This window comes from Ictidomys tridecemlineatus, chromosome 15, assembly GCF_052094955.1.
Source record: "Ictidomys tridecemlineatus isolate mIctTri1 chromosome 15, mIctTri1.hap1, whole genome shotgun sequence".
Taxonomy (NCBI): Eukaryota; Metazoa; Chordata; class Mammalia; order Rodentia; family Sciuridae; genus Ictidomys; species Ictidomys tridecemlineatus.
The window spans coordinates 50,578,175-50,722,353 of NC_135491.1; the positions used below are offsets into that span (position 1 = coordinate 50,578,175).

Below are 144,179 nucleotides of genomic sequence, written 5' to 3' on the forward strand. Positions count from 1 at the left end.
CTAAACAAGCACTTTTCCATAGAAATATAATTAGAGCTACATGTAGTTAAATTTTTCTAGTAGCCATATTCAAAAAATAGTAGTGTGGCTTAGAGGCCCCTGAATTCAATCCCTGGTGCCCCCCCCCCCCAAAAAAAAAGAGGTATAAGTGCCACTTACTTGACCTGGTCCTTCTCTCTAGCTCAGAGGAAAAGAACTACAGCCCTCCTCCAAAGTTAAGGACACTGCTTGTCATTTCTCTCCCCCAGAATCATTAATATGCATCTCTCCATTCTGTCACACATATTCCAGTGTGTGGGGTGAGGTCATCTTGCAGCATTCTTTCACCTCAGGGATTTATATTACGGTCATAAAGTAAAAAACGAGCGCCCTCATCATATCTCTTAACACACACACAGTCCAATCCATTGCCACATCCTGTTGATCTTTCTTCCTATCTAGAACACATCTGCTGCTTTGTACTTCCAAGACAATCTCTTATCCAAGCCACTGTACTCTTAGGTTGATTTCTAATCTCTGAATTTTCACCTTTTTCTTGTCTAACTCCCATTTATTTCTATAGAAGCCAGACTGGTCTCTTCAAACCACACTGTGATGGCATCCCCCTGCTTAAATATTTCAGTGGATTCCCAGCACTTTTTTGTGGGTGGGGGTGGGATGGTAATTGGGGATTAAACTCAGGGACACTCAACCACTGAGCCACATCTCCAGCCTTTTTTTGTATCTTATTTAGAGACAGGGTCTCATTGAGTTGCTTAGTGCCTTGCTGTGGCTGAGGCACTCCTCCTGCCTCAGCCTCCCAAGTCGCTGAGGTTACAGGCGTGCACCACTATGCCCAGCTAGTCTGGGTCTTGATTTTAAGTGTAGCACTGTTTAGAATTCTAGGCACCCTTAGGACAAACACTGACACCACCCATGAGGTTGTTTGAAACTCAACCATAAGGCCTTTTACTTTGCCTAAGAGACCTAGAGGACATAGGAAAATGAAGTCTTTCAACCTTAGGTTTTACTGCTCTAGGTCAATCCCCATCTATGTGGAGGCGGCTAAATAGCCAGGGAGCAAACCCAGGCCTCTAGCATGTGAGGCAAGTGCTCTACTGAGCTGCTGGAATTACAGTGCACCACTGCGCCCTCCCAGCTCCCAGCACTTTTAGTAAACAGAAAACCCTACATAGTAGGGCTCAGAGCCCTGAATGCCCAGCCTCTTCCTGTCTCACCGGGTGTCCTATTTCTTTGGGTTTCTGTACTCAGATTATCTTTGCTTTATTTCTGTGCTCCTTTCTACCATAGGGGCTTTGTACTGTTTCCATATCATGGTAACACCCTCCTCCTTCGTTGACTTTCCTTTACATCTCAACTCTAATGTCCTCAGAGAAACAAACCTTTCCTACCTCAGTTTCAGTTTCTCAGTACCCCATGGATTTCTTCAAAGCGTTTACCAGAGCTGGCATTTTATACAAATTTTGGTGGATGATTTTTTTTATTTTATTTATTTATTTTTGAGAGAGAGAATTTCAATATTTATTTTTCAGTTTTTGGCGGACACAACATCTTTGTATGTGGTGCTGAGGATCAAACCCTGGCCGCACGCATGCCAGGTGAGCCCGCCACCGCCTCCACATCCCCAGCCTGGTGGATGATTTTTTAAAATCTCTTTTCCTTACAAGTCTAGAACTTAAAGTTTGGGACCAGGTGTTTCTGCTTACTCTAGTATAGAAGTCAGCAAATTGTCAGCCTTCAATTGTTTGATGAAGTAATGAGGACTCTTTCTATTCCCTTCTAGCTTTCATCCTGTTTGTCAGTTTCCTGCTAAACCCCACATACAAGTTTACTGCTACCTATTCCTCTATTCCCAGAGACTTAAGGCCAGACAGCTGGTTTCTGTTTCCAGCCTGCCGAATAAATCTTTAGGTCACTAATAATTTCATCAGTCCTGATAGCTTTTTCCAATGGTCCACATTGACAGTGTTGCCGCAGCTCAGTCCCTTATCTGGTCTTGATCCTCTACATACTCCCAATGGAGGGTTGGCTTTCTCCATCTTAATTAACATTGCCTTTCTGAGTATTGTACCATATTGGAAGTGTTTCTTTTTTAAAAATGATCTGGTTATCCATAGCTTAACTAGGAGTGCGGATGCTCCACACTCCCAGTAGTTCCCAGTTAGATATGCTGTTAGTTCTAAGTTAGATCATTTTACCAACTATACCAGTAGAAACCTGCTCTATGAAAGTAGACTGGCAACTCCCAAACTAGGATGCTTGCAGAGATTTTTGCTGAGGTGCAAATAACGAGTTCTTTCTGATACATGACTCTTCTGAATACAGTTCTTTCCAGCTGCTTCCATGTCAGGGAGAAGGGGCTCCATTCTAACAACAGGCTCTCAGCCACACCCTGTCATGTCACATTCTCAGCCCTGCTGAATTAAGCTAAAAATGAGAAAATTTCAGGCTCCCTATTGAACAGGATTATCTCCACCTGCATGTCTAAAAGGTATGACAAACTTAATAGGTCCCAACCAAACTCTCATCTTTCCCTCTCAAACATGCATTTCCTCAGTTTTTCCCATCTCACTAAAAGGTGACTCTACTTTTCTAGTTGTTCAGAACTGAAACCCTGAAATACATTTTCTTTTCTCATCCCACATCTCATCAGCCAATTCTGTTGCCCTCAGAAACCAGAAAAGTGCAACAATTTCCATCGCTAACACCCAAAACTAAGCTATGATCTCTCCCCAGCCCAGTACAACAGCTTGCTTTCACTCTTGCTCTTCACACACTAGCTAGAATCATCCTTAAAAGTAATTCTTTGCTCAGCTCTCCAATGGCTTTCCATCTTGCTCATTATGAAATAATTCTGTGACTATCACAGGCTTATACAATCTGGCCCCTCACTGTCCTTTACTAATCCCTTTGCTGTTCCTCAAAAATATGGTTCTCTAGTCTGGATTGCCCTTTTCCCACTCATCTCTCTTTCCAGATCTTTACTTAATTGTCCCATAGCATAGCTATTTCTGATAGCCATATTCAAAATAGCACTCCCCCATCCACATCCAGAATAGCACCTCTGTCCCCTCACCTGCTCCAGTTTTCTTCTTTGTGTGTACCCCCACCAGAAAGAATATCTATTTACTTGTTTCTTGTCTATTTTTCCTACTGCTGCCCCAACCCAAAAAGAATACAAATTTCATGAAAGTAGTGGTTTGACTTTTGTTCACTGCTGTGCCCCCAAATCCCTTAAAACAAAACAATGCCCACACAGAACAGACATTAGTACAAATTTGTTCCAAAAATAAGATGGGACAAACCTAAGCATTCATTGAACCAGTAGTTTGAGTAAAGAGTTACCAGTTCAAAGATAGAGACAAATGGTTTATTTGGTAACAAGGAGTAAAAAGAAACTCTTAATTCATCTTCTTTCTTCTGGTGGCTGAACTGAACTGTGGTAGTCAAATAGATGGCAACATAAAAGAATTCCCTCGAAGACCTGATCTTTTGCAGAAATGCAAGGATTCCTGATTACATGCCCTGGAACTGTTTTCTACACAGAAGTGCCAACTGTTGTGCCTTCCAGTTTATCAGTGGTTGTTACAGTCTCCTTCTTGTCTTCGGGCTTCATGGCAGGAAACAGGAGTACCTCCTATAGGAGATAAAGATGCATTTTAAAGCTAGGAAGCATTCTATTCCTTTTGCCTCTGTTAATGTTACCACCCAAATCCACTAAAAAAATCAATGTGTTCTTTTATTTCAACTCAATCCCTCTCAGTAACAGATGGAAGAGAACTAGTGCACAGCACTACTTAGGGTGCCATAGAATTAGTAAACATGGGCGCTATTAAAATTTGGACAAAAATCGGTTTCCACACTTAACAGGGCTGACTTAAATTAAATGAACTAACACCTTTAGAGAGCTCAGCACTCTCCTGGAAACGCATGAAACGCAAATAATCAGTATTCCTCCTGTCTCATATGGAGAAACTAAATCCTCTAAAGTCAGATTGCTCTCAGCCACCTCCTGTGGAGTGGTGTGGAACTCCTCCAACAGCTCCTCCCAATACCCCCCAAACTTTTCTTTATTCTCCTGGGCCACATGCTCTGCTTCCAACACAATAGAATTTTGGGCAGTGTGTGCTATGGAGGGCTGCTGTGTACCTTGATGTTATTGGAATCTGTGAGAAACATTGTGATGCGGTCAATGCCCATGCCCCAGCCAGCTGTAGGGGGCAGCCCATATTCCAGGGCAGTACAGAAATTTTCATCTATGAACATGGCCTCATCGTCACCAGCAGCCTTGGCCTAGAAGAATAAAAAGAACCAAAAGATGACACTCTTCCAGGACATATCAATGTCCAAATGAACACAATGAAACATCTGAAGGAGTACCTCCTAGCACTCAAGACTTACTGGAAACTGGGATTTCCCAGTTAACTCCAGGATTGATCTGTTTTTGTTTTGTTTGTTTGTTTCTCTTTTTTCCAAAAACCCGGAGATCTGAACTGATGAATTCTATCTCAGAATGCATACAAATTCTCTAAAATGACTCCACTGCTTGGGACTCTGGAACTCTCAGTGAGACTAATTCTCAAAAGACTATATGATGATTTAAGAGTCCTCTCATTTCCTGAGACCACCCATTGGTGGCAGTGATAGTTCAGGCAGCCTGCTGGGTTTTTGTCTTCTTTATATCTTTATCTGCCTCATTTCGAAGCCACTTTAATAAATATACAATCCAAGAAAAATAATGTTCTTGTTAGGCAAATGTATTTTTAAAAAGACAAATATCATGTTCCCCAACAGAAAATCTGTGTTTTTCAGTCAAAAACCAAAGTTTCCACCTTGAAATGTGAGTTCCTCCAACAAAGGTTGTGCTTATCCTTCTTTCTTTTTAGTCACCAAGAAAGCTACACATTGACACAGACCAGGGTGAATGAAGGCTGCTATCTTCTGGTGACCGAGTTAGGTGGTGAAATGTGCCTTTGTCTGCACTCTCTTTTCTTACCTTGGCCTGTTCTTCAAACAGCTGCCGCTGCCTCATGGGATCATTCAGCTCAGTGTAGGCATTGCATATTTCCTTCTTCATGACGAATAGCTCAAAGCGTTCAGTCAAACCCTCTTTGGTGCGGTGCCTGGGCACAGAAGACCATAGAGAAGGCTGCATATCTAGGCCCCTAACTTAACATCTGGTACAAGAGCTCCTGAATTAAAGTGGACTGAAAAGTATGACTGAAATTATGATGATGACCTAAAGCCTACATGTAGTCTCAGCACCAAATCATTTCATGTAATAGTGAAGAGGGTGAGAGAACCAGGAAAATATGATTAGCTTCATATAAGCAGTGTGGCGGACAGTTACATGGAACCACACCTCCTATATTCATGACCTTCTGCATCCTGCTCACTTGAATTGTGGGCAGGCCATGACTTGGTTTGGTCAATGAGGTATTAGCTGAAGCTTGCTGTTTTATTTCTGATATTACAGATTGAACCCAAGGGCACTTTACCACTGAGCTACATTCCCAGTCCTTTTTATTTTTTATTTTGAGAAAGGGTCTCACTAAGTTGCCATGGCCTTGTAAAGTTGCTGAGGCTGGCCTCAAACCTGTGATCCTCCTGCCTCAACCTTCCAAGTCACTGGGATACAGGTGATTACCACTATGGCCCACTTGATATGTGCCTCACTTGATATGTTTTTTTGCATGTTAAGGCTTGGCTATGCTGAAAGGAAGCTCAGGCCATGCTGCCAGAGGCCACATAAAAAGGCCCTGGAGGATGATGTCCCATCTGGTAGACCATGGGGAGGAGAACCAAAGTTCCCTGGCAGAAGAATTCCCCATCGAAAAAAGCCACCTGATTTATCCTAGCTAACATTACATGGAGAACACCAACTAGTCAAACCTAGGAAATCCTAAAAAAAAAAACCTGTTTTACACTACTAAGTTTTAGGGTGGCTATGCAGAAATAGAGAACTAAAATACCATGTTATATCTTACCATTTGGCCAAAGGGCTCATTATCTGCGGGTGATCACAGATGAAAGTAGGATTGATGCATGTCACTTCCAGGAACTCCCCAACAAGCTTAATCAGAAAGCAAAACAGATTTAGATGTCACTTCTGAATAGTATTTTGATAGTCTTAGCCCAAAAGGAGACCTCAGCTCCCATCCAGATGGATTTATCCTATAGCTTTTTCAAAGACGGGAAAGGACTAGCTGAGATAATACACATGAACTGCTTGGCACAAAGCTTAGTATAACAGTTTAAAGTTTTTTATTTTTGGTACTCGAGATTGAACCCAGGGACCTTTTTTATTTTGAGACAGGGTCTCACTAAGCTGCTGTGGCTGGCCTCAAACAGCCTCAGTCTCTAGAGGTGCTGGGATTTCAAGAGTGTGTCACCATGCCCAGTTCTTAATTTTTTTATTTTCTCTACAGTTTTCCTATGAAGCTGCAAAAATGAACTCTTCCCAGTGTGAACTGTTTCCTACAGACATGAGCACATGATAAGGCATGGCCTCTAACCTTATCAAGGAGCCTGGCAGTGGTCCGAGGTGGAGGGCATTCGACAGCTTTTGCCACACAGATATCATCAAGAATTTTGCGAGTTTCTGTGGTAACAAATATAAGAGTTAGGACAAGACACATTACATTAGCCCAGTAAAAACATATAAAGAGGGGGCTGGGAACGTGGCTCAGTAGTAGAGCATGTGTGAATCCTGGGTTCAATCCCCAGCATTGCAAAACAAACAACAATAAAGCCAAAAAAGAGAATGATATAGAAATTTTAGCTCTGACCCAATCAATTTGGGGCTGAACAGGAAGACAGGCTGTAAAATAGAGGACTATTATTTTACCTTCAGTTTCAAAGAGGTTTGTTTCTGGCAGCTTCACCCCCAGGGCTTTCTCAAGCTCTTCTACCATGCTGATTCTCCGGAAAGGTGGGGTGAAATCAATCTCATAGGCTTGGCCCTCTGGGCCATCTGGGTGGTAAGTGATCTTGTAACTGCCTGTAATGTTCTTCACCATTCCTGAAGAGAAACCCGCCATTTCAAAAGAATGAAGCCCAAGAAACTCTCCTCTTGAGGCAGCACACCTGCCCCCACAGATAAATTTGAAAGATAAAGTGAGCAGGACTCACCTGAAACCATCTTCTCTGTGATTTCCATGAGATCGTGATAGTCTGCATATGCCATGTAGAACTCACAGGTGGTGAACTCAGGATTGTGAGTCAAATCAATCCCTTCATTCCGGAATTGGCGTCCAATTTCATAAACCCGGTCAATGCCACCAACCACCAGCATCTGACAACACATTGGCCATACTCAGAGAAGGAAGTCATGTCTGAACAGTCCTGGAAAGTTTCTATATACTAACTGGTTATCACAGCTTACACATGCTTTATTTAGACCCTTGTAGTAAACAGATGTCATTCTTTTTGGCTACCTAGGACTTATGAACACTCTTTCTGTATCTCCCTGTCCTGTCTCCTTGGGCCTCTCCAAAGAAGCATCTTGGGTTAGGCAACAAGTAAGTGACCAAGCTCCAACCAATCCGACACAACTGTGAGACTTTTAACATGGTAGCTACTAAAAAAAGATGTAGGTATTGCACAAAATTCATTTTGGTGAAGGGGATCAGATATCCACCTTTTACAGATAGTAGCAGTGACCTATGCCTAGAAGAAAAGACACCATGTTCTACATGAAATGTGATTCAGCATCATTCTTAGTTATGTGGTCTCCGAGCCTGACTGCCTGATTGTCTTAGAGATTGTGAGCTTCCTCATACAGATGAATAAATTTTTATTTTCCTTAAACTAGTTAACAAGTTCTGTTGTCTACAACTAAGAAACCAAAATGATAGGCTATGATCTTTCTTTTACAAAAGACTAAAATCAGATCTAAACTATAAACTTTATAATTTTAGAGGAATCAAAGTAGGTATATCTGTATACTTACTGCAATCCTTCTAAACTCTACACTGCAAGGCTCTACTGACCTTGTAGAGAAATTCTAGAAGTATTACACCCATAAACCTGACAAATCAGAACATTCTCCTGCTATTAAATCTTTAATACTACTATTGTTTCTGATCATACCTAGCTAGCTGATTATTTTCCAGTCTCCAGCTTCTTTAAGGAAATAGGTTATTATTGACTACCTTATGGTACAGTTCTGGAGCAATTCTCATATATAAGTTCATGTCCAGCTCATTGTGGTAAGTGATGAAAGGCTTGGCTACAGCACCTCCTGGGATGATATTCATCATAGGAGTTTCAATCTTAAGAAGACAGAGAGAAATATTAAGTTCTCATATAATCAGGGACCATGCTTTCAATATCACATCTCAAAGTAAAAGTGAGTTCAACAGTAATAAACATGTGCTTGACAAAGAAAAATAGATTGCTTCATTTTCTAGATTAGTGTCTCATTTCCATTAATAACACACAGGATCAAATATTTTCATAAGCTAAAAATGGTAATCTAAATGACTACAGCATTTCTTGAATTCAGTTTGCAGTATTTATTATAAATCTAACTGCTTACATCCTTGGAGTTATTCTACTTTTAGGGATTCATCTATTTTTCTTTCTTTTTGTGGTGCTGGGGATTGAACCCAGGGCTGTGTGCATATAAGGCAAGCACTCTACCAACTGAGCTATATCCCAAGCCCCTAGGGATTCATCTTGCAGAAACATTTGCATGTGTGCATAAAGATGTTCACTGAAATATTTAATATAGATGAAAACCAGAAAAAACCTAAATTATTAATAGGAGAAGCAATAAATTATGCCTCATTTAAAAGAAATGTGTGTGTGGGGGGGCCCGCTGGGGGTGGTGGTGCATGCCTGTTATCCCAGCAGTTCAAGAGGCTAAGGGCCTAAGCAACTTAGTAAGACTCTGTCTTAAAATAAAAAAATAAAAAGGGTGAGGGATGTTGCTCAGTAGTTAAGCACCCTGGGTTCAATGTGGAACATTGGTTCATGTGAGGTACGTGTGAGGCACAAAGGCTCCAAAATATATGAAGTGGAAGGGTAGGTTCATTATAATACAGAATGTGACTCCATTTATAGTTAAAGCAAAAACTAAAACAAGCTCTCCAAAACATTTACACACACATACTCCATTTATACTGTATGCATATATGCATAGTAAATGGTAAGAAAGAATACATTTTAATGCTCCAGTTTGGGGAAGGAAGTTGGTTAAAAGAAGCAAAAGGTACTTTCACATTTGCTTCTATTTACTTTGTTTCCCACTACATACATCTGTCTTTTTCATACAATTAAAAAATATTTTTTAATGCTACAAAACCCACAAAGACTTGATAACATATTGAACATGACATGCATGTGGATGCCCTACACCTTGCTCATTATTTTGGGAGTCAGAATGCTAAATAATTAAGGTACAACAAAGACAATGGCCAAAAAAAAAAAAAAAAAAAAGGATGGTCTCATTAGGCGTGAAGGAAACTGATATAGGAAATGGCTTGGAAAGGAGAAGGGAAGGGATCGTAAGAGACAAACATGGCAAGGTGGCTCATCACGTCACCTAAGGAACCTTCACCCTCCATCCCTCCATTACCTCTAGAAATCCCAGCTCATCCAAGAAACTTCTTATGTATGTGATGATCTTAGAGCGGATGATAAATTTCTGCCTCACAAAGTCATTCAGGATCAAGTCCAAGTATCTCTGACGATACCTTGTTTCCTAAACCAAAAGCAGCAGTTAGAAATCACTGGTTTAATTCAGTGATATGAAAAAACAAAACGGAATGCATCTCTGTGCTACAGCTAGCAGATTATGAGAACTTACCTTGTCTTTGAGGCCAAAGTGAAGATGAGGTAGCATATGCAAGCAGGGAGAGAGCAGTGTGATCTCATAGGGAATGATACTCAACTCGCCCTTCTTGGTTTTCCCAGGATTCCCCTGAACTCCAATTATGTCTCCTCGGCGCAGTTTGTTATTGATATGAATAAATTCTTCCTCTGATTTGTAATTCCTGAATGAAAGTAAATGTAACTCATTGAACATTATTTCAAATGAATACTGGCCACAGGTTTACTATAGAACCCTAACTCAACTGTTTAGTACTTAATGAGCCCAAGAAGAATCTCAGATTCATGGCTAACCGCTAAAAACAATTATCTTCTTATTTTAGTTGTCATGCAACTGGAGAGCAGTCATTATTTTCCAGGTGCACAGATGATCTTTTTATCTTCTCCTCAGCCTTACCCAACCTTGCCCTTCCTTCTTATTCTAACTTCAAATACCAATGAGAAAATAAGACATCAGCAGTGTCCCAAACTGTGTTCCTCTAGGCCAGCACAGAAGGGATTGAAACAGGATACTTCTATGTACCTGGAATTGGCCATGACTTGCAACTTGACCCCCTCTCCTCGAAGGTCATAGAAGATTAGCTTTCCCCCAGAAGCTCTTTTAGCATGGATCCTACCTAGAAAAAGAAGAATAAAAATACTGACTAATGGACCAGAAACCATTTCGTGGTATCAGTGCAGAAAAAGTTCCCTCTGCAACATAAGGCAAAACAATCTGATTGTGACCTGAGGTCCAGAATTCCTTTCTCTCATGCCAATGATCTGCATTAAAACCAAAGATGTGTAGGGAGATAACTTGTTTTTGCAGTACTGGGGATTGAACCTAGGAGTAATCTATTACCACACTACATTCCCAGGCTCCACCCCCCCTTTTTCTGGTGTGAATGATTTAAGTGGGGGAAGCCAGGGGTGGGGAAGATGTACGCTTTACTATTGAGGTGTATCTCCAGTCCCCCACAGGGTCTCACTAAGTTGTTTAGTTGTTTCTGAGGCTGGTCTTGAACTTGTGATCCTTCTGCCTTAGCCCCTTGAGACACTGGGATTAAAGGAGGGCACCACTGTATACCTGTATTATCCTTAGCTTTTTTTTTGGTACCAGGATTGACCCCAGGGGTGCTTAACCATCAAGCCATATCCCTAGCTCCCCCCCGCCCTTTTTAAATATCTTTTCAGTTGTAGATGGACACAATACCTTTATTTATTTGTTTTTATGTGGTGCTGAGGATGGAACACATGAAGCACATGTTTGAGGCAAGAGCTCTACCACTGAGCAACAACCCCAGCCCTGTCCCAGCCCCTTTTTAAAAATATATTTTATTAGAGACAGGGTCTGGCTGAGGTGCTCAAAGTGTCACTAAATTGCTGAGACTGGGTTTGAACTTGTGATCTTCCTGCTTCGGGCTCCTGAGTCGCTGGGATTATAGGTGTGTGCCACCCTGCCCAGCTCATCCCCAGCCTTTTTACTTTTTAATTTTGGGATGGAGTCTAATTAAGTTGCTCACGCTGGTGTCAAACCTGCAATCCTTCAGCCTCAGCCTTCCAAGTACCTGGGATTAGAGGCATATGCCACCATACTTGGCAAGATATGGCTTTAAAGATGCTTATTGAGTTCCCAGAGGATGGCAGTGCAAGTGGCAGCACAGACTTTCAATCTTCCTGAATAGCATATAAAAATCTAAAGTGCAACCAGATAGGAAAAGACAAAAATCCATGGATAAATTGTGTGGGAAGACAATTTCAAGAACTCCCAAATAATAGTTATCAGGAAATAAACTAGTTAAAAACTAAATGCACTTATAGAAAAGAAAAAAAGAAGCGCCCAATACAAATCATGGATGAAGCAAAGCACAAGAGCTCTAAAACATCCTTATGGGAATAATGCAGTGGGGAAGAATGAGGCATCTGATGGATCTGAGAACTGAAGAACTGCCCCCGGAGCCAAAGGTGTTCACTAGAGAATGTATGAAGATTTTCCTCCAGGCTAACCAGAGGACAGTAGCTGAAACTGAGAGAGAATGTGTCCATTCTCATAAAGGTGGGGCTACACTACAAATGCTCCAAAGGAGACGGAGCAATGTAGCTCATGGAAACTCTCTACCAGCCAGGTTCTTTCCCAGGATGAGGCCAAATTGAACAGGACAAGGAAAACAGAGATAAAGAAAAAGTCAAATGAAAGTGAGGAAAAACAGCTAAGAAATCTCAGAAAGCCAACATCTATATTTCTGAACACTTCACAAAAATAAAATAGTGAAGCTGAAAAGTATCTATACATTAACCTTCTTATTAACATTCAGGAAAACTAAGCCTGTGTAACTTAGCAAGACCCTGTCTCGAAATAAAACAGAAAGGGCTGAGAGGTAGCTCAGTGGTACCTGCTTGCCTAATATGTACAAAGCCCTGGGTTCAATTTTTCAGTACAGCAGGGCAGGGGGACAAGAAGAATAAGAATATGAATAGATAGCATACCCACAGACAAAATTAAAGCACTCAAGACATGCCAAGAAAAACAAAAAAAAAATCCTAACCAATTCAAAATGAGTTAAAAGACATTAAAAACCATGTAAAAAATTTTTTTTCAGAAATGAAGCTGGGTGTGGTGATGCACACCTGTAATCCTAGAGGCTTTGGGAGGCTAAGGCAGGAGGACTGCAAATTCAAAGCCAGCCTCAGAAACTTAGCAATAGGCCCTAAGCTACTCAGTGAGACCCTCTCTCTAAACAAAATACAAAAAAAAGGATTGGGGATGTGGCTTAGTGGGTAAGTTTCTCTGGGTTCAGTCCCTAGTATCAAAAATAATAATAATACAAACTAAAATATAAGTGCCCCTGGGTTTAATCCCCAGCACTCCCCCCCCAAAAAAATCAGAAATGATGATTAAATTAGAAGGAAATAAGAGTGACTACAAATAACAAATAATACATTAAGAGAAACAAGATGAAATGGAGGATAAAATTTAAAATCATATATGAAGGAAAGATAAAATGGATTTGAAGAAAATGACAATTACTGCAAAGGATCAAAGATACAACATACAGAAAAAATGAGTACCAAAAAATGTCAAAACAAGATACAAAACACAAATAAATTTCCTAATGTGAAAGACTTTAAAAATACCATATAAAGACACGTACCTGAAAATACTAAACCAAAATGACCAATATCAAGACATATTTTAGTGAAATTATTAGGCTTTAAGGAAAAAGAACAAATTTGGGGGACATTTAGGTGTTGGCAGAGGTTCTCCCTGGGTGGAAGAACCATGGGTAATTTTTTCTCCTTCTTTGAATGTTCTACATTTTCTACAATGGATAATTTTATTATTATTTGGGGAAAGGGGAGCGGAGGCAACAGACATGATTTGATTTTTAAAATTAAGTACAAGATCCCACACAAGATACTATAACCCCCAAATAACAATGCTCTAGAAATAATGCATTCTCAGAATGAAGACTGAAATTCTTAGGAGCCTGGGCCCATGGTTCCCCACTGTTGAAGGAAGTATTTATAAAGAACTATGAAATAGCAGCAGCATCAGGCTGCGAGGAGTTCCCCACAGAGAATGCCCCTTCCTCTGTAACATCACCTGATGTGGAATGTGACCCATGCTTCCAGGATGCTCTGCTTCTCCCTATGAACAGATATAATAGTACTTTCCTAGTTCAATAGGCTAACACAGCCTACCTGAAAGCAAGACAAACTCAAACCTTCCTTTGTGTTACTGATGGGGCCTGCCTACTTTGGGAGCTCAATAAACTGCCAGGGAATCTTCCTACCTGCCACCTTTAAAGTGATGTCGGTCAGGTGATCCCCCGGCTGCAGGTGACTATATTCTTGGATGAAGTGAGTGAGTGAGATGTCTACATGGAATTTATGTGGGTAGGGGTCCTCCCCATTGACCTTCAGTTGGTGGACTGCTTGACTGCGGATCTTGTAGTATTGCTGTTAAAGAAACAAACAACAACAAAGCCTGTGAGAAGTTGAACCTAGCCAGACCAGTGGCCCATCTAGCAGGATTCTTCTGTCTCAGTGGGGCCCCAAAACATTAAGGTTCTCTCTAACCAAACCCTCTGCACTCTGGAAATCATAGGTCTGAATACGTGATACATATTCATATATTTAAAATATGGAGACTGGCCAGATCTATAACTGGAAATGAAGGACAGAATTTCAAAATAAAAAAGAAAAACTCGATTTCTACTTAAAATAATAAAAATGTAATTGATATGTGTGGCCACGGTTCCTTTTGTGGACTACATTCGCATGGTGAGTCACTTATCTTCTATTCTCCTAACCCAGGTTATACATTGGATTTTTTTTCTCTGAGGCAGGACCATGGGGTCTTCAGGATGAAAATGAGGAATATTCTACAGCAGGGATCAGTAAATGTTTTGATGTAACTTCTCAATTCTGCTATGGTAATGAGAAAGCAGCCTTAGACAACTGTAAACAAACAGGCATGGCTGTGTTTAATACAATTTTAGGTACATTATCAGAGAGGGAAGGATGAAGTGAGGGAGTGAGAGGTAGATCCTTCTGATGGACTACATTTTGCTAACTAAAATAAACCATAGTTTTTGGAGGTGCTATAAGGCCAACTAAGAAAGAGTAATTAGTCACTTGAGAGTACTAGACTTTCCCAGCTGCCCGTTAGGAGTTGACATAAGAAACTCAGGACCTGTGACTTTAGCCAGATGGTATGACAGGCTCTCTTTACCCACTGGCAATGACCCAAGGTCCAGTGCCTATTCTAGTTCTTATTTATCTTAGTCACTGGTCCCTCTTAACTGCCTGATCGCCAGGAATCTGCCATAATAAGCCTTATCAGAAATTTTCCTGTGTCGTCTATACCAGCAGCCTAGGGGACTCACATTTGGATCCAGGCTCTCCTCTTCAGAACCCACACCATTTTCATTGGCATGGTTGGTGGCAGCAGCAGTGGCCTGGCTTAGCTGTTTCTCACTGAGCTCCTTCTGCTTGGCCTCCTTCTCTGCTACTTTTTTCTCAGCTTTCAGGCGTCTCTTTAGTTCACTGTTGAGAAGATGAAAGCATTCAATGTGAAAGTTGTCTCATGAGTCTTCCATCTTCTGCCCCATATCACTTTCCAAAAATACAAACAGATTGGGGAAAATGTTCTTCCATACCAAATCCAGCCTTTTAAGTCACTAAATTCTATATGTGAAAGATATTAAGGAAAAAAATAAGCTTTATATAAAGATGCAACAGATCATTTTCAGTCTTTGCTTTCCAGTCCAAACTTGGCATTAGGTCCCAACTAAAACCAAGATGCATGGTACAAGAAATCCCTAAATATTAGTTTATATTTAAGAAAGAAATATTTCCTAGAAAATCAGCAGGATAGGCTTTTCTCGAGCTACCTAGGCTATGGAGTTCCTTGAAGCCAAGGATTGAATCTCAGTTGCCTGGTATCCTTTGTAGAAGAGGCAGTTCCTACAGATCCTACGGGCAGCGTTTCCAGCTCTGTCTACCATCCCCTCAATGAAGAGTGAATTAGGTCACAGATGGGGAAAGAGTGGGTTTTACAGACATCAAGGAGACACCCCACAAACTGATCTAAGAATGGCTGTTAACACTGGTCTCACTTTTTGCCCACTGGAGCCTGGCTTGGAGCAGGGTAGAACAGTGTACAAGGCAGCAGAGTACAGAGGATAATATATCATCTTTGTAGCCTGAGACTAATAAATTCTGACACACCTACCAATTAAGTAACCTTGGGGAAATGACTTAATTTCTCCCTTCTAGAAAATGGAAACAAGACAGTCTCTTCCCAGTTGTTGTGTGAGGATTGAGATGTTTGTAAGGGGATGATTCTGGCCCTGGCATTTAGTGAGCACTCAAATGTAAGCTAAGTCTAGTTATTCCTCGCTCTCTTAACCCTTTACTCTCTGCATCTACCAGAGAAAACACACAAATTTGGATACATTTCTGGTCAAATCTATTGTCATCCAAATTCCACATATGTGTCATGTGAGACTCAAAAATCAAAGCAATGGCTAGGTGTAGTAGCATACAGCAACTTGGGAGGGTGAAGTGGTAGGATCACAAGTTTGAGGTAAGCCTCAATAAACTTAGTGAGGGCTTAAGCAACTCAGCGAGACTCTGTTCAAAAATAAATAAATAAATAAAAAGGCTGGTGTTGTAGCTCAGTGGTATGGCATCCCTGGGTTCAATACCCAGCGGGGGGCAGTAGGTAACTCAGTATCCCTTATGATCTTACATGCTATCTGACCCAGAAATAAATAGACTTGGGTAAAGACAGATACCTCATTATTCAAAGAGAATTTATGAATCATCATTTCAAACCACTGATTAAAACTGAATATTCTGCCAACAGTGAACCATGGCAACATGTTTGCATTGTTTGGTTCGTTTTCAATGAGTTAAGAATAATTTAGGGCTGGGGATGTGGCTCAAGCGGTAGCGCGCTCGCCTGGCATGCGTGCGGCCCGGGTTCGATCCTCAGCACCACATACCAACAAAGATGTTTTGTCCGCCGAGAGCTAAAAAATAAATATTAAAAATTCTCTCTCTCTCCTCTCTCACTCTCTCTTTAAAAAAAAAAAAAAGAATAATTTAATTGGGAGTTCATAACCCACTTCAATCTAATGTATGAAATATGATATGTCAAGAGCTTTGTAATGTTGTGAACAACCAATAAAAAAAAAAAAAAAAGAATAATTTAGCCAGGTATGATGGAGCACACCTGTAATCCCAGTGGCTCAAGAGACCGAGGCAGGAGATTCACAAGTTCAAGGCCAGCCTCAGCAATTTAGTGAAACCCTAAGTATCTTAGCAAGATCTTGTCTCAAAATAAAAACTAAAAAGGACTAGGGTTTGGCTCAGTGGTTAAGCACCTCTGGGTTCAACCCCTGGTACAAAAAGAAAAGAGAATAATTTAAAAAACTGAAATTTGGGGGGCTGGGGTTGTGGTTCAGTGGTAGAGTGCTTCCCTAGCATGTGCGAAGCCCTGGGTTTGATCCTCAGCATCACATAAAGATAAATAAATAAAGGTATTGTGTCCAATTACAACTAAAAAGTAAATACTTAAAAAAATTGAAATTTTGACTTGATCATCTTTTTTTTTTAAATGTTTTTTAGTTGTGAATGGACCTTTATTTTTATTTATTTATATGTGGTACTGAGAATCGAACCCAGGGCCTCACACATGCTGGGCAAGTGCTCTACCACTGAGCTACAACCCCAGCCCAACTTGATCATCTTTTAAGCAAGAAAAACTGATCCTGATGGTTTCAAAGTAGGCAACTCTTTCTAGGCACAACCCATCTTGTAATAGTTGCCTATCCTGCTATAATTCAATCAGTGGGCAACAGAATCTATCTGGTTTTCTCTAGGATTAAAATAAATCTGTTTTCCATTCAACGCTTTTGTGTGTGTATGTGATATATATATTTGGGATCCAACCTGTAATCCCAGTGACTCAACAGACCCAGGCAGGAGAATCACAAGTTCAAGGCCAGCCTCAGCAATTTAGTGAGGCCCTAAGTATCATAGCAAGATCTTGTCTCAAAATAAAAACAAAACAAAAAAATAAATAAATAAATATATATATATATATATATATTTGGGATCCAACCCAGGGCCTTGTACATGCAAGGCCAGCACTCTACCAACTGAGCTATATCCCCAGCCCTCCATTCAACTTTTAACTCAATCCTAAAAATAACCCATGAAAGTCCTAAAGATAGCTCCAAAACTAGAACCAAATTAATCTCAAGAGCAAACAAAACCACAGGAAGACAGAAAAGAGAAAATAACTGGCACCAGAAATTCTTTATTCAAACAAGAATTTTGTTCTCAGTACTGATCTAGAATCATCTCAAGACTCTAAGAAGGGGGATTTGAATTTATAAAGAGAAAGCAGATAAAGGGTTATTGATTTTAGTTATAGAGCTCTTTCTTTCCTTAGCAACAATTCCAAAGACTTGGCCAAGGGCTTAACAGATAACAGAGGGAAAGGGTTTTTGCTCCCAGAGCAATAAAGAAGGTAATGGGCACCAACCTTCTTTTATTAGAAAGTGGCTTGTCCTTGTGAAGCGTTGTGAAAGGAGCAAGTTGACCCAGTCGAAGTTCCCTCTGACCCCACTCTGCCCAGGAGGTGTGACGCAGGGACCCCCTAACAAGCTTTACAGCAGCTTGCATCAACATGGCAGAACACCCTGGAACTAATGATTACCACCACCTAGCAGGAAACACAGAGATGTGGTGTCAGATGGGGACAGACATTATATACCCACCCAAACTGCACTCTTGATTTCGGGGAGGGGAGCAATGTTTGCACTCCTTTTAGGGTTCCATCTAAATTAAGACCCTCTTAACACTGTGCTGCAACTGTAACAGACAATGTTCTTTGTTCTGGCTATGGAAAAAAGGTGCATAAATGGAGCTAAATGTCAAATGCAGGTCAATCAACAGGTAATAAGGATCACAATATTCTATAATATGGAAGACAGAATGTGAGGCAGTGTTTTTGAAGCCCCTAAAGTGTGATTTCTCTCATGTCAATGAAAAGCATATAAAATATGAAGAAAATGCTACTATCAAATGCAAGCTCTACCTAAAAGCAAGGCACATAGATAGGTGTGGTAGTGTGTGGGTCTATAGTCCCAGCTATTTGGGAAGCTGAGGTACTAGGCTCATTTGAGCCCAGAACAACCTAGACAAAACGCAGCAGTGAAACCCCATTTAAAAAAAAAAAAAAAAAAAAAGGAAGGAAGGAAGCCACAGAAAACATCTGAGTCAAAGACAAGATGAATTCTAAGAATAAGCAGGAAAAGTGAATTTCAGGAAGGACATTAGATTTCATTGTTTACATATCAGTGAGACCCGAAGACAATGGGATTATAGGGATAACACTCTACTGTGTTAAAATAAATTTGAGAGGGGATCTCATTTGAGAATGAGTCATTGGGGCAGGTAGTCCAACTGTTTTCAAAACTTGGGGACAATACCTAGAGTGAAATGGTGCTCACTAAAAATTTCAGACCAAGAAAAATCAAGAAATAGAAGGGAATGTTAATCACAATTATTTTAGCCTATGGTCACCAGAGGGGCATACAACATACAATATCAACAACAAATTCTTTTAGACAATGTGAGACAGTACAACAGTCAGTACAGACTTGATATGAACTTCATTTTAGATCTCTGCCTCAGTGCTATAGATCAGTACCAAAACACACATAAGGAAGGAAAACTTTAGCATGCATTTAATCGCCTAGCACCTCAGTTCATTCACTGGGAAAAAAAAAAAAAAACTTTACAATGTTATTACTGAGATCAGACAGAACACTTTTATTGATCTAGTATGGTGCCAGCACATAAAAATTGCTCAAAAAAAGTGTGGGCACGGTGGTTCACACCTGTGATCCCAGCAGCTAGCCTGAGACATGAGGATCACAAGTTCAAAGCCAGCCTCTTCAAAAACGAGGTGCTAAGCAACTCAGTGAGACTCTGTCTCTAAATAAAATACAAAACAGGGCTGGGGATGTGGCTCAGTGGCCAAGTGCTCCTGAGTTCAATCCCTGGAACCTTCCCCCCAAAAGTGTAGCTGTATTTAAGAAAAGACAGTAGAAAAACTGACTAGTTCTCTCAGTTTACTTTAAAATAGCACTGTTGACTAAGCATCTTGCTTTTAAAGCATCTATGATTTACAGTCCTAAAATTTAAACACTAATGTAATGTATCAAAATGCATCCAATTTTCCCTATGGCCTAAGAGCATGTCCTAAACACTGACAGAAATCCATAAATCGCTACGATGAAGGACAACATACAGGGTGCTACCAATCATAAATTTAGACATTTGCCTTCTAGCTTTTCAAATATACACCAAAGCATAAAAATAGAGACAGAAGGAAAAAAATCAATTCTTACTCATTTTAGAATTGTCTTCAATAATTCCCAGGGTTCAGCAAGAGGATTAAGTGCTAAAAATGCACCAAAGCACGACAGTTTGCAGAATTTAACCTCCATACTCTGCCTCTGGAAGTGGTTCAGAGAACCACTCAAATCATTAACTGTGTTTTGTGGTTCAAATGGGAAACCCAGGTTGAGAGGGAATGTAGTTATTCAGAGGAAATAAGACACAGCCAGTTAAAGGGTGGCTAATCTTGATCTATGCTCACCTACACACTTCAAGGATTTGGGTGGTTAACAAAGAAACACCCAACAGACTCAGGGCGGCTTGGTGTATTAGCTGGATAAGTTGGTCTCCACTGCTGGACACTGATCACGCATTCATTTCTAATAGATACTCTGAAAAACCCAGATAGGTAGGTACACGACAGTTTTAGAACTGACCCCTTTTCATACACGAGGTGCAGTATAACCCTGGTGGGGGAAAAAATTCTAAGGTTTTTATAAAAAGCTAAGGTATTCAGCATTTCTCCAACCTCCTCATTAGGAAGTGGCTCCATAATAAAAAGAAAGCAGCTGACAGAGTGGGGAGACAAGGAAGTTTCACTTTTTCTTTCGGTCTCTTCTGGGTTCTCGAGCGGGTTTCTCCTTCGCATTCTCCTGCAGTAAAATGGGGGACCCCTCCAGTGCCCTGCGGAGGCCCCGGGGCATCCCGGGGGACGTAGTTTCCAGGGCGCAGAGGCTGGGACCCAACATGTGCGTACCCGCGAGGGCAGGAGTCCGGCAATAGAACACTTGACGGGGAGCCTGAAGGCACTTCGCAGCCTGGATTCTGCGACCTCAAAGCTTAACGACCCACAGCCACACTTACTTTTTGCTCAGTTTCGGCTCGCCATCCACTTTCACCTGAGCCCCTTCCACCGTGGCCATCTTCCCGTGAGGGCCCGACCCAAAAGTGACGAGGGGGGACACGACAATTTCCGGGTCAGGGGCCGGAGCTCCGCCTCTTCCTGGAAAAGGGGGCGTGGCCTCTCGGCACGCTGGGGGGGGGCCCGCGCAGGCGCAGAGCTGGGTTTCGCGGGGGCGGGCCCTCTGTTGTGAGGTGTGTGCTAAAGCGCTAGTTAGCGGGCAGCTCTTGTGGTGCAAGGCAAGGGACATGGCGGAGGCTATGGAATCGGGCAAGGACCCCAACGGGCCCACCCACTCCTCCACTCTGTTTGTGAGGGAGGACGGCAGCCCCTTGTCGTTCTACGTGCGGCCCAGCCCGGCCAAGCGCCGGCTGTCGACGCTGATCCTGCATGGCGGCGGCACCGTGTGCCGGGTGCAGGAGCCCGGGGCCGTGCTGCTGGCCCAGCCCGGGGAGGCGCTGGCCGAGGCCTCGGGAGACTTCATTTCCACGCAGTACATCTTGGACTGCGTGGAGCGCAACCAGAGGCTCGAGCTGGAAGCCTACCGGCTGGGCCCCGGCGCAGCGGCCGACCAGGCCCCGGAGTCCAAGGCCGGGGCTTCCGCTGAGGGCGCCGCGGAGCCCGAGCCGCAGCCGCTCACGGGGCGGATCGCCTTCACAGACGCGGACGACGTGGCTATCTTGACCTACGTGAAGGAAAACGCCCGCTCGCCCAGCTCGGTCACGGGCAACGCCCTGTGGAAGGCGATGGAGAAGAGCTCGCTCACGCAGCACTCGTGGCAGTCCCTCAAGGACCGCTACCTGAAGCACCTGCGCGGCCAGGAGCACAAGTACCTGTTGGGGGACGCCCCAGTGAGCCCCTCCTCCCAGAAGCTCAAGCGCAAGGCCGAGCAGGACCCGGAGGCCGCGGATAGCGGGGGTGAGGCCGCGCGGGGTGGGCTGTCAAGGTCCAGCCTGGCATCGCTCATGCCTCGCCTCCTTGCCATCCGGTAGAATTGCCCCGGGCTCTGGACGCTCTCCCTCGCTCCCTCGCTCTCTCGCTTTAATGTACCTTCCCAACGACTAGCTTTCCGTGTTTTGTTTTGAGACAGGGTCTCGTGGTGCTGCCCGGGTCGGTCTCAAGCTCCAACCTCCTGCCTCAGCCTCCAAAGGAGCTGGGGTTCGGGCAGCCTCCACTGCACCCGGCCGGCGGATGTCCAGTTTATTAACATGTTTTGTATTCAAAGTTTCAAAATGGAAAATTGCAAATTCACCCCTCCTACCCACTATTCCTTCCCAGAGAAAACAGGGTAACCGGCTTCTTGAAATTTTCAGAGATTTAAAAAGACTCGTTTAAAAAAAAAAATTCCTCCTACGTTCTGGCAGATTCAGTATAAATAATTTTAAAGGCTTGCCAGATCAGTTTACTTTCGTGCTTTGGCTTTATTGATTTACATAAGAAGGTTCTCCTTAGCGGGAGGGTCTCCTCCTGGTCTTGCTTATGTGATTTTTTTTTTTTAAACTCACTTGAATTGCAAATTGGAATTCAGGTGTGGTAAAACACATCCCAAAGCTATTAAGATGTTTTACTTTTCATATAACTGGTATTGGCAACTTCAGTGACAGACCCTTTTGTTTAAAGAGGCATGCTTTCCCCATCCCCCATTTCTTTGCTTATGTGGCTGTTCCATCTAACAGTTGAAGTCCGAGGAGGAAAAAAAAAAATCTATTTCTCCTGTTCAGCATGTTTGGTAGGAATTTTGTTTTTGGTAAAAGTGACATTTCAGATTCATTGACTCAACAGATGTTTGAGTGCCAGACACTGTTGTCCTGCTGGGATATAACAATAAATAAAAGTCCCTGTGGTCATGGAGCTTAACATGCTAGCTGGGCAGTGGTAAGTGCTATAGAGAAAAAATAAATCAGGGATGGGGAGGAGGTCATTTTCTATAGTGATAAGAGAAAGCCACTGATAAATGGATGGTTGAGCAGAAATCAAAGGAAGTTACAGGGCCACCCAGGAGACTATCTGGGAAAGAGTGTTTCAGGTAAAGGGAATAGCAAAAGGAAAAGGCACCAAGGTGGGAGTGCAGCTGGTGTGTTCTTAGAGCCACAAAGAGAACAGTATGACTGAAATGGAATGAGAAAGAATCCCAGTAGATGAAGTTAGGGCTTTTAAATAAGTAATTTTGGAACTGTTGGCAAGCTATTAGGAACATGGACAAAAATAAAGTTTATTTTTGTCCATGTTCCTAATAGCTTGCCAAAAGTAATCAAAAATAATGTTTTGATGATCATATATTTAAATGTAAAAATTAAAATCCTAAAATGACTAAGAAAAAATATGGATGAATGTACCTTTTAATATTAGCATGGTGGCCAGGCGCAGTGGCGCTTGCCTGTGATCCCAGAGGCTCAGAAGACTGAAACAGGAGGATCATGAGATCAAAGCCAGCCTCAGCAATGGCCAGGTGCTAAGAAACTGAGTGAGACCCTGTCTCTAAATCCAAAATAGGACAGGGAGTGTGGCTCAGTGATTGAAGGCCCCTGAGTTCAATCCCCAGTACCCACCCATCCCCAAATTAACATGGTGGTAGTCAAGAAACCAAAGAGACTAAGAAATATTTTACAAATTTTATTACTTAAAAATTAAAAACTACTGGCAGGCACAGTGATACACACCTATAATCTCAGTGGTTTGGGAGGCTGAGGCAGGAGGATGGTGGGTTCAAAGCCAGTTTCAGCAACTTAGTGGGGCCCTGCACAACTCAGTGAGACCTTGTCTCTAAATAAAATACAAAATAGGGCTGGGGATGTGGCTTACTGGCTAAATGTTCCTGAGCAATCCCTGGTACCTGCCCCCCCCCAAAAAAAATGGTTGGGGATGTGGCTCAGTAGTAAAGCACTCCTGGGTTAAATCCCCAGTACCCCCTTACCCCCCCAAAAAAGAAGAAAAAAATGGGAAATGGATATATAATTATATGCATTTAAAAATGTTATTATGATAAAAGATATGTAACAAATTTTCCATTTTAAGTGTTTAAGTTTTGGGTTTGGTGGCCTTAAATACATTCATATGTGCAACCATCCCTACCATCTTTTTCCAAAACTGAAATTCTGTACCTGGCTTATTACTCTTAGCATAATATCTTCAACATTGTAGTGCAGAATTTCATTCTGTTTTAAGACTGAATGATTTTATGTTGAATAATATTATGTACCACATTTGTTTCCATTGTTTGTCTATTGTGAATAATGCTGCTATGAACATGGGTATCTGAGGCCCTGCTTTCAATTCTTTCAGGCATATAACCAGAAATACGGTTGCTAGACATATGGTGATTTTTATGTTTAATTTTTTTTGAGGAACTGTTTTCTAGTTATATTTGTTTTAACACACGTTTAAATCATTACATGGTGTTTACAACACCAGCAAAATCAGGGTGCAGGACAGTTTTGTTGCAAAAAAACCCTCTTTTGCTATTCCCCCCCCCCTTTTTTTGATTCATTGTACACAAATAGATCTTTTTGCTATTTTCTTGGCATAAATTTTTGTTAAATGAGCAGGAGCAGAGTTAAATTCTCAAAGAACAAAATGTAAAAGGGAAACAATAGGATGTTTAAAGTTAGAAGGGCCTTCTTTTTACAGATGATATGTAGTGGATTGTGGTAAACCACCCAGGTCTGCTTCAGTGGCTAGAAGAGTTGCCTCTCCTAAAGTCTCTTCTAGGTATCCAGTGACTGACTTATGTGGAGTTATAAAGGTTCTGTTCTTTATCCCAACCACAGTCAACTCTGAAAGGCCTTGTTGGCTCTGGATTTGACTAAAGCCTCCTTGAAATGCTTTTCCAACTCAACTACTCTTTCTGCCCATTCCTGCTTTTCTTCTTTTCCTCAAGTATTTTCCCAAGAGCACTCCCTGGTAAACTATTTAATGTTAATCTCTGTCTCAGATTTGCTACTCAGAGAACCCCCCACCTGTTTTGTTCTTTTGGTTTTGTTCTGTGGTAGTACTGAGGATTGAACCCAGAGCCTTGCCTCCACATGCTAATCCAGGATTCTAGCACTGAGCTACTAAACTACATAACAAGCTCTACTAAAATTTTATTCACTAAGTTGCCCAGATTGGCCTCAGAGAACCCAACTTGAAGTGGTTTGTTGATTTGCATTTGTAAATACAAAACAAAAAATAAATGAACCTGGAAGAATATTTTTGTATGTCAGAGCCTAGGAATACATCATTGGAATAGTACAGTGTTTTGGAAACAAGCTTAGAGATTATTGGACATGCATGTCTTATGCTTTTTTAACCTTTCTGAATAAAAAAGCAGATATCTTCTAATAGAGGGAGTACAGACAGGCTCACTCCTGACCCAAAGCTCACATGGCACGCACTGTACTTTTGGTTTATGTAAAAAAGGCTAATGTTAATCTTTGTTGTTATTTTCTTTGATAGAACCACAGAATAAGAGAACTCCAGACTTACCAGAAGAAGAATATGTGAAGGAAGAAATCAAGGGGAATGAAGAAGCAGTCAAAAAGATGCTCGCAGAAGCCACCCGGGATTTTGGGGAAGTTGTGGTATGTTAAATAGATTTATTTGTCCCCCGCCCTTCTAATTTGAAGTTGATTACCTCTTCTACCATACTCTTAGGCCCAGGAAGGTAAAAGAGAAATTCAAGATAAAAGAAAAGGGAAAGTGGGACTGATTTAGGCTTTGCTTCATAAAACTTTATTTTTTATTAGAATATGGTAATGTGGAGAGAAAGAGAAATTAAGCATGATAGGGAGTTATTTTTAAACAATATAAAGCATCCCACTTTGGGGCTGGGGTTGTAGCTCAGTGGCAGAGTGCTTGCCTCCAACTTGTGAGGCCCTGGGTTCGATCCTCAGCACCACATAAAAATAAATAAATAGGGCCTGGGGATATGGCTCAAGCATAGCGCACTCGCCTGGCATGCATGCGGCCGAGGTTCGATTCTCAGCACCACATACAAACAAATATGTTGTGTCCGCCAATAACTAAAAAATAAATATCAAAAATATTCTCTCTCTCTCTCTCTTTTAAAAAAAAACAAAAAACCTTTAAATAAATAAACAAAAATAAAGATATTGTGCTTGTCTACCACTAAAAAAAAAAAAAAAGTTAAAAACAAAGAAAAAAGCCAACCTCAGCAAAAGTGAGGTGCTAAACAAGTCAGTGAGACCTTGTCTCTAAATAAAATACAAACTAGGTCTGGGGATGTGGCTCAGTGGTCGAGTGCCCCTGAGTTCGATCCTCAGTACCTCCCATCCAAAAAAAATCCCACTTTGATCTCAGCATAAGTTTTTAAAGTCGGAACTGTGGATTTGTCTTTTTGTTGTTGTTGTTTAAAAGCCTTTATTTCACTTATTTATTTTTTTTATGTGGTGCTGAGAATCGAACTTAGAGTCTCGCATTTGTGAGGCGAGCACTCTACTGTTGAGCCACAACCCTAGGCCCTAGATTTGTCTTTTAAAAATGTTTTTTTATGAGGCTGGGGCTGTAGCTCAGTGGTAAAGTGCATGCCTTGCATGTGTGAGGCACTGGGTTCAATCCTCAGGAATTTTTATGTGGTCATAAAAATAAATAAAGATATTGTGTGTTCACTTACAACTGGAAAAAAAAACATTTAAAAAAATATTTTTTATGTTTCTCAGGAGCATAAATGTAATTTCAAAGAAGGTTTCCTTGAGACAGTCTTGCTCAGTTGCACAAGCTAGCCTTGAATTTGTGATCCTCCTGCCTCAGTTTCCTAAATAGCTGGGATTAAAGATGTGTGCCATGGTAATTGGTTTAATCAGGCAAATTTAGTTTTTTTGTGTTCTTAGAATGGGGGATATTTTACTCTTCAGTCTACCTTCTAATATGTGTTGGAATCCCATATTTAATAATAGTTGTTGATAAAGGCAGGAACCATAACGTAATGATGATAAATAATATTTTAAGAAATCCAAATCATAGCTGGCTACAGTGGTATATGCTTGTAATCTCAGTGACTTGGGAGACTAAGGCAGGAGGATCTCAAGTTTGAAACCAGCCTTAGCAACTTAGCAAGATCCTAAACAACTCAGTGAGACCCTGTCTCAAAATTAAAAATAAAGGGGCTGGGAATATGGCTTAGTGGCTAAGTGTCCCTTGTTATCCTCAATAACAAAAAAAGAAAAAAGAAAGAAAATAATTTCTTTATCTTGTCCAAGGAAAAAGATGTCATGCATTAACTTATTAACATAAGGGAAACCAGTGATGATTCATTTTAAAAGAGAGCAATAATTTAAAGTTTCCATAGCTGATGAGTGGTAGAATAGGTGATGAATGGAGGAATTTAGGGAATATTGCTTTTTTTTTTTTTTTGAGACAAAGTCTCACTAAGTTACTTAGGGCATTGCTAAATTACAGAGACTGGCTTTGAACTTGTAATCCTCCTGTCTAAGCCTCCTGAGTTGCTGGGATTATAGGTGTATGTCACTGTGCGTTATCTCAGTTTAATTCCTAATCTGTTGAAATAGCATAGTCAGTTTTAAATACGCACATATGTGCACACACACATCCCCAGACTTTCACATACACACATATTATAAACATACACATACTTCTTACATTTATTCACAATGTAAATATAACATGGCATATTAGAGGAACTGAAGGGAATCCAGTATGGTTGTAGTGTAGGAGAAAGCGGGTGGTAGTTGGGAGAATTGAGGTATTATAAGAGTTTGAGATTTGGTAATTCAGAACTGGTCTTACTCATTCTCTGTAGGTGGATGAGAGTCCTGATTTTGAAATCCATATAACGATGTGTGATGATGATCCCCCTACACCAGAGGAAGACTCAGAAACACAGCCTGAGGAGGAGGAAGAAGAAGAAAAGGTCTCTACACCAGAGGTGGGAGCTGCCATTAAGGTCATTCGGCAGTTAATGGAAAAGTTTAACTTGGATCTCTCAACTGTAATACAGGCCTTTCTAAAAAATAGTGGTGAGCTGGAGGCTACTTCCTACTTTTTAGAGGCTGGTCAGAGAGCTGATGGATACCCCATTTGGTCTCGACAGGATGACTTGGATTTGCAAAAAGATGATGAAGATACCAGAAATGCATTGGTCAAAAAATTTGGTGCTCAGAATGTAGCTCGGAGGATTGAATTCCGAAAGAAATAACAGGCAATATAATGAGAAAAGAAAATAGGTGGTTCAGATAAGTCTATAAAAAAGTTGTGATCATTGAACTTCAGAGTTCTTACTATAAAATTGACTCTTCTGACCAATGCTGCTGCTGTTCTGTGAGGCCTGATTTTGTAGCCAAGCAGAGTTGTGTAGGAAGATAAAAACAAAAGAAATTGGATCTATTTAGAACTATCCCTGGCAAGTATCAAGGAAAATCTAAATCAGAGAGGTTGGTCTATGTAGTAGTAATCCTTTGCTGGAATGGAACCTCTGCTGTATTGGTGATGAGCCTATCGACAAAGTTAAAGCAGGAAAATTAGGCATACAGATATTTTCTTTCGTGCAGCCCAAGTGAAGAGCCTCTTATCCTTTGGCAGAAGTTTCTATGGATTATGATAGATTCCAAATCAAGAATCTAGAATATGGGGGGCTGGGGTTGTAGCTCAGTGGTAGAGCGCTTGCCTAGCGTGTCTGAGACACTAGGCTCAATACTCAGCACCACATAAAATTAATAAATAAAACAAATGTATTGTGTCCATCTACAACTAAAAAAAAAATTTTTGTGTGGTGTTTGGGATTGAACCCAGGGCCTTTTGCATGCAGTGCAAGCACTCTACCAACTGAGATATATCCCCAGCCCTAAAAAATAAATAAAAAAAAAATCTAGAATATGGGAAGATTTAATTTCACAACTTTGAACATGGACTTTCCCAAAGGGAAATCATTCCCTCCTCACAGTGAGCTCTGATTTCTGGCCTGCTTTGAAAAGCCCATATTTGCTTTGCTAACTTGATATTTGGGGACCATGCTCCAGGCTATTGTTTTGCCAAATCCTTCTCAGTTAAATCTCTAGTATGTGTTCCTTTACCTTCCACTCAGTTTTGTTTGAAACACAGACAAACCCTAGAATTTCAAGAACTACTTACTCAGAGCTGGGGTTGTTGCTTAGTCGTAGAATGCTTGCCTGGCATGTGTGAAGCACTGAGTTCAATTCTCAGCATCACATAAAAAAATAATAATAATAAAAGTTTTGTGTCCATCTACAACTAAAAAATATTTTAAAAAGAGAACTACTTACTCTGTTAATAGTAATGTTTTTTTGATTTATTGAGCATAGTTTTATGCTAAAGATTGTGTTAGACTGAAAAATTAGTAAATTGGTTCTACTTTGTTGAAAATAAATTCATTATTGAAAATAAATATAACTTTGTATTTGGATCTCATAAAAAATGTTGTCTTTGATTGTATACGTGAAACCTTTTAGTTATAAAAAAACATAAAAGAGGGGCTGGGGTTGTGGCTCGGTGGTAGAGTGCTCACCTAGCACATGTGAGGCCCTGGGTTTGATCCTCAGCACCACATAGAAATAAATAAAATAAAGGTATTGTGTCCATATACAACTAAAAAATAAATATTAAAAAAAAAACATAAAGGAACTAACATTTTGGTTATTGGTGATTTGAACCAGTAAATTCCATTTTAGAACTAATAGACCATTAGAAGTTGCTGTTGCTTCTTGTGGAACAAAGAAAAGATTGATCTGCATCACGACTATGAGAAATGGCAAAAAAAAAAAAAAAAAGTGAGAGCCAAAGGGGAGAGAAGCCAGTTAGGAATCCCCCAGAGGGACAATACCCAGTTCCAGCAGCTCCTTTAGAACCTCAAGAGTAAAGTGACCTGTATGTCGGATCTGCTGGGACTATGTCACCAAACTGCTGATGTGTGATGGCACATGCCTGTAATCCCAGCGGCTCCAGAGACTGAGGCAGGAAGATTACAAGTTCAAAGCCAGCTTCAGCAAAAGTGAGGTGCTAAGCAACTCAGTGAGACCCTGTCTCTTATAAATAAAATACAACAAAATAGGGCTGGGGATATAGCTCAGTGACCTAGTGCCCCTGAGTTCAATCCCTGATATCCACCCCCCGCAAAAAAAAAAAAAAAAAAAAGTATGAATTCCAAGTGTCCAGCCACAAAGCATGATTACTAGACCCTGAGGTGGGAAGTAGGCACTTTGTTGCAGAAGCATCCTAATGCAGAAAGTCATCAATATATAAGCTCGTTCAGTTTTTGATCTCACTGGTGCAGTTGAACTGGACCCAGGGTTAAAGAAAAGGTATTCCTGATGTTAAGCTACAGTAGCCTGGCACATTCCTGGCTGGAAGTACTCCTTGGAGTGTGTCTGTGCCTGGACCTGCACTTGCTCCATCCCCTGCCTACAGTGGCTCTAGCCTCTACACTCCAGACAGTGTTGAAGCTCTGATATCACTGAGCTGTCTCCTGCCAGCCTTTGATTTAAAACTGATCTAAAAAGTTGATTTTTTTCTTAAGAATATGTTCATTACATCTAGATTTTCAAATTATTACCATAAAATTCCTCCAAATATCTTCATTTCTAGAGCACATGTGACAATGAACTATTTTGGTTTTTCTTTTTTTTTGTTCTGTTTTTTTTGGTACTGGGAATTGAACTCAGGGGCACTCAACCACTGAGCCAAATTCCCAGCCCTATTTTGTATTTTATTTAGAGACAGGGTCTCATTGAGTTGCTTAGTGCTGCTCTTTTGCAGAGGCTGGCTTTGAACTCTTGATCCTCCTGCCTCATCCTCTCAAGCTACTGGGATTATAGGTATGCACCATCACGCCTGGCTATTGTCAGGTTATATATTTGTACTTGCTATGTGTTTCTGTGAAGCCCCAACCAAACCATGGGATATGTGGTTGGGACAAAAGCAGCAGATGGGCAGGCTTGGAGAGCCCTCATCCTCACTGGAGATACTGCCCAACCTCAGCCTCCACTTTTTGCCCCACTGGAGCTATAAGCCAACTAAGCTGTTAGCCAACTCAGGACTTTGTGTCTGTCCTGCTGTGATAGAGTCCTTGATGGGGAAATTGCTTTAGATTTTTACACCTGCTATTTTTTTCAGAAAATTCTTGCTACCTTTGAGTTGCTTTTTCAGGCCACTGGAAACTATATGGCTTTAACATATGTGGAGGCTGTTTCTTGATCTGAAGAAAACAAAACCTTGAAGATAGTTTTTCATTATTTATCTATTTATCTTTATTGATTAAAAAAATGACAGTGGAATGCATTACAATTCTTATTACACGTATATGCCACAATTTTTCATATATCTATTTGTATATAAAATCTCTTGACACCCAATTTGTGTCTTCATACATGTACTTTGGATAATGATGTCTATCACATTCCACCATCCTTGCTAACCCCCTGCCCCCTTCATTTCCCTCCCACCCCTCTTCCCTATCTAGAATTCATCTATTCCTCCCATGCTCTCCCTCCCTACTCCACTGAGTCAGCCTCCTTGTATCAGAGAAAACATTCGGCATTTGTTTTTTTGGGATTGGCTAACTTCACTTAGCATTATATTCTCCAACGACATCCATTTTCCTGCCAATGCCATGATTTTATTCTCTTTTATTGCTGAGTAAAATTCCATTGTGTATATATGCCGTGTTTTTTTATCCATTCATTCACTGAAGGGCATCTAGGTTGGTTCCACTGTTTAGCTATTGTGAATTTTGCTGCTGTAAACATTGATGTGCCTGTGACCCTGTAGTATGCTGTTTTTAAGTCCTTTGGGAATAGTCTGAGGAGAGGGATAGCTGGGTCAAATGGTGGTTCCATTCCCAGATTTCCAAGGAATCTCCATACTGCTTTCCATATTGGTTGCACCATTTGTAGTCCCATGAGCAATGTATGGGTGTGCCTTTTTCCCCACATTCTTGCCAACACTTATTATTGTTTGTATTCATAATAGCTGCCATTCTGACTGGAGTGACATGGTATCTTAGTTTTGATTTGCATTTCTCTAATTGGTAGAGATGATGAGCATTTTTTCATAATTTGTTGAATGATTGTATATCCTCTTCTGAGAAGTGTCTGTTGAGGTCCTTGGCCCATTTGTTGATTGGGTTATTTGTTTTTTTGGTGCTTAGCTTTTTGAGTTCTTTATATACCCTAGAGATGAGTGCTCTATATGATGTGTGAGGGGTGAAAATTGGCTCCCAGGATGTAGGCTCTCTCTTCACCTAACAGATTGTTCCTTTTGCCGAGAAGAAACTTTTTAGTTTGATTCCATTTCATTTATTGATTCTTGGTTTTAATTCTTGTGATATAGAAGTCTTACTAAGGAAGTTGGGGCCTAATCCCACATGATGAAGATTAGGGTGTACTGTTTCTTCTATTAGATGCAGAGTCTCTGGTTTAATTCCTAGGTCCTTGATCCATTTTGAGTTGAGTTTTGTGAATGGTGAGAGATAGGGGTTTAATTTCATTTTGTTGCATATGGATTTCCAGTTTTCCCAGCACCATTTGTTGAAGATGCTATCTTTTCTCCAGTGCATGTTTTTGGCACCTTTGTCTAATATAATTGTAATTTTTGTGGGTTAGTCTATGTCCTCTATTTTGTACCATTGGTCTACCAGTCTATTTTGGTGCCAATCCCATGCTGTTTTTATTACTGTTGCTCTATAGTGTAGTTTAAGGTCTAAAATAGCGATGCCACCTGCTTCACTCTTCCTGCTAAGGATTGCTTTAGCTATTCTGGGTCTCTTATTTTTCCAGATGAATTTCATGATTGCTTTTTCTATTTCTATGAGGAATGCCATTGGGATTTTGATCAGAATTGCATTAAATCTTATAGGGCTTTCTTTTCTATACTATCCTTTTAATTTCTTTTGTCTAATTGCTCTGGCCAGTTTCAAGAACTGTGTTGAATAGAAGTGAAAGAGGGCATCCCTGTCTTGTTCCAGTTTTTAGAGGGAATGCTTTTAATTTTTCTCCATTTAGAATGTTGGCCTGAGGCTTAGCATAGATAGCCTTTATGATGTTGAGATATGTTCCTGTTATATCTAGTTTTTCTAGTGTTTTGAACATAAAGGGATGCTGTATTTTTGTCAAATGCTTTTTCTGCATCTATTGAGATGATTATATGATTCTTGTCTTTAAGTCTATTGATGTGATGAATTACATTTATTGATTGTTGAACCAACCTTACATCCCTGGGATGAAACCTACTTGATCGTGGTGGTGATTTTTTTGATATGTTTTTGTATTCGATTTGCCAGATAAAATTGAGAAATTTTGCGTTTATGTTCATTAGAGACATTGGTCTGAGGTTTTCTTTCTTTTGTCTGGCTGAGCACAATTTACTTGTCAAAAGAAATGAACTTTATTTTTAGAACACACACACACCACACCACACAGCTCTTCAGGAAAAACCCTCAGAGCCCAACTACCACCACCGGCTTCCCACAAACCTCTCCACCTCCCCCACTCCTCCTGTTCTTGAGGCTGATTGGCTGGGTCGCGTGGGAAGAGCCAAAAAAAGTCCTCCAATGAGCAGCTCTGTGGTCTGAAAGGGCGGGGAAACAGCCCAATGAGCATCACCGCAGAGGAGCCAATCAGTTGTCAGCTAGAAGTTTGCTGGGGCCGCTGTGAGCCAGTCATCAGCTGGCACCTGGAAGTTTGCTGGAGCCCCTTCGGCTGTGGCTCTCAACATCTCCCCCTCTCTGTTTAAACAACAAGCATGTGGCTTAAGGACCGTGCCTGCCTTAGGTTGTCCAATACTACATATGGTCCTTACCCGTCATTGGATGAGCTGACCTCAAGGCATCAGCCTCCTGTCTTAGGTTGGTACCATTGCAATTGGATCTTACCCGTCATTGACTACAGGTCCAGCATACAGCCACATCTGTGGATAGGTCTTTGTACCAGCGGAGGGGTGAGGTTCTTTGCCTCACCTCTGTTGGCTCCCAAATTTTAGCTGAACAATCATCACAAGTAGAAGGGAGGAAGATACACCAAGCCAATTGATGGCTCCTTTTGGAAAAATTGTACCACCGATGACACCATCAGCAAAAATACCCCAACACTACCACAAGTCGCTGCACCAACAGATAGTTCACAATGCATACAAGTGAATTCACAATGCATACAAGTGATACATAGTCCAGGCAAGTTCTGCAAGCAGTTCAGTGATAGCTATTGCAGAAGCTGTAGATTGGTTTTATCTTTGTCTTCACTGGCACTGGGATGAAGATAGGAATTCTGGCAATAATGGCTAAAGAAAAAATTATGTAACATTCCAGCAGGCACTAAAAGAAAACAATTTTCTGAACAATTTACATTATTTTGAACAGAATTATTAAATATAATGAAAAGGAAAGGTGAAAGTAAACAAACAGATCTGTTAACCTCCTTTTTTGTTCACATATTAAAACAATCCTCAACAGCTATTTACCTAATTTAAATTAAACCATTTAAATCACGTGAATAAGAAAAAAATTTTGGATCCATTTTTTCATGAGCGCTCATCATATATGATATATGGACACACGTACATACAAACATACAACATAAAACACAAGTGTGCACACATAATACATACAACACATAACATAATAGTAGAGGCCTTATAACTTTTTACAGGTGAAATCTCCATTGCAATGTTTAAAAACTCTATAGTCAAAAAATAGAACTGGGGGCTGGGGATGTGGCTCAAGCGGTAGCGCGCTCGCCTAGCATGCGTGCGGCCCGGGTTCGATCCTCAGCAGCACCACATACCAACAAAGATGTTGTGTCCGCCAAGAACTAAGAAAAAATAAATAAATGTTAAAATTCTCTCTCTCTCTCTCTGTCCCCCTCTCTCACTCTCTCTTTAAAAAAAAAAAAAAAAAAAAAAAAAAAAAAAAAAAAAAAAAAAAAAAAAAAAAAAAAAATAGAACTGATCAGCAAAACATTAACCTAGGTCTGTATGAGCTCAAAAACCAAAATAGAACTTCATGATGTGGGAAAGGGTAATAATAAAATAGATATTGAAAAAAGCATCCTGGTTCTGTCGCAGATGTAAGGATAGCCAAACTGGAGTTTTGGATATCAGCTGTTATGGATTTGAGCCAAATCATCTTCATTTTGGTCTGTATAAATCGCTTTAGTTAATCTCTCTGGAATCCAAATCGGCTGCTGTTCTCCCTGTGGAAACATACAAACAGACCCCCGACTCCAGACAGTTACTGGGTCAGGACCTTTCCATTGTCCTGTTAGAATATCCTTCCAAAGTACCTTAGGCTTATGTACATTTTTTGGACATAAGCCTAAGGGTTTAGTGCCTTTCACAGCACTAAACCCTGATGAATCCAAATTTAAAAAGTTTAGAGTAAAAAGGGTTATTTTAAGTTTATCTTTGGGGAATATATACCCCATCCCAATTCCGTCTTTTTGCTTTAATAAGTACATTTTAATAGTTTAGTGAGCTCTTACAACTATGCCTTGTCCCTGTGGATTATATGGGATTCCTGTTATATATGAGTAATGCCAAATGATGAGAAAAATTGTTTAAAAAGAGGTAGAAGTATAACCAGGGGCGTTATCTGTTTTTAACTGTTTTGGAACGCCCACAGTGGCAAAATTTTGTAAGCAATGGGCTATAACATCTTTAGTTTTTTCTCCGGCATGAAGGGAGCCCATCAAAAATCCAGAAGAAGTATCAACTGTAACATGCAAATATTTGAATTTTCCAAATTCTGGCAAGTGTGTGACGTCCATCTGCCAAATATGGTTAGGTATCAGTCCTCTAGGATTGACTCCAAGATTAACTTGTGGTAAAAAGGTCACACAATTTTGACATTGTTTTATTATGTGTCTGGCTTGTTCCTTAGTTATTTTAAAACGCTTTTGTAAAGTATTAGCATTGACATGGAACTTTTTATGAAAATTTGTAGCTTCTTCTAGTGTAGAGAAAATATGTATGTCATGTGTAGTTTTATCTGCTAAATCATTGCCCAAACTAAGGGCTCCAGGCAATCCTGTATGGGCCCTGATATGTCCTATAAAGAACGGATCTTTTCTGTCCCAGATTAGACTTTGTGTAATGGAAAGCTGTTGAGAGCCACAGCCAAAGGGGCCCCAGCAAACTTCCAGCTGCCGGCTGATGATCCAGCTGCCAGCAAACTTCCAGCTGCCGGCTGATGATTGGCTCACAGTGGCCCCAGCAACATCTAGCTGATTGGCTCCTCTGCGGTGATGTTCATTGGGCTGTTTCCCTGCCCTTCAGACTGCCAGCTGTTGATTGGCTCACAGCGGCCCCAGCAACATCTAGCTGATTGGCTCCTCCACGGAGCTGCTCATTGGGGGACTTCTTTGGCTCTGCCCACACAACCCAGCCAATCGGCCTCAAGAGCAGGAGGATTGTGGGAGGTTGGGAGGCTGGTGTGGGGGTGAGAGGCGTGTGGAAGCTGGTGGTGGCAGTTGGGCTCTGAGGGTTTTTTCCCTGAGGAGCTGTTTTGTTTGGCGTTTGTAGTTCTAAAAATAAAGTTAGTTTCTTTTGACAAGTGGCTCCTGACTTGTGCCAAGCCAGACTTCGGCAAAAGCAAAGAGAAAACAGTAGAGGAAGGGGAAATCCTACCAGCATCTTCAAGGGATACTATAGCATTCACTGTATACTGACTATTGGAAAATAAATTAAATACAGAATCTTTAAACATCACAAAAGCTTGTAATACTGCATTAAGCTCTACCATTTGACCTGATTATTTGGGTACTAAAAATGTAAAAGTTTGATCAGGTGTAACTATTGCTGCTGTACCATTATTTGACCCATCAGTGAATATATTTGGAGCATTCATGATAGGTGTTTTTCTTGGCATTTTTGGAAAAATTACAGGATGCAATGACCAAAAAGACAATAAAGGATTAGATGGTAAGTGGTTATCAAATGAAACATTAGATTTGCACATGATTATTGCCCAAGTATTTAACTTGTTAGCTAACTCATCAATTTGATTCATAGTATATGGAGTAATAATTTTATTGGGAGAAATTCCAAACACTCCCTTTGCTGCTTTTATTCCTTTGAGTATTAATTGTCCTACAGCCTCAGGATACCTAGTAAGAATAGTGTTAGGAGAATAAGATAAATGTATCCATAATAATGGACCTTCTTGCCAAAATACTCCTGTAGGAATATTTTTTTGTATATAGTACAATAAATAATAAAGGCAAACTTATATCAATTCTATCCAAATGCATATGCATATTTTCCATATATGTTTCAATGATTTTTAATGCCTTTCTTGCTTCAGGCGTTAACATTTGGGGTGAATTTGGATCTGATGAACCTTTTAGGATATCAAATAAAGGTCCCAACTCTCCTGTTGGTATACCTAGATAAGGCCTTATCCAATTTATGTCTCCTAATAACTTTTGAAAGTCGTTAAGTGATTTGAGTTGATCTACTCGTATTTGAATTTTTGGTGGATGGACCATGGTTGAGGATAATAGAACTCCTAAATAATTAATTGGAAAATATTAATTGTACTTTATCTATTGCTATCTCTAGATTATAATTTTTTAATAAGTTTGTAAGTGTGGCATAACATTTTAGCAATGTGTTTTTATCTTTGTGTGCTAATAATACATCATCCATATAGTGAAATATTTGTAGTTCAGGATTTTGATTTCTAAGTGGCTGGATTACTTTGTTAACATAAATTTGACACATAGTTGGGCTGTTAGCCATCCCTTGAGGGAGTACTTTCCATTCATATCTCTGATCAGGACCTTCATGATTCAGTGCAGGGATAGTAAATGCAAAACGTGGACTATCCTCAGAATGAATTGGAATTGAAAAAAAAATCTTTAATATCTATAACTAAAACATACCAAGTATTTGGCAAAGAAGACAATTGAGGAATCCCTGATTGAGCAGTTTCCATGATAACCATCTGATTATTAATGGCTCTTAAATCTTGCAATAATCTCCATTTACCAGATTTCTTTTTGATGACAAAAATGGGAGTATTATGGGGAGATACAGAAGGTTGTACATGTCCTTCTGCTAATTGTTGTTTGACCAGGTCATGGGCTGCTTATATCTTTTCTTTAGTCAGGGGCCTCTGAGGAACCCATACTGGTCTTTCTGATTTCCAAGTAATTTTTATTGTCTCAGTGGTCCCTTCTGAAAATCTAACCCATGTCTGCCCGTTCCTTGATCTATTTGTATTGGTGCTGCTATACCTTGTTCTTGTTTTTCTAATCTTTTTCCTTTCCTAAAACCTTGTCTAGCCGTAATAGTGGGTGCATTTTGATTGATGTTATTTGTTAATTTCAAACCTAATTGATCTTGGACATCTCGTCCCCATAAATTTACCGGAAGATGATCCAATACATATGGCTATATAGTTCCTTCACATCCTTCAGGATCCTTCCAATCTAATACCAATGCACTTCTATGGAGATTAGTCGCCACTCCTAGGCCTCGAAGCGTTTGAGTGGCTTGTTGTAATGACCAATGTTTTGGCCATTCTTGAGGAGAGATGATGCTAAGGTCTGCACCTGTATCCAGTAGCCCATTAAATTCATGTCCTTGAATATTTAGTTTTAGCATGGGGTGAGAATCTAAATTTAAAGACAGCATAGCCCAATCTACACCTGTGGAGCCTAATCCCTTGGAACCTCTTTCTACAGTACGACTGGAAAATTTATCATGTAGGCTGGGTATTAGTAACTGTGCTATTCTATCTCCTGGTGAAATTACTGATATACCTCTTGGAGAACTGGCTATAATTTTTATTTCACCTTCATAATCCAGATCAATTACCCCAGGACTTATCATAAGTCCTTTTAGAGTAGAAGAACTGCATCCCAATAATAAGCCTTTGGGAAGAGGTCCTTTTATCCCTGTGGGAATGATTTGAACTCCCATTTCTGCAGTTAGTACTGTTCTGGCGGAGGCACAGATGTCCAACCCTGCGCTCCCTCTGGTTTGTCTGATGAGGGATCTAATGGACAATGTGTCCTGGGCACTACCCTGATGGGGTTGCTGGGTTCCTCCAGTGCTCCATATATTTGTGGTCTTGGGCCCTGGAGCATTGGGCCCCCCTGTCCATTTTTTGGCAATGGAGCCCGATGCCTTTCTCAACAATATAGTGGATAGACACCTGGTCCTTGTTCGTTTTTTGATAATGAAGTACCCTCTATGGTGGTTTGAGAACGGCATTCATTAGCCCAATGTCTCCCTCTATGGCATCGTGGGCAAATACCTGGTATTCTACTCCTTTGATACCTAGTTTTGTTAAACTCTCCTCCTATGGGGCAATTCCTTTTAAAATGTCCTGTTTGTTCACAATTGTAGCATGTTTTTGGCCTGGCATCTAAAGCCTGTTGTACTGCAGCTGCCACGACTTGCCCTTGTTCATTAATGTCTCTACATAATTTAATATATGTGTTTAAATCTTCATGTTTCCATGGTCTAATGACTTCTCTGCACCAACGATTCGCTTGCTCATAAGCCAGTTGTTTTATTAATGGCATTGCTTGTTCTGTATTCCCCAAAACTCTGGTAGCTATTTGAATAAGCCTATCTACAAATTCAGCGTAAGGTTCTTTAGCTCCTTGTATTACCTTAGATAATTGACCTTGTAAACCTCCATGTCCTTGTAAAGTCTTCCATGCCCTAACCACATCTGGAGCAATTTGTGAGTATATGCCAGGATCATATGCAATTTGTTGCTGCTGATCCTCATAAGATCCCTTTCCTAACAACATATCTAGATTTCTCTGAGGATAACCAGCTGCTGCATTTCGCCTAGCCGTCTCCTTGCAAAATTCCTCATTGGCAACCTTCCATAACAGGTATTGTCCTCCATTTAGCACAGCCTTACACATATTAGCCCAATCTGCTGGCATCATGTTCAAATTGGTAATGGATTCGACCATGCTTACAGTGAAGGGTGCTTGAGGAGTATAGGTTGTTACAGCCTCTTTTAGCTGCTTCACTTTTTTGAAATTTAAAGCATGGTGAATTCACTGCCCTCCTGCCTGCTCAAATACAGGGCATGTTAATATTTGAGATCCTGTCTCAGGATCCCAGCATATGGAGGTGGCATTGTTGGTTGGACACTTACGCCCCCTGGTGATAGAAAGGTGTTAGTAGCAGTCTCCTGTAGAGGTGGAGCTGTTGGTTGGACACTTACGCCCTCTGGTGATAGAAAGGTGTTAGTAGCAGTCTCCTGTTGTAACTTTCCCCCTGATGGCTTTTTCTGCTCTAAACTTTCTTCCTCTGTCTGACTAGCTCGAGAGACCCTCTTTTATACTTGAATTATTTCCCCTGTCTGACTAGTTCGAGAGACCTTCTCTTTTACTTGAATTTTTTCCTCTGTCTGACTAGCTCGAAAGACCTTTTTTTTTAACTTGAATTTTTTTCTCTGACTAGCTTGAGAGACCTTCTCTTTTACTTGAATTTTTCTACTATAACTATAATACAACCCAACAAGATAACGCCAAACAAAACTGAAACAGAGAGAACAACAAAGAATCATTATATCAGCCTTTCTATTCTCCTGAAATGTCCATCCGTCCTTTCTCCCTATCTGTTCCTCAGATGTGAGTGGTTTTTCTTCCATTTTACACATCTCCAGGGACAGGCAACTTGAAAGAAAAGTGAAGCAAAACAAAAGAAGAATCTTAAAATGGCTACCCATCCTCTCGCCCTGTCCTCAGGGTCGAGCAGTTTACCTTATCACTTACCCTCAGTCCTTCCCCGTGCGAGCCACCAAATGCCGCAGTCTGGCTGGGCACAATTCAGGAGTAACTTGTCAAAAGAAACAAACTTTATTTTTAGAACACACACACAGCACCACACAGCTCTTCAGGAAAAATCCTCAGAGCCCAACTGCCACCACTGGCTTCCCACAAGCCTCTCCACCTCCCCCACTCCTCCTGCTCTTGAGGCCAATTGGCTGGGTTGTGTGGGTGGAGCCAAAAAAGTCCCCCAATGAGCAGCTCTGTGGTCTGAAAGGGCGGGGAAACAACCCAATGAGCATCACCGAAGAGGAGCCAATTAGTTGGCAGCTAGAAGTTTGCTGGGGCCGCTGTGAGCCAATCATCAGCTGGCCGCTGGAAGTTTGCTGGGGCCCCTTCAGCTGTGGCTCTCAACATTTTTTCATGTGTCTTTGCTGGTTTTTGGGATCAGGGTTTTATTGGCCTCATAGAATGAGTTTGGAAGTGCTGCCTCTTTTTATATTTCCTGAAATAAATTGAACAGTATTGGTATTAGTTCTTCTTTAAAGGTCTTGTAGAACTTGGCTGTGTATCCATCCAGTCCTGGGATTTTCTTGGTTGATAAGCTTCTGATGGCATCTTCTATTTCATCACTTGATATTGGTCTCTTTAAATTGTGTATATCTTCCTGATTCAATGTGGACAAATCATATGACTTAAGAAATTTGTCTATGCCTGTAGGCAGATTTTTAAAAATTTCTATTTTATTTTTTATGTGGATATTTCTGGAGAGGCCTTGGCCATGACCTGGACCTGCCATGTGGGTGACTGTAGGCTGACCTACTTGGCACTACTTCTTGGATCTTGGTCCTTAAGGTGAGATCTTGTAGACTCTTTATCTCAGAGCTGCTGCATTTGAGCTCTGGGTTGCTCTAAAGTCTTGTGCTTCATACATTGCCCCAGAGATGGTATTAGTGAGCTGCAAACCATCTGGCTGCAGCTGAGAGAACAAGGACTTTCCTTGAGTGTGAGGAAACTGACCCTGTAGCTGCAACTGAGGGGAGGGCACTTGGCAGCTGTTGGTGAAATCGCATCTGCTCTTCAGAAGCTCAGGTTGTTGATGCTGTTGCAGGTAATAATTATAATTTTGTAGGTTTCTGCCATTTCTGCTGCTGATCTTGTGATATTGAATAATGAGAGTGGTCTCTTCTTCCTACTGCCTCACTTCATTATGCTCAATATCGGCTTTATGAAAAAGGGAGATACTTGGGGCTGGGGTTGTGGCTTAGTGGTAGAGCGCTCATTTAGCACAGGTGAGGTCCTGGGTTTGATCCCCAACACCTTATAAAAAAATTAATAAAGATATTGTATCCAACTACAACTAAAAAATAAATATTAAAAAAAGGTAGAAAGAAAAAAAAGGGAGGAACTTGCATGCTGGCTTTCCTTGGTCTCAGTCCTATCCCTGTCAAAAGCATGCACAGAAGACACAGAAGAATGTAGGCAACTGCTCAGCTACATCCTGGAAAACAACTGTCAAAAGACCCAGTTTCTGTGTCATCTCCATACTCCAAAGTACAGCCTGGTTGCTTTCCAGTGCCTGCCACCATGGAGGTGTTGGCACCACCTGTTGACAAGGAAGCCCTTGTGTCTTCAGAGAAAAGCATCTGGAATATAGTTGTTGACCGAGAAGTCCTTGTTCCAAAAGGGAGCAGCAACTGGAGCCTACTTAATGGGGACTCTCTTGTGTCTCCTAAGAAGAGCAACTAGAGCACAACTTTGGATGGGAAGTCCTTGTGTTCACAGAGAGGAACAATCTGAGCACATTTTTTGAGTGGGAACCTCTTGTTTATCCAAAGTTGAGCCACCAGCGTTGCCTGTCTGAGCTGTCTGGGCATAAAAGAAACTCTCGGTGGTATAGCTGGGAGCCACAGCCTGGTTGCTTAAAAGTTGATGGGTTTGGATTTGGTGATTTTGTTGTTTCCACATAGCAAATATTCTTTGCCTGTCTTCAGGTGGAAGTCAAGTTCTATTATTCTGAAACCAGTTCTAAAAGGAGAAGACAATGTAGTTTTAATCAAATCTACTTATCTGATTATATTCTTCAATGTATTTCCTCAATGTAGGAGAATTTGACTTGCATTCTGACTTTTGAGTAAGATGTCTTTCCTGAGGCTACATGTGTGATTACACAGGTCATGCATTGAGCATTTATGGAATCAAAACAACCTGCACCTGCACCGGAGAAGTGACCCTAAAGTTTACATGCAAACCAAGGCCATCCAGAGTCTCTTCATAAACTCTTTGTTACCCTTTTTGAAGTCTTCTCTCTCTTGTTCAGAAATTGACCCAGTCTGTACACTCTTCAGAGGAGCCTTCCAACTGTCCCACTTGTGCATGCTTTTGTCCCCAAACCCTGCCCAACCTGAGTGAAATAATGATGTACTTTTGTCAGAAAGTACTCCACACTTCTGTTTCTCATATGCTTATAATTCTTACATGCATAAGGTTCAAGGGCCACAAGTAAGGAATTATTTGAATCATTGCCACATATTTACTGTATGACTTTAATCACTTCATTCAGCTTATCTAATCCTGATTTTTCTGCTCCCTAAAGAGGATAGTAAAATGCTTTCCAAATTTTCAGGGTTTTGAGGAAGGGAGAGATGAATAGAATGCTTTTCTTGTACCCAGACTATAAAAGAATGATTTACAGTTGAGACAATAGGATAGTCAGTTGGATAAACTACCTCCATTAACCTCTGGTTTTATATTTCCAACTCTTGGGCCACCAAATTCAGAATTGCTTCGGGCTAATCATTGCAGTGAAGCTACAAAGATCTTTTATTTTTTATTTTTATTTTTAATAAAATTTCATGGGATTCCACCTCTTGGGTCCCCTTCTTCCTCCGGGAGAAGTCTTTTCTGCTGTCCTTTAATAAACTTCTAATTTCTACTCTGAAAAAAATAATAATAATAAAATAAAATAAAATTTCACAATGAATCAGGCACCTGCAGACGCACTCTTATTTTCTCCTCTCAACCACGCCACAACAGAGAATTAAACATATTTTAGAGAAAGCTGAGATACAAGAGTCACTAATTTCTCAGAAATTTCAGAGCCGGGGGATGGTGGGGGGTACAGATTTCAAGAATCCAACCAATAAACAAGCGTTCCCTTCTTCTATCATTAGGCCTCCTGCACCCTTCCATGCCCCTCAGGCTTGCTTCCTGATCACATCTTGGGGTACCTTCTAAAAGCACATGCAACCCCATCCAATCCAGTACAATTTAACTGCTAGTCTCCATGAATTCACTCTTATGAGACTGCCCTTTGACAGCCATGGAAAATGATTAAAAGCTACTCTGAGGGCTGGGGTTGTAGCTCAATGGTGGAGCACTTGCCATGCACGAGTGAGGCCCTGGGTTTGATCCTCAGCATCACATGAAAATAAATAAATAAAGATATTGTGTATTGTGTCCATCTATAACTAAAAATTAAAAAAAAAAAAAAAAACCACTGTAGGGCATGGCTGCCTGCTTCCCGGTCTTGGGGCCCCACTTGTGGCTGGGATGGCTTCTGGCGATCAGCCAGGAGGTGGTGCTGTGAGTGGTGACAGAGGAGGCAGACTACCTCCAGGATAGGTCCAGGACTCTTAAGCCCTCGTGGACAGCTCCTGCCTTCCCTTAGGGACTATGGGATAGGAGTGCATGTGAACTTGCTCCACCCCCTGACCTTTATTCTGATTGGCTCCTGTGCAGTATAAAGCTGTGTGTACTTCCTCAATAAAGGAGATACTGCTGGGGGGGGGGCGCTAAAAACCCCGACAACCCACTATTGACATTAAGAAATCCAGTAGTCATAAATTCTAAAATATAAAAATAACACTAAAAATCTGTATTTACATATTTGATCACTGTTTCGATTTCTTCTGTAGTCATATCATGTTTTTCTAATTCCTTTTGAGAAATCATTGATCATTTGCATTTTTAAAATTTTTTTTAGTTGTAGTTGAACACAATACTTTTATTTATTTATTTTTATGTGGTGCTGAGGATCCAACCCAATGCCTCACACGTGCTAAGTGAGTGAGTGCTCTACCGCTGAGCCACAACCCCAGCCCAGAAATTTTTTTTTTATAGTTTTTAGCAACAAAGTTATCTACATAATATTTTTCTATATATTTTTTTCTTCCAAACCTGAACTTTAATCCCCTTCTAATTTATATTAATGGGTAGTTTCTTCCAACTTTTAAGCAACCAATAAACTCAGTGATCTAGGCAATATTCCAGAATGAAGAACAAGGGATATCTTTAGAAATCTGTTTATAAACTACAACAGAATGGTCAATTTTTACAGTAATTAATAACATTTTCTAAACTGATTAGATAATAAGAAAAATTTCTAAAAAATGTTGGCTCATACAGCAAATAGCTAGAAAGTACTTACCACTCTGTGAGGGCATATGGCAGGTACCACAAGTACTATCAATACATAGCCAATTCTCGAATTTATTTCTCCAGTTAAGTACCCTCCCCTGAACTTCGGACTTACATATATAGCTGAAAACTTTAGAGTTCCACTGGAATATTTATCTAGCACATAAAACATCATGTGTCCAAAGTGTAATGGTGATTTTTCTGACACACACATACCTGCTTTTCTTTAGTTCCCCTCCTTAGTAAAAGGCAACGCTCATGTCCAATGGACTCAAGTCAAAACACTGAAGTCGTCTTTGACTCTACCTTATCTTTTACCACTATGTCCAATATGGCAGTCAGCTATTTCAGCTCTACCTTTAAAATGTACTCAGTATCTCAATCGTATAAACCTGCAATGCCAGCATGCTGGCCAAACCACCATCACTACCACTAAAGTAGTATTATTGCAGCATCAACTGCGCTCAATCTAGTTTTCACAATACATATCCATTGTATTTTCATACCCATATCAAAATATGACTATTTTTTCATATGTGATGAAATACTACTATATTACTTCACAATTATTTACATTTTCCACGTAGTGTATATGTATTTTTTTATCACTCATATTTATTTTTTTCTTTAGTTGTAGTTGGATACAATATATTTATTTATTTATTTATTTTTATGTGGTGCTGAGGATCGAACACCATGCTCTACGCTGAGCCACAACCCCAGCCTGATCACTCCTATTTCTGAACTCTATTTCTATTCAACCCCTAGCTCCTGCCTCTATCTAGACTTATTGAATTTAACATTCTATTGTGTTTAACTTTCTAGGAAATATGCATTTGAGGTCTTGAACTTACATTAATTACATGCACTGGACAATGGAGTTTTATGGCCACTTCTTCTCTTATTATAAAATCAGGATAAGGAGTCCACATAAATATTTTGTAAAGTTCTTGTACATCTTCCTGAGTAAATTGATTTCGGTGTTTTGTTTTTACACTTTTCTTTGATCCGTTGTTGTTAACATCATCCTTTTCATCTGGGAAACATGATAAAAGTATAAGCAGAGAGAAAAGTGTTAGAGAATACTGATGACAATCAGACTAGCCCGGTGTGGTGGTGCATGCCTGTAATTTCCAAGGTTGAGGCAGGAGGGTCATGAGTTCAAAGTCAACCTCAGCAATTTAGTGAGGCCCAAGGCAACTCAGCGAGACCGTGTCTTTAAGTAAAATATTAAAAGTCTGGGGATGTGGCTCAGTGGTTAATTGCCCCTGGGTTTAATCCCTGATACAAAAAAAAAAAAAATCAGATCAAAGAAAGACTTCAGAACAGTATTAGGTGTTAGCATCATTGACAACTCACTCAAATAAAATCAAGGCCCAGCCTCATAGTAATTCACAATATTACAATCACAAATGGAAGCAGGGATTGACAAATTATGGGCTGTACCCAACCAGTTGCCTGCTTTTAAAAATGAAGCTTTTTAAAAACAGTCATAGGCATTCATGACTGTTTTCATAGTCTATGGCTATTTCAAGCTACAGTAGTTTGGCTATGATCTACATAGCTTAAAATATTTATTGTCTCAAAGAATTTACCCTTAAAACGAGGAATTCTCTCTGTAGGAGAATACAACTCCATCACTATATTATAATCAATCATGTGTCACTTCGTGAAAGGGATATCTTCTGAGAAAAACACCATTAGGTGATTTTGTCATAAGAACACCTGTTTTAGTCAGCTTTTTCGATGCTGGGACTAAAAGACCTGACGAGAACAATTTTAGGGAAGGAAAAGTTTATTCAAGGACTCATGGTTCAGAAGTCTCAGTCCATAGACAGCTGGCTCCATTCCTTGAAGCTTAAGGTAAGGCAGAATATCATGGCAAAAGAGTGTATCAGAGAGAAGCAGAGAAACTCCACTTGCCAGATACAAAACATATACCCAAAGGCATGCCCCCAGTGACCCACCTCCTCCAGCCACATCCTACTGCCTTCAGTCACCACTCACTTAATCCCATCAAAGGATTAATCCACCAATTAGATTAAGGCACTCATAACCCAATCATTTCTCCTCTGAACCTTCTTGCATTGTCTCATACTTGAGTCTTTGGGGAACACCTCACATTACCATAACACCATAGAGTGCACTCACACAAACTTAGATGTATAGCCTATCACATACCTAGTCTATGACATATCCTTTTACTGAGCAACAAACCTGTGTAGCATGTTATTGTACTGAATACTAAAGGCAGTTGTAACACAATGGTAATTATGTATAAATTTATCTAAACATGGAAAAGGTACAGTAAAACAAAATATAGCATAAAAACCAAATAAGTATGCCAAACATGAATGCAGCTTGCAGGACTGTAAGTTGCTCTGGGTAAGTCAGTGAGTGAGTGGTGACTGGAGTCTGAAGGCCCAGGCCATGATTGTGCACTATTGAAGACCAACACTGTACTCTTAGGCTACACTGCATTTACAAAAAATTCTTTCTTCATTGATAAATTAACCCTAACTTATTAGAATATTCTTAACTTGCAAACTTTTTTAAAATTTTTGACCCTTTGTAATAACACTTAGCTGAGAACACACAAACATCTTCTCTTTTTTATATTCTTATTCTATAAGATTTTTTCTAATTTTATTTATTTATTTATTTTTGGTTTCATAGATTGAACCCATTGGGCTACATCCCCAGCCCTTTTTATCTTTTGTTTTGAGACAAGGTCTTGATAAGTTGTTTAGGGCTTCATTAAATTGCTGAGGCTGGCTTTGAACTTATGAGTCTTCTGCTTCAGCCCCCTGTGCAGCAGGGATTATAGATGCTTGGCAAGACAATGTCTCACTATGTTGCCCAAGTAGACCCTAACTTTCTCCCTCAATAGCTGGGATTACAGGCATGGGTTGCCATGCCCAGCTCAAAATGTTTATCTTTAAAGCTTTAACTCTTACTCAATCTGTAATCTCCCTCACTTTCCTGACATAGTTCTTCCATTATTGCCCACTAATTTAGCACTCTCCAGTGATACTGGCCTCCTTGCTTTACTTGAACATCCCAGGGCACCTTCCACAAGGTATTTCTACCAGGTTCTTGTCTTTTTTCCTCCCACCATATCTGTTGCTCACTCCCTCCCCTCCCAGTCTCTGCTCAAAACTCACTTTCTCTACCCAACTAACCTGAATTATTTTTATTTCCTATTCCCATAACATGTCATGCTCTAAATTATCAAATTATTTATTTATTTGTGGTCCTAAGTATTGAACCCAGGGCCACTCTACCACTGAGTCACATCCCCAGCACTTTTTATTTTGAGACAGGATCTTGCTAAACTGCTGAAGCTGTCCTCAAATTTGTGATCCTCCTGATCAGCCTCTCAAGTTGCTAGGATTGTGGCTAGTGCCCACACATCAGGCCCAAACAATTTACATTGATGACAACATTCTGTCTTTCCCTCTCCTGCTCTACAAACACGCTAGATTGGAAACTCCAGAGAACATGGGTTGTCTTATTGAAGCCAGATTTAAAGTTAGGTAGTTAGTGTAGTTAGGTAAATTGGGTCTAAAATCGAGTGAAATCTAAAATGGAGGCCATGCTGGGAATGACTCAGGGAAAATACAGGACAACTCATGGAATGTTAATGAAGTCCTGAAAAGGCCCTAGGCCAAAGTCCACCTCAAAGAAGTGTTAACCAACAGCCCCAACAGATTTGGAAATAGCCCATCCCAGAGAAGTGATAATCCCATCCCAAAAGGTGATAATTAGGCCCACCTGTGTACCACCGCTCGGGCCTTCCAACCTACATTCCATCACCAAAACTATAAAAAGGGGAAACAACTGCACTTCCACGGATTCCACCTTCTGGGTCCCCTTCTTCCTCCGGGAGAAGTCTTTTCTTCTGTCCTTTAATAAATTTCTAATCTCTACTCCGGCCTTGCCTCGGCGTGCTTCTTTGGTGTTATTCTTCAACATCGGGGAGCAAGAACTCGTCACCGGTCAACAGCGGTAACATATTGGAGGTCCCATACCGAGATATTCTGCACCGAGGTAAGCACCTCTCTACGCACCCTATGTCTGTTTGAGGTGCGTCTTTCTCTTTCTTTCTGGAGGGTAAAGTGGGCACCCGTCGGCTACTTAAACGCAACTAGTGCAGCCGCCACTCTACAAGACTCGGGTGAGAGGTTTCTCGGCCTAAGCAGCTCTCAATCACCTGTTCGGTACAGAGCAGGCATGTTGGGTTCTGCCAAAGCCGTTTCCAACTTTTCTGTCTGGGCCTGGAGAGCAATTGGCGTGAGTACACAGTGTCCCGAATCCCGATCTGCCTCGGATGCGTGGAGGTGGAGGAAGGAGTTTGGAACAACTGCGGAATCCCGGTCTGGGCTACTCTCAGACGTTTCCAAAGGTTCCTTTCTCTTGAGCCCTCTCCCGACAGCCCTCAGGGGTATCTAGGGTGATCGGTAGATGAATGGCACTGAGGGAAAGCTCCAATTACATTTGCCTCCGTATGGGCCATGCAACACTCCCAACCCCGCATCCATTCCTCCTGGATGCTTCCCTTCCTCTGCGGGTCAGAAACATTAGCAATTCAGGTTGTAGGACTGAGAAAAAGGCATGGGATAATTAGTAAGATCTGCCCAGGTTCCCTAAGGTGCATAGGTAACTTTCAATAGTCTGTTTTACCACCCAATGTTTAAAATGAGCTGTGTTCCTTAAGCTGCTAAGAGAAGCATTTTTTAGAATCAACTCTAGTAATCTGCTAGTCTACAGAGCAAAGGCGAAGGCGACAAAGAGCACACGATTCAATGGGTTTTTAGTGGTCGGGAGGAAAGCAGTAAGGCCCTTAAGTCTGAATCCTCCCAGGGTCTTTGGCACAGGGCAAACTGAGACCCTAGCACTTTGCTAAAGGGGACCAGAAACCCCTTGGCAAAGCCAGGTGAGAGACGGGTTTTCTGGACCTTTTAGGAAGCTCAAGGTTAGGGAGACGTCCCTAAGGAGAACAGTTTTCTCCGGCGCAGCATGGGCGCCTGAGTCCTGTTTTCCTCACACAGACAGGAGCTTCTCTCTCCAATACGCTAGGTGCACCACTAGCCTGCGTATTGAAAAATTGGGATAAATTTGAACCTCAGATGCTCAAGAACAAGCGCCTCATTTTCTTGGCCTGGCCTCAATACAAATTCTCTGATGGAGAAACCTGGCCACCAGAGGAAAATATCTTTTTACAGTTTGATAAAATTTACAAAAAAGGAAATGGTGTGAGGTGCTGTATGTTCAGATTTTTTTGCTCTAAGGGAAAATCCTAAATTATGCCAACAGTGTAAAGTAGACTTAGCTATGATATCTGCCATGGAGAGAAAAAAATCTTGGACTCACTGAGGAAAAAGAATCAGAGAAAAATTTGGGCTGATCAAAGTACATACCCCCTCCCCCTTCAAGACCTAAGGCAGATAAAAACTGACTCTACTGGAAGGTTAGGAGATAAGCCACATTGCCTGGGATTGGATCTATCCAAAGGAGCTAATCCTGCAAGTGAAAGGGAAACTGAGGAATCCCAGCAGCTGCCAAAGCCATTTTCGCTTTGGGGAAATTTCCTCATAATTTCCCAGCACTGTAAGGATTACTCCACCTAAATGCAGTAAAGTCAGTCACACGGAGACCCTTGATTTTACACCTATAGTTGCCCCTATGTGAGAACATCTGGTCCACTCATGGGAAATCTAAGGTGCCACTGATAGGAGTCATAATTAAATGAAGGTTCAAAACCTGGAGAGATATTTTCTTATCTGGTCTGTTTTAAAGGTTATAGATTGTTTCTTGGATGATTTTGGCTAAATGTGCTTTTTTGTAACAATCTGGTATCTAAATGAGTTTGAAGCATTGCATAATCTTGCAGTTAAAAGTTAGGGTTAGGTAATTGTTAAGTTTGTGATTCAGATAATTCATGCCAGAGAACTTAAATACTTAGGATAGAAAATTAAAAGAACTCTACTTCCAAGTTGGCAAGTAACTCCCAATCATTGTTTTATTTTTTCATCAATTTTGAACTGGGTAGCCTAAGGAGATTTCACTAGGTATACAGTGCATTGATTTGGGCAAGGATAGTAAATTATGATTTGGTATCTGTTTCTCTCAGTGTGTAGGATTTAGGAAAAGTGTTGAATTAAAACATTGGTCTGGCTTACTAAAATGACATTAATTAGCAATAGTCTTGGAAATTTTCAAAGCTTAATTTTAGATATACATGGTAGCGTGTGGATTTTTTCCAGGTGATTTAATGTAACTTTAGAAACTTCAGAACAAAGAAAGTAGCTTAATGATCCTGAAGGAACTTCTTCTGATGGTGGCTTTTATATTATCAAGAAAGATCCTATTTTCAGTTTTGTGTGAGCAAGTTTTTCTAGTGTAGGAAGATATAAAGATGAAATTTTGTAAATTGTATCTTATTTCTACTTCCAAACCTGAAAATTGTGACTTATGGTTAAAATGCCTTAGGCATGAAATTTCTGGTCAGAATTCTGGTTTTCCAGGTCCTTCTAGACCTCAGCCAGGGCTTACGCTGATATGCAAACAGAAGCAGCCTGGAGCTCAGGCCCAAGGAAAAAAAAGAGTAAAAGTGTCTTTTTATGGGAACTCAAACTGGATTAAACCAAAGAGTAAATTGTATGGCATTTACTAACTACTGCTGGTCAAGTTTTTTAGGACTTTTGCCTTTTCTTAGATTCTATATTTTTTTTGAGCTCATGATTTTGTTCCTACAGACAAGTTAATGTTTTTCTGATAAGTTCTATTTTTGATCAACTGGAGTTTTTTTTTTTTAAACATTGCAATGAGATTTCACCTGAGAAATCTGCAAGGCCTTTTGTGTTATGTGTTACACTTGTGTTAGTGTTGTATGTCGGTATGTCTGTGTGTATGTCCATATATCATGCAGTGATATGACAATTGACAGATGAGGAGCGCTCATGAAAAATTAAAAATGGATCCAAATATCTTTGATTCATGTGATTCAAATGGCTCAATTTAAATCTGGTAAACAAATTAAAAAAGGAGATCTTAAGCTTATAAGTTATTCTAGGTGTTCAAAAAAGGCCCTAATAAATTTATTGTCTATGAAATAATCTGCTCAGATTCAAAGGTTTACAAATATTGTTTCAAGATGTGAACAGAAGGAGGTTAACAGATGAAAGAGAAACTAGAAGGTTCTAGATATGGATTTAATAGAGAGAAAATGTGTTTCTGGTTTAAGTAAGTGATAAAGAAGGTCTGTGCAAGTTGGTTATTAAGTTTTTGAGCAAAGTAATCTTAAAGAAATTAAACAGCTGGTTAAACAAGTGCTGTTGTTTTAGAGAATTGTGCTATGTTATTCCTTTAAAAGCTAAACTTGATTAATATAAAAACATCAATGTAATTGGTGCCATTAATGTGTTCATATCTTCCAGATATACAAGTCTGTAAGGTAGAAGCTTTAGAAAGAGCATTATATCAAGCAGGTATTCTCAAATTGTATGGTAATTTTAGGCTTAAAAGAAAAACATGTTGAAAGTTTATCATTTGTGTTCTATAACTGGACTTGTTATCAATAAGTTATGTAAAGTTCCATGTTACTTTTTACAGAGATACAATTTAAATGTATTTTTAAGTTAATGAGAGCTTAATGAGAGCCTAATCTATGTAAAGGTTTTATTGCAAAACACCAAAGTACTTTGCTACTTTTCTACAAAAGGTTAAAAGCTTTCAGCCTTTCTTTAATTCATGTTTTAGATGTGATATTATGTTGTGTTTGCTCACGTTCACAACAATTTATGTAGGCTTTGTAAAATGATGTCCAAAAAGCAAAGATCAGCTTCAGAACTATAGTATTTAAGACTGTTTCTGTCAAGTATGTCTGTATCTGCCAAGAGAGACTGCATGAAGAGCCCCACCTTGAGATAAGGCTCTATGTCCCATCTCACTGTATGTGAAAGTGACTATGAAAGAAGTAGGCCAGATTTCAGTGAATTTAAGGTTGTGTCCAAAAGTTGGTTTTTGTCATGATTGCCAGGATTTCAAACAGGGAATTATAATGTATAACTCTGCCAGAATTCAAGGTAGCTATTACATAAACTAAATGTTTTTATCCTAGTTAGTTTTGTTTTGTAGTTTGCTTTTAGATGGTCTAAGGATTGCCTGTTAATGTTTTAAAGAGGTACTGCTTTAAGAACTCACAACCTGGGTTAACTTAAGATAAGGAGTTATCACCTACAGGATAGAGAGATAGACATTAAAGCCCAGTACTCTTAATATAAGGCTGTTGAAGTTTATTTGCTAGATGTTTAAGATTAAGTTTTAAAATTAAAGTTAAATTAAAGGGGCCAAGAAAACCAATATTTGGCTCTTGCCCTCTGAGTCAGTCTGAATCAGGGATAGGGTCTTCTCCAAAGGGCTCTGCAACTCTAGGCCACATAACCTCCTGATCAGGGAGATTAATGAGACCAGTGGAGGACAGAAAGCCAATCAGTGCATTTGCTGTGAAGAGGAGGGTCATCAGAAAAGGGAGACATCCCTGATGCTCCCGAGGGAAGCCACATGGTCAAGCAAGGCCTGGACCCATCCTAGCGCAAATGGCACTAGCAGAACTGAGAAGCTGCTGTGAAGTTCCCAAGGACTCCCAGAGACTCAGCTGACTCTTAACAATAGATGGGAACAAAGTCAGTTTGACTTGCTTCATCTTAAACACTTAGCAAAGACAGTCAAAGCCAAAACATAGCTATTCCTGGACATTTTAAATGATAATAATAGTTAAATGTAACCTCCAACAATAAGCAAACTGAAGGCTGCAAAAGAGATTCTTAGGTAGGAATGCCTGGTAACTATCAAAAGGAACTGCCAGAGTAGTTTTTAGTTTAAGGCTCACAGATATTCCTAACCTACACAGGTAGGCTTGGTGTTTGCTAGTATGGTTATCCAGCCCTAAGTAACAGAATTAGATTTCTCTTAGACACAGAAGTCATACTAGTAAAAGGATTTTGCAAGATCAGATGATATTAAATTATTAAACTATATCTTAAGGGACGGACAACTGTAACCCTAAAAGTTAAATGTTGTGTTTACATCGCTGACATTTCTGGCAATGTGACAAATATCCTTAAAGATTTACATGCTCAGATAGAAGTCATGTCCTCAGCAACTTTGTCATGGAAACAATATCTTGGCTTCTGGTTCTTGGTACTTCCTGGTGGAAAACATTGTTAGTCTTTGTCTTTGCCACCATACTCATTGGCATATTCCTGTGCTATGGCATTTATTGCTGCATCAATATGGCTCCAACCTACTAATGAATTCTTGTTTCTCTTATAGACCACCCATCACTTGAATGGCCCTCCAGCCTATTACTTCTCAATTGGACTTTTAGCATGGACCACTCATAGACCCGATATTTTTAAAGGGGACTCCAAACTGCTTGCCCCGACATCGCCCTTTTGTCAGCCTGAAGAAGCCAGAAAGATTTTCTTCGCCCCCTTTCCTTACAGCAGTAAGGAGTTCCCAAATTAGAGGGGGGAATGAAGCCAGATTTAAAGTTAGGTAGTTAGTGTAGTTAGGTAAATTGGGTCTAAAATCGAGTGAAATCTAAAATGGAGGCCATGCTGGGAATGACTCAGGGAAAATACAGGACAACTCATGGAATGTTAATGAAGTCCTGAAAAGGCCCTAGGCCAAAGTCCACCTCAAAGAAGTGTTAACCAACAGCCCCAACAGATTTGGAAATAGCCCATCCCAGAGAAGTGATAATCCCATCCCAAAGGTGATAATTAGGCCCACCTGTGTACCACCGCTCGGGCCTTCCAACCTACATTCCATCACCAAAACTATAAAAAGGGGAAACAACTGCACTTCCACGGATTCCACCTTCTGGGTCCCCTTCTTCCTCCGGGAGAAGTCTTTTCTTCTGTCCTTTAATAAATTTCTAATCTCTACTCCGGCCTTGCCTCGGCGTGCTTCTTTGGTGTTATTCTTCAACATCGGGGAGCAAGAACTCGTCACCGGTCAACAGCGGTAACATTATCTTACTTACTTTTTATTATTTACTATTTTCAGAAAGCCTGTAAGATTGCCTCACAAAAATTATTATTTCTTGGCCCAGTGTGATGACAATCCCAGAGGCTTGTATCACAAATTCAAAGCCAGCCTCAGTAATGACAAGGCACTAAGCAACTCAGTGAGACCCTTCTCTAAATAAAATGCAAAAATAGGGCTGGGGATGTGGCCCAGTGATCGAGTGCCCCTGAGTTCAATCCACAGTATCCAAATAAATACATAAATAAAAAGGGTTGGGGATGTGGCGTGTGGCTCAGTGGTTAGGCAGTCCTGGGTTCAATCTCTGGTACAAAAAAAAAAAATCATCAAATTGTTGGAACCACAGATAGGTTGGGGTGAAAGGAGCAGGTTTCATGCACAGAACTGGGGTCATAGTTCAGTCTAGAGCACTTGTTTAGCATGTGTTAGACACTGAGTTCAATCTCCAGTATGAATAAAATGTAAGGGTCCGGCGGAGCGTCGGAGAAAGAGACCACACAAGAGACTGGCTCCATGCAATTGGCAAAAGGGGATTTATTGGGGATCCATTCCAGCGTGCTGGGGCCCTGTGCTCACTCAAGAAGGGAGAGCAGCCTGGAGCCCAGAGCAAAGGTCAAGCAGAGCTTAAGTACACTTTCTGGAGAGGGCGGTGGGCTTTGCATACATCAGAACAAATCATCATGAGGCGCGGGAAAATCGAACAACAACTCTGAGACGTGATTGGCACATTCATTGGCAGGAACAGGTCTGGCGGGGGTGATTGGTCATTCCTAAGCGGGTTACACATTCAAACTGATTGGTTCGGGCCCTGTAGGCTAAATTGGCCAGTAGGGCGTTGTTTTAACTATCTCAGGAATTTCAGGTTCTGGGTGTAACAGAGAAACTTAATAATACCTAATCTTTTACATTCAAGCTTTCCAGCTTAGAAACTTTACCCTTTCAAAAACACACAAAAATCCATAAAAATCCATGCATAAGGTCCCTGGGACTGTCCCCAACATAAGAAAAAAACCCAGCCAGGCGTGGTGTAGTGTCAGCTATTGGGGGGGATGAGACAGGAGGATCACTCAAGTTCATGAGTTGGAGACCAGCTGGAGCAACACAGTGAAACTGTCTCAAAACAAACAAGAAGCCTCAACAAACCTTAATAAACCTTAATAGTGACAGAATTGTTTTCTCCTACTCATAGATACTTTTTCAACTTCATTATTTTATTTTTGGAAAGTGTTCAGAAATATAGATGTTGGCTCTCTGAGATTTCTTAGCTGTCTTTCCTCTCTTTCATTTGACTTTCTCTTTTCCTTTGTCTCTGTTTTATCACAAACACATTGAGTTCTCCAAAGACACTTACCTTTGGAAGCCATGTAAAATTCTAGACCAGGGTCTTTTCAAGTGACAAAGAGATGAACACTCATAGCCGACTGATGAATACTTTGGGACTCAATTTACTTTTCTCTTCTTCTGGTACTGGGAACTAAACCCAGAGCCTCACACACTGGGTTAGGGCTCCCATCCAGCTACTTTCTCAGTCCTAATGATAAACAATGGGGACACTGACTTAAAAATAATCAGGTACCCCTCTTAATCACATTCCTGTTTGTGCTCTTTTGATTTCTTTTTGGAGCCTACCTTTTAAAATCCTATCTTGCATTCCCTAAGCATTCAAGACTGGTTTTCTTTCGTTCTTCTATTTGATCCTGGAGCTTGAAGATTGGGTCTCCTTTACCACTGAGCAACATTCCCAGTCCTTTTTATTTTTATTTTGATACAGGGTCATGCTAAATTGTTGAGGCTGGCCTTGAACCTGATATCCTCTTGCTTCAGTTTCCCGATTATAGGAATGCACCACCATGCCCAGCTAGGGTTTTTATTTATTTATTTATTTATTTATTTTTATATTTATTTTTTAGTTTTAGGTGGATACAACATCTTCATTTTATTATTATTATTTTTTAATGTGGTCCTGAGGATTGAACCCAGTGCCTCACATGTGCTAGGTGAGCGCTCTACCACTTGAGCCATAACCGCAGCCCCTAGTTTTTTTATTTTTTAAATAATTTTTACTGTATATGTATACATACATATGGTTATATACACACACACATATGATGTGTGGCAAGAGGCATGGGGTCAGTTTTCAGACTGCAGGAGCTCAATCCTTAGTACCAAAAAAAAAAAAAAATTAAAACTCAACACAAATTTTACACATGCTAACATCAAAAAAGAAGAAAAGTCTCAAATTACCACAATTTCTACATGTCAGCCCTTAAAAGAAACTGAGGCTGGGTATGGTGGCACACACCCATAATCCCAGCGACTCTGGAGGCTGAGGTAGGAGGATCACAAGTTCAATGCCAGCCTCAGCAACTCAGTGAGGCCCTAAGCAACTTAGAGAGACCCTGTCTCAAAATAGAACATAAAAAGGGCTGGGGGTGTAGCTCAGTGGTTAAGCACCCCTGGGTTCAATCCCTAATATAGAAAAAAAAATAAAAATTTGGATTGATGAGAAGGAGCTGCAAGCATCCTTGTAAGAAAGGTATTGGATATTTTTTAATTTAAGATTTTTGTGTGTATGTGTGTGTGTGTGGTACTGGTAAAGTCAGACACCAAAATCATGCAAGAGAACTTCATTGCAAGTGAAAGTAAAGTAAGGTTCAAGCAAAGAGCGCTCTCCAGAGAGTGGGTCTTCTCAGAGCAGAGGACAAAGGAAACAATACTGCTTCTAAATTTGCTACTGTTGGATGTTTGCCTTGCGACCTGGGGTTCATCTTCTGCACTTTTTTGGGGAGTACTCAGGGGTACTTGACCACTGAGCCACATCACCAGCCCTGTTTTGTATTTTATTTAGAGACAGGGTCTCAGTTGCTTAGCACCTCGCTTTTGCTGAGGCTGGCTTTGAACTCACAATCCTCCTGTCTCAGCCTCCCAAACTGCTGGGATTACAGGCGTGCACCACCACACGAGGCCATCTTCTGCATCTTCTGCACTCTGCCAGATGTTCAACTTCTCCTTCATGCTGCCTGTGGAGTTTTTGACTCTAACTCATCCTCTCCAGGATTGTCTTGGTGGCCATCCTATTCAGGGGGACTTCATCTACATTCAATCCTATGTCAATAGGGGTACTCCATCTGTCACAAGTTCCCTCAGTGTTCCTGCCTTAGTAAAGAAATTTTCTTTTGAAGACATGTAGCCATAACTCTTAGCTTTACTCTGACTTCAGTGGACTCTGTCCAGAGTTAGTCCCATTAGCCCTTCTTTCTTGATGAATTTTCCCAAATTAGCTCCTTTTGTTTCTATTTGCTTACTCTTGAAAAACCAGAGCAAAGCCTGTCCAAGGAAGGGACATGACCTTTGTCCTTGGAAAGACCCACAGAGCACTCCTCGGTACAGTCCCACCCTGCTAAGTTGTTTATCTACAAATAACAGGAGAGATCTGCTGAGCAAGGTGTCCCTGACTCAGTCAGGCTAGGTGGGGACCCATAACAATCCCCTAGCAGCCACCAATCAGCAAGAGACAGGGAAATACCTGGGATGCCAGAGGTTTATGGTGTTGGGAAACGATGTAGTTCAGCATGAACACCCCTTTTGGCTTAAACCAATCAGTTCAAATGAATCCCCCTCTTGTAGTAACCAATCACCCCTACCCAACTTGTTCCCGCCAGTGAATGTGCTAATCATGTTTTAGAGTTGTTATTTGATTTTCCCATGGTGTGATGATTTGCTAAGAGATGCTATGATGTATGTGAAGTCCCTGCCTTCCCCAAAGAGTGTATAAAACTGCTGCAAATCCTGTGCTCGGGGCCTCTCAGCATCACCAGTTGCTGTGGGGAGGACCGAGCTAGCTTGCAATAAACACTTCTTTGCTTCTTACATCGATATTGGTCTCTGGTGGTCTTTTTGGGGTCCCGAATTTGAGCATAACACTCTTAAGGTGTGCATATTGGGTTTTGTAAAAAAATATTTATTTTTTAGTTATAGGTGGACACAATATCTTCATTCTATTTTCATGTGGTGCTGAGGATCGAATCCAGTGCCTCTCGCATGCTTGGAGAGCTACGAGCCACAACTTCAGCCCCAGTAGTGGTGTTTTCTACAGGTAATCTGCTACAAGTAATTTACTCACCTACCTTGACAGTAACTTAAAGACAAGAGTAGCACTCCAACACTACTAGGTTTCTTTTTTTAATGTGATTTTTTTTTGTTTTTTTGAGTCAGGGTCTCCCTAAGTTGGCCACGTTGGCTGCAAACTTACTCCTGCCTCAGTCTCCAGACAAGCTGGAGTTGTAGTCCTGTGTCACATTTCTGGGTTGAGTGCTTTGAGAGGTGAGAGGAAAGAACAAGGCTAAAGACATTCTTGGGAAAGGAAGGAAGTTAAGGTGAAATGACCTTGGTGGCCCTCTATGGACCTGAATATTCTGCTCTAATGAAAACCAGTTTTCAGCATATAAACTGCAGAACGTAGCAAGTTTTGGCCTAGTAGGGTTTTAGTGGATGCTGGAGAAAAGGACACACAGTTGCATAGGGTCAGAAGTTGATTTATTTAGAGTTAGATGGGACTGAAGCTTGGGCTCCCATGACCTCTGGGCCTAATATTTTGGGATTCCTCAGTCTGTCTTTATCTGTTTGACTTTAATTTTTCCACACAACAACAACAACAACAACAAAGAATCAAGCAAACAAACCAGAGAAAGGGGCTGGGATTGTAGTTCAGTGGTAGAGTGCTTGTCTAGCATGTGTGAGCCTAGTTTTGATCCCCAGCATTGCCAGAGAGAGAGGTGGGGGGGGGCGTGCATCAGAAAAGAAAGCAATGAAATAGAAAATAGTTGAAAAAGAGGGCCTCCTTGGTGGAAGCTCATGTTCTAGCTAGGGGGACAGGTCATGGACATGACAACCCAGGGTCGGGGTGGCCTATTGGCTGCTGGTGTGTGTCCCCAGGAGGCCATAGTATTGTGAAACCAAAGAACAGCAAAGAGCTTATTTTTTCTTTTCCTGTTTGAGTCTGGTAGACACTGTGTGAGGACCATGATACCTCTGCGGGGAAGGCAGATGAGTCCACCCGTGACCTCTGGTTTGAGCCCGCCCGTACTTTCACTCCCTGAGCAAGGAATTAAAACGTTGGAGGAAGATGAAGAGGAACTTTTTAAAGATGCAAGCAAAGCTACTTGGATTTGCTTCAGAGAATGATCTTCCAGGAGGAAGGAACCAGGCGCCCTCGAAGTTGAACATGAGAAAAGGACCATCTGCCTTCTCCTGAGGAGGGACAAGCCCCTGAAGATACACCCCAGCCACTGTATCCCACCGAGGCTGGGCTGAAGGCAAACCCGGCAACCACCATGCCTGGGTTTGGAACCCCTGTGCTCACTTTGGTGACGAGGACCCCAAGCAGGGACTGCTGTCAATCGGCTTCCTAAACGCTGGTCAGGCACAACATTCAAAACAGTCTGAAGAATGCAGTCTGAAGAGATCGATTTTTCCCCAGCATTTTTCAGCAAAAGTGATAATGCTGAACAAGTGGCTGAAAAGCTGCAAGCTTCCTGGGAAGGAGGAAAGCCAGAGAGTGAAGACCCGGGAGAAATCAGAAGCAGTGAGTCATCTTAATTCTTTTTACTTTTTCTTCTTTTTAAATCTCACCCTGCCCCTCCTTTTGGGTTTATAGCCATCCTGTTGTTTTCGTAAGGGACTTCATATAAAGAACTGAATTCCAACATTCAGTTTTATTTTTTTCTTAAGTTTTTAGCCTATTGAAGATGACTTGAGAAAATCCATTCCCCAGTCATGAAAATATACTGCACGGACTTTCATTTCCATTGTGGAAAACACTTATTTATAGTTGTCAAAAATAGTGAGTAAAAAATGCATTTGAAACCTGTGGGACAGGGTGCCAGAGGAGAAAGTAGAAAAACAGTATTAGGAAAAAAAAATCAATGTCACCAAAACTGGATTTTTAAAAAATTATTTATTTATTTTTTAGGTGTAAATGGACACAACACAATGCCTTTATTTTTATGTGGTGCTGAGGATCGAACCTGGTTATCGTCCATGCTAGGCGAGCTCTCTACCACTGAGTCATAATCCCAGCCCCAAAACTGGATTTTTTGTTTGTTTTTTTGACGGTGGAGATCAAACCTAGCTCCTCACACATGCTAGGCAAGCACTGCATGCACCACTGAGCTAGCTACACCATGCCCAGCTCAGATTGTACAAATATTTAAAGGATAATAAGAGAATATTACAAATTGCCTATGGCAATACATTCTACAACTTAGATGAAGCTAGTCTTCAGTTAAATCATATCCCTGAGTAACTTCCCTCCCTTCCTGCTTTTTCTTATCTCCATCCCTCTGTTATGGCTCGATTACAATAAATCATGGAGTCACCAGCTGGCAGGTCAAGGGGCAGGCTGCAAGTCTCCACCCTTCGACCCCCTCCTGGGGTTGGGGTTTGAACACACCTTTTATAATCCAAAACCACATTAATCATAAGTGGCTATTGCTATGATTCAAAACCATAAACAAATGTCATGAGATCTAAAATCGTAAGCAGAAGAGGAAGTGGGTCAAAATGACCCTAATTGAGTACAAGTTAAAGAAAGGTTACTAATGTAAGACTGGAAGATGCCACACCTCGTCCAAGAAAAATGGGATCCAAAAAGAGAACAACTTTACATTGTATAACAACTGCCATTTTGTGTTGCCAAACATGCTATGCTAAGCAATTGTTGATGGTAGAGGCGGGGTGCTCCCATGGGAGAAGCATTTCTTAACATGACAGGGCGTCTCAGGGCAACGTGGAGTCTGTTTGGTCATTGCCCATGTAGCCTGGCCCATAACACCTCACTCCCCTCTTCACAGGAGTCTGCAGTTCAGGCTCTGATTCCATGGGACCTGATAAAGCCCCTCTTCAATGCTCTCTTTTCTGCTGCCTTAGCTTCTCCCCATGCTAACTGAACATTTTAGCCCATGGATGCCAGTGGCAGAAGGCATTAAGATAGCCTGGCATCATGGTGAAGTGCACCTGTAATCCCAGTTACTTGAGAGATTGAGGCAGGAGGCTCTCAAATTCAAGGCTAATCTCAGCAAGGGAGACCTTATCTCAAAATTAAAAAGGGATGGGAGTATATCTCAGTGGTAAAGCACCCCTCTGTGCATCCTCACTAACACAGAAATACTGTGTAGAATCTATGGGTCTGCCTTAATTCACTTCATTTTAGTCATTTCTTTTTTGTTGCTACCAGGGATTGAACTCAGGAGTGCTTAACCACTGAGCCCTATCTCCAGTCCTTTTTATTTTTAGTCAGGGTCTCACTAAATTGCTTGGGGTCTTGCTAAATTGAAGCTGACTTTGAATTTGCCATTCTCCTGTCTCAGTTTCCTGAGCCGCTGGGATTACAAGTGTGCACTATTACAACCTGGCCATTTTAGTAATTTCTTAATTTTAGCAAGCTGGGCAGCCAGACAAGGCACATGGCTTAAGGGTATTTTGGTACCAAGGATCTAGCCCAAGGGTGCTTAATCACTGAGCCACACCCTCCACCCTTTTAAAGATATTTTTATTCAGGGTCTTGCTGAGTTGCTTAGCCTTGCTAAATTGCTGAGATTGTCTTTGAACTTGCAATCCTCCTGCCTCAGCTGCTGGGGTTACTGGCATGAACCATGGTACATGGCAATGGGCATGGTTTAAAATAAGCAAAACAGATTATGTATAGATTGTTTGTATAAAGGCCGAATGTCTTTTAAAAAGCCTAAAAGGAACTTGGTTCTACAAATGACAAGTGTATATTTAGATAACACTGATTATGTCAACTATAATCCCAGCACCTAGGAAGGCTGTGGCAGGAGGATAAAAAGTTCAAGGACAACCTGGACTGCTTGGTGAGACTCTCTGTCAAAAAAAAAAAAAAAAAGGCTGAGGTTATAGCTCAGTGGTAGAGTACTCCTGGGTTCAATTCCCAGTAGAGTGTAATAGTGATCCCTTTCCGTTGAATATAACCCTTGCTGCTCTGCTACTGCCACTTATTTTTCTTTCTCTTCCACTGCCGCAGCCTGGCTGGGCACAAATCACGAGCCACTCAAGGAGGAACAAACTTTATTTCCCAACTCCCGCAAACGCCACCCACGCGGCCCTTCCAAGAACACCACACACCAACCAGAACTCCCTCCACCGGAACTTCCTCGGAACTCCGAAAGAACTCAAAATAGCGGGGGCACCGGAGGCAGCAGGAGCTGCCCTATTGCCAGACAGCAGGGGTCTAATAATACAACTGAATACACAGCCTGTTTCAATCCAGCATCATCCAGTCACAGCAATTATACACAGCTTAACTTAATTATCATCATCTTAATGGCTCCCTGTTGTCACCTCTCAACCATTACTTCTGGCAAAATGCCAGGGGCCATTCCGACTCCGCTGTGGCTCTCAACATTCCACTCTACCTGGTCCTCCCTAATATTAGGGGAACCAGCATTACCTTTCTTCCATCCTATGCAGAATTATCTGTACTTGAGTATACACCCACCATAGGAACAAAGTAATCCAGAATTTGGGGATGGTACCAGAAGATCTCAGAAATATCTCCCAAATTGACAAGTGAATTATAACTCCAAGGAGAACATGGGAAGTAGCCCTTGAGCCACCTCTTTTTAAAAAGCCCCCTGTTCCCGCTGAGGGGCAGAATCACAGCCTTTGGGACAGGAGTCCCCTGTGTTTCTCCTGTACTAGCAAAGCAATAAACATTCTTTTTCCTTTTTTTCCAAACCATATCCTCATTATTGGATTGGTATCAGGGACAAGGACTTTCAGCAACAGTGGGGGAAGAAAAAGATAAAAACAATTCTATCCTACCTTTTTCCTCTAAAGAGTATGGACAGCAGATCTAGATAAGTAGATATAAAAAGACTTGTAGATTTAGAAATAGTGATAGAGAGCAGTAGGGAGGGAGGAGTTGGGTGTAATATAGATGCAAAAACAAATTTACATAGACTTATACATAAAACAATACTCAAGAGCTAGGGGCTGGAGTTATGGCTCAGCGGTACAGCACTTGCCTGGCATGTGTGAGGCCCTGGGTTCAATCCTCCACACTGCATATAAATAAATAAGCAGATAAATAAATAAATAAAAGATCCTTTGACAATTGAAAATATATATATTAAAAACAAAACAAGGGGCTGTAATTGTGGCTCAGCGGTAGAGCACTCACCTAGCACGTGTGAGGCCCTGGATTCAATCCTCAGTACCACATAAAAATAAAGATATTGTGTCCAACTACAACTAAAACATAAATATATTTAAACAAAACAAACAAAAACAAAACAAAAACCTCAGAGCTTTAGATCTGGGTGTAGCAGTGCAGGATCCACCACATTCACATAGACCTGTACAAACTGTATAAAGAAATAGAATGCAAATTGGCAAGGTGAACAGAAGGGTAATATTTTCCAAAGATATTTTTATTATTAGAGCTTTAGATCTGGGTGTAGCAGTGCAGGATCCACCACATTCACATAGACCTGTACAAACTGTATAAAGAAATAGAATGCAAATTGGCAAGGTGAACAGAAGGGTAATATTTTCCAAAGATATTTTTATTATTATATCAATGTAATCCTACATACACCTTCATACACAGTAATGATTTTACAAGTTATAATTTTGAAAGAAAGAAGACAAAACGTTTTAGTTAGCTTTTGCATTACTGTGCCCAAAATGCCAGACAAGAACAACTTAGAGGAGGGAAAGTTTATTTGGGGCTCATGGTTTCAGAGGCTTAGTCCTAACAGCCGACTCCATTGCTCTGGGTCCAAGTGAGGTAACACATCATGTAAGAAGGTCCCAGCCGGGCACTGGGGGCACATGCCTGTAATCCCAGCAGCTTGGGAAGCTGCAGCAGGAGAATCAAAAACTCAAAACCAGCCTCAGCAATTTAGCGAGGCCCTGTCTCTAAATAATAAAATAAAAAAGGACCAGATGTGGCTCAGTGGTTAAGTGCCCCTGAATTCAATTCCCTGTATCAAAAGGGGGGAAAAAAAAACAGAGGAGGAAAATCAAGGTGGAGTCAGGGAGAGAGATGGAGGCAAAGGGGCCTCAGGGAAGATGCACCCTCCCAGGGAACACCCTAGAGACCCATCTCCCCCAGCTACACCTTGCCCGCCAACAGTTTCCAGTCGTTGCATTTAAATTAGGATAGACAGATTAGGTACAGCTGTCATAATTCAATCATTTTACCTCTGAATATTCCTGTATTAATGGGAGCTTTTGGGGATACCTCACATCCAAACCAAAGCACAAAATAAGGATGGTTACCCCAAAAGTTTTAAGTTTATATGATTTACTTGTAATGAAGTGAGGAATTACAGGATTATGTACACACATACATACGTAAGTATATATTTGAAAACCTATTAACATAGAAAAAGTTAATAGATTTTTATTCAGTGATTTTATGATGTTATTATAATTTCCTTGTAATTGATTTGTTTTTGTGGTACTAGGGATTGAACCTAGGGACACTCTACGACTGAGCGACATCCTCAGACTTTATTTTTATTCTGAGGCAGGTCTAGTTAAGTTGTCCTGGGTTGGCCTCAGGCTCTTGAGTTGCTGGGAGTATAGGTGGGCAACACCATTCCTGGTTAATTTTTGTGTGTTTTAAATGTTCAATGGAAAAAAATACATTTACATGAAAAATACTCAGCATTATGGATACGTCTTCATTCATTTAACCCCTTGCCTTATTGATGGATGCTAAGGTGTCCAGTTCCCAGTTCAAACCCTCAGAACTTAGGGAGGAAAGAAAAAGCTCTTGCTCACTTTTTTTTTTTTTTGGCAGTGCTGAGTCCAACACAGGGCCTTGCACATGCTTGTGCTCCACCCACAGCCCCCTTTGTTTTCTTTTGTTGTTACCATGGATTGAACCCAGGAGCACTTAACCACTGAGCCATATCCCCAGCCCTTTTTATTTTATTTTTTGAGACAGGGTCTCAATAAGTTGCTGAGGCTGGCTTTGAACTCACGATCCTCCTGCCTCAGCCTCCCAACCCACTGGGATTACAGGCATGAATTACTGTGCCTGGCTTTTCCCCTTAATTTTAAGATGGGGTCCTGCTAGGTTGCCCAGGCTGGCTTGAAGGAGCCAGGAACTTGCAATCCTCTCACCTCAGCTTCCTGAGTAGATGGGATTACAGGGACACCACCACTAGGCCCAACAACAACAAAACAAAACAAACAAAAAAACCACTCACTTTTATAAACATACAGCATGAAGAAATATAGTATTCCCTCACTTTCTATAATACTTATTTCAAATTTATCTCAGTGCCATGCCAGAAGGGAATAAATGAATGCTGACAGCATCTCTTCTTGGCCTGTTATCTTTGCTTCGCCTCCATTAGAACTTGTGGATTTCTCAAACAGGAAGATGCTTTTTTCAGAAGGATTCAGCAGATGTGTCTGCTGCCTGCTGCCCTTGGTGTTTCCAAGGCAATACAGATCTAGAGCTTTGGGCACCATGAGTTAAGAAGATACCACTGCCCATACAGACATCCATTTGGGTTCCCAGTCATATTATCTTACCCCTGGCACTCGTCTTGCTTCAAGATAGGATGTCCTCACTATTCATTGTCTATTAATTGTACTGATCCTGTTCAGATGCAGGGTGCACACCTGTAATTCCAGAGACTCGGGAGACTGAGGGAGGAGGAAACAAGTTCAAGGCCAACCTTGGCAACTCAGTGAGACCTGTCTCAAAATAACAAATAAAAAAGGGGCTAGGGACAAGGCTCAGTGGTAACCCTCCTTCCCACTACCAAATAAGTAATAAATTGTATCAATTCTGAATCAAAACGAAGGAGGCCTGCCTGGACCAGTTACACAAGATTGACATCTTCCTCCTGGAGCTACGGCCATGGTTAGCCTTGCAGCATATGAAGCAGAACCTGACAATCTTCTCCAATGAGAGGTTGGTGGGGTCTGAAAGGGTCCCCTCTCTGTAGATCAGAATTAGTGGTGCATGCCTGTCATCCCAGTGATTTGGGAGGCTGAGGCAGGAGGATCGCAAGTTCAAAGCCAAAACCCTAAGCAACTTAGTAAGACCCAGTCTCTAAATAAATATATTTTTTAAAAAGCTGGGAATGTGGCTTAGTGGTCAAGAGTCCCTGGGTTCAATCCCTGGTATAAAAAAAAAAAAAAAAAAAAAAGGAAAAGAAAATAGTTTACTGAGATTCTATAGATGACAGGAGTTTATCTAAAGACTCGAGGTTTCTATGTATTGCTGGTGCAGTTGGTAGAGCAGATGAGAGGACTCTCCAGCTGACCTTGCAGTTGGCCACATCTGTCTCACTGTATCTCTTCAAGTGGTTCCCATTCCTCAATCAGAGCTTGGCGGCCCTGGTCCCACCACTGCATGACATAAGATATGTCAATGGGACCCAGACCCTGTGGTTTCTTGTTCTCAGGATTAGGTTCAGAATGGTCCTTCAATGGTATGACTCCTATGCCAGTTTGTTCTTTGTGATTTTGGTATTCTTCTTGGAATTGGATCCAGAAAGGAACCCGAGTATGCGAGATGTCCCCTCTTGGAGTCAGCAGTTCTGGCAGGTGATCCATAAAAGTGAGAGGCAGGTCAGAGTTCTCTCCTCTCGGCACAGCCTGGGTGGGCTGCATGATCCCAGAGGACAGAAGAGGAGTAGGTGAAATTGTTTGGTTGTCAGGGAAGGAATCAGGTGAAGGCAGATAATAACTCCCATCTGGGTGTATAAACAGATCTGTTTCCTGCAGTTGATTAGTCAGATCTGGTCTCCCATTTGTGTCATCTACCAAGAAATTTTGGGCCTCCTTTCTGCTCCAGTCAGGGTCCAGATATCTTTGGTCCTGAAACCATATTTAAGTGAGGAAAAGGGGGATGTGAACATCATAAAACACAAGTAATTCTAGCTCTGCTTCTTATACTCTGTAAAGAAAGAGACTATTAACATAGGCCTGATCACAGGATACATCTAACTTTTGTGTGTGTATGTGTGTGTGTGTGGCGCTGGGGATTGAACCCAGGGCCTTGTGCATGCAAGGCAAGCACTCTCCTAACTGAGCTATATCCCCCAGCCCTTGATCACAGAATACATCTGATCAAGGCTAGTAAACACAAGTGTTTTTGAGAGTTTCTGGGCCACAAGCTTATAAATGTACTTCCTGAGTCATGAGAATTTAACATACATACAATAAATAAGCACCCATATCACTTAGGTAGAATAAGTAGATAGTTTTGCCTCTCAATGGAAGGACATTTGACTATGTCTGCAAATTTTTCTGGCTGTCACAAATGGAGATAGGGAAATGGTTATAGATAGACTGCACTGGTATCTACTTGGTAAACACAGGAATGCAGAGAAATGACCTACCATGAACAGAACAACACCTTAGAAGGAAGAATAATCTAGTCTAAAATGACCAGGCTGCTGAGTTTTTATAGGAAATCTAACAGAGTCTTCTTAAAACAGGTATTAATTTTCACATTTTCCATTTTTCCTGCTTCTAATTGAAAGGGGTACCTCTTAAATGGGTTTGCAAATTCTTCCTTTGGAGGAATGTGACTTACAGTGCTGAGTGCTTACCATTCCATACCTTTGTCCCCATGACTGTGACAACCCAAGATAGCCCAAAGTTCCAGTCACACCTGCAGGGGCGATATCACTTTCAGGGAGAACATAATGGGGCCACAAACAACTCACCTGAATGCGCAATTCCTGAATGTCTGTTGGTTTAGCCAGTTTTTCCCTGGTGGCAACATCAGGGACTTGGTTCCTCTCAAAGGCTTGAACCTGGATCCTTCTTGGAGTTCTTGCGAGGGGTATGTGGTCTTGCTTGGCTTCTTTTGTTAACCATTCTAAAGAACACAGGAAGGAAGGGTGTGTTTCAGGTCAGCTCTCACATTCAAGCCAGAAGATAATGCTGCTGAAATTTACTCTCTGAATTTTGCCACCTCCAGGGTGGCAAAAGAAGAGGTCACTGTGCTGCTGAGCAGCAGTCAACCCAAAAGATCCAAAACTTTGTTTGCTGAGAAACTCCTTGTCCTGGACAGCTATGGGACAAGGTTATATATTTGACCCTTGAGTGTCCATAACAAACTGTAACTAGTTCCTAGGCTAAGCAATCTTTATGTAGAATTTGGGCACAACATGCAGTCATTTCTACTCAGTGGGATTGAGGAACTATACTAGTTTGTGTTTTTTTTTTTTTTTTGGTACCAGGATTGAACCCAGGGGTGTTCTAAGACTGAGCCACATCTCCAGCCCTTTTTGTTTTTTTGAGACAGGTCTCAATTGATGTATCATGGAGCATGCTGCATCAGAAAAGAGGAAACTTAACTTGTTGGCTGCTACTCGCTTTCCAGGCCTGGGGCCACAAGTGGCTAAGAGAGCACCTAGCGATTAGCCAGAAGGCACTGCCCTGGGTTGTGATGAAGAATCACCCACCTCTAGGATAGGCTCAGAACCCTTCTGCCCTCACGGACATTATTGCCTGTGGGATAGGTGTAGATGTAAATTCTCCCCACCCTGCTGACCTTTATCCTGATTGGCTCCTGTACATTATATTAGCTGTATACCTTTTCTCATTAAAGGAGATCCTGCTTTGACAGTTCTCCCTGGCACATCTGATTGTCTTCCAGGGAGGGAGGGCTGGGTGTGGGTGGCCAGTGGACCTTTCTTGGCCTGTCCTGGTCGGGGCATGCTCCCTCGATCTCTCCCATAGGTCAGGAGGGAATGAGGGGCTAAAAACCCCGACACTCAATAAACTGCTTAAAGCTTCACTAAGTTGCTGAGGTTGGCTTTCAAACTGTGATCCTCCTGCCTCAGCCTCCTGAATCACTGGGATTATAGGTGTGTGCCACTGTGTGCCCAGTGAGGAATATGGACCAGTGGGTTCTTACCTTGCATCTGTAACTGAGACTGGTCACGTCCCTGGATTGGGTCTTTTCCTAAGGAGCATGCAGACTCCAATTTTCTCTGTCTGCTTCTTCGGTTTCTAAACCAAGTCTAAGTGGAAAAAGAGGGTGTGATGGAGATACCAGACCTGATCAGAACATTATATGAAGAACCAATGCCTGGGGAAAGAGTTAATTCTCTTACACTTTGTAACTTTCTGAACTCTTAGAAATGTAGCTACCTCATTTAATTGCTAGGCCAATTAACTGCAGTCTAAACTATAACCTTGTAGGCTTAGTCCTTAGAATTAGAGCTCTTAGGGAGGTAAACTCCAGTATCTTGAGTTACTCTGCTGTGGGAAGGCCACTGTGGGATAACACTCGCAGGTGTTTTACTGTCTTTGTTCTACGCCTGTGAACTATTCATCGTGAATTCCCTATACATGGTCTTTGGTCACGTAGGCCAAGATTTCAAACTCACCAATGTGCTTGCCTCGCATGCACAAGGCCCTGGGTTCAATCCCCAGCACCAAAAAAACCCAAAAAAAACAAAAAAAGAACCCAATGTTGTCATAGTTAAGAAATGATGTCAAATTTCCTATAAAATCTCCACGTAACCTCAACTTGGGGCCCAGAACTTCAGAGCAGTAGCTCATCTGGGAATTCGAGGTAAATAAACCTGAGTTCTCCAACCCTCAGAGTGGTGCTTGATCTCTTGCTGAAAGTGATTTCCATAACAAAAGCCATGTATCTCAGTCTGTGGCATTCTAAGTCTCAATTCAATTAAACCAAACTAATTTGACTGTTTGCCTTTGGAATTATACCCTAAAGAGAAAGACAATGCTTTATCCTAGAGAAGATGCTACTCCTAGAAAACAATTGAGGAACCACAGAGAGAGAGACTGCATGGCATACAATGCGTGTGGTCAGCCTCATGTTATCCAAAATAAATTTCCCTGATTTAAGAGACCCTGTTGGTTCTCTCAAAGAATTTCTCCAGCTCTTTGCCTCTTTCTTTCCAAGCAGAATTCAATGTCTGAATGCCTTTTTTTCTTGGCCACACGATTGCATCATAAGAAATGTCATTTTATACAATACTTACATCATGGATCATAGAAAGGAATTTTTTTTAGATGGGGTAGCAGTATTAGCCACACTACAGAGCTGGGCTAACATTCATCCATATTTATTCTTATTTCATCTAAGAGTCAACGCTAGACAAAAATTCTAGGGACTTGGACACCTTGCCTTGTCACTATTGTCACTAACACAACCAGTTGAATTCTTTCCATGTTTCCTCATGACTGGAGTCAGAATTGAAGCATACTTTCTAATTACTTTTGAGTGTTTAATTTTTATAATTTTTATTGAGAAGACTTAGGATATTAACGACAACCAGTACTTGATGAACAACTCACATCCTACGCATTGTGCCAAAGGTTATATCTCTTAACTAATTCATTAAAATATTTTCAGAAAAGAAATCTGAAGCACAGGTGGAAACTGGAAACTAATGAATAGATTAGCAAACACCATGACAGACCAACCTCATCCCATACTGTTTCCTGGATTTGCTATGCTTGCTATCAGTTTAAATAGGCCCAGCACCTCTCAAAACCAACTACCAGATATTACCATAGGATATACTTTTGTTACTCAGCTTTGAATAAACTGTCTCCCACACCCAGTTCCAATACTTGAAGAAATAGGTAAAATATCTGCTTCCCTGGATCCTCTTAGACCAAGGCCCTATAGCCAGTGGCTTCTTTTAGATTATGCATTTGATTAAAAACAAAACTCAGAACTCATTATTTTCCTCTAAAAACATTTTTACCTGACCTTCATATTGATTTTAAATACTGTTTCTACCTGGTATAGTGACATTCTTTTTAGGTATCTTTTTTGATAACTGAATGACTATAACTTAGTTTCATTTTTTAAAAAATATTTTTTAGTTGTAGTTGGACACAATACCTTTATTTTATTTATTCATTTTTAGATGGTGCTGAGGATCAAACCCAAGGGCCTCGCACGTTATTAGGCGAGCGCTCTACTGCTGAGCCACAACTCCAATCCCTTAGTTTCATTTTTACATCAGTAATTATATTAAAAGTGATTCAATATGAGACTTTAGACACGATGTATGAATGACATCTGAGACATTAAATTAAAAAGAAAAAGCTAGCTTGAGAATTGGGGATTGGCACAGTTCCTTTGTGATTATTCATTAGTAATTTTCCTGTAATAGGTATTCTAATACTCCAATTTCCTATACTCTTTAAATTTCAAAATGATTCAATTGTATCAAAATATGATTTACTGAGGAGAACCTGAGCATGTATATTCTTCCTCCTCTATCCCTGAACACACACCAATGATACTTCTATTATTGGTGAAAGATATAAACTGATACTGTATAACAGGAGAAACCTTTTTAGCCAAGTACCTGACACAAGTGAATTACCTTTAAGGGCTGAGACTTGCTTTTCTCTTTTTACTTTGTCTCTGACAATAGAAACCTAATGCCTACCCGAATTTTAGATTCTGGAATATCAATTTCCTTGGCCAGTTGTTCCCTGGTAGCTTTATTAGGGTGAGGGTTTTGTTCAAAACACGCCTGCAGGGCTTTCCTTTGGCTCTGGTTGTAGACCATCCTCTCTTGCCACCAGGTATCCTTTTTTTCAGTGTACCAGATGAGGTGAGAAGGGAGAGAAAAGTAAAAAGGATAAAAAAAAAGTTAGTCCTAGAATTATTGCCAAAGATAACAACCCTAAATAATTAAGCTTTTTTTTTTTTTTTTTTTTTAAAGAGCAGAGATGGAAAACCTAGACAGACAGATTGCTCCATTTTTTTCCCCATTTACAGAACAAGTCTGCATTCTCTAATTTTTACTAGGACAAAACCATGGTATAGAAAAAAAAATAAATTCCCTTCCCCCACCTTTTTTTTTTTTTCAAAAGAAGTCCTCTGCTTTAAAATAATTCTAATTATTTAGTATGCACTCAAGCGGTGAGATCTCAGGAATATACACTAAATTACCCACAATATTGTAAATTGGTACCAGGGATCGAACCTGGGGGCGTTTTGCCACTGAGTCATACCCCAGCACTTTTTAAATATTTAATTTAGAGACAGGGTCTCACTGAGTCTCTTAGGACCTTGATAAATGGCTGAGGCTGGCTTTGAACTTTTGATCCTCCTTCCTCAACCTCTTCCTGGGCAGCTGGGATTACAGGTGTGTGCTACCACACCTGGCCTATCTACAATCTTCAAACAAAACCGACACAGCCTGGGGGAACCCTTTAAGTCCCAACCAGGATTGGACTTTTTAAATCCATTGGGGTATTCTCCATGGGTCTCCTGAAGATCAGACCTTCTGGTCTGTCCCAAATTATCTACAAATTAGTGGCAATGTAATAAATGTCCTTGTCCCAATTGTATAGTTTTCAGGGTGCTTGATAGCCCCCTTAGGCCTCAAGAAAATAAATAAGAAAATCCTAAAAAGAACATCCTTAAGCTCTCAAGTAGTCCAGGTGCACTGAAGAACTTTCAATTTTTGTTGTTATTATTATTTTAAATAGCAAGGGCATAAAAATCTTGCAGAGATTTTTTTTAAATGAACACAATACCTTTATTTTATTTGTTTATTTTTTTATGCGTTGCTGAGTATCAAATCCAGTGCCTCACACATGCTAGGCAAGCGTGCTACCACTGAGCCACAAACCCAGCCAGATTGCAGAGAATTTTGAGGCACTTTGGGATAAGAAAAATTCAGGGTGTGGTGGCATACACCTGTAATCCCAGCAACTCAGAAGGCTGAGGAAGGAGGATTGCAAATTTGAGGTCAGCCTTGGCAACCTAGTGAGGCTCTGTCTCAAAGTAAAAAATAAAAAGCTGAGGATGTAGCTCAGTGGTAAAGCATCCCTAGGATCAACTCACAGTTAAAAAAAAAAAAAAAAGTCAGGTAAGTTTTAATAGAAAGAGATTTGTTTATAGCTGGTGTTTTATATCATGACCAAGGACAGAGGCCTCCTGGCTATCTTATGCTTTCTAGTGAGATCTGATAAAACAAGAAGTATCTATGTAAAGCAACTGTTGCCTTTTCTGCCCTTGAAGGTAGGTGGAGCCTTCATTCTTTGGGTGTTTATCTAGACTAAAATAAAAGGACAGAGAGGACATTTTCTTTCAGGGAGATATCTAGTAAAGGACAGGTCAAGATTGGAAAAACTTCAATACCCAGACATAAGTACAGAGAATGTGAAAACAAACCTAAGAATCTTTGTGATTTAGTTTAAGCAAAGGTCTGGAATACTTCCCAGCTGCCGGTAGCTGCATAAAACAGAGTGGTTTTAGCTGGAGCAGGGAATAGGACACTGTACAGAGTTTAGGAACCACAGGGCCAGGGGTCTTCCTCAGAACTTAAGTTCTGGCAGAGACTTAGGGTTGAGAGATTTATGGCAGAAGTTGGAGTCGAGAGTTTGGCCACTAGTGTAAGGAGTCTGAACATGGTGTTTAAATGAGAGTCACTTCAAGACCGGGTCCCTCCAACAATGGGTCTCAGGTGAACCCACTGTCAGCAAAATGAGGGGACGCTCAGCCAACCCCTCATATGCATCTTCCAGATGAGCAGTTTAAATCCCTCTGACCTGGAACAGGATATGTTGGCCTAAGGGTGACTCCTATCTTTGGAGCTTTTATAATAATGCACACATATTCTAAGGGAGAAAAGAGCGTTAAACCCAGGAAAGGAAGAAGGAAAAAAAAATATCACCCTAGTTAAGGCTGAGAAATCTATGCAATCCCACTGTGAAATGAGAGAAGAGAAAAAAAATCTCAAAGCTCATTTGGGTTTCAGAGTTCACCTTATTGCCACGGGAATCTACAGACTGGGGATCTGTAGATTGGGGTTATACTCTCTGGTTTTTGAAAATGAAGGAGAGAGATTATAAGTACAGGGGGGAGGCGAACAGAATAAATCACATTCAAGACAGAATATTTACCAAGACTTACCAAAGTGGATGCCTCAGAGAGGTTGCGGGAGAAGAGATGTCTGGGAAAAGGTCCAAGGAATTCCCAGAGACACGGTCAAGGGTGAACAGGGGCAATCTCAAAAGAGAGACTTCTTTGGGGTACAGCTAGGGACGTACACTTAGAGAATGCAGGATACCTCCGAGAGACAGCAACCTGCTGGAGTGGCCTGTTAATCTAAAGTGCCAGGCTAGGGAGCTGGACAAGGGGTGGAGGCAGGGTGGAGCTATAGGGTTTCCTGCAGGTTTGCCTTCCGCTTACACATCCCCTCCTTTTACAAGGGTTTGTCAACCCAGATTTCCAACTGTGCTTTCTGCATCTCAATAGCTGTGGGCGTTTCCTTTAGGACTCAGTGCTTCTCTCCCTTTATCCTAAATCCCTATCTTTGCAATATCATTAAATAGTATATATTAGGTGGTTCATGCATTTTGAACCTTCCCTTACAGTATCAACTTTCAGACTTTAAGCAGATGACCCGTGTACAGATCTCACGGCTCTCATTCTATATTTGAAATTCAAATTTCAACCTTAAAACACTCATCAATCCCCTGACACAATATGTTGCTGAAAGGCAGCACCTTCTCCAACAATCTTGTCCCTCTAACTGTGCTTATACTCTAAATTTCTACAATCTCTGAAAAATAAATGTGGCATCTGTCATTGTCAGAGAAGAGAGCAAAAAGCTGATGGAAGTCCGGTGTGGTGGTGCACGCTTATAATCCCAGCTACCTGGGAGGCTGAGACAGGTGGATGGCAAATTTTGAGGCCAGCCTCAGCAATGTAGTGAACCACTGTCTCAAGATAAAACAACACAAAAAGGGCTGGAGATACAGTTCAGTAGTAGACCACTTGCTTAGCATGAGTGAGGTCCGGGGTTCATCCCCCAGTACTGCAAACAATATCAACAAAAATAAAATAAATAGGGGCTGTGGCTCAGCGGTAGCACACTTGGCCTGGCATGTGTGAGGCACTTGGTTCGATTCTTAGCACCTCATATAAATAAACAAAATAAAGATCTACCAACAACTAAAAAAAGTTTGTCAATGGAAACTTACCGCTTGAAGTGATGTTCACATCCATTTTGGGAGAGGACCTAAATCCAGAGGGATGAGTGGGCAGTTGAGCCCCTTCCCAATACTGGAGATATCAAAGCCTAGGAAGACCAGCCCTTTCTTAAATACCTTTATATTTAACCCTTTCTTAAGTGTTTAACACCTTTGGAAAGAAATTGAAGGATATGGAGAATAAGTCCAAGGACCTTTTCCTTTTCTATAGCTCTTCCACTTCCACCTGGTACGGAGTCAAATTGAAGATTTTGTCATTTAAAATCCCAGGCCTCAGCCGGAGTGAAGGAACACAAAAGGAACCTGACTGGTACCTGACCCCCCACCCTAATGGGTCAGCTGACCCCAATATGATAAGTCCCAGGAAATTCCCTATTCATATTCCTGTCCCACTCTAATGGATCCAATGAATCCTAGGAACTACCCTCCTGTGCCACCCTAAATGAAGACTATATAACCCAGACCCTTTCTTCAGCCCTTTGTCATTTTCTGCCCCCAAAATGAGCCACACCAGGAATACTGAATAGGTAAGAGCTTGCTTCTCCTGCCTCCATTACTGTGTGCGCCACGGACTTATATTAAGCGGCAGTAGATTCTACTAGATAATCTTACATCTTTTAAAATATCTTTCCAGTTAGGACTCTTGAGTCTGCGCATATACACTCACACACACAGACACCACTTTGTTCTCTGTTATCTTTAAGTACTCTTGCTCCTAATTGTTACTGTATTAATTACTATATTATATGGATATCCTTACCTCACTTTGTGTTTTTTTGCTTTCCCAGAGCTTCCTGAAACTCATTCCTTTCACCATTGGAATGGCAGTGTTTATGTGTCAACTTGTTTATGTGTTAACTTAGTCAGTATTTCCCAGTTACCCAATAAAACACACACAGGTGTTGCTGAGGAGGCCTTTTGTAGACATGATTTGATTACACAATCAGCTGGTTTTCAGCAAATGAGATCATCCTGGATAATCTGAGTGGGCTTGATTCAATCACTGAAACACAAAGCCAGGTTCCCGGAAGGAAAACAGAATCCCACCTGTGCAGGGCAGCTTCCCAGCCCGGTTCATGGTCCACCAGCCCCATAGGATTGAGGACTCCTAGGTGCTGCTACAGGATGAACACATGCAGCTTCAATTCCTATGTTAAAGACCTTACTCAGGCAGGTGCAGGTGTTAGAAGATGCAGCTTTTGAGAGTTGATTAGATTAGCAGGTGGTGTTCTCAGGAATGTGAGTAGGGCCCCTGTGATAGATGCCAGCAACTGGGGAGCCAGCCAGAGCCAAACTGGGAGAAGGAGGAGCACAGGGGAGATGGGGGAGAGGGAAAGGAAGAGAGAGAGAGGGAAAGGAAGAGAGAGAGGGAAAGGAAGGGGGAGAGGGAAGGGGAGGGGGAGAGGGAGAGACCCCCTCTCTGCCATCTGCCTAGTGTGGTTACAAAGGTTACTGAGAAGCTGGTTTTCTCTGAAGTGAGTCCTCACTGTGCACTGAATCTGCCTGGACTTCCCAGCCTCCAGAACTGTGAGAAATGAATTTATGTTTTAAGTCACTCAGTCAGTAATATTTTGTTATAGCAGACTGAGTGGACTAGGACACACATAATAAATGTAGTGTGTGTGTATATATATATATATATATATATATATATATATATATATACACACACACATACATATATATATATATATAACACAAAACACATGCATCAGTAGGTATGGTGGTGCACACCTGTAATCCCAGCTACAAGGAGGCTGAGGAAGGAGGATCACCAAGTTTGAGACCAACCTGGGCAATCTGAAACAAGACCTTGTTTCCAAAAAAAAAAAAAAAAATACTGGGGATGTGGCTCAGTGATAGACTACCCCTGGGTTCAATGCTTAGTAACAAAAAATAAAACAATAAGTAAACACCATATATATATCTCACTAGTTCACTAGGGTACTTGGCTTTATTTTGGTACTAGGAATTGAACCCAGGGGCACTTGACCTCTGAGCCACATCCCCAAGCCCTTTTCTGAGACAGGATCTTGCTAAATTGCTTAGGGCTTCACTAAGTTGCTGAGGCTGGCTTTGAACTTGCCATCCTCTTGCCTCAGCCTCCCCAGTTGCTGGGATTACAGGTGTGATCTACAGAGCCCAATGGGACTTTTTTTTTTTTTTTTTGGTAGTTATAGATGGACAGCATGTTTTTATTTCATTTGTTTATTTTTTATGTGGTGCTGAGGATTGAACCCAGTGCCTCCCACGTGTGTGGCAAGCACTTTGCCACTGAGCCACAACCCCAGGCCTGGGACTTGACTTTTTAACACTAAACTGATTCTATTTCTGTAAGTGGACCCTGACTGATATAGACAGGGTACTGAAGGTGGTCTAGGAAACAGAATCTTACATGTTTACATATCATATATACAGATACATAATTAACTATTAATATACTGTAAAATGTGCACGTTATGTACTTACATGATTAGTGACTTCAACACACCAATAACTCTAGTTCTAATGGGGAAGAGGGCACCTGTGGTCCCCGGTGTGATGTGGTTAATATTGCCACTGGCCAACCCCTGTGAGTGCCAAATATAGAGCAGCAGAGAGTCTGCAGTACAGCACATAACCTGGTGACAGGGACATTCCCACCTCGGAGGAGTTTTGTTCTTATTGAAGTAGATTCTCTGGTATGGGCTCTACTTCCTGTGTGCAGTGCTTCTGCTCAAACTACCGTCTGGGACTTGCAAAATGTCTTATCCACCTTTGTGGTTTCCTACAAAGCATTGCTTTTTACATATTATTATTTTAATTTTAGATAATGATGGGGTACAGTGTGAAAACTTGATACATGTTTGTAATGCCCAATAATTAAACTTTTTTTTTTAGTGGGGGGGGAGAGAGAGAAAGAGAGAATTTTAATATTTATTTTTTAGTTATCGGCGGACACAACATCTTTCTTTGTATGTGGTGCTGAGGATCGAATCCGGGCCGCACGCATGCCAGACGGGCGCGCTACCGCTTGAGCCACATCCCCAGCCCAATGCCTAATAATTAAATCAGGTTAGTTAACATTTCCACCTCTTACCACCAAAACCAAGATGTAGAATAGTTCTGTCACCTCTAAAATATTTGCTTCACTTTTGAGTCAATCAAAAGGAGGCTGAGGAAGGAGAATCAAAAAATTCTAGGATAAGCTGGGTGCATGGTGCACACCTGTAATCCTAGCAATTTGGGAGGCTGACGCAGGAAGATTGAGGGTTCAAAGCCAGCCTCAGCAATTTTGCAAGGCCCTGAGCAACTTAGTGGAACTGTCCTAAGACAAATAAAAAGGGCTGGGGCTGGGGCTCAGTGGTTAAGTACCCATGGGTTCAATCCCTAGTTACAAAATTAATTAAAAAAACAAAATGATACAAAGCCTCAGGAGTCAATTTATTCATGGCCTTGAAAGATAGTCTCTCCTAGACCTGCTAGTGCCAGCCCTGAAGCCTGGAATTCCATTATTCCTGTGGTCAGTGAGCCTAGGAGCAGATAACTTGGCCAAGGACAGGAAGAAGTTACTCTTGCTTCCCTCAATAACCTTGAGCGCGGAATTGTGTGGGTCTTTGAATCACTAATTCAAAGATGTTTCATGGATGCTAGTGGGTGAAAGCCAAGTATAAGCATTTGTTAAAGCAAAGCAAAGCTCCTGAAACTGGGAGGGGAACTGAGAGAGTTGACAGTGGATGGCTATAGTCTAGGGTTTATCTGAATCTGTAGATTTAAGGATGTCAGCTCCTGGCTCAATCTTGGGTAAGGCACTCAGTGTCCCTGAGGCATTCATGCAGCCTTTAGTCCAGTGAAAATATTAATCAAGCTGGTGTGATGGCGCATGCCTGTAATCCCATGGCTGGGGAGGCTGAGTCAGGAGGATCCTGAGTTCAAAGCCAGCCTCAGCAATGGCGAGGCGCTAAGCAACTCAGTGAGACCCTGTCTCTAAATAAAATATAAAATAGGGCTGGGGATGTGGCTCAGTGGTTGAGTGCCCGTGAGTTCCCCAGTACAAAAAAAAAATTTTTTTTTTGATCAAGCATTTTCCTTCTTTGGAGAGGCCGTGGCCTCCAGGTTACATATGTCCCAATTTCCTATGGACTCCAGGTCATGCATGTCCGGATTTAAAATAACTTTTTGCAAGTTTCTCATCAAAATCTTGCAGCTGCTGTTTTTGCTGCGCGGCACAGGAAGTTGCCCTGGGGCCCATTTCCCTGTCTGCCTAGCCTTAACTCTTCCTGCTCACCTCAGGTAGGGAGGGGGAGAGGGACAAGAAGGTTAAAAAGACGTCAGTTTTAAAATGAGGTTGGGCAACGGGGTGCATGCCTGTCATCCCAGGGGCTCGGGACACTGAGGCAGGAGGATCCCAGTGGCAGAGGAGGCTGAGGCAGGAGCCAGCTTCAGCATCTTACTGAGGCTCTCAGCTACTTAGTGAAACCCTGTCTCAAAATTAAAATAAATAAAATAAATAAAAAGGGCTGGAGATGTAGCTCAGTGGAAAAGAAACTCTGGGTTCAATCTCTGGTACCCGTAAATAAATAGGTAATAAATAAATAAATAAACAAGCAAGCTATAAATGGCAGAGCAGCAAGGGTTATGTTAAAAGCATTAAGTGGACCCCTGTTACAAACAGAGGAAAGACAATCAAAATTAAATTCCAAACAAAATAGTGGCTATTGTCCTGGGTTATTTTAATTAATTAATTTATTTCTTGGTACTGGGAATTGAACCCAGGGGTGCTCTGCCACTGAGCCACATCCCCAGTTTTATTCTTTGTTGTCAGGGTGCTACCATGCCCAGTTTACACGAGAAATTTATTTTGAAATTTTTTTGGCGGGGGCGTACTGGGGATTGAATTCAGGGACACTCAACCACGGAGCCATATCCTCAGCCCTGTTTTTGTATTTTTTTAAATTTAGAGACAGGGTCTCACTGAGTTGCTTAGCGTCTCGCTGTTGCTGAGGTTGGCTTTGAACCCGCGATCCTCCAGTCTCAGCCTCCAGAGCCGCGGGGATTACAGTGTGTCCCACCACACCAGCTTATCCTAGAATTTTTGATCCTCCTTCCTCAGCCTCCTGAGTCGCTGGATGTGTACCACCGGTGCTTGTTTCCTGGATTATTTTAAAAGATTTGTTAAAAAACAACATGAAACTAATTTTGCTCCTTACCCACAGGATAAAATGAAAGCAATCTGCTAACATGACCCATTGAAATAACCTGTAGAACTAAGATCATGAACAATCTATAGGCACAGAGCCTTAGGGTGTAAAATCCTATCTGTCTTTCGTTTCATTTCATGTATTTATTTTGGTGCAGGGGAAATCAAAGCCAGGGCCTCATGCATGCTAGGCGAGCATGGCACCACTCAGCTTCATGCCTGTGAGTTAGCACTTGACACAGGCAGCGCCATTTTGAAATGTATCCCCTTATTAGAACCAGAACCACCCCAGCTCACTGTGACTCAGCCTGATGTAAACCCCATCCAACTCCATGACCATGCAGGGAAATCCCAAACACTCCCTTCTCAAAAGAAAGGAAACTGGGATCTGGGACTGCAATCCTGAAAAGCCCTGAAGGTGACACAAAGGCCCTTTGCTGACAACTCCCTGGTGATTTCCCAGCCACAACCCCCTCCCTCACTGCCCCATACCTACCCCAGGCGGTCAGTGGAGGAGTCTGGCTCCCCTGGGCCCCCCTCGGGCAGCCCTGTCGGGGAGGACCTGTGCTGCTGCGGAGCTGCCTCTCCTCTCCTCATTTCCTCCACTTGGTTCTTTCCTTCCAGGATCCAGCCCCGGTTTTCATTTTAGACCTTTACAGTCACTCAACAGCCAGACAACTGGAACAGAGAAACTCGAGGAGAGAGGAAAAGAGCGTGCTGTGATTCCGGTTCTGTAGTGTGGGCTCAATGGGAGGCGGGGCCGACTCGGAGGGCTGGCCTCTGCTCAGGCGGTGTGGACGGGCGCTGGGTGCACCAACACCCTCGTGGCCAGTGGAGCCTGGGCGGCATGTGCTGAGCCTGGGAAGCCTGAGATGATTCCTGGGCAGTTTCTTCCAGGATTTCTGCAAGTGGGGCAGACCAGAGCCTTCTCTTCTTTAGAGTTGCCCCTTTAAGACTTAAGGGGATAAGGTGGAGGCCTGGGGTGTGGCCCTGGGATCCTGATCTGATGAGCCTGTTAAATCAAAATCAAGTCCCTGGCTGCTGTCACTGGCTCCTGGGATCTTCTTCCAGGATCTAAACACCCAGAGGATGCCCCCAAGGTGCTTCTGCCCAAATGCCTTATTTTCAAACATCAGGGACAGAAGGCTAAATTTACTGAAAACTTTACATTTTTCCTCTTCCTTCTGTATCTCAGGTATGCGGTTCTGTGTCTTCTCCTCCTCCTCCTTCCCTCCCCCTCTTCCTGATACCGTCGGTTAGAGTCCTGCTTCCCCACGTGTTGAGGTTTAAACATTAGAGAAACACTCCCCCCCCCCACAAGCATATAAAACAGGGTTTATTTAAAAAGAGGCAACATAGACTTGTCCCAGGAGGGAGAAGGGGCCATAGCTGGTATCCAGGTATCCCAAGAAGCAGGTGTTCTGCCCTTTTTATATGTCCTAGGCTTCCTGTGTTCTCCTGCCTTCTTTCCCTTATCTTTCTCCCTCGTGCCTATGTGACTAGGCCCAGGAATGCCCCCTGGGGTGGCCAAAAGGTGGGAAACAGGTGGACTGAAGGGGGAAGGGCGGGACGATGCAGCCCAGGGCACATTAATTAACAACTTTATAGCTCCCAGCAGGAAGGGGCAATTCCTGGGCAGGTTAGCTTAGCCACAGGTTGGAGTAGGGGCAGGTTCTTGATAAGGGTGGAGGAACTGCTCTAAAGGAACTAACATTTCAATCCCTCTAGGGACAGTCTCCAACTGCTGGACTCACTCAAAATTGGCCTTCTCGATCCGACCTGCCTCAGCAGAGGTTGAACCCAGGGATGCTTTACCCTGGGTCACATCCCTAACCTTTTTTATTTTGAGACACACTCTCACTAAATTGCTTAGAGCCTTCCTAAACTGCTGAGGCTGGCCTCCTCCTGCCTCAACCTCCTGAGTTGCTGGGATTATAGCCACCATAGCAGACTGGAGACCGACCTTCCTTCCTTCCTTCCTTCCTTGCAATTCAAAATATAAATGAATAAAGTTGAAGTAAAAGGGTACTTTAGTTGGACATGGTGATACACACTTATAATCCTAGTAGCTCAGGAGGCTGAGGCAGGAGGATTGCTACTTCAAAGCCAGCCTCAATAACTCAGTGAGGTCCTACACAAATTAGTGAGACCACTGTCTCGAAAAAAAAAAAAAAAAGATACTTTGTGCCCTCTGTGCTGTATTTAAGAAATCTCTATCAACCTCAAATCAAGGTCATCAAGATTTTCTCTTGATTTCCCCTAGAACTTTTATAGATTTAGTTCCTAAAATTAGTCTGGCAGACTTGCTAAGGATTTTTCAGTTATCAATTTCTAATTTGATTCATTGTCAGAGGACATTCTTTGTGGGAATTTAATCCTTTAAAATATATTGAGACTTGATTTTTGTAGCAGGAGGATCTATCTTGTTAAATTTCCATGTGAACTTGAAAATAATCTTTATTTTGTTGTTATTGAGTGCCATGTTCTACAAATGCCAGGAAGGTCACTTGTCTCCTGAATTCTTTCTGCTTACCTAATGTTTTCTCAGTTGTGGAGAGGATGACTGAAATCTCTGGTTATCTTTGTGAATCTGTGTTTTTCCCTGCAGTTCAGTTTTTCTTCATGTAGTTGAAGCTCTGGTTTAGCTGCATCAACATTTAGAATCATGGTGTCCTGTTGACGATCATCTTTACCTCTGAGTATATTCTTTTTTTGAGTGAGGTGTGGAAGATTGAACCAGCTCCTTGTGCACTGGAGGCAAGTGCTCTGTCGACTGATCTATATCCCTAGCCCGCATCTCTGATTGTATTTTCTTTTTCTTTTCTAGTTGTAGTTGGACACAATACCTTTATTTTATTCATTTATTTTTGTGTGGTGCTGAGGATCGAACCCAGGGTCTCTACCCCTGAGCCACAACCCCAGCCCTGATTATATTCTTGACTTTGAAATCTGCTTTGTTATTCATACCATTCTACCTTTCTTTTGATTAGTTTTAACAGGGGATGTCTCTTTCCATCCTTAATCTTCTAACACATTTGAATCTATGTTTAAAGTCATTTTCTTGGGGCTGAGGTATAGCTTAGGGTAGCACACTTGCCTAGCATATGTGAGGCCCTGGGTTCAATCCCCAGCATCACCATAATAACAAAAGTGTCATCTTCTCATAGACAGCACATACTTATTTTTGAAAATGTTCTTTCCTATTTCCACCTGATTTAATTTTCCTTAGGACTTTTTCTTTTTTTTTTTTTTTTTTACATTTCCTGTAGTACACAGTGGTTGATAGTGCATTATTTGCGTTATTCTATATTTGACTTTCTTTTTGTTTGTTTTTTTTGTGGTGCTAGGGATTGAACCCATGGCCTTGGTAATGCAAGCACTCTACCAACTGAGCTATATCCCCAGCCCAAGTTATTCTATATTTGAAAAAGACTTTTTGTTGCTTTCTTGTGTGTGTGTGTGTGTGTGTGTGTGTGTGTGAGAGAGAGAGAGAGAGAGAGAGAGAGAGAGTGTGTGTGTGTGTGTGTAATTTTTTTTTTGGTAGTGGGTATCGAACCCAGGGGCGCTTACCACCAAGCCACATCCCCAGCCCATTTTGTATTTTATTTAGAGACAGGGTCTCATTGAGTTGCTTAGTGCCTGTTTTTGATCCTCAGCCTCCTGAGATAAAGGCCTGTGACAACGTGCCTGGCATCCCCGGCGCTTTTTATATTTTATTTTGAGACTGGGTGTTGCTAAATTACATAGGGCGTCACTAATTTGCTGAGGCTGGCTTTGAACTTTGGATCCTCCTGCTTCAACCTCCTGAGCTGCCAGGGTTACGGGCATGTGCCACTTTGCCCAGCTCTGGGGAGAGAGCTCTGAAATTCCATCATTTTTAAAAAAATCTTTTAATATTCTTTTAGTTGTGAATGGACTTTATTTTGTTTGTTTACATGCAGTGCTGAGGATTGAACCCAGTGCCTCACTTATGCTAGGCAAGCGCTCTACCAATGAGCCACAATCCCAGCCCTGCAACTCCATCTTGATTTAATATTTCTATTGATAAAGACTATAGTTTTGGGGGCTGGGGCTGGGGCTGTGGTTCAACTGTAGTGCACTTTGCATGACATGTGTGAGGCACTGGGTTCGATTCTTGGCACCACCTTTAAATAAATAAAATAAAGGTCTATCAACAACTAAAAAAATATTTTTTAAAAAATCATTAACCCTCCCCCCCAAAAAAAACACTGCAGATTTCAATTTGTTTCTTTCCTTTTTACTTCCTCTCTCCCTCTTTCTTTTCTTTTCTTATTTTTTAAACTGTCTCCTGCATTTTTAAAAATAATATTTTAGTTGTAGGTGGACATAGTACCTTTATTTTGCTTGTTCATTTTTTATGTGGTGCTGGGAATTGAACCCAGTTCCTTATGCTTGCTAGGCAAATGCTCTACCACTGAGCCATGACCCCAGCCCTTTTAAAACTTTTTGAGACAGGGTTTTGCTAAGTGCTTAGGGCCTTGGTAAATTGCTGAGACTGGCTTTGAACTTGGGATCCTCGTGCCTTAGCCTTCTCCCCTTTTGGTGGGATTACAGGTATGCACCACTGGGCTAGGCCATCAGATGCATTTAAACATATTTTTTTAAAAATTTGTATATGGACACAATATCACAATACCTTTATTTTATTTATTTTTATGTGGTGATGAGGATCAAACCCAGTGCGTCATGCATGCCAGGTAAGTGCTCTACCACTGAGCTACAACCCCAGCCCATCCGAGATATATATATACATATATATATCTAAGTACCTCGATAAGTTGCTGAGGCTGGGTTTGAACTTGCTATCCTCCTGTCTCAGCCTCCAGAGCTGCTGGCACCGTGTGCCACCATGCATAGCCACCAGATGTATTTTTAAAGGGGCATTTCTATAAAAGGGACAAGGAAGAAATCTAGCCTTCCCCATTCTCCTCCCCTCTTCCCAGTTGGTGACCCCTTCATTTGGTTTCCTGTGAAGGGCCAGTGGGTTTCCATGTCCTTTGTAGTCTTGGTGGTATCAGGCTCCCAGTCAGCAGTTTCCCAGCTCACACGCTTTTATGTGATGAAGTCGCGGTGTAGTAGCGCCCCCTCGTGACCACTATGTACATGAACCAGTAACACCAAACAACTTCAAAATGCTTCTTGTTCCTGGCACATATTTTGTTCAGAGAGATTTGTGTGAAAAATAGTGCCAGTTATGAAGGTTTGATAGAGTTTAAGAAAATGACCACATGGCAGGATTTTATTAATAGAAATAACAAACTGATAGTTTCAATCCAAAGTGCAGTTTCATAGGGTGAATTTTTTGAGAGATTTCTGTAAAACATAACGCAAGTGGTTTTTGACATAATATTATTTTAAAATTTGATAGTTAAGATTTAATAACATGAATACAGTAGTCCCACGTTCCAGTGTTACACCAGAGGGTCATATATTAACATTTAGTAATTGTTAACATTTTTTGGGGGGAGGTTGGTCACTCTTATAATAATTATTTTTGTGTGTGTGTGCCAGGGGTTGAACCGAGGGGTGCTTAATTGCTGAGCCACATCCCCAGCCATTTTTTTTAATATTTATTTTTTAGTTTTTCGGCTGACACAACATCTTTGTACGTGGTGCTGAGGATCGAACCCGGGTTGCACGCATCCCAGGCGAGCGCGCTACCGCTTGAGCCACATCCCCAGCCTCCCCAGCCATTTTTTAAAAATATATTTTATTTAGAGACAGGGTCTTGCTGAGTTGCTTAGGGCCTCACTAAATTGCTGAGGCTGGCTTTGAGCTAGCAATCCTCCTACTTTAGCCTCCCAACTCTCTGGGATTACAGGTGTGTGCCATCCTGCTTTGTGGGAAGGTCATTCTTTTTTTTTTAATATTTATTTTTTAGGTGTAGATGGACATAACACAATGCCTTTATTTTTATGTGGTGCTGAGGATTGAACCCGGGTCCCGCCCGTGCTAGGTGAGCACTCTCCACTGAGCCACAGTCCCAGCCTGGGAAGGTCATTCTTATTAAGGAAAACTAAAGATTTAGAGAAGAATATTTGGTAAATAGAAAGATGGCATGCCCTTCTGGATAAGAAAGTTCTTAGTTTCCAAAAAGCATGGGCAAAGGTAGTGTTATTTTATTTTTTGGTACTGGGGATTGAACCCAGGGGCACTCCACCACTTGTTTTGAGACAAGGTCTAGCTAAATTGCTGAGGCTGGCCTTGAACTTGTGATCCTGCCTCAGCTCCCTGAGAAACTGGGATTGCAGATGTGCGCCACCACACCCAGCACAAAAGTCACTTGATGAAGATACACTCACTGTACATCGATAGGAAGCTTATTACCCTGGAGAACTTTATTACTTGAACCCACTGTGTACAGGTGAGAGTAAATCACACAGTGAGATAGGCACTCAAAGTGTATCAGATTACTTTTGTGTGTTCACAAATGGATTGACATATATACTCACTCTCCTGCTGGATTCAAAGTACACAGTTTCATTTGATTCTTACATCAGGGATGATTTAAACATTTATTTTTAGAGTAAAAGCCAAAGTTGTTTTTTTTTTTTTAAATTTTTTATTTATTTTTTTGTGGTGCTGGGGATTGAACCCAGGGCCTTAGTGCAGGTGAGGCAAGCACTTTACCAACTGAGCTATATGCCCAGCTCTCAAAGTCATTTAATTTTTTTTTTTTTTTAGTTGTGGTGGACACAATACCTTTATTTTATCTGTATTTATTTGTATGTGGTGCCTGGAATTGAACCCAGGGCCTCATACATGCTAGGCAAGTGCTCTACCACTGAGCCACAACCCTGGCCCCGTCATTTTGTTTTGAAGTACTTTTTCACACAAGACGTGTTTCATGATTTCTTTCGTTTTTGGTACCAGCGATCGAACCCAGGAGCCCTGTTATGCTTTAGATGCGGTGTCCCTCAAAAGTTCCCGTGAGAGACAATGAGAAAGGATGCAGAAGGGAGATGATCAGGTTGTGGGAGCCTTAAACTAACTAGTGAATTAAGCAGAGAAGATGGAAAGTAAGGATCTGCATACCTGCACAGATGGGTTCCTTTATGCTCAAAAATAATATTTTACCCCAAACCACACTGTACCCCCAAAAGATGTGCAATGGTTATTGTTGCTAAAATAATTATGTAAGAACGAAACATAAAAAAAAAAAAGAACAACTTAGAAGAAAAGTTTATTTTGGGCTCACAGTTTCAGAGATTTAGTTTATGGTGGGCCAAGTCCCTTGCTGTGGGCTCAAGATGAGACAGAAGATCCTGGTGGAAGGCTGTGGTGGAGGATCACTGCTCACATCAGGGAGCAAGGAAGTAGAGAGAGAGAGGGAGGGAGGGAGGGGGAAAAGCCCATAAAGAAGATGCATCCTTCTGGGGCATCCTTCCCAGTGACCCCCTCCTTGAGCCATGGCCTTTCTGCCTGTAGCTACCGCCCAGTCAGTCCATTCAAACTCAGATGGACTGATTAGACTACAGTTTTCATAATGCAGTCCTTTTACCTCTTAATATTTCTGCAGGAGCTTTGGTGTGGGGATACCTCTTAATTAAACCATAACAGGTTAACAGGAATTTGTAGAATATAGTCAATTTCTATATCACTGAACTAAAATATGGTAGCTCATCATTAAAATGTAATGCACAGTGGGAAAAAACCGAGTTCTAAGAGAACCCCAGTGAACTTGGAAGTGGGTTGCATCTTATCTCTAGGTAGGTGGCTGCCTACCGGATATTTTGAGGACTACTCAGAAGGGGCTGTAGATGATCTTTTCCTTTTCTTTTCCCCTCTCTTTCTCTCACCACCCCTCCTTCTCTTTTTTCTTTCTCTCTCTTTTTAAATTTAAATATATGTATATATTTACTTGTAGATGGGTACAATACTTTTTTTTTGGTACTGGGGATTGAACTCAGGGGCACTCGACCACTGAGCCACATCCCCAGCCCTATGCCCTATTTTATATTTTATTTAAAGACAGGGTCTCACTGAGTTGCTAAGTGCCTCGCCATTGCTGAGGCTGGCTCCTGACTTGACCTTCCAAGCCACTTGGATTACAGGTGTGTATCACTACGCCAGGCGGTAGAATACCTTTTATTCATTTTATGTGGTGCTGAGGGCCAAAACCAGTGCCTCACCCTTGCTAGGCAAGTGTTCTACCTCTAAACCCAAGTTCCTTTCTCCTTTTCTTTGTCCTGGGAATTGAACCCAGGAGTGCTCTACCTACTACTGAGCTACCTTCCCAGCCCTATTTATTTATGTATTTGGTACTGGGAATAGAACCCAGGGCACTTTACTACTGAGCCATATCTCCAGCTCTTTTTATTTTATTTTAAAAATTTGAGTCAGTATCTCACTGAATTGCTTAAGGCCACGCCTATAAATTTGCAATCTTGTCTTAGCCTCCTGAGTTGCTGGAATTACAGGCAGGTACTACCATGATCAGTCCAGCCCTTTGTATGTTGAGACAGGGTCTCCAGAGTCAGACCTTGAACTTGTGATCCTTCTGCCTCAGTTTCCCCAGTCACACCATGCTGGGCTAGATATCCTTCTTCTATAGCTCTTCCTGTGTTTTAAAAAAACATATTTCTGGGTTGGAGATATAACTCAAATATATATATATTTCCAGCTGGGGGTATAGCACTTACACAGCACAGATGGGGCCCTGGGTTTGATCCCTAGCACTGCAAACAAAACAAACAACCAACACCAAAACCCAAAACAAGAAGCAAAAACAATAACAACATCAAAATTACAGGCCTTTTCCTGATGCTTGAAACTACTTAGTACATATGCAATTTCCTGGTGTCCATCATCTCTCTTCCCTGGTTCTTAGCTTGAATTCGACTTCCTAGAAGATTTCTGAAAGTCATGTTTTGTTGTATTGGGTCCCCACTGGAAAAAATGGCAAGTGTAAGAAAGGCTGGAAAAAAGGGAAGTAAAATGACACTAGAGGAAAATCACTCATCTCACGATTTTGCCTGTGGTTCTTCTAGTAGTCAAATTACTTTTTTTCTAGCATGTGTATGCAACTTTATTATTATTATTTACAGTGCTGGGGATAGAACCCAGGGCCTCTGGCATGCTAGGAAAATGCCAACCACTGAGCTACACTCTTGGCTCCAGACCTTTAGCATATAAATATTTATATAAACACAAACATAATATTTTATATAAATACAAATTTGTTATATTTAAAAAAAAATTTTTTTAGTATTTATTATTTTTTAGTTGCAGTTGGACACAATACCTTTATTTTGTTTATTTATTTTTATGTGGTACTGAGGAGCGAACCCAGGGCCTCACACTTGCTAGGCAAGCAGTCTGCTGCTGAGCCACAACCCCAGCCCCTACAAATTTGTTATCTTTAAAGTTATATTCTTTCTTGTTCTCTTTGGTACTGGGAATTGAACCCGGGGCCGCTCTATCCCTGAGGCACATCTTTAGCTTCATCCATTTAAAAAAATTCTTTTGAGACAGGGTCTAAGTTGTCCATGCTGTCCTCAAACTTGTGCTCCTCCTGCCTCAGTCTGCAGAGTAGCTGGGATCCCAGGTGTGCACCACCGTGCCTGGCTCTCTAATTTTGAGTAGGAACAGAAAACAGCAAGGCTGAACAGCAGAGAAACCTTCTCACTGAGAACAATAATAAAATGCTGAACTATAAAATGTTTTTGATGAGATAGAAGAGCTGGTAAAGCAGCAAAGATTTATTAGAAACAATTCCTGGAAAGAAGGTAATCCTCAGGATTGGATCCCAAGATTTGGCAGAATTTATGTTGTCAAGGTGTTTGCTGATGGAGAGCAGGAGTCAGGGAGACTGAGATCCCGAACAGAAAGCAATTGCAAGCTTCTGAGAAAAACGTCCGCCAACCTTGCAGACCTGGGGTGGCAGGAATTGAAGTTCAGAGTTAAAGAACTTTTAAATAATTGTACTTATGTTCAACAAACTAAATGATCAAATGGAAGATTTAAACACAAATTGGAATTTTTATGATCATCATTGGAATTTTTTTGGAGGGCGTAGCAGGGATTGAACTCAGGGTCACTGAACCACTGAGCCCTTTGTTGTATTTTATTTAGAGAAAGGGTCTCACTGAGTTGCTTAGTGCCTCACTTTTGCTGAGGCTGGCTTTGAACTTGCCATCCTCCTGCCTCAACCTCCCGACTGCTGGGATTACAGGCGTGTGCCACTGCTCCCTGTTCATCATTGGAATTTTTATTCAATCCAGTTAAAAAGGATCAAATGCAAAGTCTAGGACTGAAATACACAGTAACTGAACATGAAAACTTTAACAGATGAATCTAGCAACAGATTAAATACAGGTTAATGAGCAAATTAGTAATTTGGAAAGTAGACTGAAGAAATATACCAGTAGAAGAATGAAGAGGAAAAATAGTGGAAGATCAAAGAGCAAAGATTCATGAAAGGTCTAACTTACCTGCAGTTCTAGTCCCAGAAGAGGAGAGAAACTGTAAAAAAAGAAAATCTGCATCTGAAAATCTTCCAGGATGTTGTTACTGTGAAATTATTTGTTTGTAAGCACAGCATTTCTAACCGTATAGCTCTTAGCTCTTCTCTTCAATATTCATATTTTAATATTTTAACTTTAGAGAGATTTTTGTCCTTAACATATTTTAATTATTTATAGTGGGTTAAAAATAATCGCATAGTGGTCATGGGTTTCTTCTCATTGGGAAGCCATGGACAAGTAAAAGGAGCTGAAAATTAAACACCAAAATTATTTAAATGTAAAAATTTCCAAATAAAATTCCCGCTACATTTTTGTGGCTGAGAACGCAGACCTTTGTTGTTACTGATGATGCGGGGCTAACAACCACACAGAAACTATTACTATCACATATAATTATTAGCTACGTTATTATTGGATGAAATAGGATATCTCACTATCAATAAATATTTCACCAGAACTTGAAGGAATTCTGATAGAATATGGAGGAGATGTTTTGGCTGAAATAAGGAGAAGGAAACACCTCCTTACTCTCTCATTCCACATATTAGCTCCAATTATTAGTAAAGAAAGCTCTGCGTAGGTTACGGCGTGGTACATAATGGCATAATGATAGCTGTTGAATAAAGAAGCCACGTGTAATAATTACATTTTGCACGAGTCGGTTGCTTTGCTGTCTCCCTAGTGCCCGAATAGAGGTATTTTAAGTCCATTTCGTCTCCCTGTTCTGACCTTGGGGTGAACTGATTTCCCTGGCAAGTAAATTTCCCCAAATGGCTCTAAATGGATACAAGAGGGACAGAGAAAAGGTAAACACCAATATATAACAAAACTTGGATAAGACACGAAATAAATGAAAGACCATTTTCCCAAATTAGTAATATTTTCTTGGAACACTAGTTCACATTGCTTTTAATGACTATTACAGTGAATTACAGATAAATTTGTGCTACGTATGTGTAAACTCACCAAACACAGGTGTTCAAGGAAACGTGGAAGAGATTCGTTTCCCACTTCTGCCCAAAGCATAAGTCTTATGGGCTAATCCAGATTCTTATGGGGAAAGGGACTCTACTGGGAAAAAAAAATCCAGTGATATAGAGGGGCTTGTAATATTTTTTTCTCAACTTACCTTAGAGTTTACTTTATAATTATTCATAAGAATATACATGCAGAGAGGGAAAAATAACTACGTACAAAAGAATAAAAATAAAATTCACTTTCTTATTTTTTTTGGTGGTGCAGGGATTGAACCCAGGTGTGCTCTACCGCTGAGCTATATCCTTAGCCTTTTTTGTTTGTTTGGTACTGGGGATTGACCCCAGGGATGCTCAAACACTGAGCCACATCCCTAGCTCTTTTTATTTTTTATTTTGAGACAGGATCTCACTAAGTTGCTTAGGGCCTCAGTAAGTTGCCGAGGCTGGCTTTGAACTTGCAGTCCTCCTGCCTCAGCCTCTCAAGTTGCAGGGATTACAGTTGTGTGCTACTGCACCTGGCCATCCTCAGCCTTTTAAACATTCTATTATTTATTTTGTTTTGAAGTACTGGGATTGAACCCTGGGGTGCTTTACCACTGAGCTACCTCCCCAATTCTCCTGTCTCAGCCTCCCGAGTCACTGGGATTACAGGTTTGTGCCACCACAAGTTTTGATGTGACATAATTTTGGAAAAGAGAAGAGGGTCTTTCAGAGAGTGTTGGACTTCTGAGAAGGAAAAACAATCATAATACATATCTTGGTTCTTCATATATTTGTATGTATAGTTATTTAAAAATCAATTATGTTTCTTGTGTTTTCAGTGTGGTTGAAATTTCATTTTTCCATCAAAATTTAATTTTGTGTCTGTGTACAATAACCCAAGATCCAATTATAGTTACTTAACTCAATGCAAATATCAGCTACAGTGGAAACATAGAAGCAAAATTCTGCGTGAAGGAAACTGGGAGGTAGAAGAGGAAGTTACACAACTGGAGGAAACAGAAGGGTTGGTGATATTCTAATTTTGCATCCTGGGGAATAAAGCTATATTGCCCCAAGTTGAAAAATAAAAACATGTGAAATACACCTTTTATCTGTCAACCTAATAAGGAGTAAATGTGGCTATTTCTCAATCAATCTATAAATAGCAATTATATTTTATAATATACACATGGATATAATTGTCTCACAAATAGAAAAAGATGGTTTATTATCCTAGGACTTTGTTTATTCATGTATTTCTATTACTCTCTTTTTGCACCAGGGATTGAACTTAGAGGTGCTTTACCACTGAGCCACATCCCCAGCCCTTTTTATTTTTTTATTTTGAGACAGAGTTTTGCTAAGTTGCTTAGGGCCTTGCTAAGTTGCTGAGGCTGGCTTTGAAGCTGTGATCCTCCTGCCTCAGCCTCCTGAACTGCTGGGATTATGTATGTATTTGTATTACTTTGATGAAATTATAAATCATTAAATAAAAATAAACTAATGGCTTCAAAACAAAATCAAGTTATTTGATTGGTGTAAAGAGGAGATAAAGGGGCTTTTTTACTTAATTTTCTTGTATGAATTTACCTTTCATTTTTGTAGGTTGGAAAAATCACTGAATAGGTATTTACAGCTTTCAACCTTTAAGAATATTACATCCTGGGATAGAGACAGAATCATATTTCTAGAATTACCTCATTTTAATATTTAGAGGTCCAGTTTGACTTTCTAAAAACATATTTTCAGTTGTAAATGGACACAACATTTTTATGTGGTGCTGGGAATCAAATCCAATGCCTCACACATGGTAAGCAAGCGCTCTACCACTGCTCCTGGCCATCCTTAGCCCCAGTTTTGTTTTTTAAGTGGAGGATTTAGACTTTATTTTAGAATATATGGAGCAGTTTTAGGTTTATAGAAAAAGTAAACATAAAGTTTAGAGAGTTCTTATATCCCCTCTGTTTGTTCTTAAGTTTTCTCTATAATTAACCTGCCTTAATTAGTTCTTAAGTTTTCTCTATAATTAACCTGCATTAGTATGGCACCTGATTATGATTGATGAGGAAATGTTGATGCATTATGTTGACTGAGGTCCATGGTTTGTGTCACGGTTCACTGTGTGTTGTTCAGCTCTGTGGGTGTTGACAAACATATAATGGCATTCACTCTCTATCATAGCATCACTGTGGGGATACAAATTGTTCTACAAATTCCTGACCCTCCTCCGCCTATGCACTTCTCCTTTCCTCCTCCCAGAGCCCAGTGAGCGCTGATCACTTTAGTCTCCATAGTGCTGCCTACTTCAGAATGTCACGTTGGAACCATCAGCCTGTAGCCTTTCCAGACTCGCTTCTTGCACTTGGCAATATGTATTTAACACTCCTTTATGACTTTTAGTGGCTTGATAGCTCATTTCATTTTATCTCTGAATAATATTCCATTATATGGATGAACTACAGTTTATGCATTTTCCTATTGAAAGACATCTTAGTAGCTTCCAAGTTTTGGCTATTATGAGTACTGCTGCTAGAAACACTCATGTGTAGGTTTTTATGTGGACCTGTTTTCAGATGCCAAGGAATGTGTTTACTGGGTCATGTGGGAAAACTATGTTTAGCTTTGCAAGAAACTGCCAAATGTTTTCAGAGTGATTACACTATTTACATTCCCACCAGCCATGAGCAAGTCTTTTATTTATTATTATTATTTTTTTGCTGTACTGGGGATTGGACCCAAGGGTGCTCTACCACTGAGCTACGTCGTTCTCAGTCCTTTTTGTTTTTTTGAGACAGGATCTCACTAAGTTCTTGAGGCTGGCCTTGAACTTGCAATCCTCCTGCCTCAGCCTCGGAGTCATCTTATGTTACAATTGTAAGAGCTTTTTGTATATTTTAAATATCCAACTAATATATATATGATTTAATATATCTAATATAAATGCTTTTCATATTTTTATGTCTTAGATATGAAATCTCCCCCCAAAACTAATGTGTTGAAAGCTTAGTTCCCAGTGCAGCAAGGGTTCAGAAGTGGGCTTTTAGGCAGTGATTGGATCATGAGAGCTCTGCCCTTATCGGTGGACTGATCCGTGTGGTGGAGTAATGCCCTGATAGCTGAATGGACTCCTGGGAGGCGGGATAGAGTTGGAGGAAGCAGGTCACTGGGAGTGTCCCCTAGAATGACTTATCCTTTTCCTGTCCCCACCCCCATCCCATAGCTAAGCAGCTTTTCTCCGTTGTACCCTTCCACCATGACATTCCGCCTCACCTTGAATCCAGAGTGACAGAGTTGACTGACCATGGGCGGAACCTCTGAAGCCACAAGCCCCAAAGAAACTTTCCCGTCTGTCTTTAAGTTCTGTCAGGTATTTTTGTCACAGCAAGGCAAAACAGACTAACACGCATGTGTACATACATGAGAGGCGTTCAGTACCTACTGAATGGGTGAGTGAACACACAGGTGTATCCCTTATAAGTTTTTATTGCACCTTTAAAAAGTTATCTTCTCTGGATATAGAAGTCCACGTTGACAAGGTCTCCTTGCAGTTCTTTGACAAGGTTGCTTTACCACCTTCTAGCTTGCATCATTCCCAAGAGGATAACTGATGTCAACTTCATTTTTTGTTTTCTGGTACCAGGGAATGAACCCAGTGGGGCTTAACTACTGAGCTGAGCTACACCCCCAGCCCTTTTATTGTTTATTTGAGACAAAGTCTTGCTAGGTTGCTCAGGGCCTTGCTGAGTTTGGCTCTGAACTCACAAACCTCCAGCCACGGCCTCCCCAGAGGCCTGGATTGCAGGCATGTGCCACCACCCCTGGCTGATGTCAATTTCGTCTTGATGTGGTTTTCTTTCTGTTTGTTGTGCTTGGGTTTGGATGAGTATTTTTTCACCTGTGAGTTTGTAGTTTCATAACAATTGGAAAAATTTCAGCTACTTTATCTTTAAATATTTTTCTTCTTCCCTCCTCCCTATTCTCTTTGGGGATGTGAGACCACACTAAATTTTCCATGGCTCTGTTAATTTTAAATTTTTTCCTTCTGTTTCTTTTTGTGTAGTTTTGATTATTATCTTTAAATTCACTAACCTTTCTTTGGTGTCTAATTTGCAATTAATTCTAACCTAAGTATTGTTTTTAAACCTCATATTGTATAATTTTTCTTTTCTTTCTTTTTTTGTGGTACTGGGGATTGAATAGAGAGCTTCACTCTGTGGTAGGCAAGTGCTGTATGTCTGAGATGTATCCCCAGACTTTAAAAAAAAATTTATTCTGAGACAGTCTCCATAAGTTGCTCAGGCTGGCCTTGAACTTTCGATCCTCCTACCTCAGCCTCCTGAGATGCTGGAATTATAGGCATACGCCTCCATGCCTGACTGAAGTTTTCACTTTTTTTTTTGGGGGGGGGGTTACTGGGAATTGTATTCAGGGACACTCAACCACTGAGCCACATCCCCAGCCCTATTTTGTATTTTATTTAAAGACAGGGTCTCACTGAGTTGCTTAGTGCCTTGCAGTTGCTGAGGCTGGCTTTGAACTCTCAATTTTCTTGTCTCAGCCTCCTGAGCTGCTGAGACAACAGACACCACCAGACTCAGCTTAGTTTTTTCCTTCTGGAAGTTTGATTTTAAAAAATATCTTCAATGTCTCTGCTTAATTTCCTGAATGCATGGGATAGTTATAATAACTTTATTTTCTTCCTCTGCTAGTCATAACATCTGTTTCTTTTTTTTTTTGGGGGGGGGGAGATACTGGCGATTGAACGCAGGAGTTCTTTACCTCTGAACGACATCCCCAGCCCTTTTAATTTCATTTTTAAAATTTTGAGACAAGGTCTTGCTAAATTGCCGAGGCTGGCCTCAAACTTGGGACCTTCCTGCTTCAGCCTCCCCAGTTCCTGGGGTCACAGGCGTGCGTCACCAGGCCCAGCATCTGTTCTTGATTTTGACATTGTTAGGCAGGGCCAAAGCAGCGCTCCATCTGGGATCAGTTATTTCTCCCTGTGGATGTGTGTGCCCTCTGCGTATTCTCAGTTTCTCGTGCATCTTCAGGCTCCCATTGGCTGGTGGGGAGAAGTGCTCTTTCCCATCCTGGCTGAACTGGGGTTGTGGCCACTCATTCTTTCAGGTGGTCCTTGTCTGGGCTCTGAGTGGTTTACTCACACGTGCACTGATCACATTCAGCTGAGAATTAGAGGGAGGACACTCCCCACTCCCCATCTCCAGCTCTTTCCTTTCCTTTCTGGTACTTACTCTGTTGGGTACTGTGTCCTGGGAAAGCTTTCAAGGCAGTACTCTGGGGACAGTTGCAGGGCTTACCTTGTTTCCTGCTTCACAGGAACACTGTCCTTTATTGCTTGGTGTTTAGTGTCTTGAAAATCACTGTGTCACCTAGTTGTTGTTTGTTTTCTGGCGGAATGGAAATCTGGTCCTCCACATCGGGACAGAAGCTTAGGTTCCAAGAGTGGAATTAGTTATTTTGTTGCTGTTTTGAACTCTACCACTAGGTGGCAATGTTACACAGCCACGATGCTTTTCAGAAACCGTGCAATGCAAAGCATTTCTGGGTTCTTTTATGAGACACTGTATATGAAATTATATATTTGATTTTGGTTTGGTACACCAGCCTGTTTCACCGAGCCCTATTTTATTGCTGTATTTGTAAGGATTTTTTACTTCAGTGTAAGATTTATAAAGATATTTTTGTCTAAAATAATGCACACTATAGATGCAAATGATTTATGGCATGCCCTTCACTAGACTTCACTAGTAGAAATGATACAGCTGCTAGGGAATTTTTCCACCTCTAAAGAGATTTAAATATATTTATGAGGGCATTGATTAACATCTGTTTGTGTCAGTTACACAAGACCAGCACAGAGAAGAATAAGATGTGCCCCCAGCCCCAGAGGGGGCTCCTGTCTTGATGGGGAGATATGGGTGGACTCATAGACAGCATGCTAACTCTGCTGGGGTCTGGAAGCTTCAGAGAGCGGGTGACCATACAGCAAGATTTGAAAGAAATTTTCCACTTGAGAAAGGGGCAGGTAACAATCCCTTTCTAACAATGCAAGCATCACATGGAAGGAGAGAGGGACTTAATGCTGGGCACGGTGGTGTGTACCTGTAGTCCCATCTACTCAGGAGGCTGAGGTGGGAGGACTGCTTGAGCTCAGGTGTTTGGGACCAGCCTGGGCAATATAGCAAGACCTTGATTAAAAAAAATCAATATCAATATCAATATCAATCAAGGTGAGGGAAGACTGAATCCACAGGGCAAACAGATGTAAGAGTGGCAGGAAACAAGGACAGAAGAGGTGTTGGGGGCCACATCAAAGTCAGACTTGCCACAGTAAGACTTTGAACAATGCCTGGTAGCCAGTGAGGAGTACATGATAGGTTTTTTTGGTAAATGACAATTTATTTAGTTTTTTTTTTTTAGTTGTAGATGGACATAGTATCTTTATTTATTTATTTATTGTTATGTGGTGCTGAGGATCGAACCCAGAGCCTCACACGTGCCAGGCAAGTGCTCTACTATTGAGCCACAACCATAGCCCATAAATGATAGTTTGGATTAAATCATTGATATTATTAAAATGGTGTTTTTAGGGTCTGGGGATCTAGCTCAGTTGGTAAAGTGCTTGCTTTGCATGCACAAGGCCCTGGGTTCAATCCCCACCACCATGAAAAAAAAGAAAAAGGTGTTTTAGACTAGAATCTCTGAACTCTTTTGTTTGAATATCCTCTCTGGTAAAATATTCTTACTGCACACCCAGTATTTTTGTATATAGTTATATATAAGTGATACATAGTGGTGTTTTGCCAATATATTCTGTAGATCACAAAATGCACACGAAACCCTAGAGTTGTGGTAATAATGAAATAGTGTTAACAATTTGGAATTTTTCTTGCAAATTAGATGTCGGGTGGCTAGCTCACTGACTTGTGTCATAGGGCACTCATTTAAGAGCTTTTGGTGGAACAGAGGCAGCTTAGTTTTGCTGTTCTGTGTGAATGCCTCAGTGAGCTCCCGTTTGCTCTGGGTTGCCTGACACACTGCCCGTGCTGCCCAGCCTACTGCAAAGACGAACTGTCTGCCGTTGTCGATCACTGAAGTAATTACTGAAAGTCTGTTTTTTTTCTTATTTACTAATATTAAAAATGCTTACCTGATTCCTTGGAAAACTTAGAATGAAACCACTATTTGACCTAGCTATCTCGCTCCTCAGTGTATACCCAAAGGACTTAAACCCAGCATACTATAGAAATGTAGTCACATCAGTGTTTATAGCAGCACAATTCACAATAGCTAAATTGTGGAACCAACCTAGATGCCCCTCAGTAGATGAATGGATAAAGAAACTATGGTATATATGCACAATGGAATATTACTCAGCATAAAAAGAGAATAAAATCATGGCATTTACAGGTAAATGGTGGAGTTGGAGAATATTTTTTTTTTTTAAAGAGAGAGTGAGAGAGGAGAGAGAATTTTTTCTTTTTTAAACAATATTTTTATTGGTGCATTAGAGTTATACATGATAGTGGGGTTCATTTTGACATAATCATAAATGCATGGAATATAGTTATCTCCATCTCAGTCCCCAGCATTTCCTGTTTTCCTCCCTTCTTTCCTTCTCCTGTTTCCTTTCCTCTACTCTACTGTTCTTCCTTCTATTTATTTAGCCTTTTTAAAAAATCAGTGTTTATATTCACTGGGGTGTATTCACAATGTGCATAACATAATGTGGTCAATTTCATTTGACAGTTTCTTCCTTTGCCCATCCCTCTCCCTCCCGCTTCTATCCCCTTTCTCTATCTCAATGATTTCTTTTCTATTTTTTTTCATTCTTTTTTTTATTGGTTGTTCACAATATTACAAAGCTCTTGACATATCATATTTCATAATTAGATTGTAGTGGGTTATGAACTCCCAATTTTACCCCAAATGCAGATTGCAGAATCATGTCGGTTACACATCCACAATTTTACATACTGCCCTATTAGTAATTGTTGTATTCTGCTACCTTTCCTATCCCCTACTATCCCCCCTCCCCTTCCCTCACATCTTCTCTCTCTACCCCATCTACTGTAATTCATTTCGAGAGAGAGAGAATTTTTAATATTTATTTTTTAGTTCTCGGCAGACACAGCATCTTTGTTGGTATGTGGTGCTGAGGATCGAACCCCGGGCCGCACGCATGCCAGGCGAGCGCGCTACCACTTGAGCCACATCCCCAGCCCCTGGAGTTGGAGAATATTATGTTAAGTGAAGTAAGCCAATCCCCAAAACCAAATGCTGAATGTTTTCTCTGATATGAGGATGCTGATTCATAATGGGGATGGGGGGAGCATGGGAGGAATGGAGGAACTTTAGATAGGGCAAAGGGGAAGGAGGGGGAAGGAGGGGCAGGAGGGTAGGAAAGATGGTAAAATGGGGTGGACATCATTACCCTAAGTACATGTATAAGACACGAATGTTGTGATTCTACTTTGTGTACAACCAGAGGCATGAAAAATTGTGCTCTCTATATGCACTATGAGTTTAAATGCGTCTGCTGTCATGTATAACAAATTAGAAAAAATAATAAATTTAAAAAAATGCATTCAGGGAACTCAAATGTAGAATTCCAACTGAAATGGCACATGAAGAATAATTTTAAAGTTCTAAATGAAGTATTATACCATTTATGCTTAATTTCTCTGACTGATGAGTTAGCAGGAACTACGTTCATTTACATTATTATTATTATTTTGGTACCAGGAATTGAACTCAGGGGCATTCAACCACTGAGCCATATCCCCATTTCTATTTTATAGTTTATCTAGAGACAGAGTCTTACTGAGTTACTTATTAGCACCTCGCTAAGTTGCTGAGGCTGGCTTTGAATTCGATGATCAGCCTCCCAAGCTGCTGGGATTACAGGTGTGTGCCACCGCATCTGTCTTTATTTATATTACTTTGACCCTTCTGGACAGTTTATTTAGTACTGCTTGGGACAAGTTATATTTAAAGGTATCAATAAAGTACAACTTTACCATTACATTGGCTGCTTCTGTTTTGACATTAATGGATCAAGAATAACACTGGTAAAGTAGAAATGATTCGGAATTTTTCCATATTTAAAAAAAATAAAGACAAGTACTGGAAAAGAGAATACACTCTTATTCAGAGATACACTCTTATTCCCATGGCCCATCCTGTGCCTGTGGAGAAGGTGTACCTCCTTGGGAGATCCCATGTTGGATGGCTCTGACTGGGGCCTGAGGAGACAGCAGGTGGGGGCAGGCACCGGACACGCAGGAGAACAAATACAAAGTTTCTGTCTGTTGATAAAGAGGTAGAGCAGAGACCAGTTAGGACTGAGTTCATTTTTCTTTTTTTTGGGTGGGGTACCAGGGATTGAACTCATGGGTGCTAAGCTACTGAGCCACATCCCCCAACCCTATTTTTTGTATTTATTATTTAGAGACAGGGTCTTACTGAGTTGCTTAGTGCCTAACTTTTTATTTTTATTTTTTTGCTGAGGCTGGCTTTGAACCTGTGATCACAAGTCTTAGCCTCCAGTCTCAGCTTTCCGAGCTTCTGGGATTATAGGCATGTGCCACTGTGCCTGTCTGCAGTTCAATTTTTTTTTTTTTATACCAGGGATTGAATTCAGGGGTGCTTGACTACTGAGCCACATCTCCAGCCCTTTTTTGTATTTTATTGAGAGATCAGGGTCTCACTGAGTTGCTTAGTGCTTCACTATTTTTTTGCTGAGGCTGGCTTTGAACATGCAATCATCCTGTTTTAGCCTCTGTGCCCGGCGGCAGTTCATTTAAAAAAAAAATTTTTTTTTTTAGATGTTGATGGACCTTTATTTTATTCATTTATTTTTATGCAATGCTGAGAATTGAACCCAGTGTTTCACACATGCTGGGCAAGCACTCTACCACTGAGCCACAACCCCAGCCCCTGCTGTTTATTTTTAAGAACAAAACATACTTCACTTCAGCCTCTTGTAAATTAACAAAACAAAGTAAAAACAAAAACAAAAACAGCTAAAAAGTTCTGTTATCACAAGTAAACTTTGGTTGGAATTATCTCAGGGAGACAACATGGCGCCTGGTTCTAAAGCCTAAACGAAAAAGATGAGACGGTGTAACTAATACGGATGTTCCTGGTGGCTCCGGGAGGAGAGCTGGGAACTGATGTGCCCCTTGTGAATGGCTGCGAAGAAGTATGGCACACTGTGGCATTTATTCATCCAGATCAGCTGTGGTCTCAGTGTGGCGGGGGATCCCTGAGGGCCTCGAAATCCTTTCATGGACTCCACAAAGTCACTGCTGTTTTGGTAATAACACTGGGGTATTTCTGGTCTTTTTGATTTTCATTATACCATGGAATTTTCCATAAACACATGGCGTGTGGTATTGTAACACAATGAATACAGAAGCAAATAGAGAAGCCAGCTGTCTCCTATTAAGCCAGACATTGAGGAGATCTTTTGGCAATGTCAGACCACACCTTTCTTATTGTACTGATGAGGTAGGCCAGGTTTTGTTCTCATTAGCTCAGGACTGGCTTAGGCTGTGCCTACTTGTTGAAGGATTTTAGTTCCTGAATCAGGAAAAGCTGACTCTGATGGCAAGAGGAATCAAACTCCTTGAAGGCTCTCAGTTAAGGAAACGAAGGAGAGACGGTAGGTCTCTGAGGGGAAGCTGAATTTAGGGTGTGTTTTTGGATGTGTGTTAGTGTTAATAGGGAAGCAGCAGATGATAGAAGATGTAAGAAAGAGATATTGATGGAGGCAAGGATCTGGACCATTGGTACTCAGCACTGACATGTGTGGTCAAAAATGAAACGCAGCTGGGTTTGGAAAGTCCTATGTGTTTAGCTGGCCTCTGGGTTGATGCCTTTAGGTACTTGTGGGTTGCCTATATGAGGGAGTGTTTTATCTAACAACCTATCTTTTTGGGAACCTTCATATGGCCTGTCTCTGGCTTCTAGAATCTTCTGGTCTGAGTGGCCAGCCAGACCAGCTGAGAACCTTATGCCAAAGGTGCAGATCGCTGTGGAGCACATCCTGGGAATTCCAGCTCAGGCTCGGAGGATGAAGACAGATCCCTGGAAATGCGGGCATCTCACTTGAGTCCCAAAGATGCAGACCAGTGAGTGGAAAGAGGAGAGAATGTGGGGTGGAGGCTGGAGGACACTCTGCCTGGGGGTGATAGAAGAAACGGCGGCGCATCTATGAGAGCTGACAGGATGGGAGGAGGGGAGCTCCTTGGAGAGGGCCCCCTAGCAGTTCTAGCATTGGTTTCAAGTGTGCAACGTGCTGGTTTGGAATATGTGATCTGATCGAGATCCAAGAGCAAAACCTAAATTGTACACGAGTAAGAAAGGTAACCTGGAGCATTTACCTATGCCGCCTGCCCCAGTGTTACACGGTGGCTGAAAAGCCCCGCGTTGGCTTCCATCTGTTTCTTGGCCTGACCACCCATCTTTCAGATGCACTCAGGATGCTGTTTCCCAGATGTAGCAAAAACGATGTCACCTTCTGCTTTCATTTTCCACTGGCCTTTCTTGCAGGAATTTATAAATTACTATTTATAAATCACGGTGACTACATAGAAGATATTACACAAATCTAGAGAAAGTTTGCCCCTTAATTAGAATCAGGTGAAATATTAAAATAGATGTCTCTGCGGTGCAGGTGGCAAAGGTTTTCTCCCATTCTCTCTTCAAGCTGCTGGTTGCTTCCTTTGCTGTGAAGCATCTTTTTAGTTTGATACCATCCCATTTATTGGTTCTTGATTTTACTTCTTGTGCCTTAGGAGTCTTGTTGAGGAAGTCAGTTCATAAGCCGACATGGTGGAGTGCTGGGCCTATATTTTCTTCTAGTAGTTGCAAGGTTTCTGGTCTAACGAGTCGAGTTTTGTGCAAGGTGAAGAGATAGGGGTTAAATTTCATTCTGCTACAGATGGATTTCCAGTTTTCCCAGCACCATTTGTTGAAGAGACTGTATTTTCTCCACTATGTATTTATGACACCTTTGTCTAGTATGAGATTACTGTGTTTATGTGGGTTTGTCTCTGTGTCTTCCATTGTGTTCCAGTGGTATTCATCTATGTTTTGGTACATTAATCTCCAGGTTATATAAAGAACTCAAAAAACTTAACAGCAAAAAGCCCCAAATATCCCAATTAATAAATGGGCAGAAGAACGAAACAGACATTTCATAGAAGAAGAAGTTCAGCCAACGAATATATGAAAACATGTGCAACATCACTAGCAATTAGAGAAATGCAAATTAAAACTACATTGAGATTTCATCTCAATTCACTCAGAATGGCAACAATTGAGAATACAAAACAAAAAATGTTGGTGAGGATGTGGGGAAAACGATACTCATAGATTGCCGGTGGGACTGCAAATTTGTGCAACCATTGTGGAAAGCAGAATGGAGATGCCTCAGAAAACTTGGAATGGAACAGCCATTTGACCCAGCGGTCCCACTCCTCAGTTTATACCCAAAGGACTTAAAATCAGCATACTATAGTGACACAGCCACATCAATGTTCATAGCAGCTCAATTCACTACAGCTAGGTATGGAATCAATCTAGGTGCCCTTCAACAGATGAACAGATAAAGAAAATGTGGTCTGTATGCATAAAGGAGTATTACTCAGCCATAAAAAGAATGGCTATGACATTTATTGGTAAATGGATGGATTTGGAGACTATTATACTAAGTGAAATAAGCTAATCCTCCAAAACTAAAGGTCGAACATTCTGATATGTGGATGATGACACACAACAAGCAGGGGAGGGGAAGAAGAGAAGTTCAGTAGATTAGACAAAGGGGAATGGAGGGTAGGGAGAGGTGTTGGGAATAGGAAAGAGTGGACTGATTCTGACATAACTTTCCTATGTACATATATGAATACACAACAGCAAATCTCTACACCATGTACAACTGCAAGACTGGGATCCTAATTAGAATAAGACATATTTGTATAAATATGTCAAATTATACTCTACTGTCATGTATAACTAAAAAGAACAAAACAAAACAACAACAACAAAAAAAAAAGAAAAGAAAAAACCAACAGAAGTCTCTGGGGTAATGATGATTGACAATTTATACCTGGACCCATTGCAGCCAATCTCCCCGTCCTGGCAAGTGCATTTGACCTTGTTAATTTGTGGACTGGAGAACTGCAGCCCTGTCTTCCGTCTGAGTGGGAAGATGTTGGTGGCAGTTCTGTGGGGACCTTTCAGGATCCACAGTTCTTGAATTCTGTCTTCCAGATGATTTCCTAAGAATGTCTTTTCATAGTGACCAACCAGGATTGTGGCCTTGTGAAAGCCGGAACAGGATAGAGCTAGCGTGTGCACAAGGGAATGCCCACCGACTGCAGTGGGGGACATTGACCAGCAGGCCCCAGTGATGTGAGCAGAATGATCTTATTGGCACACTGATGCTTTGTGTGGCCTTCAAGCGCCTATTACTGGAATATTCCATGTTCTCCTAGGGCTCTGGGGGCTTCACTGGTCTTTGGAGGGACAGGGCTCCTGATGGGCTAGCTGATCTCCCTTGGACACTTTAGTGGACCTTTGAAAAGAAATAGCCCTGCCCTTTCACTTCCTGTCTCATTATTCAGCCACATTTTCTCCTTAGCACTTAGCAGCATCTCACATTATCTTAATCACTTATACTATGTTTATTTTCCATTCCCTTCAAGAAAACGTGAAAGTGCTTGAGATCATGGGTCTTGTCATTTTTTTGGCGGGGGGGCACTGGGGATTGAACTCTGGGACACTTGACCACTGAGCCCCATCCCCAGCCCTATTTTGTATTTTATTTAGAGACAGGATCTCATTGAGTCGCTTAGCACCTCGCTAAGTAGCTGAGGCTGGCTTTGAACTCGTGATCCTCCTGCCTCAGTTTCCAGAGTCTCTGGGATGACAGGTGTGTGCCACTGTGCCCAGCTGCCATGTCATTCTTTGGTGCTGGGGATAGAACCCAGGGCCTTGTGCATGCAAGGCAAGCACTCTACCCACTGAGCTATATCCCCAGCCCTGTCTTGACATTCTTGTTCATCACTGTGATACCAGTGTCCAAACAGGACCCCACACAAACTGAATGATCAGAAGAGAATCATTGAAAATGTGAATATATGTGCACAATAGGACCTGATGGCCCATTCACTGCCATCACCACCAGCAATACCAAGCAGCATTTATTGCCATGCCTGGTGGCACACATCCGTAATTCCAGCTACTCAGGAGGCTGTGGCAGTAGGATTCCATGTTCAGGGCCAAGGCCAGTCTGGGCAACTTAGCAAGACTCTGTCTCAAGATTTAAAAAACAAAACAAAACAAAAAAACTGGAATCCAGTTGCAAGTGGTACAACCAGCAATTCAGGAGGCTGAGGCAGGAGGATCACAGGTTTGAGGCTAGTCTCAGCAATTTAGTGAGGCCCTAACAACTTAGAGAGTCCCTGTCTCAAAATTGAAAATATAAAGGGAGGATGCAGCTCAGTGGTAAAGTGGTCCTGGGTTCAATCTCCAGTACCAATAAAACAACAAAGATGGAGATGTAGATCAGGGGTAGAATGCTTACCTAGCATGGGTGAGGCCCTGTGTTTGATCCCCAGCAACGAAAAAGAAAGAAAGAAATGCATTTATTAAGCAGCATCCACACTCCCACCCCTGTGGGTCCTACCTGTGTGGTACAGGGGGGGACCAGGCCCTGCACCAAGCAGGTTGAAACCAGGAAGGATCTGATCAAACACATATTGTCATCACCATTGCTCCTGGATAATATGTTGCTGGATTCCCTTATGTTTGAAATCATTTTATAATGAAGCTCTCAGGGTACTTCAGTAAGTAAACATTTTTGGGGAAAGATCCCCACGGAGCTACCTTAAACTGAGTACAAACACTGCTACACAATAAACAGCATCAGAGGCCGAAAAACCTCCATAGCCCTTTCCTTCTCGAAGATTCATAATCACAGCAAGAAACTTTTTTTGCATAGAAACAAGTATATACACAAGGCAATTTAAAAAAAAATCAAATTGGGATTAAAAGCTATCTAAAACTAATTTAGAGAAAGAGTTACATTTAATTGACTGATTTGGGTGGGATAAAATGGTAATAATTGTTTGACATGGTACTTAAACTTCATTACTTGAGTTTGTATTGCTTCTTTTCACGTGAGAATTACCTCTGCAGATACACCTCAATAGAAAGCTTTTCACAAAGCTTTTACTTGCATTTTCTCTTGGAGGGTCCAGGCGTGGTATTCAGGGACCGGAGACTTGGAGGGCATAATGAGAAGATGAATGGGCCTGGACCTCAGAGGTGTCTTGGCACTGACTTTCTCCTTTCCCTCGGGCGGAATGAGGTGAATATCGAATGTCTTGCACTTGAATAATTCGACTGCTTTTAGGCAAGAATTTTTGTGATGTTATAAAAATTGAGATCTAAAAGGAAACTTAACCTTCAGTTCATTCTTTTGATGTATTTTGCCTGAAGCGTGGCGCTAAGACCTGTTATCTCAAATAGGCAATATAAAAATATCTTTCTAATTCACTCCTACAGTTGAAAGATCCTCATGGATTGAAATTACTGTGATCTATCAAAATCCACTGTGTTGTGGAAATAAAATGAAATCACACGTCAGACGAGGAATGATGACAACTGTGGGCAGCTCATTATGAAACTTAAAATGAAAATGCTTTATTGGCGACACCGTTGGACCGCTGAAAGACGAAGAATGTGTGTCAAGATCAGAGGGGCCTCTGTGCTGGTGTTTTTCCTCGTTCTTATGGCTGCGACTTGTTTGCTCTGTGTTTAGGGCCAGGATTTAGGAACCAGTGGCCATATTTGGTTTAATTGCACATCTTTTTAAAATTGAGATATAATTCACACACCCTAAAACTCACTGCTTTACAATGTAAAGTTTAGTGGTTTTGAGCAGGTTCACAATGTTATGCAGCCATCCTGGTGATCCGATTCCAGACGCCTCTGCTGTACTTGCTGTTTCTATGGATTTGTCTACTTTGGACATTTCATCTAAAGTGAGTCATATCATAGGAGCTTTTGTGTGTGTGTGTGTGTGTGTGTGTGTGTGTGTGTGTGACTACTTTCACATAAGGTTTTAAGGTTCATATTCATTGTGGTATGTATCAGTACTTTATTTCTTTTCTTTGTGCCCAAATAATCCATTATAGGGATGTATCGCATTTTATGTATCCATTTATTACTTGGTGGACATTTGCTTTTGATCCAATTCTTTGGCTACTGTGAACAATGCTGCTATGAACATTTGTGTAGAAGTTTTGGTGTGAACATATATTTTCATTTCTTTTTGAGGGTGCACCTGTGAGGTGAACAGCTGGGTCAGATGCTAACTCTTTGTTTAACTTTTTGAAGAATGCTGAACTATTTCTTACAACAGCTATAATTTTATATTTCCACCAACAATGCATGAGGGTTCTAATTTCTTCACATCCTTTGCAACACTTATTATTTTCCATTTTTTTTTTTGGTGGTGCTAGGGATTGAACCAGGGCTTTGTGCATGTGAGGCAAGCCCTCTACCAACTGAGCTATATCCCCAGCCTTATTTTTCATTTTTAATGATACTTACTGTAGTGGATGGGAATAGGTACCTAACTGATTTTGAGTTTCATTTTTCTAATGGCTACAGAATGACATTGAGCACCTACTTATGTCCTTGCTTGCTAACTGTCCATCATCTATCCATCCATCCATCCTTCCATCCATCCACCTACCTACCCAAATAGCTATCTAAAGAAATGTCTATTTGAACACTTTCCCATTTTTTGAGTTATTTGTATTTTTGTTATTGAATCGAAGGAATTCTTCATGTATTCTGGATCCTTACCCTTATTAGATATTTTAATTGCAATATCTTCTCCCATTCTGGGTTGTATTTCTGGATGGTGCCCTTTGTTCTCTTTGCCACTAGAATATAGGGTTTTTTTTTTTTTTAAGAGAGAGAGAATTTTTTAATATTTATTTTTCACTTTTCGGTGAACACAACATCTTTGTTTGTTTGTGGTGCTGGGGATGAACTCTGGCCGCACCCATGCCAGGCGAGCGTGCTACCGCTCGAGCCACATCCCTAACTCCGAATATAGGGTTTTTGTTTCCAAGGCCACACCTGTTGAAATGGAGAGAGGATGGATGGGACTGGAGTAAGTTAAAACACCACAAGTTTTCTGTTTTTCTGATTTTTTAAAAGCCGTTTTTCTTGAATAAATGCTTCTTGGGTCTGCTATAAGCCTTATCTAATTTCCAGAGTTCTGAAAAAAGTTGATTCTATTTGTTTTTTGGTCACCCCTCTCGTCCCCGTGGCTTCTGAAAAGGGCTGTTAAGCCTGCTGAGGGTCTCCATCTGATATTTTCAATGATCACGTCACTCACTAGCTTCTGATGTTACAGTGGATTGCTGCCTTTGGCTCATCCTGTGGACACTTTAGAAAGATTTACAAACTTCATTTTTTTTTTTTTTTGGGTACCAGGGATTGAACCCAGGAGCGCTTAACCACTGAGCCACATCCTCATTCCTTTTACCCCCCCCCCTGTATTTTATTTTGAGACAGGGTCTCACTAAGTTGCTTAGGGCCTCACTCACTTGCTGAGGCTGGCCTTAAACTTGTGATCCTCCTGCTTTAGCCTCTGGAGTCACTGGGATTATAGGCACCCTGTGTGTCACCCTGCCTGGCTGACAAGCTTCTTTTAAGTCCATTTCTCATGAAGTATCATTTCACATTTTATCATTTATAAATTTTGGAGGCTGATAGCAGATTGGTCAACAGGTTGACATTCTTGTTTTACATGAGAAAACTGGCTCCCCTTGCAAGACGAAATGCCCTCATTGCCTGGTTCCTTCCTCAGGTTGGTAGTAGAACCTGGGAGAGGACTGAGGTCTCCTGACTGTAGCCTAGAGCTCTAACAAAAACGCTTCGTCCAGGTGGGTGTGCTTTTCATGCCTGTGGTCCCAGTGACTCAGGAGGCTGAGGCAGGGAGATTTGAGGCCAGCCTTGGCAACTTAGTGAGGGTCTAAGTAACAGAGAAATCTTGTCTCCAAAAAAAAAAAAAAAGGGCTGGGTTCAATCCCCAGTGCGACCAAAACCCCCAAATAACAAAAACCAACAAACCTTGCTTTGTCCAAATCCTTCCTGCAAGTTTCAGGCTCTCATCACCCAGACTTTTATGCATATTTAACGAGTTTGCAAACTTCCTGCATATTTAACAGTTGGCTCTCATAGGTGTGATCTGTGACAAGCCTGGGTGGAGAAAGCCTGTCGTTTGCCAGCCTTTTATTCCCTGTTTGTTAGAGCATGTGGATGAGTCCCTGTGACTTTGGAAATGACGGGACCCCATAAATCCCATGCATGGCCCTACAGCTATTCTCCGGGACTTGGATTTAATGTTGGTATGATTTGGAGATTATAAAAATTCACAGTCCCCAAGAAGCAGCCAGCAGGTTAGGCTGTGACAGCAGGCACATTTCTGTGTGACATTTCCGATGCATTCCCGGCATTGTGCCTGGGAAGCTGGCCTGGAGCACGCTTTCTGCAAAGTCGTACAGAAAGAAAACAATAGTTTACAAATAGAAGTTTTGTGCTGAAATTCAGTTGTATGAACGTATTTTGGAAGCACTTGTTTTTAAGTCTTTGGGGACATCCTCGGATGGGTGTTTGTATTAGATTGCTGGGGCTGTTGAGAGTACGGCACGCTGAGCGGCCTAAACAACAGAAATTTATTTTCTCATTATTCTGGAGGCTAAAAATACAAGATCAAGGTGTCAGCAGGATTGGTTTCTTCTGAGGCTCCTCTTGTTGGCTTGCAGATGTGACTTCACAGGGTCTTCCCTCTGTAACTCTGTGTTCCTAATTGCTGCTGCTTCTCCCCTCCTACCCCCCCACGCACAGCTGGACATCAAACCCAGGGCCTTAGGGCATGCTAGGCAAGTCCTATACCGCTGAGCAACACCTACAGCCCCTAATTACCTCTTTTATAAGGATGTCAGTCATACTGCAGTGGGGTCATCCTGATGACCTCATTTGCATGTAATTATGTCTTTAAAGGCCCTGTCAACAAAGATACTTATGCAGTACTGGGAGCTAAGGCATCCAGATGTGAGTTTTGGGGAGATGTACTACAGTCTGGAACAGAATTAGAATGGGGAAAAAATCTATGAATTATGTTTCAAAAAATAAAATATGAATAGGAGGCTAGCAAAGCAAACACCACACTCTGTCGACTCAGACTTGACACAGATGATACCTGTGAGAGCCAATTGTGAAATATTCAGGAAGTTTGCAAACTCATTAAATCATTGGTGGCTTGAAATTGACAATCACTGGAGTGTTTACACCATGGAAATCAGCAAAGGCTGCGTTGCGGACTCACTCACCTCTCCTCCCCCGAAATCGTGTTCCAAGAGCACCGCTGCTCACGTGCCCCACCTACTCTCGAAGAGCAGGTCACCTTGAGAAATCAACACACTTTTTCTAAAGGGATGAGTGGTAGTATTGCTGTGGGTTGGCAAAGAGAACACATGCTTATATAAAAATTAAAAATCACTTGTGAAGACTTGCAGTTTCAACCACAACCTGTGAAGAGCTTCCAAGTGTCACCCCTTTTCCCCACAGGCGCAAGCCTAACAAACTAAAAAGTAATGGATTTTCTTAGATCATCGCATAATTGAGATTGCTGGGCAAAACAGGACCCTCAAAACTGGGGAGGCGGGTGACTAGGGAGAATCACAGCCAGCATCAACTTACAGAAAGTGAAAGCCACTGGAGCCAGTAACTAGGAGGGACACTAGGAATTGCACAGGAATTGACCCATTGCCCAGAGGCTAAGTGTGGAGTGGCTTGTGAATGAAAAAACTCCTGGGTGATCAAACTTAGGGAGGGGGCATACTTTTGTGGGTTATTGAAATAAATACCAGAAATATTAAAGGATTATTGACTGTTGAGTGTGTTGAGTGAATGAGTAAATGACTATAAGCAGTGTGCCCGTGATGTAATGTGAACTGCAACTCTTAGATGCTAACTGCAGAACTTAGACTTGAGTTAGTGATGTAAGAGTCTACACCCCGGACCTCACCCAGTTATCAGCTGCAAGTACAACTGAACTAGGACTTAAAAACCCAGACTTCTGGGGGGCAACAGGACTAACAGGACCTGGACAGGAAGATTGAGACCTCTGTTGCTGTTGTATCCCCTGCACCAGACTCCTCAGGCCCGGATGGAGTTCCAGTGACCCGGACTTAAGACATGTCACAGGTGAGCATCTGGGACCCTTGGGTGTAGACTCAGTTAGGACTTAGGATGTGTGTCTGAAATGTGATGAGCATTAATACAGTAGGTTTGGTTGGATCTAACTGCACCTCAGTAACTGAGTCTATAGTAACTGCTAGTGACAGTTATCACCATGAAGGCTGAGGAAGAATCCCCCATGCTTCATACAGGGGGAGAGGAAAACCAACATTTTGGAATACCTCTAGCACATTCACAGACCTGTCGTCAACGGAAACTACCACTCAGCCTTGTCTGTCTTGGAAGAACAGCCCCTGCCCCCCCCAACCCCAGGCCTTCTTGTCACAGTAAATAGAGGGAAAAAGGCTAAGAAATGCTTCTGCAGGTCACAGCCCAGGGACTTGGGCATGCCCAAACAGAAACTGAGAGGATGATGGAGTGCTTCCTCCCCATCACCTTCCACCACACCATCAGGGCCTCGGGATCACCGCAGAGGGTTACAACGGAGAGCACTTGCTGCAAGGCACACACTCTATTTAAGATAGGTTTCTTTGGGAAATCTCAAGACCTTCAGGGAGGAGAAAAAAGAAACAAAACAAAAAAAAAAGCAAAAAGAAACAAGGAAACCAGGGGAAACCAGAGACTCTGACATGCAGATATAAAACACAGCCAGACGCCCGGGCAGGTTAGGAGAGCCTCACCCTGAAGCTGATTATCTCAGTTCCACTTTCTAGATACATTATGTCCTGCTTTCAACAAAAATTTTCAAATCATGATAAAATGTAAGAGAAAAGAGGGTCCGAAGAGATAGAGCAAGTCTCAAAATCAGACTCATTTGTGGATCCAAGGCTTTGTGGGAACTTCTCCATTGTGGCGTTTATTGTTATATCACACACACACACACACACACACACACACACACACCCAGAAACCACCTGCATATTAATCAATAGGGATTAGTTAAAACAGAACACGGTGCATCCATGCAGTGGAATATTATGACATTGTGTGCTCTTAAAAAAAGAATAAAGAGGCTCTTTGTATGTGGATACAGGTTCCAAATATACCCTGTTAAAAGGAACAGTAGCAGCAACAGAAAGAGACCAGGATATAGAAATATGTGCAGAGAATGCTGCCTTTTGTGTCAAAACAAAAGTGTATGTGGGAGAATAGAGGGTGAATCATGGAAGGAACCTTGGAAGCAAGCTCGATTGTGAATCTGTGCCTCATAATTATTTTTACGAAGCTGGCAAACAAAAACCAAAGCACACGAGAAAATCAAAACCATCCACAATTCCTCCTCCCAGAGATCAGCCATGTTAACACCTTCACGTGTTAACTTTGAATCTCTTCCCACATGTGAGTTTCACATGACTACTGTCTATAAATAGAATCATATGTAAAAAAAATCAGATTCAGGAAGGAATGAAAGCTAACTTATTAATGTTAAGGGCTCTCATGGAAGAAGCAGAAAATGCACATCCACGGGTGAGCAAGGTATGCCGACAGAAGGGAACTAGGAAAAAATAAAGGAATTCTAGAAATAAAAAATACTGCAGTATATGGAAAAAACCCCCACTGTTGTAGAAACAAATAGCGTCTCTGAGGAGTTCATCAGTAGACTGTACACAGCTACGGAAAGGATCAGTGAATTTGAAGATAAGTTAATAGAAACATCCCAAACTGAAATGCACAGGAAAAAATGAAGCAGAATATCCAAGAACTTTGGGAGTACAAAAGGTGTAGCATACCCACAAGAGAAGCAGATGGAAAGAAAGAGAATAATAAATGGGAAAGAAGAGAGAAAAGAGAAGAAATATTTGAAGTAATAATGGCTGAGAATTTTCCAAATCAATGATAGCCACCAAATGACAGAACCAAGAAGCTCAGAGAACACCAAGTAGAATAAACACAAAAAGCAAAACAAACCAAAACCCAACAAAAATTCCAGAAACCCTACACTTACATATGTTGTATTCAAATGGTAGAAAATCAAATACAAAGAGAAGGAAGTCGGGGCTGAAGGAATTTATCTACAGAGGGACAGGGATAAGAATCACCTTATACTCCTTGTTGGAATTCAGCAAATGAGAAGAGAATGTAGAAACATGCTTAAAGTGTTGCAAGAAAAAAATACCCATCAACCTTGAATTCTCTAACTCATGACATCGTCTTTCAGAACTGAAAAAGAGCTGGGTGTCCTGGTGCATACCTGTAATCCAAGTGACTTGGGAGACTGAGGCTGGAGGATTATGAGTTCTGGGCAATTAGCTAGGCCCTGTCTCGAAAAAAAAAAAAAAAAAAAAAAAGAAATTAAAAACACAATACCATTTGATTAGTACTAAAAATATCTAACAAAGTATGTCTAGAATCTATATAAGGAAAATTACAAGTTTATGATGACATAAATCAAAGAAGATCTAAATAAATATTGATATATTTATTTTAATTTTTATGAATATAGGAAGCACAATAGTGTTGTCAATTCTTCCTATCTTGATCTTTAGAGTCAATACAACCCTAATAAAAATCAAGTTATTTTGTGAATATAGCAAATGGATTCTTTTGAAAAGACAAAAGACCCAGTGCAGACTATACAATACTGAGAGAGAACAAAGAGGACTAATACTACCTGCCTTCAAGGCTTATAAAGCTTATAAGTAATCAAGAAGATACAGTACTGGCAAAAGGATAGTCAAGAGAATAGATAAACAGATCAATGGGACTGAATAAAGAATTGAGAAATAGACCCATGCAAAGTGAACCAACTCATGTTTGACAAAGGAGCAATGACAATTCAATGGAGAAAAGGTAACAGTACTGGAACAACTAGTCATCCATACCCCGTCCTCAACCCAAAAAAATTCTAGATAGCTACCTCACATTTTTCCTCAGAAATTAACTTAAACTGAATCATAGGCCTAAAACGCAAAACGCTGAACTATAAAAATTCTACAAGAGCACATAGAAGCATATCTAGATGAGCTTGGGTAGGAAATTGAGACTTTGAATGCAATGCCGGAAGTACAATCCAAAAAAGACAAAATTAAAAAATTGGACCTGATGGAAATCTTCTGCTTTGTGAAAGATACCGGAGAGAGGAAAAAGTATCCTGTGACCCCAGTTTCTCAGGAAGCTGAGGTGGTAGGATTGCAAGTTCCAGGCCAATCTCAGCAACCTAGTGAGCCCCTGAACCCTGTTTGGAAATAAAAATAAAAATTGCTGTGGATGTAGCTCAGTGGTAGAGCATCTCTGGTTTTTTTTTAAAAAAATCACACACACACACAAACCACCAACAAAACAAACAAACAAACAAAAAAAAACAAAACAAGAAGTTTGAGTCCAGCCTCAATTCAGTGTCTTATTGAGGCCCTGTCTCAAAAAATAAAAAGGGCTAGGGATGTGGCTCAGTGGTTAAGCACCCATGAATTAAATCCCTGGTACCCAACAAATCAAACTAAAACAAACCAAACCAAACACAGACCCCAAAAAAGGCTTGCATTCAAACTACAAAAAACTCTACAGCATAAGAAATGAAACAACAAAATTAAAAATGGGTCAAGACCTGAGCAGACATCACACCAAAAAAGATGTATGAATGGCAAATAAACCTATAAATATATGCAGAAGGTAATATGTCATTGGGGAACTGCAAATTAAAACAATAAGATGCCCGTATGTACTCTACTAGTACATAGCTAAAATCCCACAATAGTAAAAATTGGTGAGGATGCAGAATAGGACCTTCCATTCATTATCAAAATGGCATATGACTTTGGAAGATGATTGGGCAGTTTCCTATGAAGCTAAACATGCTGTTACCATGTGATATGGAAACCATATTCCTTAGAATTTACACAAATGAACTGAAAATTTATGTTTACAAAACACCCCTGCACAAATGTTTATAGCAGGATTAATCATCATTGCCCCAAATTAGAAATAGTCAAGTTGTTCTCCAACAGGGACATCCATACAATGAAATATTCAGTGGTCAAAAGAAATGGCCTATCACTGGGTGCAATGGCAAAAGCCTGTAATCCCAGTGGCTTGGGAAGCTCTTGAGTTCAAAGCCAACCTCAGCAATTTAGTGAGGTGCTATGCTAAGCAACTCAGTAAGCCCCAGTCTCTAAATAAAATACAAAATAGGGCTGGGGTGGCTGGGGTTGTGGCTCAGTGGTAGAGTGCTCGCTTAGCACATGTGAGGCCCTGGGGTTGATCCTCAGCACCACATAAAAATAAATAAAATAATAATAATAATTGTGCTCAACTACAACTAAAAAATAAATATTAAAAAAAAAAAAACCACAAAACAGGGCTGGAGAATGTGGCTCAGTGGTTGAATGCCCCTGAGTTCAATCCCCAGTACCAAAAAAGGAAAAAAAAAAAAAAAAAGAAAAAGAAATGGGCTATTAAACCACAAAGATGTCTCCTCCCCCTCCCTCTCCCCCTCCCCCTCCCCTACCCCTCCCCCTCCTTCTCCTCCTCCTCCTCTTCCTCCTCCTTCTCCTCCTCCTTGAACCCAGCTGGGTGCTTAAGGAAGCTACATCCCCAGGCATTTTTATTTTGAGACAGGGTCTGCCTAAGTTGCCTAGGGCCTTGCTAAGTTGCTGAGGCTGACTTTTTGAAGTTGTGATCCTCCTATCTCAGGCTCCTGAGCCACAACCTTAGCCCTTTTTTACTTTTTTATTTTGAGACACTTCTTGCTAAATTGCTGGGCTGGCCTTGAATTTTTGATCCTCCTGCCTTAGTCTCCCAAGTTCCTGGAATTATAGGCATGTATCACTGCCCCGCTGAAAGAATTTTAAATGCATATTGTTAAGTGAAAACAGTCTGAAAAGGCAAAGTTAGAGAGACAGTAAAAATGATTAGTGGTTACCAGGGATTGGGGAGAGGGAAAAAGGATTTACAACGGTGAAACTGTTTTCTGTGATACCATAATCACAAATTTTGAAACTTGTCAAAACCCACAGAAATATAAAATTATAAGCTATAGAAGTTAGTTAATAATAATTTTTCATTAACGAGTGTCCCACACTAAATGTGAGATGTTAATAACAGGGGAAATGGTCTGAAGGGGGCAGTTTATGGGAACTTTGTACTAACTGCTCATTTTACTGCAAATTTAAAACTGTTCTAAAATTAGTCAATTAAAATAAAAATCCCCAACAGAAAAAATAACATGTGTCTGATTTCAGCTTGCCTGCAGCATACTCAAATCCATTTCCTTGAAACAAATTCCAGTTTTGAAATAAGCAGATTGTCCAAAAGAGGGTGCCAAAGACTCACAAAGGTATCTTCTTTGATTATGCAAAAGGATATTGAATAATACACTAGAGTTGAAAACCAGAAGGCCCTAATTCAGGACATGTATGATGCCTCTACATCCTGCCTATGACTTCTAGCCTCCTTCCTCAGGGCTCAGATCAGACGCCTCTGCTTCTCAGTGCTGCTTTTTTTGCTATGAAAGAGTGTAATTCACCCTGATGATGCACAGTGGTGTCTGACTCCAAACAGACCTGCAGGGAGCTGAGAAGCATAAGTGCATTTGGACCTTATTTTAAACAACTATAGATGCAGGCTGTGTAAGCTGGATTTAAACAGGCATTTGAAAATTCAAATTTTTAAAAGAAATAAATTATTTTCAGAGGTACACTAGAAATTTAGAGACCCTCTTCCATTGATGCTTTAATCTTTCTCTGTTCCTAGGGACACTAAATGAAGGAGTTTGTAATCTGTGAATCAGAATAGATGTATTAATATGACTCATTCTTTTTCTCCCCTACATTTTTAAATTGGTGCATTATAGTTGTACAGACTGATGGGATTTGTTTTTACATATTTGTACATGCACACAATGCACAATGTAACAACTCCCCAGCATTTCCCCCTCCCTCATTATCTCCCGCCCCTTGGTCCCTTTCCTCTACTGATCTCCCTTTGATTTTTAGGAGATCCGACTGTACTTTATTTTCCTTTTTCCTCTCTGGCTTCCACATATAAGAGAAAACATATGACCCTTGACCTTCTGAGTTTGACTTCTTTTGATTAACAGGATGGTCTCTAGTTCTATCCATTTTCCTGTGAATGCCATAATTTTATTTTCTTTATGGCTCAATAAAACCTCATTATATATATACATACAACATTTTCTTGATCCACTCCTCTGTTGATGGATACCTCTGCTGGCTCCATAGTTTGCTACTCGGTAGGCATGTATCACTGTTGTCTGAGGACTTTTAATTCTTCAGGATAAATACCGAGGAGTGGTGTAGTTAGGCCTTATGGTGGTTCCATGCTGATTCTTTTGAGAAACCTCCATACTGATTTCCATAGTGCATGTACTAATTTGTAATCCCACCAATCATGTAAAATCGTTCCTTTTTCTCCACATCCTCTCTGACATTTATTATTTGTATTTCTTGATGACTGCCATTCTGACTGGTATGAGATGAAATCTCAGTGTAGTTTTGATTTGCATTTCCCTAATTGCTAATGATGTTGAATGTTTTTTTCCCATATTTGTTGGACTTTTGTATTTCTCCTTTTGAGAGGGATCTGTTTAATTCATTTGCCGATTTATTAATTAGGTCATTTGATTATTTTTGGTGTAAAGTTTTTTGAGTTCTTTATATATTCTGGATATTAACCTTCTGTCAGAAGAGTAGCTAGCAAAGATTTTATACCATTCTGTTGGTTCTCTCTCTCTTTTTTTTTTTTTTTTTGAGTACCAGCAGGTGTTGATCTTAGGGGCACTCGCCCACTGAGCCAAATCCCCAGCCCTGTATTGTATTTTATTTAGAGACAGGGTCTCACTGAGTTGCTCAGCGCCTTGCTTTTGCTGAGGCTGGCTTTGAACTCAAGGTCCTCCTGTCTCAGCCTCCCAAGCCACTGGGATTATAGGCACGTGCCACCCTACTCTGCCGCTGTAGTTTCTCCCTTCTTTTTTTTTTTTTAACAGGAAAATATTCTGATTTTTATTTTTGCATGTTATTCTCAAGTACACAATTACAATAATGTCACACATCCCTATATGATTTCCTTTTTATGTATTTTACTTTTTTTTTTTTTTACAAAGTATACAGAGGGAGGGACATACAATATTTAATAGGATATTTCTACAGAACAATAACTTATATTATGTCCGGTTCTCTCTTCTTAATTGATTTCTTGGCTGTGCAGAAGCTGTTTAATTTGATGTCGTCCCATTAACTTTTGTCATTATTTCCTGAGCTGTAGGGTCCTTGATTCACTTTTAAAAAATCAATAAATCCAAAAGGAAAACTTATTTAGCCTTACTTGCACAGATAAAACCCATCAATATTGTATATGTTTATGGTATACAACATGAAGCTTTGATATATATATATAGTAATAGCTAAATTAAGCTATTTAACTATGTATTACCTCATATACTTATCATTTTTCTAGTGGTGGAACATTTAACATCTACTCTCAGCAATTTTTTTTGGGGGTACTGGGGGTTGAATGCAGGGTGCTTTACCGCTGAGCTCCATCCCCAGCATTTGTTATAAAATTAGAGCTCTCTGGTTGTGCATAGTAGTTGGGTTCATCCTGACAAACTCATACACACATGGGGATCAATTTCAGATCATGAGCCCCTTTCCCCTCCTGTCTTCCCTCCTCTCTCCCCTTTCCTTCTTCTACTCTACTGGACTTCCTTTCACTCATCTATTAATTTCTATTTAGTTCTTTATGTAATCTTACTCTTCCCTCCCCCTTTCCTTTATTTTATTCTCGCTTCTGCATATGAAAGAAAACGTTCAACCATTTCTGAGTTGGGCTAATTTCATTTAGCATGCCTTTTAAAATTTCTATTCATTTATTGACAAATTCCATAATTTCATTCTTCTTCTTCTTTTTTTTTTGGGGAAGGGGGAGGGCGGGTAACCAGGGATTAAACCCAGGGGCACTCAACCACTGAGCCACATCGCCAGCCCTATTTTGTATTTTATTTAGAGACAGGGGCTCACTGAGTTGCTTAGCACCTCACTTTTTCTGAGGCTGGCTTTGAATTTACGATCCTCCTGCCTCAGCCTCCCAAGCCGCTGGGAATACAGGTGTGTGCCACCATGCCTGGCAATTTCATTCTTTTTAATGGCTGAGTAAAACTCCACTGTGTATGTAGACCATAATTCCCTAATTCATTCATCTAGCGACAGGCATCTGGGTTGATTCCATTTATCTATTATGAATTGTGCAGCTATAAACATTGAGGTGGCTGTGTCTCTGTAGTGTGCTGATTTTAGAGCTGGGAAAACACCCAGGAGTACATTCCCAGCCCTCTTTATTGTTTATTTTGAGACAGAGTCTTGCTGGCCTCAACCTTGTATTCTTCTGGCAGGATTACAGGTATGCCCTACTACCCCTACCTCACTAGCAATTTTAAAGCATAAAAGCATAAAATATATTGTTATTTCCTGTAATTGTAAGAGTATATATAGATCTAGTGAATTTATTCCTCTTATCTAACTGAAATTTTATTTCCTTTGATCAACATTTTAATTATTTCTCCCACCCCAAGCCTCTGGCAACCACCATTCTACTCTCTGTTTGTATGAGTCTGACCTTTTTAGATGCCATGTATAAGTAAGATCATGAAGCATTGGTCTCTCTGTGCTTTAGCATAATATCTTTCAGATTCATCCATGTTGTTGTGAATGACAGAATTTCCTTCTTTTTTGAGGCTGAATAGCATTTTATTGATAATTTTCTTTTATTTACATGTAATTTTAAACATTTTATTTATTATTATTATTATTTTGGTCCTGGGATTGAACCTAGGGGTGCTTAACCACTGGGCCACATCCCCAGCCCTTGTTTTTTCAGTTGTAGAGGGACACAACACCATTATTTATTTACATGTGATGCTGAGGATCCACCCCAGTACCTCATACAAGCAAGGCAAGCACTCTACCACTGAGCCACAGCCCCAGACCCATATGATTTATATATATATATATATATATATAGTTTGATGGAATTTCTTCCTTTTTTTGAGGCCAAATAGTATTTTACTTATACATTTTGTTTTATTTGCATGTTATTTTAATTTACATATTATTTTTATGTATTATTGATACATATTTATACATTTTCTTTTATTTACTCATCTGTTGAGGGACACAGGCTGATTCCATATCTTGGCCCTCGTGAACAGTGCTGCAATGAACATGACCATGAAGACATCTCCTCAGCACACTGATTTCGTGTCTTTTGTATGTAGAGTCAGTGGAGGGATTGCTGGATCATTTGGTAGTTCTCTTTAGCATTTGAGGCACCTCTGTCCTGTTTTCCATAATGTCTATACTAACTGACATCCCACCTAGAGTACAAGAGTTCCTTTTTCTTCATATTCTCTGACCCTTTCTATCTTTTGTCCTTTTGAGAGCAACCACTCTAATAGGTGTGAGGAAATATTTCATTCATGGTTTTAATTTGCGTTTCCTTAATGTTTACTGATGTTGAACATTTTTCCATATAACGGTTGGCCATTCGTATGTCTATTTAGTTATTTGCCCATTTTTTTGTCAGGATTGTTGATCTCCTTGTTATTGAGTAGCTTGAATTCCTTATATATTTTTGATATCACCTCTTTACTCTGTTGTTTCCTTTGCTGTGCAGAAGCTTTTTAGTTTGATGTAGCTCCATTTATCTATTTTTTTTTTTGCTTTTGTTGCCTGTGCTTTTTGGATCATATTCAAAAAGTCCTTGCTGAGACCAAGGTCATGGAGTTTTCTACCTTTTCTCCCCCTTCTAGTAGCTTTACAGTTTCAGTTCTTACATTTAAGTGTTTAATGTTAGTTTATTTTTGTGCATGCTGTGACATGAGGGTCCATCTTCATTCTTCTGTGTGTGTTTGTACAATTTTCCCACCACCATTTATCAAACAGACTGTCCTTTCTCCTTTGTGTACCCTTAGTGTCTTTATTGAAAAGTGATTGACTGTAAATGCATGGGTTTTAAACTTATTTTTTAAAAAATTTCACTGTGCTGTGGTTGGATGGATGTGTTATGCTTTAGTTAGCCAATACTCCATGTGTGCGATTTAGAATTTAGTTCTTTCTTTCTTTTTGCTGTTTAGAGTACTGACTGAATGAATAAAAAGTCTCATAGATGCATATTTATGTATTTGTGGTATTATCTCTGTTCAATTAATTCCTGAACTGAAATTTCCAATTTTTATTTTTGATACCAGGGATTGAACTCAGGGCACTCGACCACTGAGCCACATCCCCAGCTCTATTTTGTATTTTGTTTAGAGATAGGGTCTCACTGAGTTGCTCAGCTCTTGCTTTTGCTGAGGTTTGCTTTGAACTTGTGATCCTCCTGCCTCAACCTCCCGAGTGGCTGAGATTACAGGTGTGTGTCACTGTACTTGGCTGAAATTCCAATTTTCAATGTGAACATATTAAATATTTTGTTAGGTATTACCATCAGTTGTCTGATAAGGTTCATTTATTTATTTATTTATTGTGGTGTTGGGAATTGAACTCAGGGTCTCATGTATGCTTGCTTAGTTTTATAAATATAAAAACCTACTCACATGAGTACTCCTCTGGGATTTCTTAAACCAGAGAATGAATTGTTTTAGTTCAATACTGCCTGGGACCAAAATGTCCTAAGGCCAGAAGCATCCAGAATAGTATTTACCTCTTTTTCTGTATGCTACAAAATTGTCATCCCAAGGTTTGTTGGTAATTTGCATTTCTGGTATTACTATTTTTATGGACATGTCCTCAGACTGGAAATATTTCTTGCTCATCTAATAGCCAGCTACATGTTGATGTTTAGCAACCACTCTGGTGATTTGGTGATGTAAATTTCTGATCTTGAGCTGTCTTTGTTCTCTGGGAGAGGTAGCACATTAAATTTCAGGAAGACTTTCTTTTCTGTAGGTAGAGACACCAGAATGATGCCATTACCCTGTTGGAAGACATTTCTTCTCAATTCTGTTTTCAAAATATTTTTTTTCCAGAAAAGAAAATTAACATGATTATTATTGGGGGGTATGTTAGATAAAAGGGCTGGAGTCTTTCATCTGCTCATATTTCTTCTCAGAAGATATGATTAAATAGTTTTTTTCCCTAGTTATTTTCATATCTTTCTAATTGGGCAGGTTTATATTCGAGTATACAGTTTATATTGCCAAGTGAGAATATTGCAGCAAACACACACACACCCTTCCACAAACTCTGCTAAAAAGTAACACTATCAATATCATTTTACACAACAAAATAATATTAACAACTCCATCATTTATTGGCTGTGTGACCTTGGTCAGGTTTTTTAATCCCTATCTTCAAATATAAAATGAATAGGGGTGAATGTCAGGTGGGATAAATATATGCATGATGCATGTACATGGTAAATATTCATTACATGTTTGCATATTCTTTCTTTCTTTATTTTTAGTTGTAGATGAACACAATGCCTTTACTTTATTTATTTATTTTAATGTGGCACTGTGGATCAAACCCAGTGCCTCACACATGCCAAGTGAATGCTCTACCACTGATCCACAACCCCAGTCCTGTTTGCATATTCTTTTGTGTGGTTGTTGTTATTATTATTCTACCCTAATAACATTTTCAAATAAATGTATTTTAATGGAAGCCCATTGATTATATATTTTTTTTCTTATTTTGATTTCTACCCAAAGCAGACCCCGAGATAAGGATTTGGCAAGCGAAGCAACACTGCTAGAAAACTCGGAAAGTAATTCAGTGAAGGGGAAGACAGAAAGTAGAAAAATAAAAAGGGAGACTTTTCAGGCCAAGCGGACCTGGCAGGCTCTTGGAGCAATATCCCATGAGGAATCTCCAGGAAGCTGTGCAGAGCACACACCACAGAACTTCCTTTTTTTTTTTTTTGGTACTGGGGATTGAACTCAGGAGCACTCAACCACTCAGCCACATCCCCAACCTTATTTTGTATTTTTTATTTAGAGACAGTCTCACTGAGTTACTTAGCACCTCACTCTTGCTGCGGCTGGTGATGAACTTGCCATCCTCCTGTCTCAGTCTCTTGAGCCACTGAGATAACAGGTGTGTGCCAACACGCCTGGCCAGAACTTCCTAATAGATGGACTATGAAGCTATGGTTTATTCACAGCAACTCCCAGAGAAATCAGGTAGCTTTATTTTGGTACCAGGGATTGAGCCCAGGGCCACTTAACCAATGAGCCACATCCCCAGCTCTTTTTATTTTTTATTTTGTTTTGAGACAGGTTCTTGCTGAGTGGCTTAAGGCCTTCCTAAGTTGCTGAGGTGGCTTTAAACCTGTGGTCCTCCTGCCTCAGCCTCCAAAGCATCTGGGATTATAGGCATGCACCACCACACCCAGCTGAAACTAGATAACCACCCTATGTAATTTCAGGTTCTTGGGATTTTACTGATTGCATTTTTATGACGTTATGCAATATGTTCCTCTGTCTGCCCTATTTATAGTATATTGATCTTTATATCTCACAGCTTGATCTGATTTAGGCTCCATTTTGTTGGCAAGACTTTTACAAGTGATGTGAGCATCTTCATCACGAGGCACAAGACACCCAGTTGTCTCTCTGGGAATGCTAGAAGCCATCCACGAACCTTTTCTATCTTCATTAGGAGTTTGCAAAATGTTACCATCAGATCATTCCCTCTCCCTATGTTGCTTGGAATTATTCTATAAAAGGAAACTTTTCTCCATCAAATATTTGGTTACCCTGTGGTACAGTTGGCTTATGAAAGCAGATAATATGTTTAACTTGTTTGCATTATCTACAAGTTTTCAGAAAAACATATGGATTCTCTAGAGACTCTAAATGGTGACTAATGGGGATTTAATTTTTCTGTTTCAGAAGCATTTAAAACTCCTAGTTTTCTAACATATCTTATATGTTTTCAATCTTTGCACTTATTCTTGTCCATGTGTTGGTTCAGGTAGCCTCTTCCAATTAGCTCCTTTGTTTTTGAGGTAGAACTCTCGTAGTGTTGGAGATTTAGTGATGTTAGAGATATTTTTGCTTATAGGTGTGACAAGAGATGAGACTTTAAACTTAGAGCTTGCCAAAGTTAACACTCCAGGCAGCCCTTCCTTCTCCCATTAGATCTCTTTAGTGGACAGCCCTTAAACTGATACAACAGCAGTCAACAACACTGATGCCCTTGCTCTAGTCACTTATTATGAGTCACATGTTATCATCACTGATGACAGCACTCTGGTGTCCATTCAGCGAGAAATTAATAAGAATGTACATGAAGGTCATGGGGCAGGACCATTGTACTCCGAGGAAAGACTGTGAGCAAAATCCACAATCTGGCAAAGGCTAGAAATCCAGTTTGGACAGAGTGGTGGGAGCAGGGAGGAACGTGGTATGTGCTATGTCTGGAAAGATGTGTTAGGACCAGGTTGGAAGGTAGGTAGACATGCCCAGTGCTGCCACGTAGCTGAGCAGAAAATGTCACATCTTAAATTAAGGAATCAGAGAACTGTATTAGTGGATTATAAGAAGATGATGGGCAATAGATTAAATGATATGATGGCATTAGAATCAGACAGATCTAATCCTAGATTTGCCACTTATTGGACAATAGCTTATCTTTACTTGGTAAACCATCCCCAAATATTCCATTAAACAAAAGTAAAATGCATGATCATCTACTACAACCTGGCATTCATTTTTATTGGTGCATATTGATCATACAGAATAGTGGGTTTCACTGGTGCATTCTTTAAACTAGACTTTAAAAGTGCGCATGATTACCCTGCTACCACTTCAATAAAAGGAGGTAGGAGGAAGGAAATCAGAGTGGAAAAAGACAGGAATCTTCTAATTATCAGTACAATGTCCTACATTGGAAAATGATATGACATTGGATCACATGGACATATTACTAGAGTTCTCCCTAATAGTCAGTCAACTTTGAGGATGAGCAAAGTAGAAGGACATGGAATTTTGCCTTGAGTCGGTTTTCATGAACTAGGTCAGCGGAAACCCTGGTGCATTGGAGGAAGCCTTTGAAATACAGAGTGCTGCCTCCTGGAGGAGCCAAGGAGGTTCCGCCAGGCTGCCTGGCTCTCTGTTGCCCCACAGTTTTACAAAAATAAAGAAAAAAAAAAACCTGTAAATTTTCTTAGCTCTAAAATTGAAATTGAAAATCTATTGAATGTTATTCTAATGCTAATGCCAAGAAGGTTCCCTTTAGATCTGCTCTTGATAGAATTGTGGTAAGGATAGTTTCTCTTTTAACTCTTGAAGTCGTTACTGAGCTAAGGTGTTCTTATCTTTGTACTGAGTGCTTTGGGATTCATAGACAAAGTAACCACAGAGATCATCAGAATTTTAGAGTAAGAGGAAACCCAGAGACCTTTAAAACCACTCTCTCATTCCGCAGATGAGGATACAAACGTCCTCAAGAAGTTTACAATCTTATATGAAGGGATTAGAAATAAAACTTGACATAATTAAATAGAGATACTCAAGGGCACAAGGTTAAGTATTGATTGCCTATAGGTTCTGCATGCTCAAGGGATCCAAGGAGAGCTCTGGGCAGAAGTGAGTGGGGAGAGAGCGCCTTGGTATTCACTAAGTATAGAGAGTGCACAAAGGCTTTACCTGTGTGATCTTGGGCCTCATAGTCAACCAGGAGGTTAAAGAACTGGAGAGGAGTGTTTCACAGGACTGAGGAAGCCCAGAAATGCTCAACTGTGGAAAGTCATGGCCTGTCCTGAAGATGGTGGCCGAAAAACTGGGAAGCAAATGCACATGTCATGATTGTGGATCTGGATCACCCCAAAATGTTAGCAATCAGAGTCCACAGGTTCAAATTTGTATTTCAGAAAGACTTGCTCCGCAATTGCCAAATCACACGGTGGCCCCTCATTTCATAGCCACCCCCGTCTCCACATATCTCACATCTCAGAGATCTTGAAAACAGACCATGTTAGTGGCTAACGTACATGAAAAATAATGTATAAATGCTAATTGCATAAAAGGATTTTTTAAGTAGAAAATTTAAATGGTTACACTCCCAAGGAGTGGGCAGAAATATCCACTGAGCCATCTGGGGTCACTCTGATTTAAGTCTTCATCTAAAAATTCCATCATGATACTTTGAAACTGTAAACAGTGTTCCAGACATTCATATTTCCGTGCACTTTGTAAGAACAAGTTACAAATACTGTAGGTCTTGAGAATTATGAGAGATCCTTTTGGAGTGTCAGCAGTCTTGGAGCATGCTGATTGATTATGCTATTTGTCTCTCAAAAATCTCAAAAAAAAAACACCCAACAAAACCACACACACACACACACACACACACACACACACACACACACACACATTTCCATTATATATAGCGGTCTATTGTAGAACCCAGTTATATATGTTTTCCTCAGACTCTGAGGGCCACCCTGTGCCCTCAGCCAATGTGAGCTGGCCCATATTTTTCTTTGTTTAACGTCCTGGGAGCATGAGTGGTATAATGCTCTTGGCTTATGAGTTCTCTCTCTCCTGCTCCACATAGAAGATGTGGTTTTCTAGCTAATGTGGTTAAGATCTATTTACTACCCCGTGACCTTTCTTTCTGCAATTCATTTTGTGTTCTGGTGAACACTTTTGACCCATAAAGGCTGGCAAAACTGCACAAATGATAGAAGCAAACTTGCCCTCAAGAAACAAAGGATGTGGTCATGTACGTTCAGTAGAACATAATGACCGACAGAAATTAGGGACTAATGGAAATCCTCACAGAGGTCATAGACACCACGGCAGCCCAGAGGGGTTAGGGCCACAATTTAGACGGGCACCTGGAGGGGGTCCATGGCAGGAGGCACAACATGACCTCAGCAAACCTGGGTCTCTGCTAATGGTCCACCCTGGAAAGCATCTCTGCGGGAAATATGTCGCGTGGCCGGCTGAGGACCGAGTTTGAGACTAGTGCTGGGGACGAACATAGCACGGCCCAGTGCCTACTCCAACCTTTCCTACTCAATCTTATAAAGAAGGGAACGTGTCCCTCCAGGAGTCCCATAATGAGTGTGTTTACAGACCAGAATTGAGTGACAACAATCCCCCCCTCTGCAATAAGGAGGGCTGCGAGAGATGATTTTACAGTATTTCCTCTCATCAAAGTAATGCAGGCTTGTCTCTCGCTTCCTGACACAGAAAATTGCATTTTGTCACCCATTTGTCAGTTCTTACAGATTTTAAGATAATTAAAGAACATTATAGCAGGTGACAGCTGTTGCCGAACGCCGTGTTGCTAGTTCTTCTGCTTGTTGGATGCCCATGAATCTCGGATGATGATAGCTTAGTGCTCCAGGTTTAATTAGCTGGTTGTTTTGAATCTGTCTGGGCTCTCAGGTGTGGGGTTAGCAGGCTTGCAGCTTGTGGAATCTGAATTGCGTTCATCACTGGCTGGCAGACCTGGGTCTGACCAACTCACAGCAGAGCCAGCTGGGGGTCCCCTGACCCTTATCAGACAAGGGCATCAGAGGAATGAAGATGCAGGTTTTTGGTGATGGCTATTAAGAGCATCAGATGCTGATTGGTTTCCTGATGTTCTTGCACCAAACCCCACTTTTGCTTTTGAAATGTATTTTCTGATTAAATCACCTTCAAGGCCGCCCGTCTCTTCTATTATACTGCACTGCAATCCTAATCCACTGGGATTAGTTTCCCCCAAATTCTCTGGCATGAAGGAGGAAGATCTAAACCATCTCAACTCTGGCTTTCAGTCCAGTGGAATATTTCCTTTCTATCTTGGAGAATTTGAATGCCATCACACTACCTCCGAGATGCTAAGAACCCTGCTGGAAGCTCCCCACTTCCTTTCTCTTTTATTCTTTCTGTGCTTTTAACAGTTTGTTCTAAAAAATATATCTATTTTGAAAAAATACATGATTTTAAGTTCGTATCCCCAAATCGTATCTGTTTTCAAGCTTTTCTTTAAACACAAAAGTGGTTTCAGGAAAAATTTTTATGAGACTTATTTTTAGTTGACATTTAATAATTGTCCATGTTTACAGGGGACACAAGGGGGTAGCTCAATACATGTGAGCAATGTGATGATCAAATCAAGGTAATTGTTATTTCCATCTCCTTAGACGCTCATTACTTCTTTGTATTTAGAGCCAACAAGCTCCTCTTGCTAGTTCTTTATAACACACGTAGGAAGTTGTAAACTAGGCTCACCTATGGTGCTGTAGACCACTAGAACTCATTCCTCCTATGTCCCTGTATCTTGGTAACTGTCATCCAAACTTTCTCCATCCCTCTCTTAAAAATCATCCTTAACTTATGTAGAAAGTTCATTTGCAACAATATACTTGGTGTTATATTAAAAGTGATAAAATAAAAATGCATTGATTTCTATTTTAAAATTGCAGCAAGTCTCTGCTTTTATAAACTACATGTAGTCCACCAGACCAGAGGTGTTTTATACCTTCCTTTCACAATAGTATGCCCTTTCCTTGGGTCCTCTCTCTCTCTCTCTCTCTCTCTCTCTCTCTCTCTCTTTTATACATTGGGCAAGCTCCTGCTTATTTTATGATTCTTTTTTTTTGGGGGTACCAGGGATTGAACTCAGGGGCACTCGACCACTGAGCCACATCCCCAGCCCTATTTTGTATTTTATCAGAGACAGGGTCTCACTGAATTGCTTATTGCCTCACTTTTGCTGAGGCTGGCTTTGAACTTGTGCTCCTCCTGCATCAGCCTCTCGAACTGCAGGGGTTATAGGCGTGTACCTCCATGCCCGTCTTCATTTTATGATCTTGATATGGAGGCTACTCTTCTCTTAAGGCTTCTCTGATTCCAGTTGGCAAATCTAGGCCCTTTTCTTTTTGTTTTGCTTCTTCTGCTCTTTGCATGTGTGTTCACTGAGAAATCAAAGCACCTACATAGTTTATAATCTACATTAGCAGGACTATTAGTTTATTGTCTTTAACATAACTTTACTATTTCACAAGACTCTTTCCCAGGAAGGTACAAGTTATAAATGACTATTTTTTTTTTTATTCCAAGGGCTGACAGAGAGTTACATAAGCTCATATTAGAAAGCCTCAGTGGACAGTTAGCACAAGGCTCTTTGAATTTTTCACCTAAAAATTCTTGCACTACTCTGTTTATCAATCCTGAACTATCATGTCCTAATCCTGTCTCAATTCAAATCAAGCTTCCACATTGGAAGACCTACCTTAAACCAGAATTAAAAACCTTGACTTACCTTTGTCTCTTTGGGCATCAGTAAGCCTCTGTGGACCCAGTGTTCTCCCTGATTATGATGAATAACTCACTCAGCTTTGTTTTATCGACACATGCTTTGGTGATAATTCGTGGAAACAGTATTCAACACCATCATAGCCTGTTACTTTATCTTTATTTATTTCATTTATTTTTATGGTTCTGGGGATTGAACCCAGGGTCTCACACATGCTAGGCAAGCATTCTACCACTGAGCCACATCCCCAGCCCTTTACTTCATGTTGTACGTTTTTTTCTTGCAGTACAGGGATTGAACCCAGGGGTGCTCTGTTACTGAGCTGCATTCCCAGACCTTTTTTTTTGGAGACAGGGTCTCACTAAATTGCTGAGGCTGACCTTGTACTTGTGATCCTCCAGCCTCAGCCTCCCAAGTTGCTGGGATTATAGGCATGCACCATCATACCCAGTACTTGGTCTGGTATTTGATTGTATCTCTTTCATTGCAGTTTACCATGAGTTCTTTTTTTTTTTTAATTGAGTCTTCCATGGTGAAGGACCCTAGGGTGCTCCTGAACTCTCTCCCAAGGGAGATGTTGTAGATCAGGGGATATTTCTAGTGTGCGGTTCAGCTTATATAAAAAGTTTCATGATTGCGGTTCTCGTGTCTGAAGCACTCATAGAATAGCCGCAGTGCCAAGGTCTGTACATAGTCACTTGAGGTCAACAGCAGCTAGGGTTCTGACAGTTCTGGCTAGCGTATAGTGGTGGTTGCTCCAGTGCCTGGGATGCATGCATACACAGAGTTCCTCAAAAGTGGTGTCTGGAGCACATTTACACATATAAATTAGCTGTAGAGCCAAGGCCTGAAGGACAGATGAACATGGAATAACTGTCTTTGATGTTCACAGCATATGTGAACACCCTGGTCCTGAGATGGCACAACAGCAGCACAACAACAATCTTTCTTGGGTTTGTAATAGCATCTCTGTTTTCAGGAGCCCATGACATTGATAGCTGTATATTATGTCTTTGATGAAAGCCACTAGTGAAAAAATATGGAACGCTTCACGAATTTGCATGTCATCCTTGTGCAGGGGCCTTGCTAATCTTCTCTGTATCGTTCCAATTTTAGTATGTGTGCTGCCGAAGCGAGCACAGTTTAACCACGAGTTCTTGAGGACAGGAAATATTTCTTACCCTCCTGGCTCTCCTGGAGTCTTGTATCCAACAGAGAATGAGAAATAAATATTCATGTTTTAGAAGAGTGGACTTAGTGAAATGGAGAGGAAGCCAGTGTCTTGGCACACATTACAAAAACCTTGCTTGACCAGACTCAAACTTACTTGCTGCTTTTCTAAGTCCTCTTCAGCCTGAGTTTTAATGACCTTCATTTTCTGTCCCCAAACCACCCACCTGTGTTCCCAGGCCTTCTTCTTTCTTGACAGAGCCGTTCCCCATGCTCTTAGCTTCCACAGGGCTCATGAATTCTGCTCCAGGTCCAGCAATGCCTTTGTTTTTATCTGACAATGAACCTCGCACAAAATTCAAGGTCACTTTGGTTCTAGATTCCAGGTGGCTTTGTCACTGTGTCCCCTTCTCTCTTAACTTCTATAGCACTTGTGTAGAGAGCACCTTGCTATTTTTGGCAGTCTTCTCCCATAACTGGTGTTTATTCAGCTAATTTTGATACTTGAAGTTCAGATGCAAGATCCTATATTTATTCAACTAATGTTGATAGAAACCCACTATGGCAATTTGCTTTAATGGCTGCTGGAGATGTAGCCAAGATTAAGACAGAGTAACTTTATCCCCACACAGGGCTCATTAGAACCCCAACGCCTGGCTGACTCTTTTTAAGGTTAGTTAGTTCTCCCTTCAGGTCTTCTTCATGTCAAAGCATTCATAGAACCACAAAGATGGTGGCTCAATATTGGGTATTCAGTTTTATTTTATACTCTACCTCACTCAAGAGAAAATGACTATAGAGAAACCTAGGTTCTGTCCTCAGCTATTACTGTCATTGCTAATAAGGTTTGATTAGTTGGGGTAAGAAAAACAGTGACAAGAAGATGAAATTAAATTGACCTAAAATATAAAAGACCTTATGGAACTCTGCTGGCAGGTATGAGGAGGAGAGAGAGGCAGGAAAGGGCAGGGGTAGTATTCAGGACAAGGAAAGGCGGAGCTGACTTCAAGTGCCTAAGTGTCCATGGCAATTGTCCACAGGGGGAGGGCTGGACCGAGCATTCTTCAGCCAGTGGTGGTGTTCCCCAGGGCTGCTTTGTGGGCGTCTTTAGGTAGTGGAAGTCAGTCAATGGATGGTTGAAAACAGAGCTCCATGGCTGTCTTCCGTGAGACAGTGTCTGATGCTACAGGTGCAGATTCTGGCCCCTGAGGGAACAGGACAGGCCAAGGTGGGAGGAGGGCTGGCTGGGTTCCTTGCTGGAAATCTGCCCATGTGAGAGGATGATCAACAGAGACGAGATCCTGCAGAGAAGACACCATACCATCGGGAAAAGGAGGCCCAGCTATGTTCTTTAGAAGAAATCAAGGTGGAAGGAATGGAGAAAAAGCTCAGCTGCAGGCTGTGGGACTGGGGAGCAGGACTACGGCACTGCACTGGCTTGGTGCTGGTGCACTATTTCCATAGGCACAGCCAGGTGTGGCAAATCAGCTCTACCTCCGAGTGGGGCAGGGGTAGAGCTGTGGGTCACAGGTTTTTCAAGCAAGGGACGTGCTAAGGCAACTGGTAGAACTGGGATCCACTGGCACCGACGTTCCTAGCAACGGGCTAGCCCTTTAGCATTTTTTTTTCTCCTTCGACACTACTAGAACAGCTTATGTTATTTTGTCTTTCTTCTCACTTGGAAGGTAGAGAAATTAATTATCTGTGAAATGACTCCAGGCAGAAAGAAAGATCAAATATGAAGGAAAATCAAGGAGAATAAATACAAATGCATCGGGTAGCCCATTCGGAGTCTTCATAGCAAAAACAAATCACAGGAGTTATTTTGAAAATGAGATGCTTCTGCCCATGGAAGGGCAAATGGTTTTACCAGAATCTGGAGTAGCTTTCCGGTGAATGTCTCCCTCCCCTAATTTATAAATGGAACATTTAATTTGTGGAAAAATAATACACTGTGAAGACCAATATACAATCATTGAAGCAGAAATTATTAGAGGAAAATAGTGCAAATTGGAAAATTCAAAAGAAAATCTGTGTTACAACTCCTTTATGATTGTATATGAGCCTATTAAAACACAATTTACAACTTCCATCTACTAGAATATTTCTTCCTCTCATAAACAGGTATTGTATCAACTCAGGCACATTAACTATGTTCTGAGTAGTGTTAATTTATTTTTTCTTTTATCCAATTGTCACAGATGATTCACTTTGATTTAAAAACCCAGAGCACAGCTTAATTTTAACAAATAGTTTAGTGTAAAAGAATCGCTTATACTGGGCTGGGGTTGTGGCTCAGTAGTATAAGTACTTGCCTAGCATGCATGAGGCACTGGATTTGATCCCCAGCACCACATTTTTAAAAAAACTAAATAAACAAAATAAAGATATTATGTCCATCTACAATTAGAAATATTAAAAAAAAAATCACTTACTGAATCCTGCTAAGTCTTATACATTTTCCCATAGAGTACTGCTGTATAAAGTTGAATTATCAAACTTTGTTTCTATTACTTCTAGCTCTTTCCCTCTAGGATTTTTCCATTCTTGAATCTAAAAGGAGAAATTCTTCCTTAGTTTTCTTATTATACATATTTTATCCACCATTGATCAGAGCACAGTCATCCTAGAAGCAGATTTACTTAGAGGACAGATAATCAGCCTAGATAGTTACTGAGAAACTAAGTGGCTGAGTTAATTCTTTTTTTTTTTTTTTAATTAATTTATTTTTTTTATTGTTGGTCGTTCAAAACCTTACACAGTTCTTAATACATCATATTTCACAGTTTGATTCAAGCGGGTTATGAACTCCCAACTTTACCCCGTATACAGATTGCTGTATCACATCAGTTACCCTTCCATTGATTGACATATTGCCTTTCTAGTGTCTGATGTATTCTGAGAGTTAATTCTTAATTCCATAAACTCTTTGCTTTAACACACATTGACCACATCTGAGATTTGCTTCTTGAGGTCATTTTTATTGTCCATATCTGCACTATTTTTGCTTAGGGAGTCAGGATTTGATGAGGTAAAACATTTAATTCATTCCTGGAGAGACATCCTCTAGTTATCAAAATCCATTCTGCACTTACCAAACTTGTAGATAATACGATTAGATAATTTCTATAGAAATTATTTTTGGGTTAATCAGTTTTCTTGTGTCATAGTTTTACTGTGACAAAATACCTGAGATAATCCACTTTATAGGAGGAGAGGTTTATTTTGGCTCACAGTGCCAGAGATTTTAGTGCATAGTTGCTTGGCATTTTTGCTTTGTGCCTGTGGTGGCACAGTACATATAGAGGGAGTGAGTGGCAGAGAAGGCTGCTCAATGTGGCCAGGAAGCAAAAGAAAAACAGGAAGGGCCTGGGGTCCCAATATCCCCTTCAAGGGCACCACTCCTGTTACCGAACTTCCTCCCACCAGGTACCACCTCTTAACCATTCTACTACCTTCTGAGAGTGCCACAGGTTGGTGACCAAGACTTTAGCACGTTGGTCTTTAGAAGGCCTTCCAGATCCCAACTGTAGCACCAAGTTTTGAAGAATAGATTGCATTTAAAAATTTTATGCTATTCTCAGATAATAAAATCATAAGTTTAAAGTAGTTTTGAGGGCTGGGGTTGTAGCTTAGCACGGGCGAGGCCCTGGGTTCGATTCTCAGCACCACGTAAAAATAAGTAAATAAAATAAAGGCATTGTGTCCATGTATACCTAAAAAATAAATATTAAAAAAATAAAGTAGGTTTGAATACTTAGCTTATTTTAACAGAGGACAACCACATATCCTATATTTACTATGACTTTAAAAAGTAAACTTCGTTCAAATGAACAATTTCTGTGAAAAGCGTGGGGAAGAGGTGTTTCAAAATAACTGCTAAGAAGAGAATTTATTACCTCTTTTGCTTGGCACATGCCTGTAATCCTGAAGCTCGGGAGGCTGAGGCAGGAGGATCTCGAGTTCAAAGCCAGCCTCAGCAATAGTGAGGTACAAAGCAAGTCAGTGAGACCCTGTCTCTAAATAAAATACAAAATAGGGTTGGGGATGTGGCTCAGTGGTTGAGTGCCCCGGAGGTCAATCCCCAGTACCAAAAAAAAAGTATTACCTTTTGAACTCTTGTACCCATAACATGACTATGGTGTAAAATAATAAAACAAAATGGCAAAAGCAAAAAGCATTAATAATGCTTCAAATCATCAATGAACAAAATTGTTACTGATGGAAAAAATTGGCTTAGCAGATGATCTAATGTTAATCTCATTTTATGATCATCATTATAACAACAGAATATGTATTAAATAATAAATTGTGATGAATACTAGGTGGAAGAGACATAATATTAATGATCCAAAATGACTCTTCTAGAACTAGGGTTGTGGCTCAGTGGTAGTGCACTTGCCCAGCATGAGTGAGGCACTGGGTTTGATCCTCAGCACCACATGTAAATAAATTAAAAAAATAAAATAAAGGTCCACTGACAACTAAAAAAATATATATATATATAAAATGACCCTTCTAACATTCTTGCATCATAATCCTAACAGGCATGGTTCAGCTCAAAACAGGAAGTATATATCCTACCTTTTAGCTCTCAGAGGGTAACATGGGCTCTCTCTAGAATTGGTTAATGCTCTGGTAGTTGGGAATGTCCAAGAAGACCATGGGTGACTATTGGGGGTCAAATTTGGAATGGATTATGTGACCTGAAAAAAACAAATCCCTTGGGTTGGGGATATAGCTCAGTTGGTAGAGTGCTTGCCTTGGATACACAAGGCCCTGGGCTCAATCCCCAGCACCACAAAACAAAACAAAACAAATCCCTTGCAGTGTTGGCATTCTGCAATTCCAGCCCTTTTAGAAAGCAAAAATTCATGGGTTTGGTGCCAGCAGGACTGTGCACTGTACAGCACACACAGGTAGGCGTGCTTCAGGTTGTTCACAGGAGATCACAGCACCTCTCTCCAAGGCTTGGTGGTTATGCTGCTTTTAACCACACCAACAAGTAGAAAGCAAGACTTGTTCTATCTTGGTCTGTTGTCACAGTGCACATATGCCACGAACACAGCTGCTATCATCACTGTAAGTGTAATTTGGGGAGAAAAGACCTAGAAATCCTGCCTGGGGTGGTGAGAGGCAGAAAAGGAGAATCAGGGCATTGACCATGGCACAAGTCATAGTCATAAAACCCCCGATCATTCTCTCCTACTCTCGACTAAGCCAGATGCTGATGGGCTGATTAAGGCCCCTGCTAAACTTCCGGGACATCTGCTGCCACCAAATGTTAGTGGCTTAGAAGCATTATGCCGTAATAGAAAGTAGAGAAGAGAAACTCCTCTTATTTTATATCTGTGAAGAGCAAGTACATTTTCTTTTAGTTTTGTGCCTCCTGCCTCTGAAACTTCATTAAATGCTACCTTGGAAAGGGCTTTTATTCACTTGCTAACATTATTAGAATAAAATACGGAGTCATTTATCACTAGGTCAGGGTCAATAAATTTGAAAAGTCCTACTCCTCCTCCCCTCATGAAGCTGCTGACAGCTCTGTAGACTGGCATGGTGGGAGGAGAGGGGATTTTTAAAGGAAGGTAGATGTGACAACTCTGCACCTGCCATTTACTAAAGGAGAAACCTGGATAGGTGAGCTAACCTCATTGGTCTCAGTGTCACCACCTATACTCTAAGGGTACCATGACATAACACATAGTGTCATCAGGTTGGACATACAGGTGGTAGCAAATAAATGGCATCCCACGGAGTTTGCGGAAGAAATTCCTTTGCCTGTGCTTCCAACCCTTGGAGAACCCTCGTCCCTGACTTCAAGGTACCCTCATAGATAAACAGAATAAAAACCACATTTGCTTTCCCTGAAGATCTTGGAAATTACCATGCACTTACTACCCCTTTCTTTAATTACAAACTCTCTAATTGAATGAACTGTGTTGGTTACTCATTTCCTCCCTGTCTCGAGCAGTCTGGTGCCTCTCAACAGAACTCTTCTCTTTTTGATGAGAAAAAAAAAAAGAGCTACAACTTGCCAAATTTTGGAGTTTTTAAAAGCAAAATTAATTGACTTTCCAGTCAAGTTAATTTCATTTCCTATATACACTATCTTTAATTCTCTCTCCTATCCCCCATGAAAGTTATCACGTGGGACCTTTATCTCTAATATCGTAACAAAACTTCTCTAGTCATCTCCAGTGATTTCCGGCTTGCTAAATCCTGGGGCCCTTCTCAGTCCTCTCCTTATTCACCTTCCCATGGGTATTTGACACTTTGGATCACTCCTTTTGGAAGCACTGTTTTCACTTCACTTAGCAGATGTCCACATTTCCTGGTTTTTATCCTACAATACTCCTGAGTCACCTTTGCTGGTTCCTCCTCTTCTTCCCAGACTTGATTTTTCTTCTTCTTCTTATTTTTTGGTACTGGGGATTGAACTCAAGGTCACTTAACCACTGAGCCATATCCTAACATCCCCTCTTTTTAAGTTTTATTTTGAGACAGAATTTCACTAAGACCTTGGGCCTTGATAAGTTGCTGAGGCTGGCCTCAAACTTGTGATCTTCCTGCCTTGTCTCTGGGGTTTACAGGTGTGTGCCACCACACCCTGGCTCTTCCAGACTTTTTAATTTTAGAGATTCCCATGATGTAAATTTTGAATTTTTTTGTGGGGGGTGGGGTACTGAGGATTGAACTCAGGGGCACTTGACCACTGAGCCACATCCCTAGCCCTATTTTGTATTTTATTTAGAGACAGGGTCTCACTGATTGCTTAGTGCCTTGCTTTTGCTGATGCTGGCTTTGAACTCGTGATCCCCTTGACTCAGCCTCCTGAACCACTAGGATTAATGGCGGGTGCCACTGTGCCCGGCATTTTCCACATTTTTTTCTTGGTGCATTATAATTGTAATGTAATGATGCGATTTGTTGTTACATATTTGTACGTGCACAAAATATAACAATATGATCTGGCCAATATCACTCCCCAGCACTTCCCTAGTCTACCCCGACTCCTATGGTTTCTACAGCTGCTCCCATGATGACTTCCCCCAGTCTCAGGGCTTTAGATATTCTATGTTAATAACTTCAAATTCATACCTGCAGTATGGACCTAGATGTGAACCTTTGGACTCTTACATTTAATTGTACTTTCAAAATGTCCATTAAAAATGGAAATATTAATGCTAATACCAAGTTCCTTTTTTTTTTTTGTTCCTATCAGCCCATCTCAGGAAATGTCAACTTTATCCCTTCAGTTATCCAGGCCCAACATCTTGGGATAGTCCTTAACTCTTTTATGTTACAAACTACTAAGTTAGGTAGAAAACATTGCCAGTCTTGTTTTCAAACATATATTCAGAATCCAACCACTTTACATCCTGTGTAAACAGGATGACCACATACACCCACTGGGCCAACACACCATCTTTTTCTCATGTAAGTTGCTCTAACTGTCTCCCTTATGTGCCACTCTCCCTGCACCTAAACTTATTTAGCACTGACAAATGGTTTTCCAGCCATCCCCTTGCCCTTCTCTCCAGAGCATGTTTTCCCAGCAGTGATCTCCTCATTTTAGCATCTTTTGCAAACTGGGTAAGCTGAGAATTTCCCCAATCATCAAACCCTAATTCTTTGTTTGGATAATGATTCTTTTTTTTTTTCCCCCAGTATGTCTCTTTTCTCTAGCAATGGAGTACAAGCAACAAGAAACCAGGCTACTTCTTCAACACTTTGCTTGGAGTTTCTTCCCCTAAATATTCAAGTTTATCACCTAGAAATTTGGCTTTCTACACAATGGTAGATCACAATGCAGTGAAGCTGTCACTGTAGGACAAAGATCATTTTTCTTCCAGTTTTTATTGACATGTTTCTTATTTCCTTTGGGTAAGGCAAAGATGGTTTTATGATGTCCCTTACCTCAGTTTTAAAAACTCTCCCACTCATTGTTTCAGAGGAGTTAAGACGGGTTTCTCCTCCCTATTGCAATAGCTTTGAATAAAATCTTCCTTACCTGTTTAAATTTGGTGCAATTCTGCTTTGACATGGGTTTCAGATGGTAATCACCACCTCTTAATCAACTTTGTCAAGGTTCTTTAATATGGACATAAAGATGAGATTACTTTTAGAGAAAATTTTTGAAAAGCTTTTCATTTTCATTCCTTTGAAATTATGACATTAGAAGAACATAAGAGCATATGAGTCTTGATCCCCTTCTACTGGATATGTCCCTTCATCTCATTTTTATAACTTCCTTGATCAATAACCTAGTTAGGCTTATATTTTCCTTATTTGCAGCTGTTAAATGATAATAAAAAATGTAAAATCATAACTCTTGTATGAGTATAAAATGAACAATTGTTAAAGATCTTATTTAACTCATTTGTCAATGAGATCAAGTAGATATTTAACAGAGGGAGGAAAACCAGTTTACTCTTGGCAGAATTTGCATTGTAATCAGTTACCTTCAATTTACAGAGATATAAAATAGTTCCCGTAGAATATTAATTCTGTTAATATGGAGGCATGAATCATTTTCTTTTCAAGTTCCCATTTCCCCCTATACAACCTCCATTTATTTATTTTTTTTTACAGTATGATACAGAGTTGCAGAATAGGAATGCTGGACAAGTAATAGAATTTCTCAGGCCAGGTGCGATGGCACAGGCCTGTAATCCCAGTGGCTCAGGAGGCTGAGGCAGGAGGATAGTGAATTCAAAGTCAGCCTCAGCAAAAGTGAAGCGCTTAGCAACTCAGTGAGACCCTGTCTCTAAATAAAAAATACAAAATAGGGCTGGGGATGTAGCTCAGTGGTTGAGTGCCCCTGAGTTCAATAGTCCAATCCCCAGTACCCTCCCCCACAAAAAATTTCTCAGTATTAGTTTTTTTTTGGTGCTGGGAATTGAATGCAGAGCCTTGTGCTTGCTAGGCAAGTGCTGTACCACTGAGCCATGTCCTCAGCCCAGGGTTCGGTTTTAAGTAACTATTTCATTCACAGTTTTAAAAAAGAAAAAGAAAAAGGGGGTGGGTGGGTGGGTGAGGGAGGGAAACAAAGAGTGTTTTTCAAGAGAAGCACACAATGAGTCTGAGAAAGGATTTGGTGAAAGTACTGTTACATTAAAGGACAATGAAGCTCAGAATCTCAAGATGGAAGAGCTTCAGCTTTTGTGCTACTGATCCGTGGGAAGGGAAAAAAATGTCACTCTGAGCAGAGTGCACACGATAGTTTTATATTTAAAATGAAATTGTCCTGATGGGTAACCCATGAGCGCTTTGAACCTCTGAGGTGTGATTCTGCTAAGTGTCTCCCAGGACCAAGGTAACTGAGCCACACACGGCTCTGGGCAGAAGCTGCAGGAACTTGGGCCGGAGGCAGGCACAGCCCGGAAAGTCTCTGGATGAGAGATGAATAGGAGTTAGGCTGTCTAGCAGTTCATCAGGACCCTGAATGTAAAAAGTGCCAAGTTTCATCGGCTCTGTGTGATCTTCGCCCTCAGTTTTAGTGTGCAACATCATGTGGCATAAAGTAGTTATTGTTCAGTGTTCTCGCATCTTAGGGACAATAGCAACAACATGCAAATTAACCACGGGTAATGTTCCTGACCACGTACAATTATGGGTATTTAAAATTTTTAGATGCTAATTAAACCCAAAGTTCCTGGTGAATAGCACCAATTTGCCTCCAAATAACATGTTACAAAGAGAGAATAATTTACCGTAAGTGACTGCACCAGCAACAGAGGCTGGCGCATATATAGAAGCCATTCAATAAATGTGTGTGGTATTGACTGGCTGGAAAAGCATCCAGAAAGAGTTTCCATTTTTCCCTGCTGAAACTCACTAGATGTCCAGTTATTGAAAAAGAAATGGCTGGCTTCAAACAGGATGACGGGGCCTGTGCTACTGTCATGCAGCTAACTCAACCTGCATTTCCCTGTGTTCCTGCACAGCACATGATCTCTATATCCTTTCTCATCACTGGGGAACCAGCCACAGAGCCCAGGAGCACATCGCAGTGTACATGTTGACAAAGGTGCCTGTTTCATGAAGAAACTCCAGCCTGGGAGTTTTTTTTTTTTTTTCCTCACTGTAGATCTACAGGATTATCTAGAACATCACAGCTGAAGACATGTACCATGTGTCTTGGCTTGTGAGTAAGGGGCCCCCTGTACTGAACGTGGGAGTAGAACACATGGCCCTCTGATTATAGACGCATCATTAACCACCTGCCCTATAGGCCAGGATGGTCCAAGGGTGATGCTTGGTAGTACTTTCAGCTCCCACTTTTTAAACTCTTCCTTCTTCTTTTTTTTTGGGAGATAAGTAGCCAAACAGGAGACCTCACAACACAAAAATCCTAAAAAACCAAAAACAAATAAACCAAATGTAAACCACCCAAAAAACAACCCTGCCAAACCTAATGAAATATTGAAAGAGGCTATTTAAAAAAATGCAAATAATTATCTATCTGAATTTGAACAAGAGATGGAAAAAATTAGGCTATTTTTTAACCTTTCAAATTCTTTTTGAAAGATTTTTTTGCTAAGTTTTGTTTCTGATTATGGAACTAATAATGTCTGTTTTATTTTATTTTTTTGATACTGGGGATTGAATCCAGAGGCACTTTTTCACTGAGCCACATCCCAGCCCTTTTTAATTTTTTTATTTTGAGACAGGGTCTAAGTTGCTGAGGCTGGCCTCAAACTTGTCATCCTCCAGCTTCAGTCTACTGAGTTTCTTGGATTATAGGCATGTGCCACTATGCCCAGAAAATGTTGTTTTAATAAAAAATGAAAATAAATTACAACAAATGATTTAAAGGAAAACTAAAGTGATGAACTAGAGAAGCACAATTTGATAATCTTCTAACTTGCTTTTCATTATATATTATGTATCATAGATACTTATGATCTACAGACATCTATTCATTATGTTTACATATTATATGTTATATATCTTGTGTTTTATTCTTGTAAGTAATAAATTTTTATTATTGATTAAAAAATCTTTATATTTAAATATATATTATATATTTAAATATATCTTCTATGTTATTCTAGAAGTACAGTTTGCTTCAAAATAAATTATGCATGCATATGTAAGTATACAATATGTATATTTAATTGCAATATACACAGAAGGTATGTATATATGTATGTTTTACTGCCTTTTATATGATAAATGTCTTCTTCTATTGCTGTATTTAGTTTGATTTAAATGAGTTCTGAGTAAATATCACATAGGCAGAAAGAAGAGACTTTATGAATCTTCAATATGTAGAGTTCCTTCTCCTCATTTAAATGTTACTAATTAATTAATTAATTTATGGTGCTGGGGATGGAATCCAGGGCCTTGTGTATGTTAAGCAAGGGCTCTACTATTGAGCTACACCCCCAGTCCAAATATATAATACTTTTATACATAACGATCTGAAATTTTATTTTTGTAAAGCATGCACAGTACTTTAATTTATTCTTGAGCAACTAAAAATTCTTGAGCATTTTCTAAACAAATAATCTATTGACCTAGTTTCATTTCTGAGTAAACCAGTAGTTTCTCCTGTATATCCTATCGTTTTCCATTTTCATTAATTGTCCTTCAGCCCTTTGGACATTTCATCATTTATCCGTTGTTTTAAAATTACACTCATTGCCTTTTTGTCAGTCTTCTATGTGGTGGGCACAGATCTCAGATGTTTCTCTCTGTAGTTTCTCTAGAAGGTGAAGGAGGACACATCAAGGGGTGTTGGTCCATTTGTTGCAAGACCTTTACGAGAGTTGAAAGGTAGAAAATACAGGAATCTGAACTAAACCAAACTTCATTCTGCTAGACAGAGAGCCTCTGTACCCAACAAGAAATATGTCTCATGACTTAGTAGCTGAGCTGGATGGGACTTATTTAGGTCAACTATGTGAAGCAGCTTGTACTTAGCTTCTTATTAAAAAGTGGTAAGAAGAGACATCTCGGTATTGCGAAGTCTCTAAAACATTTTAAAATCTCCATTCCCATTACTTGGTAAACTTATCCGAAAGACAACCTTGCCTTC

At 40.8% G+C, this 144,179-nt stretch overlaps 3 protein-coding genes and 1 non-coding gene across 5 annotated transcripts; 1 reads left to right on the top strand and 3 right to left on the bottom strand.

Annotated features, from left to right (window-relative positions):
• Nucleotides 1–3,356: 3,356 nt before the first annotated feature.
• On the bottom strand, nt 3,357–20,755 carry Kars1 (lysyl-tRNA synthetase 1). 2 transcript variants are annotated; one of them, XM_005318441.5, is made up of 15 exons: nt 20,599–20,732; nt 17,873–18,052; nt 14,703–14,862; nt 13,608–13,773; nt 10,358–10,451; nt 9,812–9,998; nt 9,581–9,706; nt 8,154–8,273; nt 7,132–7,294; nt 6,848–7,021; nt 6,516–6,601; nt 5,988–6,073; nt 4,997–5,123; nt 4,150–4,293; nt 3,357–3,637 (listed from the first exon to the last, which is right to left on the bottom strand). In XM_005318441.5, the coding sequence occupies exons 2-15, from the start codon at nt 18,016–18,018 to the stop codon at nt 3,539–3,541; spliced, it is 1,878 nt and encodes a 625-aa protein (XP_005318498.1). In that variant the 5' UTR covers nt 18,019–18,052; nt 20,599–20,732; the 3' UTR covers nt 3,357–3,538. The 2 variants fall into 2 exon arrangements, with proteins under 2 accessions (XP_005318498.1, XP_005318499.1); XM_005318442.4 differs by lacking the exon at nt 17,873–18,052 and having other exon boundaries at nt 20,599–20,755.
• A 32-nt stretch (nt 20,756–20,787) lies between these two features.
• Terf2ip (TERF2 interacting protein) lies at nt 20,788–54,707 on the top strand. The gene is made up of 4 exons (XM_078032689.1): nt 20,788–21,553; nt 25,070–25,194; nt 27,393–30,420; nt 54,091–54,707. Exons 1-3 carry the CDS (start codon nt 20,884–20,886, stop codon nt 27,786–27,788), a joined length of 1,191 nt encoding a protein of 396 aa, XP_077888815.1. The 5' UTR covers nt 20,788–20,883; the 3' UTR covers nt 27,789–30,420; nt 54,091–54,707.
• Nucleotides 54,708–64,235: 9,528 nt separating this feature from the next.
• Nucleotides 64,236–81,876, bottom strand: Duxb (double homeobox B). Its single transcript, XM_040279759.2, has 5 exons — nt 81,489–81,876; nt 72,252–72,395; nt 69,728–69,833; nt 68,529–68,683; nt 64,236–67,674 (listed from the first exon to the last, which is right to left on the bottom strand). The coding sequence occupies exons 2-5, from the start codon at nt 72,372–72,374 to the stop codon at nt 67,141–67,143; spliced, it is 918 nt and encodes a 305-aa protein (XP_040135693.1). The 5' UTR covers nt 72,375–72,395; nt 81,489–81,876; the 3' UTR covers nt 64,236–67,140.
• Nucleotides 81,877–131,996: 50,120 nt separating this feature from the next.
• LOC120888166 (U6 spliceosomal RNA) lies at nt 131,997–132,103 on the bottom strand. The gene has a single exon (XR_005731672.1). It is a non-coding gene; the product is annotated as a U6 spliceosomal RNA (small nuclear RNA).
• Between the last annotated feature and the right edge of the window lie 12,076 nt (nt 132,104–144,179).

Coding starts and splice junctions, on each gene's coding strand:
- Terf2ip (XM_078032689.1), top strand. CDS start 20,884: ATGGCGGAGGCTATGGAATCGGGCAAGGACCCCAACGGGCCCACCCAC. Junction 21,554..25,069: donor GGAGGCCGCGGATAGCGGGG/GTGAGGCCGCGC, acceptor TTTCTTTGATAG/AACCACAGAATAAGAGAACT. Junction 25,195..27,392: donor GGGATTTTGGGGAAGTTGTG/GTATGTTAAATA, acceptor CATTCTCTGTAG/GTGGATGAGAGTCCTGATTT.
- Kars1 (XM_005318441.5), bottom strand. CDS start 18,018: ATGTTGATGCAAGCTGCTGTAAAGCTTGTTAGGGGGTCCCTGCGTCAC. Junction 9,707..9,811: donor ACTTTGGCCTCAAAGACAAG/GTAAGTTCTCAT, acceptor CTTTTGGTTTAG/GAAACAAGGTATCGTCAGAG. Junction 6,074..6,515: donor CTGCCAGGCTCCTTGATAAG/GTTAGAGGCCAT, acceptor TTTCTGATTAAG/CTTGTTGGGGAGTTCCTGGA.
- Duxb (XM_040279759.2), bottom strand. CDS start 72,374: ATGGTCTACAACCAGAGCCAAAGGAAAGCCCTGCAGGCGTGTTTTGAA. Junction 68,684..69,727: donor GTCTCAGTTACAGATGCAAG/GTAAGAACCCAC, acceptor TGTGTTCTTTAG/AATGGTTAACAAAAGAAGCC. Junction 67,675..68,528: donor TTCAGGAATTGCGCATTCAG/GTGAGTTGTTTG, acceptor ATATGGTTTCAG/GACCAAAGATATCTGGACCC.